This window comes from Schistocerca americana, chromosome X (genome assembly GCF_021461395.2).
Source record: "Schistocerca americana isolate TAMUIC-IGC-003095 chromosome X, iqSchAmer2.1, whole genome shotgun sequence".
Lineage (NCBI taxonomy): Eukaryota > Metazoa > Arthropoda > Insecta > Orthoptera > Acrididae > Schistocerca > Schistocerca americana.
In genome coordinates, this window is record NC_060130.1 from 1009683060 (window position 1) to 1009827238 (window position 144179).

The window sequence follows — 144179 nt, forward strand, 5'->3', positions numbered from 1 at the left end:
AGATCTGGCCATCACAGTGTTTGTGGTGGTAATAAATGTGGGAAAAAGACACATTCCTGGGAAATTGGTGTAGTGTACATAAATTGCACAATTCCTAGAAATCAATTTACAGCTATTCTATGGGACTTTGATAATGGAGACTCTGAGGGCGTGATGGACAATGCAGGTAGGTGCTGTTGCAAGAGCCTTATTGTCATTTTGTGTCCATACATCTAATCAGAATTACTAGTCACACAAGAGTTAATTTATAATGTTTACAATGTATTTTAGAAAAATTACTCAATTTTCGGTCTTCCATATATGCAGTGAACATTAACAACAAGCTGTACAGTGTCTGGAGACTGTTTTGTTGATATAAATAACATCATACATCTACAGTAATAGAATAGGTTCAGCATTTAGGAGTTCATAACCAGGGGCCAGTTTAATGTTGTTGAAATAAATAAACAGAACAGAATTAAAAATGAATGCACATTTTTAAAACTGTTGACAACTTCATTCCCTATCAATCAGTTTAGCACAGATCTCATAAACCATTAAGAATAAAACTCCTCGAAAAAAAGAAGTTTTGCATTATCCGCATAATTGAGAACATATGAGGGTTTCAAATCAAGGGGAGCAGGAAATGAAAGAGCAAGTGTACTGAAACAAAACAGTAGCAAAGTAAAGGGAGTCTGTTTTGAAAGTGCACAACTTTTCAGTCGAAAGTTGTTGCTCCACCATAAGTATTATAACATGCTGTCCAGAAGATGGTCAAAATATTGCGATTCACGCCTGTCCCAAACTTCAATGTTGGCCCTTGTGAAGTCATCCAGTGTGTGAGAAAGGTTCCCTCGATGATACATTCCAAGTTTCAACTGGTCCCGAGCATGCTCAATCTGGTACAAGTCAGTAGATATCAAGAACAGTTCCTTTTGGTTGATTTAGTGCCTCCTGGAGGGAGATATTTTAGAGGTGGTCAGCTAGTGAATTATCATCTTGAAAGATACACACATTGCCAAAGTGTTGACTGTAGGGTTAGACAGTATGTTGGATGAACCTGTTCTGACACTGCACAGCCCTCACATTACTCTTGACTGTGATGAGAGGCATGTGACATCTGTGCATCATGCTGGCCCAAAACATGACTGACCCACCTCCCTGCTGAACCCATAAGATGTGCATTGGTACCTAGCCACTTCCACACACTTCTGTGATGATCATCAGGCATACGAAAAATCCTGCATTCATTGGTGAAGTGAACCCAATGCCATTAACCCAAGGGTCTATTCTGTAGGGCACCTTCAAGCCATAATTTGCCACGAGCATTCATCATCTTGTGTTACTGATAGTGGGTGACCACTATGGGCAGACCTTCAGTATTTTATGCCCCATGGTAATGGTTGAATATTTGAATAACATTATTGTGGTGTACATTAATCTGGCAGGCAGCTTTCTGTGCTGACAACCCTTCTTGCCTTAAAGTGACAATAGGCACATGCTTCAAGCTCGAAATGACCATTTGAGGCTGGTTGACTGGCTGAACAATGTACACAAGGCACATTCTCCTGCTCATGACTCGATATAGCGCACTATAATGAATGTGGGATTCATTTTACATCCACTGTTCAGGTGACTGATTTTTATTATCTCTTGTTATGAAAAGAGTATTGGTAAAGAGGGTTTTAAAAAAAAGAGAGAGAAACTTGAACTATGAGGGAGATGGATTTATGAGTAGCTCAGTTGGACAATATTCGTCTACACTGAGTATATATATGGTATACCACCTACACTTTTCACCGCCAATATCTCTGGAGCCACAATAGATATTGACAAACAGCATTCATGGGTATGAATGTACGGCAGGGGCTCATGAAAGTGCATACTATGAGACATTCTACACTGTGTGCAAATATTGGTTTCCACACAATCATATTTTTTTAAATTGACATCACATATTATTCCATATGCAATCAATTACATGAGAAATCACAATAATAATGGCATCCATTGCACTAGATTATGTCAATTACAGCCCAACAAATTGGGATGAGAAGCTGACGCATGAAATGTATGAAACATGAAGCACTTCACAAATCTGACTTGCACGTTGCTTGTAATTGTGATGTGATTGACGTACTACCATGAGGCAAATGCTCTACTTACATAATGCTATGTACTCCCTTAGTATGTGGCCTGGGAAAGATACGGATGTCCAACCACCCACAATGAAAACAACGACACTGTTCATTTGTGCGTACTTTATTGAACTTTTTGATAGCACAACAGTGGACATTACAATAACGAAATACCACCAACTAGAGTAAACAAAATGAATGGTTATCAAAGGCTCAGACAGAGGGACACATGCTATTTGTATATAGTTGTATATCAATTACACAAGCGTACATGCCCTGTACAAAAGACATTACTGAAGAACTGTAATGACTGTGATACAATTGAGCCATTGCATACATATACGTACAGTGATATGAACAAAACAAACATATGTCTTCTCCATAAAACACAAAGCGTATGCCGATGTGCAATCACGTTTCACAGCTGAAAGGCTACACCATATGTTCGAGGAGATCACCATTTTCTTGGCAACACTGCTGTGCATGCTCCATCATGGATCCTTTCACGGCTGTCAGTGTCTGTAGTGTCATTGCAGCCCATGCAACGGTAATACGGGCTTTCATGCTGGTCATTCTCAGGGCCTGCTGATACGCCACTTCTTTCACATGACCCCAGAGAGAAAAGTCCATGGGAGTGAGGTCTGATGACGGTGCTGGAAATTCTGGAATGGGACTGCCCCATGAAATCCATCAATGTGGGAATTGTCGGTTTAGCACCTGTCATTATGCACAGGGTATGCATCATGTTGATACCATATTATTTGAATGGGTAGGTCTTTCATCAGTACAGACAAGATAAATCTCAGGAATGGCTCATACTATTAAGAGCACCATCAATTGAATACGGGCCAATGATTTCGTGTCCTACAATACCACAACATACATTGACACTCCACTGAGACTGATGTTCAACCTGGTGAATCCAGTATGGGTTTTCTGGTGACCAATAGTGCATATTGTGTAAGTTGAAATTCCCAGTTTGTAAACGTGGCCTCATAGGTAAACAGTTCCCTATGCATAAAGTCATGGCCTTGCCGCAGAACCCACTGACTGTATTCCAGGTGATTGTTAACATCGTTGCCATTGAGGCCTTTATGTAGCACCATGTGATATGCGTGCAGAATATGCATCACATTTGTTCGAGGGATTCCCATCTCTTTCCCCATTTCACGAATACTTGCCTAAGGCCTTATTGCAGCGGCCACCAGAAGAGCTACCTCTGCTGTTTCATATGTTACGTCTCTGCTCCAGATCCGCATTTGTAGACCTGTCACATGAGCCTTCTAACAATATTCATGAAGGCAGGGTGGGTCAGATGATGTCTATTAGGGTAGCACTGGGCATACACCTGTGCCGCACGTGTGACATTTTGATGACATACTCTGTACAGTAATTTCATGTCAGCCATTTCCTCATTTTTGAATACCGTGGTAAATGCCTATAATGGATGGACAGGTAAATTAATATCATGATTGCAACAGTGACACCAATTACAGTGTACAGTACACCAATGTCATGTACCTGTACGTACTTCCGCACAGAACAATCTGCTTCATAGTGAGCAGTTCCCACACAATGAGAAACATTTGGGTCATGCTTGAATCACGAGAAGTGCAATAGTGGCACATTTTGATCATTTCATACGTAAACTTTACATTCCAATTTCTTGGGATATAATTGACATATTGCAATGCAACCAATACTGTTATTATTGTGACATCTCATGTTATTGATTGCTCATGCAAGTCATTTGTCTACATCTATTGTGGCTCTAGAAATATTGACAGCGAAAAGTTTATGTGGGACTGCCTGTTTAAGGATGGGGCAAACATAAATCACGATGTACCCAAGATGGAAAAATAGGTGCTAATTTTACACACTAGCATGTTGCGTGCATTTAAAGTCAGATGAAATTCTGCAGCAGCATTACCTCAGCTACTGTATACAGTTGTTAATGTTAGCTTTCTGCTCATTCACAACTAGGGACCAGTTCACTGTTGATGAGTTGTCAACAGTAAACATTCATATCTGAGACTGAAAATATTGACCATAAATGGGCAAAATTTTAAAGTATCGTACACTACGCCTCAGGTAGTTATGTGCCAAACAAAGTTGTGAGGGATGGGAAAGCCTCACTATGGTTCAACAGTCTGAGGCATAGCGCTGTATACCGATCCTGCCTTGGAGGCGGTTAAGTGGGAGATGTGTCTCAGACCTGGACAGTGACAGATGGTGACACGAGACTGGACGCGCACGTAGTTTATGTATTATCTTATAGAGGACAGTATTGGATAGGAGACTGTGATTTAGTTTCGATTGTGCCCACTAGATTGCACCAAAGTAATAGAATGTTTTTCATAAACTGTTCCAGTATTTTCATAAAGTGTTATTCTGTCTTTTTGTGTATGTAAAATGTTATAAATGTGTTTCAGCAATATGAATGATGCGTGAGTGCGGTTTAAGATTAATATGAAGATAATTGTTTAACGAGTTATGTAGTGGGATTTAGCGTGGGAACATTTCGAAGAAGTATGGATGTGGACAAAGGGGATTTTTGTAGAATAGATTTGTAAAGTAAGTTTATGGTAAAGGGAAAGTTAATTCAGGTATAAATAACAATAGTAAATAACTTTATGCATAAACAAAACTTCAGCATATTAGATAATTACGTCGGTAAAAAGTGCAGTCATTAGGTTTACTATTTTGCGATTGGTTATTGAGGAAAAGCGCGGACTGATGCGGGAAAATGTTGTTTTGCTATTGGCTGTTGAGCAAACTGACCAATGGTAAAGCAATATTCTTCGTGCGCCTTTCTCTGCTGGTAGAGAAGATTAGAGTATTCTAAGGAGGAGTCAGAGCCTAGCCATGAAACAGTTTGGGCGTGTGTAGTAGTAGTTCCGATGTAAATGATAAGTTGCCGGATCTAGCAGTGTTTCATACATCAAAAGTGTGGTAAAGTGACGGCATAATTATCCCGATGGGTGTGTAGAAATTTCGGAATTTTGTGACGGTAAAAGACATAAATTCTGCGTGGCTTATTGAGCAGGTCGGTGGCTAAAAACTGTGACTGCATTAGGTACCGACAGACTTAATATTTGGCGAGCATTCTCAATCAAAAACAATCAGTATTTTTGTAGCTATTACGTTTTCGGGAAATGCAACACCATAAACTTGCTGACATGAGGGAAAGGGAAAGGGATTGTGAGTGACTGTTTTAAGACTAGCACGGGCTTGGCAGTGATACTTGTTCGCCTAAGTTTTAGAATTTATTAATTAAGGATAAAATTTCTAACCTTTCATTTCATGTGAAAACTTTCTCCCGAAACGTAGATTAGTGACTTTAATTGTAGCCTGGTTCACGTCGAAGTACAGTAGGGTTCACTCGGCTTCCCTACTGATGATCTGCAGAGACAATGTCCACCGGTAGTTGCAGGTTCATCGTACAGGTATGGAAGGAACCGTGCCGCTGCAAGTCATGTTAAAAATCCATTTCAAAATCAAAGAGAACTTAAGGTTTAAACATAGACAAAGGATTGTTGACAAATACAAACTGAATGAAGCCAAAATTAATGCGAGGAGAGCCATGTGTGAGGTGTTCAACGAATTCTAAAGTAAAATTCTATATACTGATCAGAAAAAAGATCTGAAAAAGCTTTGGTCTAACTTTAAGTCAGTCAGTGCATCTTAGTCATCCATTCAGTTACTCAGTAACCATACAGGTACTGAAATGGAGGATGACAGACAGGAGATCAAAATATGAAACTTCATTTCCCAATACTGTTTCACCGAGGACGATCATAGTACAGATACTATTCTCAGTCACTGCACAAACAGCATGTCAAATATTGAGGTAAGCGGCTGGAGGATAGAAAATTAACTAAAATAGTTCAACAGAAGAAATATGACAGGGCCTGATGTGATACTTATACAACATTACATTGAGAATATGCAAATGAATTTGGTCAGCTTCTAGTATCAGGGGGTGGGGTCGGGGACACGATTTGTACTCTAGCTTGTTGAAGGATTTCTTCCAAAAGCTAGTAAAGTCTTCATTCTCTTTTTCTGTGTGCATTTGTCTACGAATCAATGCTTCTGCTATTCAGTGAGTGGTCTCTCTTACTTTTAATGATTTACATTCTGCCCAAACCTTTCTTAAAATATGAAACATAGATGTAGATATAATTTTTAAAAAAAGCTGTGATGATCCTGACAATTGATTTTAACAAAATTATCTGTTCCCACAGTTTACAAGTCATTATGCCTGTGTCTGTGCAAGTATTAGGGTTAAAACAACAAAATCCAGACTAAAACTATGTAGTGGGCCGCGAACTGACCTCTGTTGTAAATAAAAAGTACTGTAGTCATCTAATGTCACTGTCACGGTCAATTCCAAGCCCTCTTCACTATCGAAAGTTATTCAACGAAGTGTAGGTGCATAAAGATCATCAGTACAGCAAGCAAAAATGAGCAGTAACGTAAATGTGCATCATAAAGGTAGTACTGGTCAAAAAGATTGCTTATTTGTGTTTTCTATTGTCCTTAGTCGCACAAAAATATAAAATAAGTTAGAAATGGCTGTCAGAAATCAATACTCTACTTTTATGGTATTAGTGGTAGTAACACCAAGCAAGTCATGGCAAGCACTAATTATCTGTGAAGTACAAAAATTGACACCCACATAATCAAATGGAGCATGAATCTACACCAATAACATTTGCCATTTAATGATAAAGACATTAGAAAACATGAACACTGATTATCATACACAAATTTCTACGCATGTGACAAGCACCTGGATATATATCACAAACTGCAAATTAATAAGAAATATCAAACTGTTTCAAATATGTGGTAGAGGAAGGTGAACCATATGCTGCAGTTAAACACCACACAATTGGCAATTTCAGCAAGGCAAGCAAAAACAGTTACTGATATTTCCAAACTTGACAACACAACTCTTTAATTACATTAGAACATTTTAAGTTTTGGACATAAGTTTGTGAAAACAACACATTACATAGCTATGATCCAAGCATACGAAGATAGACAACAGGAAGTTGATTTAATATTTGTTTCAGATGTTAACAAACATATACATACTGAAACTTTCTTAATAGGTTGTATGTGGAACTGCGATCAGCAGTTACATCTGAAGGAATGTTGTCCAAAAATGATGAGAAAGACACAAAAGCTATAGTGTAATCACCTTACAGTGTACAATTGCATAACTGATATTCCTGTGTTCATGTATGGAAGAATATCAAAGGAAATGCACAGAAAGGTGACTTTCCTAACAGTCATCAAGTTTACCTTTGTCGATTTTTGCTACATAGGCATTAGGATATAATCAAAGGCAGAGCCGGCCACGGTGTGCTAAACTTCACACGTGCGGGCCAAGGCCCGGCCTGTCACTCGGCTTTGCTTGGTCCTTCTCAAAAATGCCCAGAACAGCACAACATTTCATTTTAGCATTGCAGTGCAACATTTTTCAGTCTGTACAGCTCTCTTCAGTTCGGCAGAATAGTACTGTCATCACTGTTTACCCTTCGCTATTTGTTCGCCCTATGAACAATGTTCACAGGTCCATTGGCTGTTTGCCCAAAAACAAGCAGTCTCGTGATCTATCATCATAAGACTTTGAAAGTGTATGGGAATGACAGAAGATAAGGATGAGAATTCCCAATATCTGTTACACAGTTGCATAATCATCATGTACTGCAATATGCTATGAAATGGCAATACAATAGTGTGCTAAAAAATTTAAAGATTTAGTTGACAATGAGAGAGCAAAAGATTACAATGACTGGCAGACAGGATTCATTGTTCTGTACATCAAGAAGACCTTTGTGTTAAATTTGCAAGTACGGAGCACTTGAAGAAATTGGTGGTATGAATAGTAAATTTCTGAAGTCACATGCATTATTCCATTGTCAGTTATAACAGTTTTCAATGGAACTAAGAGTATGGAGATTTGATATCTTACTGCAAAGTACATTGATTAAGTCAAGAGACATGCTTGGAAAGATTTTTCAATTTAAGACTTGATATTGCTGAATTTATGAAGGAAAAAGGAGTGCAGGAATGAAAATTATAACATCCGGAATGGACTACAGACTTCGAATTTTAAGTGGACTCGACTGCACATTGCCAACAGTAAGACACTGCAAGGTAACATCTTTCTGATTTTACGGGGATGTGTTTAAATTTGGCATTTCAGTTGAAAGCACTCGTGTGCATGTGCAGATGTAACTGATTTGACCTGCAAGATAATTCCAGATTTAATGAAATATCTTTTTACAGGAAATGGATTTGTATTTTGAATATGGACAACCATCAGCTGTACAACACAATGACGACAGTGAAATTTTGTCCCAGTTTGGGACTCAAACCCAGATTTGCCACTTATTTCAAGCAGTCGCCTTACCTTTTTATTTATTTATTTTACACGATTAGGCTACCCGAGCACACTCCACAGGCAGACACAAACTTCCATATGTTTCAACTATGTGTCTTAGAACTTGCACTCATACATTCATTATGTATGTTCCCATACAGGGGAGACATTTGAATTGAAAGCTGCTTGCCTAGTGTCTGTGAATAAATATGATACTCCAGTGCGTGTGTTGTTCAGAATTACAATGCAATGTTATTTCGGACATGCATGCATGTATGTACTATTCAGAATTACAACACAATGCTCCTTCCTGCCATTTAAATGCAGTGTGCTCGTAGTTTGTCCCCCTTCCCCCTCCTTGCGCTCAGACGGCATGGCGTGGCAATGGAGGAAATGTGCAGCAAGGCAGAGCACTTTGGTGCTCATGCCCAGGCACAGCCCATGTAGAGAAATACAGGTCGCCCCTAGTCTAAAGCATGTTTCTATGTGTAACATCTTGTCTCCTAAAGATGAAGACATCATCAGAGGCTAAGTTAGTAACTTCAAACTCACACAATCTCAGCAAGCCAAACTGTTTATTCATATCCATACACCAGTTGGATTATGACATCATCAGTCCTCTTCCTAAGACTGCAGAGTTGCACCAACATGTTATGGATCTTATAGTGCAGGAGAGTTGGTACTGTTTGCTTTATTTAGAACTAAGACCCCCAACTTGTCTAATTTCAATTTTTTTCTGTTACAGTTGCTTTGAATTTCTATGTTCTCTCTGTGAATCCTAGCATTGTAACATTTGGATCTTGATAATACTATAGCACCATACAAACTATTTTGAGAACACCATTGTCCCAGTGCAAGATTTGATTCTGCCAGTTTATCCGTTTCCCAGACAGCAGTTCTAGCATTCCTTAAGCTGGGTGTTAATGCTTCTGTGGCAAGTGTAGTTACTATGAGCATTCTTGGAGACCACGATAAAAGAAGGTGGTACCCATATATGAATGAACAGTTATTTTTGCCCTTCAGTGATAATTTTAATCTCATTTGGTCACATCATCTGCATGGTTGTCATGAATATGTTGTTAATAGGCATTTCATTTTTGGAGGGCTGATGGCTGTTGCATGAGATGAGTAGTTGAGAAAAAAGAATTTCAAAGTGCTTGTGCATCAGATGAACTGTGCTGTAAGGGAACATTCTTGTTATGTTGCAGTTACTATTCAACAACACACTCTTTACTTCAGAAGGGAAATGATACTGATCATAAGAAACTCCAGCAGGTCAGTTAATTTCTGAATAATTGGAGATTCCAGACTGTGGACTTTCTGCAACATATATTTATCTACCAGGAACTGGCATGGAATATAGAGAGAGAGCATTGTGCTGTTTTCAAGAGCAGAGCATTAGTCAATGTTGATGCTACCATTCTGAAACAGCAGTACTGCGTTTTGTTTAATTTGGTGAGTACTAACTTAGAGCAGTAGAGCAACTTGATTGCACCATAATATACCTGCACTTGTACCAATGGTGGAACGTGCCCCCTACCAAGTATTGGCCAACACAAGGAGAACGTTTATTGCTTATCCTAGCCTTCGAAGTAACAGCCTTATGAAGACATATCACCTAAGTCGTGAGTCGTAAGTTAGGCCCAGGAATCATACCATCAAACTTACAGGTATGGTATAGGGTCCCAACCTCCCAACATCACCCAGTGTAGCAAAGTTCTGTACACGTATGAGTAACTTCGACTTGGGATCTGCCAAGGGATACTACAAGTCAGTTTTTAATAGCCAACCATCAAATAATATGACAGCATGATTTAGTCTTTGGCAAGTACCCCATAGATGAGTCGTAGCATTGTCAACATGCTGTAATAGTTTAACAGTTGGTCATAGAGAAATTTTGATTTCGGGAGCATATATGGTATAAAATATTGGACTGATGAACATCCCTTCAAGTATGCTTTGTGATACTCAATAGGGGCCCACTATTTCATTGCTTATCGAAATGTGATGAAAATATCTGTAATTCCACAAGCATGAAGCTTACGAATTACTAAAGCAATTTTTACATTGTCATACTCATTTGAGATCGATGAAGACCACGGCGAGGAAGCATCGATTCGTAAAACCGGCCAAGAATTTAAATTCAGTCATTAATATCGTATGATTATTGTATGCTTCTCTTCCTTTTCTGAAGACATTTTGGACACTTGGCAGTAAGTAATTATGTTCCAGCCACCATTCTGGCCATGTTTCAACAACTGAGGCACTGTGTACCCCAAGGGCGTAAAGTACACCATGTCAATTTTGAGACTGTAGCATGTACGCATGCTACTGGCATCTGTTGATCTTATGGTGAGTCAGGTTTATCTGTGCTGTAGGCCCACATTGCACATAAGAACATTCACGAAAAGCTGTCTCCCAATTTCTCTTATATTCACTTGCATAGGGGCCCAATGACAGTGTGCTTTAGGCCCTTACGACGCTCAGCGCCTCATTTCATTCCAGAGTTTTGCTGATAAATGAGCTTAGTACAACTGACCTCTAAGACTCAATGTGATCAGTCTCTTTTCCTCGTTTCAGTATGAACTGATTAATTTGAATGATTCCTGTCATTGGAAGAGATTCTGTAGGCCACATTTGATTGAGGATGTGTAACAGCTGCTGTAATGCCTCTGATGGAAAAAGTGTAATCACCAGGTGACAAATGTTATCACTCTTAGGGACAGTGTTGAAGGTTTGCTTGGTTACCATTTAAAGTCCCCACAAAGTAATGGGGGTGCGTAGGTAGTGATCTGCCACGAAATCAAATTAAATTGCTTAAGGGTTAAAAGGTGGGGCAACTGTGTCACAATGTCTTCACTCCTGCTTGTGGACACATCTATGATATTATGAGCACATTTTCTGCTTCTAAAACTTCCCACATTTGTCATATATGTGTCCCATATGAGTGAGGCACAGAATGACTTCAAAGTATCCCTATTGCAATGTTTCAAGCATGGCTTGACCCTGGGCATTGATGCATTTGTATTTTAGGTTCATTTCCTGCATGGGCTGCTGCCTTCATTCTCATAACACTGATATACTTGAAGCAATGGCCACTGAGCATTCCAGATTCCAATGGCCAATGAGCAGTCCAGATTCCACCCTACTGTAGGCTGCTTATTACTGTGGCACTGATCCATTTTCCTCAGGATGGGTGTAGAAGCTGCTGTCTCCAAACCAGTCATATGCAAATAGGATGAGTAGGGAAATTGTTCATTCATCCTTTATGCATGCTGTATACCTTCTCTGTCAGTTTCTCCACTGTTCCATTTGCCAGGCCCAGCTATCTAGAGTGGAGAACGCAAGTTTGTTGTCGAAATGATCTGAATGGGATAATGAGCTTACCCTATGGGGTTTTTCAAGACATCCTTCTCAAGCATGCATAGTGATATATGAAGGACTGCTCAAAATATTAACAGCTAAGTTTTTTTAATAAGATGAAGACACTGTCATGGGCAAAGCTGTGTAACAAAAGAAAGCATATGATCTTTTCTTACTAAATGAATAGTTACACAAATTTTGGTCTGCAGCCTGCATCCCCATGCTGTAACATGACCAATCGGGTTGCAGCAAATTAAGTAAGAATGCTGGGCCCGAGAGAAAATTTCCTCTCATAGTTCTTTTGATATGACTTATCTCGTGGGCAGTAAATTGACATGACTGTAAATGACCCATCTGGTAGTTTTATAAGTGCTGCCACAAACTAGAGTGGTGACCATAGCAACACAGCACTGTTAATTGCTGGTACATCCACCCTTCACATCAATCTGTTCTTTTCGAAATATGTTGAATCTACAGAATGTAACCTGGAATACAGTATTAATACAAAAGATCTACAGAATAGCAGCATCACTTGTGCCCTCAAGAGCTCATCATTCATTTGCCGGTTACGGGCTTGGCGACCCCAGGGTTCCTGAGCTGGGGTCTGGTAAACGATGCCAGTGCCCTGTCACCATAAGCTCTGGGCATGCTTCAGCAACCATCATGTGGTGTGGCAGTGGAACGTTGTGTGTCTCAGGGAACAGGGATCTCGGCTTGACCTCCCAGACTGCGAGGACGGAATAAACCTCTATAAAAAAAAAAAAAAACTCCATCTCAAGCTGTGCTGTGTGTTGATGCCATGCATGACTGTTGAGGTGGAACAGTCATTAATGGGCAATCTCTGGGAAACCTGCCACACCTCAGTTGTATAAGGCTTACTCAGGCATGCGGGGCTTTGTCTTAGTGGGCCCTTATTTCCCTAGTTGCTCGTGGGACCAAGATGGAACCTGCGAAATCTTCTTCTCTCCCCAGCGGAAAGGGTGTACTGCCTGGAAGCATTCACACCCATTCATCCAAGAGAATGAGATAGGCTAGTCCTCCTGATAATAAGTATACGTTGGCCTTCGGTAACAGGGCTCACGGAGTCATGAACAAAAATGTTTTTTTTAGTGATAAAGAGGAAGGAGAGGACATTTGAAAAGATGTCCAGCTCCTATATCCATAAGGGTTTGGAAGACCTTGCTGGAACTCTGAAATCTATAAAACGACTGCATAATGACTCCTTGTTGGTCAAAACTAACGTGTCAAAGCAGGTGGAACTTCTTAAGAAATCGCAGAAACTGGATGAATATGATATTGTTGAGATGCACAACTCTCTCAACTCCAGTAAGGGCATTGTCACGTGTCGAGATATCATGGACATGGACATAGTGGAACTGAAACAAGAATGGGCATCCCAGTGGATAGTAAATGTGGAGCAATGAATACAAAGGACTAATGGAGACACTGAAAAGACTGCCACTTCCAATGTCACACTCAATTCTCCGACACTGGCTGAACATATTATGGCAAGGTTCCTTCGACTTAATGTTTGGCCATACAACCATGAGTCGTGGAGATGAAGGGATCTGCGAGAAGTGCGGAAAAGCAACTCATGATGCTGGGACTGACTGCCCGTCTCCAGCGATCTGTCCCAGCTGCTCTGGAAACCACCCAGTCTGGAGCCAAGACAGTCCTGTTTTTGCTGAGGAACGCAAAAATGTGGGAAATAAAAGTGACCAAGCAGATCCCCTATGCTGAAGCCAACGAAGAATATAAGGTGATGAAACTCCGTCTCTGCCACCTCATTTTCTTCCATGATGCATAAATCTATTCCCAAGGTGGACGCTTCAAAGCAGACATCTAGCGTGCCTGTATCCACAACAAGCATTTGTACTTGTTTGTGTGCATGCCCAGGAAAAAACAGTAAGGACAAAGCAATCCACACTGATGCAACAGTTCCGTACTGAGCATCCAGAAGTCACACATAAAGCAGAGTGCCTCTTAACATCCCCTTTCCCCCTCATCCTCGATGGGACAGGATGCAGGGAAAGGATCCCAACGTTTAGATCACAAGCTGTCCCGGGCACTGTCAGACGTCACTCTGGGAACCCTGACCGATGAGGAGGAAGTCACGGAGTTAGATGGCTCAGATCCAGGCAGCCCCTCCACTCGGCCTCCCTCTACAAGAGCTTCGCCTCCCCAGTGCAAAGATAAGGGTAAATTAAAACCACACCGATGACATGGCTCTCATACTACAGTGGAACTTGACTGGGTTCAGGACTCATGTGGGGGAACTGAAACTCCTAACACAGACACGCCCCTTGAGCTTTGATTTACAAGAAACACATTTTAAAGATACAGACATCCCTGTGCTACGGAGCTATATGCTATACCGCAAGGATGACCTATCGGGTGAAAGAGTCAAGGGAGGGGGTCGCAGTGTTTGTCAATAATGTGCACCACTTTTCTGCTCTCTTCCTGGCTACCGACCTGCTAGCAGTAGCACTGAAATTTGTGCATGTCAGAGGCTTAGTTTGCTCTCTGTATTTACCTCTGCTTGACGCAATAGACTCTGAGGCTCTCACAGATCATACAGAACAACTTCTCAACCATTTCTCCTTTTGGGAGACTTCAATGCCCATCATGTCCTGTGGGGCTCGGCTTCTGCTTGCCCTCGGGGTCATGTTCAGAGAGCCTCCTGACATCTCAGTGCATCCTAAACACTGGTACTCCCAGTCATTTCTGTGCTGTTGCCGAGTCATTCTCGGCCATCAACCTATCTCTCTTCTCTCCAGCCCTCGTCGAGCCTGTTCTCTGGGCGGTCATTGACAACCTTCATTCCAGTGACCACTTACCAATGTGCATTCATCTACTGGACTGTGCCTTGCTGAAACAGAAGCCCCCAACAAGGATGATTTGCAGGGCTAACTGGGTGCTGTTCAGCCAGTTGGCTTTCTTTGAACACCGTGACAGCGCCCAGGAATAGGTGGACCACATCACGCACGTTATCCATCTTGTCGCTTACATTTATATACCACAGTCTTTCAATCCTCTTAGGAGTTGACCTGTACCTTGGTGGACAGAAGAGTGCCGTTCAGCCATCCCGGCCAGATGTGTGGCTCTTCAAAAGTTTAAATGCCGCCCGACAGGAGACAACCTCAATGCCTTTCGAATCGTGAGAACCGATGTTTGATGCTTCATTAAGAAGAGCAAAAAAAAACGGTCATGGCAGTGTTCCTGGACTCCATTAACCATTCCACTTATTCTATAAAAGTATGGGAAGCCATCAGGAGGATTTCCGGTAAACGCAGGCGTTCACCAATACCGGCAGTTCTGAAACAGGAGTGTCTCCAAATGCCCACACACACCACTGCTCAGAGGCTGGCTGGACATTTTGCAAAAACTACTGCCGACGCGAGCCAGGACCCGGCATTTCATCATTACCGTGCAACTGCAGAGAGGAGCAAGTTGGACTTCAGAGCCAACTGTTCTGAGGCCTACAAAGTTCCTTTTTCCATGTGGGAGCTAGAATCTGCAGTCTGAGACTCACGATACTGCACTTGGCCACGACCAAATCCAGTACTTCGTGCTTCGACATTTGCCAGTGATGCCAAAGGAAATCCTCCTCAAATGTTTTAATCTGATATGGCAGACAAGCAACTTCCCCAAATCATGGAGGGAGGCAGTTCTGATACCTCTTCTGAAACTGGGAAAGGACCAACCGTCATCTGTCTGGTTGTTATAGACCAGACAACTCCTTAACCGCTCTCAGAGTGGATTTCGGACCTGACCCTGCTAGAAGCGGCTATTCAGCAGTCCTTCCTACGGAACCATCACTGTATCAGCATATTCGGAACCACCACTGTATCAGCGTATTCTTCGACGTCAGTAAGGCGTACAATACTACTTGGAGATACTGCATTCTCGCACAACTGCATCAATGGGGTTTTTGTGGCCACCTCCCCGTCTTCGTATGGTCCTGTCTCCACAGTTATTTGGAACCTGAGGTAGTACCTCACTCTCAGATCATTTGGAGCAGGAGAATAGAGTCCCTCATGGCAGTGTTTTAAGTGTTACCCTATTTGCCATAGCCATAAACAGTATCACATCTACGGTAAGGAGCCCTCTACAGTACTGCTTATTTGTGAACAATTTTGCTGTTTCCTGTTACCCCTCCAGTGTTGCAACAGCAAGCTGTCAGCTGCAACTCAGCTGGTGGTGGTTAGAGGTTAGAGTGGGCTGCAAAGACTGGTTTTCTGTGGATAAGTGTGAGAGTGTTCATGTTAATCACACTAGCTTTTTTTTTTTTTTTTTTATTTTTTTTTTTTTTTTATTTGCCTGACTTGCATATGGGGGACACCATCCTACATTTTAGAGACCCAGTGTGGTTTCTGGGCCTCATTTTTGACTCTAAATTATTGTGGTTGCCACACCTGAGAGATCTGAAAACCAGAACCCTCAAGGCACTGAATATCTTAAAAGTGCCTTAGCCACAGGTCTTGGGGAGTGGACAGGGTACTTATGCTCCAGTTTTATAGGGCTTTTGTGCATTCATGGCTGGATTATGGGTGCACAGTGTACAGATCAGCGAGGCCTTCGTATTTGAAGATCATTGACGCTGTCCACCATGAGGGGATTTGGCTAGCCATAGGTGCTTATAGGACCCAGCCTCTGTGCTGAGGCCAGAGAACTGCCACTTACCATCTGGCAGCAGCTCCTCATGGTGCATCAGGCATGTAAGATCCCTGCAGCTCCGACTTTACCCAAACACCATATTGTTGCTTGTTTATTAGGAAGATAATAAACTCTCTCAAGAATAAAAGCTCACATGGAATTGATGGCATTTCCAGCAGAATAATAAAAGCTTGTTCCCAAGAGACACGTGGGATTCTTAGCCACATATGTAATAGCTCTCTGAAGCAGGGTATTTTCCCTGAGCGACAAAAGTATGCCGTTGTTAAACCACTGCATAAAAAAGGGGATACGTGTGATGTCAACAACTACCGCCCAATCTCTCTTCCGCCTGCCTTATCCAAAATTCTTGAAAAAGTGCTGTATTGTAGAGTAGCTTCACCTCTGTCTGTACATGTGTGTGTGCGCGCGCGCGAGTGTATAGCCGTCCTTTTTTCCCCCTGAGGGAAGTCTTTCCGCTCCCGGGATTGGAATGACTCCTTACCCTCTCCCTTAAAACCCACATCCTCTCGCCTTTCCCTCTCCTTTCCTCTTTCCTGACGAAGCAATCGTTGGTTGTGAAAGCTTGAATTTCGTGTGATGTTTGTGTGTCTATCGACCTGCCAGCGCTTTCGTTTGGTAAGTCACATTATCTTTGTTTTTAGATATATTTTTCCCACGTGGAATGTTTCCCTCTAAAAAATAAATATATATATATATATATATTATATATATAAAAAATAGAGGGAAACATTCCACGTAGGAAAAATATACATATATATATATGTTGCAGTGGTATGTCCATTGACTGAAACCACTGTGTTACCTACTATCTCCCATGATCAGTGTGATCTGTTTTCCTCCCATTTCTTGATATTTCAGTAATTTATAGCATATATATTTTAAAAAATTTATATATATGTGTGTGTGTGTGTATGTTTGTGTTTGTTTGTGTGTCTGTCGACCTGCCAGCACTTTCATTTGGTAAGTCACATAGTATATATATAAACAAAGATGATGTGACTTACCATATGAAAGCGCTGGCAGGTCGATAGAAACACAAACAGACACATACATACACACAAAATTCAAGCTTTCGCAACAAAGTGTTGCCTCATCAGGAAAGAGGGAATGTTTCCCTCACAAAGATGATGTGACTTACCAAATGAAAGTGCTGGCAGGTCGACAGACACACAAACAAACACAAACATACACACAAAATTCAAGCTTTCGCAACAAACTGTTGCCTCATCAGGAAAGAGGGAAGGAGAGGGAAAGACGAAAGGAAGTGGGTTTTAAGGGAGAGGGTAAGGAGTCATTCCAATCCCGGGAGCGGAAAGACTTACCCTCTCCTTCCCTCTTTCCTGATGAGGCAACAGTTTGTTGCGAAAGCTTGAATTTTGTGTGTATGTTTGTGTTTGTTTGTGTGTCTGTCGACCTGCCAGCACTTTCATTTGGTAAGTCACATCATCTTTGTTTTTAGATATATATTTCCTACGTGGAATGTTTCCCTCTATTATAACCATATATACTTACTTACTTATCGCGAATGGACCCAGAAGGATCACGCAAAGCTTTCTGACGTCGTTTCTTCCATACTTCTTTCATTCGTTCTCCATGTTTTCTTTTTCTTTCTTCTGTCCATTTTGTTCCTGGTCTCTTTAGTGCTTCCTTCTCCGACAATACAATCCACTTTTCCACCTTATTTCTAAAAGTTTTTCTATCTTTGACATCTTTAAGTTCAATATTTGCTTTTTGTAAATCTAATTTTACTTGGCTAATCCATGGTGTTGTTGATTTGACTTTTTCTATGTAAGTGAGAATTCTGTTGGTGAGTCGTGTGGGGGGAAGTCTAGTGACATGTCCATAAAATTTTAATCTTCGCCTTCTTATGTCTGCTGCCAGGTTTGATATAGTTTCTGTGGTTCTTCTTGATTGTATCCGGTATCCTTCTTCTGTTAATTTTGGACCTAAAATCTTTCTCATAATTTTGCGTTCTTCTTTTAGTATTTTTTCTAAATCACATTTTGTGTGGAGTGTGAGCGTTTCACTAGCATATAGTGCTGCTGGCTTAATTACTGCGCAGTAGTGTCTGATTTTTGTGTTCGAGGAGATGCATTTTTTATTGTATATTTCATGTGTCATACCATATGCTCTCTTCATTTTCTGTTGTCTGATCTTCTGTGCAACTTTCTCTCCTCCGGTTGGCTCCAAAATTTCACCTAGGTATTTAAAATGTTTTACTCTATTTATTTTTCCATATTTTGTGTTCAAACTGTGTATATGGAATTTCGTACAGAAAAATTCTGTCTTTTGAAACGAAATTTGTAAACCTACTTTATCCGCGCATTCCTTAAGGATCTCTATTTGTTTGGTGGCGATTTCTTCATCATCTGCAAGTATGGCCAAGTCGTCCGCGAATGCTAAACAAGATATCTCCACGTTGTCTTTGGTTCTACCAAGATGGATTGGTTTCCAGTGGGATTGATTTTTTAATTCTTTTTCCCATTCCTTAATGACTTTATCCAGGACTATATTAAACAGAAGTGGAGATAGCCCGTCACCTTGACGTACTCCAGTTTTTATGAGAAAAGGTTCAGAGATTTCTCCCCTGAATTTAACTTTAGATACAGTGTCTGTCAGTGATTCTTTGATAAGCCTTAGTGTTTTGGAGTCAAGTCCAAGTTCCTCTAAAATGTTAAACAAAGATTGCCGGTCAATTGAGTCATAGGCTTTCTTAAAATCTACAAATGTACAAATTATGGGGGCATTTCTAATTGCTTTGTGTTTTAATATTGTCTTTAAATTAAATATTTGTTCTATGCATGAGCGACCGGGGCGGAAGCCTGCTTGATAATCACCAATTTGGCGTTCCAGCTGCTCTTGTGTTCTTTTCAGCAGGCATGTTGAGAGAATTTTGTACGTGACTTGTAAAAGTGAGATTCCCTTGTAGTTATTGACATTTGTTCTGTCTCCTTTTTTATGTAGCGGGTGAATAAGGGCACATTTCCAATCCTCTGGTAATTTTTCTGTTTCCCATATTTTTGTTATTATTTTTGTGAGCTCTTGCAACGTCTTTGGTCCTAGGTTTTTTAATAGCTCTGCAACAATGCCATCTTCGCCAGATGTTCTATTATTTTTTAAGTTTTTAATGTGACATTTGATTTCTTCCTGTGTTGGTGGTAATGAATCCGGTTGAGCATTGGCACTGATTTCTTTGGGAAACTTTAAACTAGGTTCTGGGCAATTTAGTAGGTTAGAAAAATATTGAGCCAATACTTGACAGTTTTCCTGGTTTGTTAGGGCTAATTTACCATCAGGTTTTCTGAAACATAAATTTTGAGGGATATATCCTCGTATTTTATCTGCGAAAGTTCTGTAGAAGTCTCTTGTATTATAGTTTTGGAAATTTTCTTCTATGGCATCCAGTTGTGCCTTTGTGTACTTCCTTTTTGCTTGCCTAATGGATTTTGAAACCTGTTTTCTAACCTCGTTAAATAAATGTAGACTTTCTTGTGTTTTTTTACTGTTATATTCTTGAAATGCCTTTTTTCTCCTTTCCAATGCATTTTCACAGTCTGAATCCCACCAAGGGTGTTTGAATATCTTTTTCAAGGGAATAGTTTCCTTAGCTATTCGCGTGATTTTAGAATGAAATTCTTCCCATGTGTTTGCCTTTTCCTTCTCCCATTCTTCTTTTACTTTAGATTCTTTAATCTTCTTGGTGTCATATTTCTGTATTTCTGTTTTCTTCTGATGACTTCTTCGTGCTGTAAACTTGATTTTAATTCTAGTTAGGTAATGGTCTGAATCAATGTTTGCTCCTGTGCGTACTTGGACGTCGTAAATTTCTTTTTGTACTGGGTATGAAATCGCCACATGATCTATTTGAAACTCGCCAATTTGTTGTATAGGAGATCTCCGTGTCTTTTGTTTTCTTGGACATTTTCTTAGAGATGTTGACATTATCTTCAGGTTATTCTGCTTACATAGTTCGACGAGCCTTGTACCATTTTTATTGGTAAATTTATGTGCAGGATATTTGCCTACGGTTTTTTGGTGGATTTTCTCTCTACCAATTTGGGCAATAAAATTGCCGAGTAGAACTTTTGTATCATCTTTTGGAATCTTTATTTATTAACAATCCGAACGAATTCAAAAGTAATAGCAGTGTACATGGCTACAACACTAGGAGAAAGGATGATCTTCACTACTCAAGGTTAAATCTAACTTTGCGACAGAAGGGGATATATTATGCTGCCACAAAAGTCTTTGGTCACTTACCTAATAGCATCAGAAGTCTGACAGATAGCCATGTAGCATTTAAAAGGAAATCAAAAGAATTTCTTAATGGCAACTCCTTCTACTCATTAGATGAATTTTTGGATATAGTAAGCGGGTAATTTCAAAAAAGTGTCATGTAATATTTTGTATAGACACCTTTCATTAACCTGGCACATACCACATCATTACAAAGTGTTGTATTCATGATCTATGGAACAAGTACTAATCTAATCTCACCTCTGGAATGCCTTTTCTTCAACCGTCCACGAGCCACACTGCCATTTGGAATCCACGTGCAGCACGTGCTCAAGTCACTCGGTGTTGAGCAAGTGCAACCCCAAATCCAGGATTTTAACTGTCTACTACCCTGGTTACTGCTGAGGCCCAGTGTCATTTTACATTTCAAGCAGTACAGGAGAGATTGCACTCCTGCTTGTTTGTAATTCGACATTTACAGACATTTTATAAGTGCACTGCAACTATGTAGCTGTCTTTACAGGTGGGTCTAGTTCTTAAAGTGCTAAATTTCTTGTCTGAGCGCCTTTAATTTCTCAAACATTTGTACCCAGCAGATAAAGTCATCCAGAATACCCAGGATGCCCTCCTCCAACTAAAATAACTTGGAAATGAGGTGTCTTTCTGCCAGGTACCTGGGCACATGGGAATTGTGGGGAACAAAAGTGTGGATCATGCTCCCATGGAACTGTGTAAGGATCCCCAGGTATTTCAGTGTACCATCTCCCTGCGTGCTATCACTTCGCTGTTTAGGTAAAAGATCTTGTGTTGATGTGAAGACGAGTGGCTGGAAGTGACTGACAACAAGCTCCGTGTAGTAAAGCCCACAACTCGGCGACGACATACTTCCAGCAACGACAAAGGGACAAGGTCCTTCTTACTCATCTTCACATAGGCCACAGTCCCGTGACTGATGGATCCTTACTCTGACAAGAGGACCCTCCAATGTGTGGTGCTTGTTGTGTGCAGATCACTGTGCGCCAAATTTTATTGGACTGCATTTTATTTGCCAACAAGAACTGTGGCGGGTTTGCCGACAGATCTGCCCCTTATTTTAAGCAATATTCCAACAAATGTGGTTAAAGTTTGAAACTTTTGTGAATTGTCCATTTTTAACAAGATTTTAGGGAGATGTTTTTACTGTGTCAACAGGGTGACTGGTTCACCCAAGTTTTTTTTTGTAAGTGTCAGCCAGTCACATTTCCCTGTGTTTTCTCTTAGCTCTCCTGTGTGGTAGTTTTATGTATAGCTACTTTCTCTCCTAATTGGTTTTAGAGCATGTGACACTGAGTGACTGTATAGTCATTTCAAGTGCACGAGTGTACAACAATTTTGTTTATCTCCACACTCGTTTCTTTTGATAAATGCAAGGGCATTTTGATGATGTCGCTGTTGGGTACGCCTGAGGGAGATGTTTACTCTTGAAGTTGTGAGAATGCTTGTTCCGTGAAGAGTCGAGAAATATGTAAATTCCTCCCACAAATATCTTCTGAAATGACTGCAACAGTAAAATTAGAGAATTCAAGCTCATAAAAGCAGTCTTCCAACAAACCAGACATGAATGCAACAGGAAACAGTGAAATGATAGTGGTAACACCACACACCAAATGGTGGGTCATGCTGTATAATTTAGTTGTACTACTAGTATCGCTTCTTGTTGATTGAGTTGTTGTTGCTGCACAATGCCACTGCAAATATGATCCACTGCAAATATGATTGGCCTCATTGTTGTTAACTCAATTTTTATGTCATTAATCCCAATTCTGTACATTACTTTTTGCGATTCATCTTCAGTCAATAATTACTGAAATATCAAGAAATGGGAGGAAAAAAAGATCACACTGATCATGGGAGATAGTAGGTAACACAGTGGTTTCAGTCAATGGACATACCACAAGGTTGAAAATAAAAGAGAGCTTGAGGTTTGGCATTCTGTGTAGAGTGTGGTCATTAGAGGTAGTGCAATAGGTGGATTTGAATCCAAAGCCTCCCCATAATGTGTCCACTGAATCAGCTAACCTGCCACCTTGCTTGGTCACAAATGAGGCTATAGCCTTATGCATTTCTTTTGGGACTTGAGAGGCAACATTACACAAGTGGATGTGGGAGGGTTTTTATTTACATTCACCATCAAAACTGAAGCTATTATATAGTATCTGTACAAGTTCTGGCAATTTACATCTGACCAAATAGTCACACCACCACCTAAATAAGTTGGAACTGTACTAACATTTGTGCTTAGTCTTAATCTTCTGACCTCTGCAATAACAACACATTACAGATGTATCAATTGGCATAATTATACTGATATTACCATCTTCAATGCACCATGAACTATCCTCTTCACTAGACTGTTCTTGTACCATAACTACAAATCCAATAACTTATAATGTTGGAGACTTTCCTTAAGATTATTTCAAAATTTTGTTTAAATTCACAGTACGCTAATCAAAGAATGACATTTAACTTTTTTGTAGTAATGATGTGTTTTTATCTCTGTTTAACAGATGTAGTTCACACCTTTAAGAAAGACATACAATCACTTAATAATAAGGCACTGGATCACTTTTGGCTGTTTACAGACACTTATTAATGCACTGCCTGGAACACTTCATAAAATAATTAAAGAAAATGTTGACACAACATTCTCACAATAAGCAGTAGTTCTCTCAAAACCAATTTCTTTGTTTTAGCTATGTTGTTCAAAAATATTATTTTCATATATCTCAAATTCACACAAGGAAGTTGTTATTACATTGCCAAACAATTAGGAAATACTATCATGTTGTAACACAAGCAACCACTTCTGCAATGAACAAATCATACTTCATGAATTTTTTTAAACAAATGGCAGTCATTACATCTGGAGGTTTTATTTGTAGCACAACATACATTTACAAAACTATGTTTTCATTTGTTTTGTAACTAAGTCACAATTGTATTTTCTAGGTCATCTTTGTGACTTTCATTGTTGTCCCAGTCAACTATGTCATCACCCCAACCGTCACTTTCGGCCAACCACTTATCATGCTCTGAAGTATCAACAGCAAAGAGCCTGGAAGTAACCCCATGAGTCTGCATACCATGTTCAATGTCCTGATCTATCTGTGCAACAGGTGGCTTCGATATTACTGGCTCCATATCCTGGAAATAGTTGAATTCATCTTGACTGCTGGTAGGGGCACTTTTAATATCCAGGAACGAGATATCATGTAATGTCTGTGATGGTTTCTCTTGATGCCTAGTGGATGGCTTTGGTTTCTCTTCTAATACAGAATCTGGAACATTAATCTCTCCCTGAAACAAAAACAAAATATTTCAGTCTTATCAACATAGTGCACAATCTCTCCATCTTAGATTACATTTAAATACAAAAATAACCCATAATGAAGGGTAGTTGGCCAAGTACAAAGAGAAAATGTAATTGAATCTTTATCAGTAAACAGTACAAAGTTAATGTGATTCATCAATTTAGGGTAATTATTAAATCCATAAAACATTTCAAAAAATCAGTACATACAATCGTCAAGTACAACGTAACAAATGGTACAGTATGTGAATGTTTATAAATGTTCCGGGTGTGTCTACACTTCTTCACACAGCACACATCTAATCAGACCAATTCTGCCCACATTCGACCCCGCAGTGACAGTGTGAACTGCTGCGAAGTGGTGTAGCAAATCTCCAAAGTTCTATGGTCGACGTGGAATATAAATGCTATCCTTGATGTAATCCCACAAAGAAAAAATAATTCAAAGCATCAAGTTCAGGAATGACAGTGGCCACTGGAGTAGTGCCAGATCAACAGCCTCAACATGATTTATCCTTCAATGTGGTAACATCTCGTTCAGGTAATCTCATACGCAATTGTGGAAATGTGAAGGGACACCGTCTTGTTGAAACCTGAAATCCCTGCTATCAGTTTCAAGATGTGGCATTAGCCACAACTGCAGCATTTCAAGATAGGTGATACCAAAGGCTGTCCTCCAAGAGAAGAAAAATACATAAACTGTCTTGCTGGACACAACACAGAACAAATTAACTTTCTCAGAATTCTGGGAATGATTGACAGTTGCATGTGGATTGTCTGTCCCTAATATGTGGTGTTATGTCAGTTGACCTTTCCCAAAAGATTAAAAGTGGCTTCATCACTGAAGATTAATTTTCTTGTAAAATTGTCATTTTCAAGATGGTTCTGCGTATCAATGCAAAACTGCAGAGGGTGCAATTTGTTGTCATGGCTTATGGTTTGCAGGAGCTGCAAATTCACTCTCAATCACTTACACAGGATTTTCCACACTGCTGGCTGAGGGATGTTAGGACTTCATATAGTCACACCCCTCACAAGGTCCACTGTCTGTTGTGACAGGCCTGGTCGGCCTGAACATTGTGCATCACACAAACAATCATCCTCCTCTGGTGTGCTGGGAAAGTTGGAATGGATAGCTCTGCCCACTGCCAATCAGTAATGTGTGTGCAAATTCCTACACATAAAATGCTTCATCTGCCTTGTTTACCATGTATTAAAGTGATAGATTGTGTTTGCATGTGACAAAAATAAAACAATAAAATATTTACTCAATTAGTAATGCACGGTATTTTGACAGTTTGTTTAATGTGAATTTGAGGAAAATGGTATGTGAATTTGAGGAAAATGGTACGATGATCTACATAGTTGTAGCATAAACCAAGTAGTTTGACACAAATCTAGTATACAGACATAGCATTAACAAAAAGGTTCCACAAAATGTTGATTCATTTCAACTTCTAATTTGGGTCCCATATTTTTATTTTGGAAATCTGGTCGCACTAGACTACGGAAACTGACAACAAATGGGCAACTGGCTCAAATCCTATCTACAGGACAGGCAACAGAAAACAGTGTTAGATGGTAAAAACAAGCAGGTAGGATGGGACGAGTCTGACTGGGGAACAGTACATTATGGACCACAAGGTTCTGTCCTTGGTCCCCTTCTACTTCTCATATATACACTCACGTTCAGAAAAAACAGAACACCTTGAGAAAGACTAGAAATAGGAAGTTCACATTCACACGACATATACATTAGCATGTTCTAAAGAAATGATTAGCATTTTGTCACCTCGATTCAGCACGTATCCTGTTGCCTAGTAAGCACAGGGTTCTCTATGGGCCCCGATAACTTGTTCCACACGTGATGGCATCAACAAGTATAAAGTGCAAATGGCGTCCTGTTTTATAGCCACCCATGCTGCATTCACCTGGTTCCAAAGTTCATCTGTGGTTGTTGGCACTGGGTCGCCAATCAAAAATGTGTGGGATAAGGTGAAATGTGGAAAGGGTACGGCTACGGATCACAGGATATCAATCACATAGGTCAAACTGGTCACAGTGCCCTGGACACGCACCAACAGTGACTTGGAGTTGTACCCGATATCATCCCACACCATAAGGCCTCGAGTTGGCTCTGTATGTCTTGCACGAATGCAATCACTGAGATGTCGCTCCCCCTAACTGCAGCAAACCAAAAAGCGGCCATCATTTTCCAAAAAACAGAGCCTGGACTCATCCAAAACACTATCTGATGCCATTCCTTTCCCCAGCAGCATTGTTCAATACAACACTGCCATCTAGCACGTTTCTGCATGTTAGTCAAAGGTAGGTGGAGGAGACAGCGATGTGCATGTAACCTACGCCATAATAAACAGTAATGGACTGTCACCCCTGATAGTGTACGACGTGTTAAACTTTCCCATGGTTGCGCCAGAGCTGGAAAGGAAGCAGATCTGACATGCAATACCATTTGGATGAGGTGTCTATCTTCTCGAGGGTGGGCTGGGTGGTGCGATGTGACCCATCTTGTCTTGTCCTACAGCCTTCTGTGAATCATTCTGACACACAACATGAGAGTATAAACGACCTACCACTGTCCTCAAACAAAGCAAGCAACTTTACAATGTTTGCAAATGACACAAATATTGTGACAGACAATAAAACATCCACCGACCTAGAGTTAAATGCCAACCAATTACTTGCAGATGTTCTGAACTGGTTTACAGTAAATGCTGTATCAGTAAACTTCACCAAGACCAATAACATTCATTTCCATTCTGGCCACAAAAGCCCACAGAAGATAAACATTGCACATGAGAGCCAGCAGACACAGAGGGTACACTGCTTGAAATTCTTAGGCGTCTACATAGATAGCACTCTTAACTGGGAATGCCACATCCACCAAATCCTGAAAAGGCTTAGCTCAGCAACATTTGCCATCAGAATAACTCCCAAAATTGAGGACATCAGTGCCTCAAAATCTGCTACTTTGGCTACCTCCATTTACTTATTTGTTGCCTCCAAGAACCTTATGTTGTAATCTTTTTAAGCAAATAAGGCTACGAGCCACAACCTCAAATATCTCTTTCATGCTTCACAGTCACCTTCAATATGAAATGAATGTCATCCCATCATCATAACAAGAAGGAAATGTGCTATGTACTGTAACTTGGGGAAAACACAAAAAAATCTCTGGTGCAAAAAGATGTAAAATACATAAGCACAAAAATCTTCAACCCACTTTCAAGTAGTATTACATGTCTATGATGTAATAATATACTATTTAAAAACAACCTAAAGGAGTTCTTGCTCGGAAAAAGTTTTTACTCTCTAAATGAATTCTTTATCATAGTAACATAAAATAATTTCTGTGTATTACTGCTTTAATTTACCCTGCTGCTTTAATTACATTAATTTGTGTTCTCTAAGTTAAGATCATTTTTTTTACTTTTATAAATAACTGTTAAGATATAATTCTCATATATTACCGAAACACCTGTTTGTAAGTTTAATTAGAACTTACTTATAGTCATTTATTATTATTATTTTCTAATTTGTATTCTTAATCTGCATTTGTGATTCTGTTTGACTCATTCCACATCCATGCATTACCAAAATTTATCTACAGGATAGGTATTATAATAAATAAATACACTGAGGTGGCACCCTGAGTCATGGCTAATAATGTTTTCCATGATATTGACTTCAACTGATTATGTTAAATAATGGAATCCTAAGGTTTGCATCAGTACCTTCGACTGATTGAAATCCATGGAGTGTTGTGTCTCCAAGCAAATGCTTACTGACCACCACTGATGTGCCCAGTTGGCCTAAGAGTGAGTGAGTGCACATGCACGCATTCGTGTGTGTGTGTGTGTGTGTGTCCATGCGCACTCGACTTTGGTATTCCAAGCAGCATCCTTGCACAACTTTGACAGTGGACTGCAGTTACACTTCATTGCAAATCACTATTGACACTGGGGAAATATAAGCACATGTCACATGCTTGTCATAGGAACAAATGTATCACTAGTCAATAATGCTTCTTACCAGGTGCCGCTGGCAGTAATACATACGTTCTTACTATTTACTGGATGTGACAACATAAAGCATCACAATACCAATGTTATTTTTCAATACTCTCAATGTGTGCAAACAATTTCTCCCAGTCTTCTACAGTTTTTTTTTTTTTTTTTTTTGCAGCTTTGTGTATATCTTTAATAGTGTTCTGTGAAATACTTTGGATGACTACTTCTGGAAAGTACTTTGTGGAATACAAATCATGGAAGGCATAAAAGTAAAAACCCTTCATATAGCTGAGGTGCTGAACAGCTGATAGGGACATAAAGAAAATTGAAATTGTTACCAAGCTTTCAGACAATGTCCTCCTTCAGAGCTAACTAGTACGGAATATTCTCTCTCTCTCTCTCTCTCTCTCTCTCTCTCTCACTCTCTCTCACACACACACACACACACACTGGATGTCAGGTGGCATTCCTCTGATGTTTCTACAGATCTTTTCAATTCTATTTTTACTATATGTAGGTGCAATGTGCCGAAGCAAAGACTGCTCATAGGGTGGAAGACAAACCCCAGATTAATACAGTGTGAAGTTCAATTGATGGTGAAAGCAAACATAGAGAATCATCAGCACTTTTGGCAGCGATGAGTGCAGCTCATATGCCGTGCCAGGTTGTTTTCACATTTGTTTCTGCATCTGCTTTTCGTTAACATCCAAGAAATGTGAAATTCACTAATTCTTAGTGAAAAATATGGTATACTCTTCTTCTGCTGATATGCCTATGTCACCAACCGTTTCAGACACCTTTATTCACATATCACCCAATTCCCTGACATCTTGCTTGTAGGTCATCCTCGAAATAAGTATGGCACATCCGATTCAGTAACCCAATTTCTAACTATTGAAAACAAAGAAGCAGACCCTCCATAAATGATAGTTGGGTGAATTTCCAGTGTCAACAACATTTTCAATATGAATTTTATGACACTACGTAGTTCCTCTTTATGCGTTTGAATGAAATGGACTAAACATGAACAACAGATGGTGTAAACCACTCACACTGCATAGTTAGGGCACTAGTGATAGACAGACACATAAACATGACAGAATGCACAGTTAAGATTTTAGACAACACAGTAACAAAAACACAGAATGTCTGTTGGTTCTGAGGAAAGACATTATTCAATAGATTCCAACTTAATTATACTCCTGTCTACCGCTTAATGCCTCAACTATACAGGAACTGTTACCTTTACTCCTTCCATTGTTTATCTTCCACACATACAGTACTATATCATCATCATCATCAATAACCACAAAGTTAAAAAGTCCCATAACAAAACTATTATTCAGATAAAGCTGACATTTTATTTACCATATTTACTCGAATCTAAGCCACACTTTTTTCTGATTTTTGTTATCCAAAAAACCGCCTGCGGCTTAGAATCGAGTGCAAAGTAAGTGGAAGTTCTGAAAAATGTTGGTAGGTGCCGCCACAACTAACTTCTGCTGTTGAATATATGTAGCGCTACACAGGCATACTTTGCAGGCACAAAGATAAATACTGGCGCCAAAACCTCTATGTCAGTTTTAAAAAAAAAAAAAAAAAAAAAAAAAAAAAAAAAAAAAAAAAAAAAAAAAAAAAAAGGGCTAGAAGACAAGCTTTTTCTCCACCCCAAGTTTCAACTACTGCATTTTCATACATTATCCAACAAAGTACATTGAAATTCCATATGCTACATCTTCGAGTGTAGTAGCCTTTCAAATATTCGTAGCAACAGAAATAAATTTCTTTACACAAAAATACCAACAATGCACAAGGCTTTAGGATTGTTTCACGAGTTGATACGCTGGGGGGCTCATTAAGATTTCACATAGCGGCACCTATTGCTTCGTAGAGTTTTGTGAAGAACTTTCATTAAGGTGCCAAATTCAAGTGGGGAGTTATTTCTTTTGCGGAAAAAAGTTCTAATCATGCTGCAGGTCTGCAATACGGGATTGATGAGAGCAACGTCAGGCGATGGTGACTGCAGAGAGACAAATTATTTGAATGTTCAAGTAGCAGGAAAGCATTTAGTGGGCCAAAGTGTGACCGATATCATGCACTAGAAGTGATTTTAAATGAATTTGTTAAGGAATAGCGTCAGAAATTCCTGCGCGTGAATGCCGAAATTTTAAACATTAAGGCACATGAAATTGCCAGAGAGCAAAAAATCGAAAATTTTAAGGCTAGTCGCAGCTGGATTGATATGTTTATGAAGTTCTGGGGTTTTTCACTTTGGAGGTGAACTTCAGTTGCACAGAAGCTGCCGAAAAATTATGAAGAAAAACTTGTGGAATTTCAGCGCTTCATAATTAGGCAGCGCACAGAAAAGCAATACTTTCTTGGTCAGATAGGAAATGCTGACCAAACTCTTGTATATTTTCACATGTCGTCAAATTATACGGTTGATGCCAAAGGAAAGAAAGGAAAGACATAAGTGTTCTTACATCAGGGGGGTGAAAAACAGCGGATGTTCGTCATGCTTGCTTGCACAGCAGATGGACATAAATTACCCCCATTCATAGTTTTCAAGCAAAAGACTTTACTGAAATTGGAAGTGTTTCTAAAAACTGTAATTGTATGAGCAAATGAAACTGGGTGGTTTTCGGAGGACATGGTGCTGGAATGGATTGGGCGTGTGTGGAATCTTTGTCCTGGCACAATGCTTGGTTTATGCATTCTGTTGGTATTAGATGGGTACGCAGGCCATACAACACCTGTAGTAAAATGAAAATTAGAGGAAAGCAAAACGGACTTGGCAGTAATTCCAGGTGGGATGACTTCAATTCTGAAATCACTTGATGTCTGTCTGAATAAACCATTAAAGGGAAAGCTTAAACGCATGTACACAGACTGGCTTTCGAAAAGCGACAGACAACTGACACCAACAGGACGTGTAAAACGTGCAAGTTTGTCAAAAGTGCATCAATGGTTTTATGATGCATGGAAGTGTATTCCAAATCAGACTGTGCAACAAGCATTTAAAAAATGTTCGATATCCAATGCACTAGATAGTATGGAGGACGATGCTCTGTATGAAGAAATGAGCAACAAAGTATCGAGTGATAGCAATTCAGAATCATGACTGAGATTTTAAACATTTCATATAAGATATATTACAAACCTAATAAAATTTTGTTTTAAATTTCATTGTTTAATTTCTAAGTGATTTTCATTCTTATTTTATAAGTGTTGCACAGGATAGAAAAGTGTGGAGAGCTGCATCAAGCCAGTCTACGGACTGAAGACAACAACAACACACACTGCATTTGAACTCGCCACTAAAAATCTACTACAAAAATCCGACTGGCAAGGCTGTTTGTGATGTATGTCAACATGGCCAACTCTACGTTCTGAATTTTTTCCTACCTGTGACAAGAGACAGTTGCTAATAGGAACTTTTATGAATCATGAATCGCATGCCGTATTCTCTTCACTATAAGAATAATACGAATGTAAACATTATGCCACGTACTCTTTCGTGTTTACTGCTATCTCATTTAAATCCTATCTGCCTAATCAACTACGAAACTAGAGTGAGATAACAGCAAACGCGGAAGAATATACATACCACGTCATGTTTATATTCGTATTATTCTTATGCTGAATAGTGATACAGTCAAAAATGAAGCACGAGAACTGACTAGATTTTTAAATCTAAGATGACTAATTTCTGTGCAGAATTAATGTACTAAAGAGGCGTCTGCAAAGATTTTCAAACGGAGAAACATTTTTGCTAAACTCTCGTTCAGAACATCTATCATAAGCAGTCTATTATTTGGTTTTTGTTGATCATTATCACAGAAAGCAGCAGTGTAAGTAACAACAAATAGCAGTCTCTTGTCATTGTTTCACTAATGAGAAAATTCCTCTCTTTTTTTATTGTAAGCAGCGGTAGCACGCACAAAAGTAAGCCGTACCGCAAGTGGCGACAGGTCGTAAACACTCATTATCAGAATGCGACAAACAACGCATGACAAGGTACAATAGTGCATTTTCAGTTTAGAGTGTTGTAAACACCTATAACAAAGAGAATGGCTCTTATCACATCAAAGCAAAATAAGCAATCGATTCAAACCAGACAAAGCACGTGAAAAAGGAAGGGTACCCGTATAAATACAGACGAAGCATTATAACAAAGAGAATGGCTCTTATCACATCAAAGCAAAATAAGCAATCGATTCAAACCAGACAAAGCATGTGAAAAAGGAAGGGTACTCGTATAAATACAGACGAAGCATCTGATGCATAACAATGGCTACCTGGTAAAGCTTAAATGCTAAGCTTACAGCTTGAACCAACTACTGTAGCTGTATCTTCATCCACTCGACCTAAATTGTGTATCACGCTACAATGGACTAGCTTTGTTTCGATTTGGAGGTGCGGTCTAAAACTGCCCTTTCCCCTTGAATTTCGAGTCTCAAATTTCAGGTGCGGCTTAGATTTGGGAAGTTTTTCCCCTTGATTTTGAGTCTTATTTTTCAGGTGCGGCTTAGATTCAAGTGCAGCTTAGATTCAAGTAAATACGGTATGTTATTACACAACATGTATGAACATAATTAGAACAAAATGTTATGGTTATCAACAGTATTTTTATGACAGGCCTGTAAAGTTTCTCCTTATCATGTGTACAAAACATAACAATGAAAGTTACAAATGAAACCTAAAAAACATAGCTGGCAGTGCTGTGATTTCGAATCTTCACATAAAGTAGCTCATGGACAGACAGAAAAACATTTTCATAGCTCATAATTAAGTATACATTTTTCATTATTTCTTTATCATCAAAAATCAAGCTTAATGAATGAGATGTAAGAGAAAATTTAAGTATAATCACAGCCTGCAGTTGATGTTATTATTAAAGGAAATTACTTAGGATGTGGTAGAAATAGCTCCCACAATTTCAGAGGCTGCTGACAAATTGTGGAAGTCAATAAAGTAATGAAAAAAGAACACAAAAATTTCTTTTATTTACCATACAATTCTTATTATAGGCAATTTTAATAGTAACATTGCCCAGGGGCCTTCATTGTTAATGTATGCAGCTACAAACAAAACTTTTGATACATATTGTCAACATCCACTCTGAAGACCCCTTCCACATGTCCAATGTACAACAAGTATTTAGTCCTTACTTTAAGAAATGGTGTTACAGCAATTTTGACCTAAGATCACGATTGACCATTGTTTTGTGCAGCCCAGCTGAATTAATCTGCAGTGAACTTTTAGTGCAATATATGACTGTGTCATTGTATGCATTTCTCATCATTAATTCTCAGTTTTGAGTTAAATGTTCCTTGGTCACACGACCTGTCAGCATGTTGATATTACTAACACAGCCAGTAGTTTTTCTTAGACAATTTATGAGAAAAGCAATTTCAGTGAAATAACAAATTCTTCCAACATGAAAATGGAGACAGAATATTTGCAGTACTAACAGCTAAGTATGAAAATATTATTTATATACGTAGAAATAAATCAAGGAAAATGAGTTATTAAGTTATATATGAGATATGGGTAAATAAAATAACTTACAACCCTCATCCCTACATACACACACACACACACACACACACACACACACACTGCAAGAGCACAGTATAACTTACATTGTTTTCCCAGTCAGACCAAACAGCAGTTTCCTCATCTGAAGAGCTATGATCTTCTCCACCGTCAGGGGAAGGTCTCTCAGAAAGCTGCACATCACAGCTAGTAATACCATTTGGATCACACTGTAGCTGTGTGGCTCTGGACTGATGGCCCACAACCTGTGTAAATTAAAAGATAATGCAACCAGGTTCACTTCACACGCACACTATCCACCCTTTTCTTAGAACGAATAGTTCAAGCTTAAGCAAATGTAAATCATCATTCCTTTAGAATAGGCATAAAGTAAAATTGTACTTTACCTATTTTAAATATCACCAGAGAAACTGTACATAATTCCTCATTTTTATAGATCTGAAGGCTTGTATTACACATTTCATGGGCTGAAGGTGGTGGTATCCCACCATTCAGTAATACTGATGTGTAAAAATATAGTTAAAAATTCTTGTAAAGGATTTTTGGCTTTTGGCTTCTGCATCCAAATAGCCTGCAAAAGAATAATATACAGAAGATTTCTTTCTTCTTTTTTTAGGGAAGGACCTCATCAACCAAAAGTTTGTTTCACAAGCCTTTTCCATCTCATTCTGTCTAATGTGTCCTAGTACCTTAGAACCAAGGAACATGTACATGTGTCTGCTATCCATAGTTGCTTCAGATACCAGTAGAGTGCCACCAACATCAACAAGAAATTGTGCAGCAGCCTCTACCAAATGCTTTATATCCTCCACTTAGGTTTGGGTTGTGCTTATTGTTTTCTTATTCTGAAATAAGTGAAGAGACTGCTCTGGCAAATAACAGGATTCAAGTATGATTCCCACAACACCAGAAATGACTAGCAATTCCTATTACAATGTGAGAGTCCTGCTTTCAAAGAAGCATAATACATGGGTGTAGGGTGCCTGCCCTATGAGGGGAGGCAGATATTATTCTCCCTCAGATCTCTGGTCTGAGTTCTCATTTGTTTATGCTTCTGGCCAACTGCCTCTTTATGGTGTCCGCACCATAGCAACTAGAAAAAAAAATCTATCAATATGTTTGAATGTCTCAAAAATCTTCCTGTAGAGCATCAATAGAGTTATTTATGGTTCTATTTCTACTCTAAATACCTTGTCAGTTCTATCTGTAGTGTTGTCACATGTGGGTCACAAGACTACAAATGCCAACAAAAGGTCACTGCACTATGTCAATCAGAGCTTTGATGTTACAGATTCAAAATCAATATTCCACAGATTCTGCAATTATCGCAATGGATAGAAAATAAAAATAGTGTCAAGAAAACTTATATAATGTCAAGAACAACCTTAGATCAGAGAAGCACACTGTTTTACAGAGGGAAAATGCTGATTTCTTCTTCTTATTATTATTAACAAAAATATTCATTTTCTTGCAGCTTAATTAGAGCCAAAAGAAGAAAATAAGCAAAGAACGTCTCAGAAAAAACTCTGTTGACAGTTTTTCAAAAGCAATCATTCCAATCAAAAACCTCTTATTATACAGAATAAAAAGTATTTATTCTCTTTCAACAGTATTTTTAAGTTTCTAATGTTGTTAAGAGGGCAATAATTATATGATGATGTCCACTTAAAACAGGTAAAACCCATTATAAAATCAAATTGTGTGTGGCTTGAAGTCATTTTATCTGTATATTATACAATAAATTTTCTCTGTTCAACTTTTATAAAAGATTTTAACTAACTCCAACATTAGTGCTAACACATGTTGATGTATACACACCAGTGGCCGACCATCAGTAAACAGCCGGGCCCGTTTTCCTCCTATGACAGCTGCTGCACCCAGTACAGGAACCAGTTCAGCAAGTGCACAAAGTGTTGCCGTTACTAATAGGTCATTTGTATCCTTTATTCCTACCAACAACTGAAAAATTATAATTTAATTAACTTACAGTATGAGGACAAGAGTATTAAATTATACACTTATGAAATTTGTTATTAACAATCTGAACGAAATCAAAAGTGATAGCAGTGTACACGGCTGCAACACTAGGAGAAAGGATGATCTTCACTACTCAAGGTTAGATTTAACTTTGGCTCACAAGGGGGTAAATTATGCTGTCACAAAAGTCTTTCGTCACGTACCTAATAGCATCGAAAGTCTGACAGATAGCCATATAGCATTTAAAAGGAAATTAAAAGAATTTCTTAATGGCAACTCCTCCTACTCATTAGATGAATTTTTTGATATAGCAAGCGGGTAATTTCCCCAAACACACAAAAAATAAAAAAATAAAAAAATTTAAAATATTAAGTGTTATGTAATGTTTTCTGTAATGTAATATCTTGTATAGACACTTTTTATTAACCTGACACTTTCCACATCATTACAAAGCGTTGTATTCAGGATCTATGGAACAAGTACTAATCTAATCTAATCTAATTACACAATATAAATACAATAAAAAATTGAATTGTAAGAGAATCATTTTGGATTGTTCTCTACTCTACAAACAATTTATAAATACAATTGGGAAGGTGAAAAATCTAAGAATTTAGAGCTAGTGACCATATGGTTATGAACACTCATTTATAGACATGGATAATTATTATGAAATATATGACTTTTCTCCCTACACACTTCTGTAAAAGAACACAATAATCAAAAAACAACTTTAAATTTGAACTTAATTGTTCTTACTCAGGCAGTAACAGGTATCCAATTTCTGTAAATTCAATATATTTCTCTAAAATTTATCACACTTAGCACCTTACAGACTGCACAGGCTGACATAGAAGCTGAGATACCACCAGTACTACATACAGCACAATTTATCAGTTCATACCTCATTTTCAAGTGCTCATTTCCCTAATGATGCACAAGTCTTCCATAAACAGAAAACATAAATCATGCAGATAAACAGCACTGCATGCTGATAACTACAAAAATTAGCTCCCAGTTTCATACAGGTGGGGTGCCTGTACCAGTACAGTAATAGTTCAAATGCAAACAAGTTTAAAAGGAAGTAAAACACATTCTGTTTGTAAGGAAAGATTGCACAGCAGGTTTCTAATTCAAAGATAGCACATTTGAACGATAGTTTTTTTTTTTTTCTCTGAAGGAGAAGCGCGTACCAGCAGGTGTCAGAATAAATAGTGGCAGGATTTTGGTCTACTGAGACTGTGTCCGATGCTCGCATTGATCAGGATCCCATTTCTGACACCTTCAGGGTGAAGGCCACGACCTTATCTTCAACATCTCCATGACATTATCTTTCCACAAGAAAACACCAGACCAAATGTTGCCCACAATGCTCTGGCCAGCATGTCCTCTACATATTTCACCCATTGAAAATGTCCTGTTATGGATTGTTAGGAGACTGGTACACCACCACTCACCAACCACTACAAAAAATGATATCTGGTATACATTTGAAATAGCACAGAATGATGTATCAGACTTCAAAGCTCAGTTCAACTCAGCACACAACAATGTTAGAGTCAATGTCGCTACCAGAGGTGGCAGCTCTTGTATGCAAAACTACGCACCCAATACATCCCCAAATAACCAAAAAATGTTATTGTTTATCCTTCCTACTAAACTACGTACACGTAATAAGTAACATTATGTTATTCACTATTCTTCCTGGTGTTGCAATTTTAATGGGCAGCAATGTAGAAGTATGTTCACTTTCGAACTGCTCCAACAGGCAGCAAGAGTCTCTATCTCTCACATCAGTTTCTCCCTATTTCTGTCAAAGTGAGGTCCTTTAACTTTAAACTCGTAGGTATATCTACTTTCCAGGAGCTTCCTTCACTCATTTCCTCTCATTTTTCAACAATAATTTCCCCTTATTCTTTCTCTTCATCTCCTGCCATCTACTTAATTAACATTGTGTTAACTGGAGAGGGAGTAGGAGCAGCTACTCATTTTGGATGATGATTCATCCTGTCGCATGCCAGAAGTAATTTCTGGGAATCGTACATTCATCCCACTGCTGTGAGTAGATGCATTAATGCGTGTGTGTGGCTTTGTTTGCCTGTGTCCACTTACACTAAAAAAAAACCTGCAAGCTCAGGAGGTAGTCAAGTTCTTGTGCTGTTACTTGTGACTGTGTGTTGCACATCAATTATCAGTAGATGAGTTGTGCCTCTCCTTACTTTGACTAATGCTTTCTATCCTGTAACAAAAATAGTAACAACATGGAAATCAGACTGTAACCTTGAAATATATTAGTCTTATTGAAGCCCCACCTAATTAGGTATGCCGATACATATTTATACTCTACTTTCACATCACAAACTAACTGCAGTAGCCCTTGAGAAAAATTTCTATAATCCCTTTTTTACCAGACTGTTAATCTTTTTACTCATGAAATAATGCAACTGACAAAGTAACACACTTCTTTAACAATGTTATATCTACAAAAATTTTACTTCCTAAAACAGTTTGCACACAGTTTTCTTGTTGAAAATTCAGTATAATATTATCTAGAATAATGCCACGCTCTGGTGATAATATTCTTTGTAAATCACAGTGTGGGCATGAAATAGGTTGCTCACATGAAAATGCCATTTACGTTTTCACTCAAAGCACTTAATGTTTTAAAAAGCAGGATTACATTAGGATTTTTTTACTTGTTCAAAGCACCTGACAATGAATCACATCTGTTTGTCAAATAGAGGCTTTAATAGCATTTGTGATTTACCAAAAGACTGATTCACATTGAAATTGGCAAGTGAAATGAAGAAAGCTGCACTAATTATATCACCTAATGTAGACAGGAAAACGTTCTGACTAAGCTGAAAAGAGATGGATGGCTTTAGTTTCAGGGATGGAACAGCATGATAAACAACCCCCATTTCTCAAAGTAGTGGGATGAATGTACTTAAAATGGACTAAATACCTACCAGACCTATTATTAAATTGTCACCAGAATGAATCTCTCAGTCTGCAGAATAAAACACTGTGCTGGACTAGGACTCGAAACTGGAACCTTGCCATTTGTGGGTAGTACTCTTATTAACCGAGGTATTAACTCTAAGCTCATGAAATACCCACGGTGTTCCAGTTCTGTCAACACCTTTCTCCTACTATCCTAAGTTCACAGAAACTGAGCTAGCACGACTAAAAGAAAGAACATCACAGAGAAATGGCTTAGCTGTAACCTAGGGATTATTTGCAGAATGAATCTTTGACCTTGCAACAGAGAGTAAATTCCCATATGCTTTTAAACATAACTCAATAAGACCCCTACCAAGGAAAGGCATTCTTAAACATCCCTCCAATACTAAATCACTACCTATTCTTGCAGCATTGTCAAAGATACCTTTGTACAATGAATAAATACTTGTGGATGAGTGAGACATTTACTATCAATCAATCAGGTTTTCAGAAACATCACAGTGCAACAACTGATAAATAAAACAAAACTTGCTCTGGGTTGACAAAAAGCACTGTATGTGCCACTCAACTTCAGTAAGTCTTTCAACATTATCGATTTGAACATAATAACTGCAAAATTTTAAAAAAACTTATGATTCTCTATTATGGGTTATAATAGTATCCACATTTAGCAGGTTTTCATCATAACATAAGGAAAATAATACAAACATCACTATAGAGGGACAAAACAATAGTGCGCCTCAAGGCAAACTAAAGCAGATCATAACTTTAAAATTGGTGCAGAGAAAATCAAAACAGTAACTCACTTCACTTATTTTCGAACCCTGCTAACTACAAAACAGTGTTACAGAAGAAATAAATGGAAGAACGCAAAAAAGATAATATATGTTATTTTGCTTTACTGGAAGTATTAAAAAGCAAACTTATTTCAAAAAGTTCAGAGATTTGCATATAAAACTCTTATCATACGTGCTCTGTCATAAGTTTATGAGACATGGACGTCGACACTGACAAAATCAGAAGGAGCATCTACACCTACATCTACATGACTACTCTGCAATTCACATTTAAGTGCTTGGCAGAGGGTTCATCGAACAACAATCATACTATCTCTCTACCATTCCACTCCCGAACAGCGCGCGGGAAAAACAAACACCTAAACCTTTCTGTTCGAGCTCTGATTTCTCGTATTTTATTTTGATGATCATTCCTACCTATGTAGGTTGGGCTCAACAAAATATTTTCACATTCGGAAGTGGAAGTTGGTGACTGAAATTTCGTAAATAGATCTCGCTGCGACAAAAAACTTCCATCCCAACTTGCGTATCATATCTGCCACACTCTCTCCCCTATTACGTGATAATACAAAACGAGCTGCCCTTTAAGAATCCTTAAAAGAAAAATTTTGAGGAGGATACTTGGCAGGATTCAAGTTAAGAACGCAGTGGACTGGAGAATATTAACAAACAAAGAAGTATTATGCCCTACACTGAAGTGCTAAAGAAACTGGTATAGGCATGCATATTCAAACATAGAAATATGTAAACAGGCAGAATACAGTGCTGTGGTTGGCAACACCTATATAAGACACCAAGTGTCTGGCGCAGTTGTTAGATCGGTTACTGCTTCTACAATGGCAGGTTATCAAGATTTAAGCGAGTTTGAACACTGTGTTATGGTCGACACACGAGGGATAGGACACACCATCTCCAAGGTAACGATGAAGTTCGGACTTTCCTGATTTTCACAAGAGTACCGTGAATATCAGGAATCTGGTAAAACAACAAATCTCTGACACCGCTGTGGCCAGAAAAAGATCCTCCGAGAACAAGACCAATGATGACTGAATAAAATTCGTTCAGTGTGACAGAAGTGCAACCCTTCCACAAATTGCTCTGCAGATTTCAATACTGGGCCATCAACAAGTGTCAGCATGTGAAACATTCACTGAAATAACATCGATACGGGCTTTCGTGTACCCTTGACGACTGCACGATACAAAGCTTTACGCCTCACCTGGGCCTATCAACACTGCAATTGGACTGTTGACTGGAAACGTGTTGCCTTATCACACGAGTCTTGTTTCAAATTGTATTGAGAGAATGGACGTGTATGGGTACGGAGACCACCTCACGAATCCACGGACCCCGCATGTCCGCAAGGGACTGTTCACGCTGGTGGAGGCTCTGTAATGAAGTGGGGCATGTGCAATTGGAGTGATATGGGACCCCTGATATGTCTAGATATGACTAACAGGTGACACATACATACGCATCCTGTTTGATCATCTGCCCCCATTCATGTCCACTGTGGATTCTGACGGACTTGGGCAATTCCAGCAGGACAATGTGACACCCGAGTCCAGAATTGCTACAGAGTGGTTCTAGAAACACTCTTCTGAGTTTGAACACTTTTGCTGGCCCCTAACTCGCAGGACACGAACATTATTGAGCACAGCTGGGCTGCATTGCAACATGCTGTTCAGAAGAGATCTTCACCCCCTCATATTCTTACAAATTATGGACAGCCCTGCAGGATTCATAGTTTCAATTCTAATCTAATCTAACCTCCAGCACTAATTTAGACATTAGTCGAGTCCACGCCATGTCGTGTCCGACACTTCCGTGTGCTCGTGGGGGGGCCTACACGATATTAGGCAGGTGTATCAGTTTCTTTGGCTCTTCGGTGTATACGGATAACCAGACATTCTCTATAAAATTAAAGCTAGGAGATTTCATCGAATTGGATACGCACTTTGAGCTCCATGGAGAAAGGACAAAGGACAACCCACCAAGTACGTACAGAATATACTCGAGGAAAAAGATCTCTCGGAAGACCGAGAGTATACTACTATGACAACAAAAGAGAAGATGTGAAAATATTACATATGGTGAATTGGTAAATTAAATGCCAAAAGCTGGCAGAGCATTGTGACATTAGTAGCAAATAGTTTTCATAGCTTGTGAAACTTGCAGCTGCTAATAATAATAATGGAAATGGCACTTGTACCCTCTCACTCGACTACGTGGTTGACCTCGACCGTATCTGGATGTCAGATCATAAAACGTAACTGGCCCTATAAACAATATTACTGATCTTCAGGCTTTTTATGAATGGGCCAGGAAACTGAGACTTCAGCTGAATCCTACCCAGTCACAAGAAATCCTTACACCTCAACAAACACTCAGCAGCTTACACTTGTGAAAATTCCTTCCCCGTGTCATTCTGAAGAACACAAAAATCACGTTTAAGTTTATATGTCAGATACCTCAGTGTACAACTGGACAAAAACTGGAACTTCAGTGAAAATAGCTGCTGTGGGCTGGGAGGTACAGGGTGTTTCACATATACCACAAGTACTACTTCCGACACTGCACGACTATCCGGCCCTTTCTCAAACAGTTTAGCAGGTGTCATATCGATTTTAGCTGAGAATAAACTAAATAAGAGAAGGGCGGTCTTCGGAAAAAAAATAATAATAAAGAAAATTGTTGCATTCATGCTGATATCGGTACTGTAATTAAAGGCACGGTAAATTTCAATCCCCATAGCATATTTTCCAACTTTTTTAGTCTTTAAGTAGTTCAGGTGCTGGACAAGATGTCAGTGCCTCAATTACCGAGGTGCAACTACGCAATATTTTAAGCAGCTCACCTAGCCAGTGTGTGTGCTTTTCTATCAGCACCATCTTTTTGCCGGGTGTGCTCGCCACCCCTTCTGCTGCAGGACAACTCCTCACTTGTCCCCCTTCTTTCCCACACCTGGCCCTCCAGCCTCTGTCCTGTTCTCTCGGTCTTCTCCACACTCTTCTTCCTACAAGGTTCAGGTCCAAATATTTTTCGGCAGGTCTCTCACTGTTCATCCTTGTTATGTGCCCGTACCACATTTCTTTACGGTACTGCTAAAAGTAACCTCAATACCGGCTACTTTCTATTCACCTCGTTCCCGATCGTGTCCTTTCCGGTTCGACGCACAGTTCTGACGAATCTCATTTCCGCCGCCTGAATTCTGCCGAGGTCTCCGTTCGCCAGGATACGCGTCTGTAAACCGTACGTAGGGATCGGTACGAAATAGGTGATGTCTACAGTCACTTTTGCTTTCCGTCCCAGAGAAAATTTCTGATTCGACTGTAAAAATTGGTCAGCTTTCTGTGTCCGTTTAATACATATGTTCTAGAATCTGTTCCGAATTGAGGAAACGCGTGCAATCCTAAAGTAAAGCTCTCGTCGAATATTGAAAAATTTAAGTTCCGTTACAGCATTCTGCTCCGTCTGCTTCGTGGACACGTACACAGTGTCCTCTTTTAAAAACTCAGATTAACGGTTCTGATGTCTGCTTCACAGATGTGTGTAATTTTTTTATTCATTTTAAGTTTCAAGCATTAACGTTTCACTCGTGTGCTTTGATAAGTTATCGAATGCACTGTTGCGTCTGCTTCACAGATGGGCACAATCTGCTGCCTTCAAAAATTTGTTTGCATTTACGGTTTCACTACACGCATTGTACCTTAAGTGTCAGCTATCTGCTCCCGTCAATTATGCCGATACTTGTAATCGAAAGTTTGCCCGTTGTGGCAAATCGAGTTTACTTGTTTTGATACTTGAAAGATGGGCCTCTGTTGTAAATAAATAATTATTTATTTTAAAAATTATTTTGTTTACGCTCGGTACCTCGCTATTCCCACACCTCAGCTCCCCACCAGTTCGTCGGCGGCCGACAGAAGAGAGCCCCAAGTACTCGAGAAGGCTAATAAAACTGGGTTGCAGTAGATGCCACAGTGGCTGCCTGTTACATTTATCACCATGCCAGCACACAGATCGTCTCGAGCAAAATGAGGCTCAGCTTTTACCGATACAGCTCTTATGTTCTCCTCACTTTGTACATCCTGTGCTGTTTAGCTTTGAAGGTAGCAGAAATCCTTTACTTCGGCTACCTCATTGTCACCAATTTGGATGTTACATTTAATGCTAATCTCATTTCTGCTACTCCTCATTACTGTCGTCTTTCTTCGGTTTACTTTTAATCCGTATTCTGTATGCTGAGAACTGTTCATTCTATTAAACAGATCATATATTTCTTCTTTACTTCCACTGAGGATATCAATGCCGTCACCGGATCTTATCATCGATGTTGTTTCACGCCAATTTTAAATCCCACTCCTAAATCGTACTTGGCTTGGAGATTTTCTGTGCTGCTCGTATTTGCTGCCAACAGAACAGTAACGTGATCTATGCTTAATTTGCCCGCATGACATTTTTCTTCTAGAAAAGTCAAAGTTTTGTCTGAAAGACATTTGTAAAAAAGTTCAAGATCATCTGCATTAAAAACATCACCTGGTTTGTAATCCTGAATGATCCTCTGCAATTCTGACTTCTACTGATCACAAATTTTTCTATCTATACTGGCACTTTCCCCACTCAGCTGTTGCAAAATAATTTTCCGTTTCTTTCAAAATAAGTCCACCAAAATTCACGTTATTGTTCCTCTGCTGTCGGAACGGCTGCACTAAACCCTCTTCTAAATCTGGAAATTCGTCCTTTTGTCGTCATTTCCAGTGCCCCTTCATCTGTGGTAATCACACAGTCTTCATTCTCGATTATTGTCGGCAGTGTGCTTGCCACAACCCCTGACTCTGCAACTATGTCTTTCTTTTTCTTCACTCCTGCTTTCACATCGGCAATTAACTTTTGCTTTTCAGCTACTGTTAGACATTTTCATGTAGAGCTCATGGCTGACACAGCTAACAATCGAAACAAACACTGCCTCAAATCACACCTGCACGAAGGGTGAGGGAACTTCCACCACGACACAGATCTCACTGACACATCGATGCAAGGAGCAGAGGGACTGGGATTTCCCTATTTGCGTGCAATTTGAGACACAGACGTACCGTATGAAAGACTTCAATATATAGAGGTGATTTTGATATTAAGAGTTTTTGTCCATAGAACTTCAATATATAGAGGTAAAATCTGCCCTTCTCGAACCTTCCAAAAACTTCGATACAATGGCAGGTTTTCTTCACAGTATCAAGGTTTTGGGGTTCCAAGAGAACAGAATGAAGAAAAAATTTGATAGAGACAGGTCTTCGATATATCGAGGTTTGACTGTATTTAATGAAATGGATTCCATTGTCTTCTGCATCCTCATGCTGTTAATCACTGCTAATTCTTCTCCCTTTTATGGGCAGTTTCCTACCCCAAAGTAAAGAGGGTGTCCTACATCTCTGTTTGCTCCTCTGCCCTCTTTTAAAAAGCCTTTGGCAGAACAAGGTTGGCTATTTATAATAGAAGGCTTCAGTGGTTATTGCTTATGAAACATTACAACATATCCAGTTGGGCACAACTGGAGGTACGACAACAATGATAAGTGTAACACATGGTAAGGGAATAATAGACATGGTGGAAACTGGAAACTCTAAAATTTTTAGGTATCCATAGTGATGAGAATTTAAAGAGGAAAGAATACATTTTGGAACTTCTAAAACAACTTAGTTCAGCAATATTTGCATTTCAAATAATTGCAGATCTTGGGGAGAGAGAAATCAGTTGGTTGACATTTTGAATGTTTTCATTCAAGAATGTCATAAAGAATGATCTTCAGGGGTAACTCATCTTTCAGGAAAAATGTCTTCATTACTCAAAAATGTGCTATAAGAATAATATGTGGTGCTCACCCATGATCATTGTATAGTCATTTGTTTAAGTAGTTAGCCATTTTGACTATTGCTTCACAGTATATTTATTCCCTCGTCAAGTTTGCTGTAAATAACCAACTGCAGTTCAAAAGGAACAAGTATGTACATAATTACAATACGAGAAGAGAAAATGGCGTTCATTACTCCTCATTAATGTTTCTTCAGCACAAAGAGGGGTGCACAATGCTGCAATCAACATTTTTGATCACTTATATAAAAATGTCTGACAGATAACAAAGTTAAATTTGGAAACAAACTGAAACAGTTTCTCCTTGATAAATCTGTCTGTTCTGCAGAAGACTTTCTGTTTTTGTAATCTGTAAAAGTTTCTGGGTAGGAATTACTATCTCACACCCAACTAAAAAAAAAAAAAAAAAAAAAAAAAAAAAAAAAAAAAAAATAAAAAAAAAAAAATAAATGTTTTCAGTGCAAGCACACTCAAAAGTTTCTGAAGTATTGTCTGAGGAAATGACTGATACTAACAATTCCACATCATATTATCTGGAGACAACAAAACAAAAATTAGTATGACAAAATGGGAAATAAAATGAGACATGGTTCTATGCTGTGCAGCCACGTGTGTGTGTGTGTGTGTGTGTGTGTGTGTATATATATATAAAAAAATGGAAGGAAACATTCCACGTGGGAAAAATTATATATAAAAACAAAGATGAGGTGACTTACCGAACAAAAGCGCTGGCAGGTCGATAGACACACAAACAAACACAAATATACACACAAAATTCAAGCTTTCGCAACAAACTGTTGCCTCGTCAGGAAAGAGGGAAGGAGAGGGGAAGACGAAAGGAAGTGGGTTTTAAAGGAGAGGGTAAGGAGTCATTCCAATCCCGGGAGCGGAAAGACTTACCTTAGGGGGAAAAAAGGACAGGTATACACTCGCACACACGCACATATCCATCCACACATACAGACACAAGCAGACATATGTCTGCTTGTGTCTGTATGTGTGGATGGATATGTGCGTGTGTGCGAGTGTATACCTGTCCTTTTTTCCCCCTAAGGTAAGTCTTTCCGCTCCCGGGATTGGAATGACTCCTTACCCTCTCCTTTAAAACCCACTTCCTTTCGTCTTCCCCTCTCCTTCCCTCTTTCCTGATGAGGCAACAGTTTGTTGCGAAAGCTGGAATTTTGTGTGTATGTTTGTGTTTGTTTGTGTGTCTATCGACCTGCCAGCGCTTTTGTTCGGTAAGTCACCTCATCTTTGTTTTTAAACCCACTTCCTTTCGTCTTCCCCTCTCCTTCCCTCTTTCCTGACGAGGCAACAGTTTGTTGCGAAAGCTGGAATTTTGTGTGTATGTTTGTGTTTGTTTGTGTGTCTATCGACCTGCCAGCGCTTTTGTTCGGTAAGTCACCTCATCTTTGTTTTTAAACCCACTTCCTTTCGTCTTCCCCTCTCCTTCCCTCTTTCCTGACGAGGCAACAGTTTGTTGCGAAAGCTGGAATTTTGTGTGTATGTTTGTGTTTGTTTGTGTGTCTATCGACCTGCCAGCGCTTTTGTTCGGTAAGTCACCTCATCTTTGTTTTTTATATATATATATATATATATATATATATATATATATATATATATATATGTGTGTGTGTGTGTGTGTGTGTGTGTGTGTGTGTGCTCATGTAAAAATGTAGTAAGATAAGCTTCATTTGTCAACTGCTGCTGAAGGGTATTAAATAAAGTAAGAAGCAAGTGGATATAACATCTGATCAACAAATGTCTTACCAGATGTGTGAAGGATCTTCACAGGAATTAAAAGTGGAATGTAAAATTAACACAATTACTGGTGGGTGGCAGAAGAAATGGGAATCTAAAATACGTAAAGTACTAGACCAGTTAGGTACATTATGTGTACTAAAGCAGGCTCAGCGTGGTGTACACAGCACAGAGCCATGCGTACATGTGATCAGCTACATAGGTCTGCCAAACAGAAGAACAGAACCAACTGTGAGATGTGCTGCTGGATATGCCGCACTTGTATCATGGACAAAGGCTTTATGGCACAAAGGCTCAAATGTAACAGATTGCACTAATTGCATTGCTTAATGTCAACAATCTAAAAACTTATTAGATATATGTGAGACCACTTAAAATGTGAACAAATCACATTACTGTTACAACTCGTGGTTAATTTAACTTTTCTACTTTTATTTCCCACTTGGGTCCTTCACGTATCTGATAAGACAGTTGATGACTGGATGTTATATCCAGACACTTCTTATTCTTATTTAATGCCCTTCAGTGGCAACTAAAGGATTAAGCTTATCCTACTACACTTTTATGCGAGTTTTTGCATATATTACTGTCCCTTGTACGTGTGGCTGCACAGCTCAGAACCCTACTCATTCTATTTACTGGTTTGTCATATTAGTTTTTGTTCTATTGTCTCCAGATAGTCTGATGATGCCTTACAAGTACGAAGCACATAATTGTTACTAATAAAAAAATTGCAACTGAGATTGTTTTTGTTCAAAAGTATTTGTTGGGATTGAAGAAGAGAAACCAGGATAGGAAAGTGGTCGCTACCACAGAGGTCGTCGTGGACCCTCCAACTGAGGTATGGAAGAGGACCTGGGCTACCAAGAGAGAGATCAATGGCCTAGTATGTGCCATGAGTCAAGCTAAAATATGTGGGAGCACCAGTGTTAAGGAAGCAAATGTCCTGCTGTGCCAAGAGAGCCTCAACGTTCCTACCCTGGCCCAAGATCTGTGTCCCACCCTATAAAGGCTGGTGGGCATTAAAGTCCCCCAAAAGGAGGAATGGCAGGGGGAGCTGGGCGAACAAGGCAGCGAGGTCAGCAAGAGGGACAACCTCATCCGGGGGAAGGTAGAGGAAACAGACGGTAAGCTCCATTCCTGCCCAGATTCTAACAGCCACAGCCTCAAGAGCCGTGTGAAGTGGCACTGGGGCACTAGGAACAGTCAGACACCCAGTCGTATTCTACGCGGTTCTTATAGTAGCCACAGAGGGTAGGGGTCTGCCGAACAGGAAACCAGGTTTCCTGTAGGGCCAGACAAGTGGCAGGGAAGCGGCGCAAAAGCTGTTTCAACTCAGCAAAGTGGTGGAAAAAACCACGGCAATTCCATTGAAGGATAAGGGTATCCGACAGTGAAGACATGAAAGAACCTGGGGGGGGGGGGGGATAGGTTACGCTTTGGAAGCGCTCGCCGCCACCAATTGGAATGTAGCCTGATCAACTTCCACAGGAGCTGCAGGTCGAGCAACATCTAACTCCCGAGGGGACGCTAGATGCTCCACATCATCTTCAGGTGCAGGTGCAGTGGTGAACTCCTTTTCTGTCTCTATGTCCTTCTCCTTTTGCTTTTTCTTCTTTTTGGTAGGGTCCCATTTGTCCTTTGGTTTATCAGGCTGGGTGGGCTTTTTCGACCCAGGCTCATGGGCCGAGGAAGACCTGGAAGCCCTACGGCCCTCAGGTGGTGGCTGTTTCAGCCACTGGCTGACATCTGGAGGGGCAGTAACCGTGGAAGGGAGGGCACCAAGCGATCCCTTCCGCGTGAGGGGAGCCGGAGGAGGCGGACACTTCTCCGGCTTAGGGGTGGGGACTGAAGTCCCCAAAGAAGGAGGGGTTGTTACTCTCGATGTTGATAACCGGGGAGCAACGTAAGAGGGTGTTCCCACAACTAGCTGGGGGGCAGGAATAGACGGCCGGGCTGGAGGGACCACAAAAAGTGGCTGATCTTGGGGGCTCATCGCCAGGGATGGCAACATCGAAGCTGCTGCAGCAAACGTTGATGAAATGCGCACAAGGTGAAGTCGGTCGTACTTGCGTTTAGCCTCTGTGTAAGTGAGCCTGTCCAAGGTCTTATACTCTATAATCTTCCGTTCTTTTTGATAAACCACGCAGTCTGACGAGCAAGGTGAATGTTTCTGTCCGCTGTTGACACAAACAGGGGGTGGCGAACACGGGACGTTGGGGTGGGAGGCACGTCCACAATCCCGACAGTAGGGTTGGCGTCACATCTCGATGACATATGCCCAAACCTCCAGCACTTAAAGTAGCGCATGGGAGGAGGGACGTAAGGCTTAACATCACATCGATATCGCATCACCTCGACCTTCTCGGGCAGGGTGTCTCCCTCGAAAGCCAAGATGAAGATGCCGGTGGTGACCCTACTATCTTTAGGTCCCCTGAAGACACGTCAAACAAAGTGGAAACCGCGGCATTCCAGATTTGCACGGAGCTCGTCATCAGACTGCAACAACAGGTCACGATGAAAAATAAGTCCCTGAACGATATTGAGGCTCTTATGAGGTGTAATGGAGACTGCAACATCACCAAGCTTGTCACAAACAAGCAATGCCCGTGACTGTGCTGGGGATGCTGTCTGTATGAGGACTGCTCCAGACCTCATTTTAGACAGGCCCTCAACTTCTCCAAACTTGTCCTTTAAATTTTCCACAAAAAACTGAGGCTTTGTGGTCAGAAATGAGTCCCCATCTGTTTGGCTGCAAACCATAAATCGAGGAGAATACGTCGCACCAGGTAATTTGGACTGCCGTTCCTCCCCTGGTGTGGACAGGGAAGGGAACGATTGGGGGGTCATACTGTAAAGCATTAAACTTTCCTTTCTTAGGGACTCGTGCTTGCGCACTACTCTTATTTCGTTTCATGGTGGTCCCAAGAGCAGCTAGGGGAAGGAATGTCCACCCAGACAGAGTCCCGCTTGCCTAGGTAAGCCTAATACAAACGGGGGGGGGGGGGGGGGGGGGGCAGGTTCCCCAGAGGTCACCCGCTAGCAACTGTTCTACCTCAACAGCCATGCGTCTCCTCGGCGCGCAGCACACCTTGAGATTGAGGGGTTTCTTATAAAGGTTTATACCATCCTCGCGACCCAGGCAGTTAAGCCAAGATCCCCGGGCTCTGTACCGTACAACATTCCACCGTCGCACCTTACGGTGGTTGTTGAAGCACGCTCAGAGCTTACGGTATTGAGAACTGGTGGCGCTTCTCAGTCCCCAGCTCAGGGACCCCGGGGTCGCCAAGCCCGTACCCAGCAACTAAATGCTGAGCCCCCTGAGGGGGGAAATCCTGGACACATACTTCAGGAAATGGTGCCTCCGCCTAAACCCCCAGGAAACTGTTACTTCAGTATTCCACCTACAGAACAGACACTCCGACTATAAACCAGAAGTTAAACTCCGAGGCCAAACCTTGAAGTACTGCAGCACACCGAAGTACCTCGGAATAACACTCGATAGGTCCCTAACTTTCCGACAACATCTCTCCAATGTGGCCGCAAAAGTGAAGACCTGTAATAATATCAGTAAGAAGCTTGCTGGTACCTCCTGGAGTTGCAGCGCTCAAACCCTAAGATCAACTGCTTTGCACTATCATACTCTGTCACTGAATACTGTTGTCCAACTTGCATGAACAGTGCTCACTGTAGCAAGATAGATGCGCAACTCAACCAGACAATAAGACTTATCACAGGCTGCATACGTAGCACTCAAACTGCATGGCTACCAGTTTTAAGTAACATCCAACCTCCAGCTCTACGAAGATCAGATGCTCTCCTGAAGAAACATTCAGAAGAACCCCCAGCTACCTGTACACAGCGATATATTAATAGCAGAACATCAGCGTCTGAAGTCAAGAAAACCACCTTGGCGACCTGCACGACATCTTGAAGCCTCCGACTTTAACATCAACGAAGTATGGAGCAGTCAGTGGGAAGCATCGTCAGTGTTCAACGGTCATCTGGTTGAAAAGCCTTCCATGCGAGTTCCAGGTTTCACAGTCCCCAGATGGCAGTGGAGAACCATCAACCGCATCCCAACAGGACAAGTGAACTGCGGATATCTAAAGCACAAATGGGGCTGGGCAACATCTCCAGATTGTGACTGTGGAGCTGCCCTGCAAACAATTAATTACATTGTTGGTGAATGCCCGAAATGAGCCTTTGGGGGATCAACAAATGACATCCACCATCATCACCTGAAGGGCTCAACTGGATCAACAGATTGGACTTAAAAATCTAAGAACTTCTGTAATGTGTAGGTAATTTAGCATAATACTTTGAACATTTGATTCTGTACATGTATTTTGTTTGTCATTTCTTACATTGTATACTCTTAAAATTATGTATTTGATCCAAGCTCTGAATCATCATATGATAAATAAATAAACTTCTGTATGTTGATAGCTACAAAATCTACTTGTTTCACTGCTTTTGAACTTGTGTTCTGTCTTAAATACAACAACAATTCTTTTTCCCATATTAGTTCTACATGAATAAAATGTTAGTTTTACATTTAACTTCTCGAATCTTGTAGTTATATGGTGCCCAGGTAGGCACAGGACCCCTCTATCTTTTCAGACAAGAAACTCTTCTACCTTATTCCTCAATCCTCTAATATTCTGATTGAAATAAGCTAACATTTTTCTGTTTATTCTTGAGCATTTTGTGCAGCTCTTCTGTTATTTTAGTTTATTTAGCAACAGGGTGCCAAATCCCAATCCTAAGCTAAAAATGGTACCCTCAGACACCAGTAACCACAGGAATCTTGCTTTGTGTGAAGCTGGCTCCCTGTACACACTCTGCAAGAAGCTCAAGCAACCTGTCTTTCCCTCTCTAGGACATGTCTAGAACATCACCATCTTCCAACTGTAGCAACAGGCACAGTACTCTTATGAGAATTCATTTCAGTTAGCAGCAGTCTGCTCAACTCAGTGGTCACATGGCTCACAGCAGTGTTAACCCAAGACCAGTCATGGTGCCATTAAGACCTCCACAAAATTCACACCTGTGTGTATGATTTCTACTTCAATTTCATCCAGGTCACCACTAATCCTGTAATTTCTGCCTTTAGCCACACTGTTCCCTATTTCACCTACTGCCAAAGTCTTTGCACTAATTCCCTATGTCCTCTGTCACTTGGCTACACAATACTTGTTATTTGGTACCCTATTTATTTATTTATTGCAATACGTATTCCGTAGATCCAGTTCTGCGTGTTAACGCATGGATGCAGGAGTCAAAAACATTTAGTTCATTATTACATTAGTTTACATAAGGACAATAAACAAACATTAATAATACAAGTTAGAAACCCAATCGGTAGGATATAATTACACCCACAAGCAGAGTTCCACATACAACACTCTGATTTTGTCCAAGCAATTTTTTACAGATCACCAATTAATCTCAATTTTTTACAGATCACCAATTAATCTGATTAACACAGCAAGATATACTGAGGCAGGAATATACAATAGTATTTGGGAAATAAAACTAGCTATCTCTGTTATAGAATTCTTCTAGAGAATAGAAGCTTTTTTCAAGCAAGAACTCCTTTAGCTTATTTTTGAGCAGTACTTTTTTATCTCGTAGACACTTTATATTACTTGGAAGTGCATTGAAGATTTTTGTGCTTGTTTATTTCACACCTTTTTGCACCAGGGACAGATTTTTCAGGTCACAGTGCATGTCACATTGCCTCCTTGTGTTATGGTGATGGTACATTTCATTTGTTTCATGTTTCATATTGAGAAGGATTGTGAAGCATGAGTGCCATGGTTGAAAAGATATATTGTGAAGTAGTGGTTAGGATCCTTATTTGCTTAAAAAGATTGTGACGTGAGATTCTTGGAGACACTCCACACACAATTCGGACAACCTTTTTCTGACTTGTAAAAACCTTTTTCGATAGTGGTGAATTGCCCCAGAAGATTATTCCATAACACATAAGTGAATGAAACGAATGGCGAATGTTGCTGAGCTGAGTCTTTTTCAGGGTTTGGTGGATGTGTTGTTCCCAATTAAGCCTGATTTCAAACAATCTGCTCTCTGGCTCTCAAGTATAATGTTTATTTCCTGTGGACTTTTGCGACCAGAATGGAAATGAATATAATAGTTTTGCTTAGGTTTATTGATAAAGAATTTACTGTGAACCAGTTCAGAACATCCTCAAGTAAATGGCCGGCATTTAATTCTAGATCAGAGGGTATCTTACTGGTTATCACAATACTTGTGTCATCTGTAAACATTGTAAAGTTGCTTGCTCTGTTTGAGGACAATGGTATATTTGAGGACACTGATATATATATATATATATATATATATATATATATATATATATAAAAAAAAGAGAGAGAGAGAGAGAGAGAGAGAGAGAGAGAGAGAGAGAGAGAGAGAGCAGGGGACCAAGGATAGAACCTTGTGGAACTCCATATTTTACTGTTCCCCAGTCAGACTCTACTCCTCCTATGTGACTATTGTTACCATCTAGCACTGTTTTCTGTTGTCTGCCCTGTAGGTAGGATTTGAGCCAGTTGCCCATTTTTCCTCGGAGTCCATAGTGGTATGCTTTCTCTGTAAGTATTCTATGACTAACACAAAGGCTTTAGACAGATTGCAAAATATGCTCACAGGCAATGTCTTTTTGTTGAGGCATTCCAAAATGTTATTCGTAAACTAAAATATTGCTTCGGTTGTGGAGATACCTTCTCTGAATCCAAACTGGTTTTTACTAATTATTGCATGTTTTTCTAGGTGGCCGACTATTCTGGCATACATTAGCTTTTAGAGAACTTTAGAAAATGTAGTCAAAAGAGAGAGAGGCTGATAGTTTGTAACATCTGAGGCATTGCCCCTTTTGTAGAGGGGCTTTATAATAGTATATTTCATCCTTTCAGGGAAGATACCTTGTTTGAGAGAGACATTGAATATATGAGCTCTGACTTCACTGAACTTGTTGCAGCAGGCTTTTACCAATTTGCTAGAAATGTCATCAACACCAGCTGAATTTTTTGCTTTTAAAGAAATAATGGTTTTTCTTACTTCCTGTACTGTTATAGAGGTTATATCTATCTGCTCTATGGAGTTTAGGAAATGACCTTTCAGTGTTTTTAATGCATCTTCTATTCCTAATTTGTCTCATACCATCTGCCCTACATCCCTGCTATTGTTACTACCTAGCAGCAAGACTCTTCTTCCTTATCTCTTTTGGTATCTATCTACACTCAGTTTCTTTTCTAAAAAGTCTGCTACACCCTACTGTGACCTGCAACTGTATGAGGCCCTTCCCCTCCTATTTCAGGTAATAAGTCAAACTTATTAGATACTGTAAGCTCAAAAATAATTGAGGAAGCTGAAGAGCTGTTTCCCTTTCGCCTATTATTAGTTACCTGTACCTAGTTCTCATGGTCTTCCCCAACCCCACCCCCCTCCCACTACAATTGCCCCAACCGAACACTAACCCACAATCTTCACGTACCACCTTGTTGGACTACCCTGCACCAACACCCACACTTATCACACATTGCAACACAGCTTAAACACTTAAAAACAGAACTAAGTCCCTTAACACACTTTATACTGCATGAATTGTTGTTTACAAGCCACAAAAATTAGGTCTACAGGTTAGAGCTTCAGATCTTTAATATCATGTAAAAAAATATAGAAAACATCGAACTAACAACAACGTCAGGAGACAAGAACAATCACATTCCAGTGAAGAGTGGTGCAGCCCACGCCCTCATCGATGGACCCTGTGTATTTCTTGGATGTTCCCTTAATTTTAGTTTGGACATAAACGATACCTTCTCACATGGAAATGGATGGTTCACCGTTGCCATAGTAAGAGGTGGTAGCAGAACTGCAGTATCTGCTAATTAACTTATTCATAATAAAATGTAAGTTTTCATTACTACATATCACAAGTGTCACTTGATATTAGACAATGTTTATTATCGGCAAAATATGGCCTACTATGTGGATGCAATTTATGTGATAATTTAAATACAGAACTTCAGATCAAGAAATCTTCAACTGCTCAAATGTAGGATATATAACGGAACAAACTTGTGTATAAAGCATGCTTCAAACAATCATTCTTCCCTATGAACACTGTCTATGTATCGCTATTAACACAGATGTACCTACAACAGGCATCAGTGCGACCAGCCTCTATACAACTGGAAGGTATGTGGATATTGAACATTCATTATGGTATTAAAACACCTCATATGTCATAATAATTTAATTCCCTCTTCCTTCATTTGTCTCCATTGACACCTATGGCTTGTCTGCAAATGAGCTGCCTCAGCCCTTGAGTATATGTCCTGTTCCCCCCCACCCCCCCATCACTGTGGGTTCAAACAATTTGTATTGGAAAACACAACTACAGTTACTTTTATCTTAAATTCTGTGCCATATAGTTTGTTTACTCAGTTGCGGAACTGGTGCTCTGAGCACTGTCTTCTGATCTTTTTAGTTAATATAGTTGTTAACACTATGAAATGTCTTACATAAAATTATTTCACAAGAAAGTATAAGCATGAACTGATTAATCATCTAGTTTCAGATAGAGCAAAATTACAACTTCACTGACACACAGGACAAAACTTCCTCTAATTGGAATGATTTGGGGGAAGAGACCAAACAGTGAGGTCATCGGTCTCGTCAGATTAGGGAAGGACGGGGAAGGAAGTCGGCCATGTCCTGTGAAAGGAACCATCCTGGCATTTGCCTGAAATGATTTAGGGAAATCATGGAAAACCTAAATCAGGATGGCCGGACGCTGGATTGAACCGTCGTCTTCCTGAATGCGAGTCCAGTGTGCTAACCACTGTGACACCTCGCTCGGTAAAACTTCCTCTAACTGTTCCATACGCCTATTTGAAAATCACACACAACAGACATATATTACACTGAAAGAAAACAGGAAAATTAGCGTTAGACATCCCATCCCCAATGATGTCATTAGAGATGTACAAGTAATTCAGTTATTGCAATGAAGGGAAGGAAATTGAGCATGTCATCCTTAAAGGCACTTTATGAAAGGAAGTGGGTTTTAAAGGAGAGGGTAAGGAGTCATTCCAATCCCGGGAGCGGAAAGACTTACCTTAGGGGGAAAGAAGGACAGGTATACACTCACACACACACACATATCCATCCACACATACAGACACAAGCAGACATATTTAAAGACCAACAACAGTTTGTTGCGAAAGCTTGAATTTTGTGTGTATGTTTGTGTTTGTTTGTGTGTCTATCGACCTGCCAGCGCTTTTGTTCGGTAAGTCACCTCATCTTTGTTTTTATATATAATTTTTCCCATGTGGAATGTTTCCTTCCATTATATTAAAGGCACTTTAGAAACATGGACAACATAAATTTGGATAGCCAAATGGGGATCCGAATTCCAGTTCTCTCAAATGCAAGCCTAGTGCATTACCCACTGTATCACCTCACGAGTAATTTTACATTGGTTTGTGACAAACAGATGTGACCCCCAATACTGTTAATACTGAGATGTGTTCTTATGTTCTGTAGGACATGTTAAGTGACAATATACTTTCCCCTGGAGTTGTAAGACTTATCAATCCTTTGAACGGTGAAGATTTTACACACTGGCGTAGAACTCCCCACCACTTTACTAAACAAAATACAGCAAAAAACAGTGTGTTTTGGAAAGATATTTGATGTGTGGCAATATGTACACTGCATATTTTCATATTACAAAAGTAGAAATACAAATTCCAGCGAATAGAACATGGTGGCTTCCAAAGCACTGAAATTGAATTTACACTATGTGATATGCTTCTGTCAACCAATCACAGCTCACGTCACATGATTGCACCAGACACTGACAACATATATTCAGAGCATATGTTTTTAGGCAACAGCAAGAACACTTAAGTAGTGTGAACACACAAATAGCAAAAGTCAGTGGTTTAAATTAATACACACACCATATAGCTACAAGAACAGCTAAGCTTTCACACATATCAAACAGAAATGTATCTGTAAAACTTTAAATAATGGCATAAATGGCTGATCTGGGCCCAAAATTTTTCTAAGTGGCCAATCCTCAAAGTGATAAGTTTTGAATGAGAGTCAATCTCTCTGCAATTTAAGAAATTAATCACACATTGTCACACGTAGCATAATTCACCTTATGTAAAAGGAAATTTACTTTGAAAGTAATGCTTCTCGAACCATCATTTGCAATACTTTTCCCGGCAGACACTTGTATGTGCACCAAGTTTTGCTATCGTAAATGGCACATTTCCTTTGCAACTAAAGTTTTATTTTGGTGTTATTCTCACGTTTATGTTTTATCACTGCAGTATTATTCTGCAGTAGAGGTCTAAAGTAAAATTCTTTGTTGGAGCATCAGCTCTTACCAGTCAAAACTATAAAAATTTACTGAAAACTAAACGTAAAACAACAAAAAATTCCTGGAATTTTACAAAATTCAAGGGTTTTTCCTGGAAGACTAATTCCCGTGCTTTTTTTCCACATGTCCCAGTTGTCTTGTGGTGTCTACACCCTGTCATATACATGTTTTTAAACAACAATGTACAGGTTTTCTGTTAAAACTGACTGCGAGAAAGAAAATGCTGTGTTTTGTTTTCCTGTGAGTGTGTTACATATAATTGTATACACAAAAATGTGCTGTTTCATTTTCTTCCTCACTGTTAGTTTTCAAAGAAGACCGACAAGTTTTATTTATGACTTATCAGCTTATAATTAGAATACTATTATGGAATCTGAATTTGCAATAAAAATAAACAGGGCTCAAGACCAGAAATAGGGGGAGAAGCAGATGGACAGAGAAAAAGGGGGGGTGGGGGGGTGGGGTGAAATGGACATAGCTGGAGGAGGAGATGGGCAGAGAGAGGGGGGGGGGGGGGTGCGGGGTGGAAGACAAGATGGGCAGAAAGAGGGTGGAGAAGGAGATTAGTACACTTATCCAGTTTCTGTACATATTTAGCAATTTTGAAGCACTGGCAGGTACATAGTCAAAAATACAACTGTGAACCAAGTACACAGATGAAATAAATCCTCCAAATTATGTATCATAGCTTCTTTTCTCAAAAACTAATAAAAGCTATAAATTAATATGAAGGCTAAACTAGTTTTGAGGCCACGGAGCAATGAAATAAGTAGCCAGAGAAAATTACCCCAATAAATTCAAGTATGAGCAAGAGAAGCAATTTGAGTCTTGAACATACCTCAGGCAGTATTTGATTCTTCAACTGTTCCAAAGTAAACATGTGAAAGTAGTGCTTGAAATGCTTCAACAGAACCAACCGAATCTGTGCATCACGCACACAGAATATCTGTACTAGCTGTGGTACAATATATTGTCTGTACATATTTGGTGACAGGAGACCATTACCTCCATTCTCTGCACAAAGACACATGAAAGAGTGGTAAGCTCTACTGTGTACCAAGAATATAAAACTATTTAAATAACACTTCAGTGAAATAAAAGGTAACCACAACTGAGTAAAATAGCTTTCACAGGAAAGTGTCACCGATATCAAACATTTCCCAGAAACATTCTGCTTCATTAACACTACAGTGTAAAAATAACACATTGCAGATACCTGAATAGAAAAGTCACTAAACATCAGCAACAGTTGCTGCAGGAGACAGGGGGGGGGGGGGGAGGGGGGACAAAGAGATGGGGGGGGGGCAGAGGATACGGGGGGGGGGGGGGGGGGAAGTGTGTCAGTGTGTAGATTTCATCCACTAAAACCACAGGGGTGAGGAGAGTGTGTCAGACGGGGGGTGGGGGTAGATTTCATCCACTAAAACCACCTTGTTGCTGTTGACAATTGATAACATCCAAGACTGTTTATGTGCTAAATGGTGTCTTACAAGATTATGACATCTACATACAGGGGCAGGTAATAATATGGAAATATCCGCAACACAACACACTACCAGGTCTATTATGGTGCATGAAAACTGTTGGCTTTCAGATCAGCTTCCAGTAGTCTCAGTTTTGATGACTACAGGTCCTTTATGGTGTTCGAGGGAATCTTATACCATTCTTCATACAAAATAGTGGCATGTTCAGGTAATGATGATGGAGGTGGATAGTGATCATGCTCACTTCTCTCCAAAGTAGACAACAAGAGCTCAATAATATTGAGATCTGGTGACTAGTGGGCACTGAAGACGTGACATTTATGTTCAAGCATTCATTTCTCGTAGTGTTTCCATATTTCTGCCCAACCCCCTCTTAGTGCTCTACAAATCTACGGATTATGTGAGAAAAGGTAAAATGATAGTTTGTGTGCCTCTAAACCAGCTGTTAGTCTAATTGTATCTTCATAGGATCACTAAATAGGAGGCTGAAGTGCAACCACAGTTAAACCCTAGAAGCTGGTTCTTGAAATTTTCAAAGCAACTTTTTGGGAGAGAAAATGCCTTTCTTTAACTGTCTGCCAGTTAAGATTTTTCCATCACTGCAGTTACACTTTCATGCCAGTCCAACTAGCCCGTGGCAATTTGTTCCATTCTTCTTTGGAGAGCTCCTATTTCCTCTATTAGGATAACCTATAGACAGGGACATGAAAATTTACTGAAAATTCTAACACGAAAGGTAATGCAAAGTAAGTTGTTTTTGCAAAACAATGCAAATTTGCCAAATTTATGAGATATCACAAAATTTGTAATTTTTCCTTCTCAAAATGTCATATAGCTGAGTATGGCAGTTTACTAATATTCATAATTGATAGTTATTGAATGTCAAAATTGAATTTTGACTTTTAGTCGCCTCAAGGTTGAGATTCGTGTGTACAGGTAATCTTAAAATTACAGTTCATTTCCCACGTAATGAACTTTGGACTGACAAAGAAAACAGCACCAAAACTGGAAAAACACTGATTTGGCAAAAAACAGCAACAAATATCGCAAAAACATAATCCCAATTTTGGCAAAAATAACACTCACTTTGGAACAAAAACGAATTTGAAAACAGTAGCAAAAAGGAACACCAAATTTGGTAAAATGTAACACCAAATTTGGTAAAATGTAACACCAAATTTGGTAAAATGTAACACCAAATTTGGTAAAATGTAACACCAAATTTGGTAAAATGTAACACCAAATTTGGTAAAATGTAACACCAAATTTGGTAAAATGTAACACCAAATTTGGTAAAATGTAACACCAAATTTGGTAAAATGTAACACCAAATTTGGTAAAATGTAACACCAAATTTGGTAAAATGTAACACCAAATTTTGACATAAAAATTTTTTCCTATCACTACCTACAGACCCTCTATCTACATCTACATACCATACTCTGCAACCCACCATATCGCATATGGTGAAGGATACCTTTTACCACTACCAGTCATTTCCTTTTCTGTTCCACTTCCAAACGGAGTGAGGGATAAATGACGGTCTATAGGCCTCCATACGGACCCTAATCTCTCTGATCTTGTCTTTGCAGTCCATACATGAAATGGATGCTGGCAGCAGAAGAATCATCCAGCAGTCAGACACAAACGCTGGTTATCTAAAATTTCTCAACAGTGATTTGTAAAAAGAACACCATCTTCCCCTACAAGGAAGAACACACAAAGCATCTCCGTAATTCATGTGTTGATCAGACCTACTGAAAACAAATCTAGCAACAAGGTTCTGAATTGCTTTGATGTCTTCCTTTAATCCAACCTGGTGGGGATCCAAAACATTCTAGTTGTACTCAAGAATTGGTTGTGCTAGTGTTCTGTATGCAGTCTCCTTTATAGATGAGCTATACTTTCCAAAAATTCTTCCAATAAACTAAAGTCGACCAGGTGCCTTCCCTAACTCTGTCCTTATGTGTTCATTCCATTTCCAATGTTATGAAATGCTACTAGACATCTAATCAGCTTGACTGTGCCAAGCCACAAATCACTAACACTGTATTTGAACATTAGAGGATGGTTTTTCCCCTGCTCATCTGCATTAACTTATGTTATTGTTGTGGTCTTCAGTCCAGAGACTGGTTTGATGCAGCTCTCTATGCTATTCTACTCTGTGCAAGCTTCTTCATCTACCAGTACCTACTGCAACCTACAGCCTTCTGTATCTGCTTAGTGCATTCATCTCTGCAGGAGCCTCCACGAAGATTGCGTTCACCACTCGAACAACAAGCAATCTGGCGTCCCCTGGAAACGACCTAGTCGGCCAATCCTGCAAACACCGGAGCACCAAAACCAAAGAGGACAAAACAACTCTCCAAAGAGACTCAAAAAAGGCCTTTACCACGACCATCACTAGTGACAACTTCCTGCAATATTGAAGGCTTATCTGTAAATAAAGAAATTTTATTATCTGACATGTGCAAACGAAACAACTGTGATGTTTTAGTGATACAAGAAACACACAGAGCACCAACTAGCCATAGACCAAAAATACAGGGCATGAAATTAGTTCTTGAGAGACCACACAAAAGATACGGAAGTGCTACATTTGTGAAACCGAACTTAGATGTATGCTCCTGTGCTCTGACCTACGAAGAAAATATAGAAATTTTAACTATTGAGCTACATTCATGTACTGTAACATCCGTGTACAAACCACCCAGTGCGAAGTTCAAATTTACGGAACCTGGAAATTTCCATTCAAAAAACATTAAAGTTGTACTACGAGATTTTAACTGTCACGGTCTCGCATGGGGTTATAAAGAGACAAATGACGATGGCGAAATGCTGGAGATCTGGGCAGATCAGGCTAAACTGAAATTGATACATGACCCAAAGTTGCCTGCATCATTTAACAGCGGAAGATGGAAATGAGGATATAATCCAGATAACATCTTTTTCTCTGAAAAGGTATCACTGCAAACTGTAAAGCAAATCAAGGACCCAATTCCAAGATCGCAACACAGAGCAATAACCTGCTGCATTACTGCAGTAATCAAATCAGATGTAATGCCCTTCAAGAGACGCTTCAATTTCAAAAAAGCTCATTGGGAACTTTTCACAGAGGACCTTGATAAGGAGATCTTGGAAATTAAACCAGAGATACAATCATATGAAACTTTTATAGACCTTGTTAAGAAAATCTCTCGACGGCGCATACCTAGAGGGTGCCGCACCCAGTACATCGCTGGACTCAATGGTAGCAGCAAGGAAGCTCTGAAAAAGTATGAAGAACTGTACAATAAGGACCCCTTCTCAGAGGAAATGATCCAGGCAGGTGAGGTACTGATGTCTGGTATCTCCGAAGCGAGAAAGGAAAAGTGGAGTAACCTCCTACAAGAGACGGACATGAAGCACAGCAGTAGGATGGCATGGAAACTGGTCAAAAGTCTCAACAATGACCAAACAGAACCACGACCAAATTACAGTGAAGTTATACCTGATCAGATAGCTCACCAACTACTCACGAACGGAGAAACTAAAAGGAAGATCAGGAATGGCAAAATTAAAAGAAAATTGAATGAGGAGATTAGCTTCCTAGCTCGCCCGTTCTTTATTCAGGAGCTACAAGATGCCACCAACGATTTGAAAAACAATAAGGCCGCTGGCCTCGACGATCTGAGATCTGAGCAAATTAAACATTTTGGACCGGGAGTACAACCATGGATCCTAGAGCTAATGAATAACTGTATTACAACAATGCAAATTCCTAAACTGTGGAGGAAAGCTCGGGTTATTGCGTTACTAAAACCAGGGAAAGACCCAGCTGAAGCTAAAAATTTCAGGTCTGTCTCACTGCTTTGTCATTTATTTAAAGTGCTGAAGGGAATGATCCTCAAACGCATAGCTGATTATGTGGACAAAGCCCTCATTAATGAAAAAGCTGGATTTCGACCAGGAAAATCATGCTGTGGCCAAATCCTTAATCTCACACAGTACATCGAAGACGGCTATCAGAGAGGAGAAGTAACTGGGGTCGCATTCCTGGATCTCAGTGCTGCATATGACACAGTTAACCATAAGTTGCTCACCCAGAAAGTGTATAATGTCACTAAGGACTACACCCTTTCTATGTTCGTGCAATGCATGCTACAGAACAGATGCTACTATGTAACCCTACAATCTAAAAACAGCCGACGGAGGACACAGAAAAACGGACTTGCACAGGGTAGTGTCTTGGCTCCAATATTATTTAACATCTATACCAATGATCTTCCCATCAGCCACCAGACACGAATGTTCATATATGCTGATGATGCAGCAGTGGCCACACAGGATAAAACCTTTGAACAAGTGGAGGAGAATCTCACAGGAGCCTTAACAGAACTTGCTACCTATTACGACGGCAATAATCTCAAACCAAACCCTAGTAAATCTCAAGTATCCGCCTTCCATCTTAGGAACAAACAAGCCAAACAGAAACTCCGAGTCATGTGGCAAGGGGAAGAGCTGAAACATACAAACAGCCCAAAATACCTGGGAGTAACATTGGACAGAGCACTTACTTTTAAGCAGCACTGTCACAACACTAAAAAAAAGGTCTGTGCCAGGAACAACATACTGCGGAAGCTAACAGGTTCATTGTGGAGAGCTCAACCACATGTTTTGCGCACCACGGGTCTGGTGCTGAGTATCTCAGCAGCGGAATATGCGGCGCCAGTTTGGAGGAACTCTGCTCACACTAAGAAAGTTGACGTTGCCGTAAACGAAACTGTATGTATTGCCACAGGATGCCTCAAACCAACTCCCACAGACATCATTTATCCCATCATAGGCATAGCACCACCCACTATCCGCAGACAAGTAGCCGCCGAGATCGAAAGATCAAAACAAAAGAATGATCCTCGACACCCGATGCATATGCACCGAAAACAACGTGTCCGGCGGAGATCCCGCAGGAGTTTCATTGAAACTACTGAAGAGCTCGCCACCAAGCCCGTCGCAAGGCGACTATCTCTTTGGGAAGAAATGGTGCCACACTCCACAATGGAACTACTTGAGGAGGGATCTGCAGGATTTCTACTACCTTTTACAACTTGGAGGTCGTTAAACCGGCTGCACACTGGAGTAACTGGGTGCAAATCAAACCTATTTAAATGGGGTTACAGTGATAGCGATAGGTGTGAATACAGGACTTGGACCACCTACTGATTTGCCCAGATATATCTATAACATGCACTAAAGATGATATTTTGAAATTCAATGACAAAGCAAACTACGTTGCTAATTACTGGGAAGGGAAGATAAAATTGGTGCATCCGGATACGGAAGAAGAAGAAATCTCTTGGTCTCCCTCTACGATTTTTACCCTCCATGCTGCCCTCCAATACTAAATTGGTGATCCCTTGATGCCTCAGAACATGTCCTACCAACTGATCCCTTCATCTAGTCAAGTTGTGCCACAAATTTCTCTTCTCCACAATTCTATTCAATACCTCCTCATTCGTTATGTGGTCTACCCACCAAACTTATACATCTCTGTATTAAGGGCAAGCTGTCATTCGTGGCACCATACAGAAATTCCATCCAAGTCTTCTCACAGTCACACAATGACAATACTTTCCTGCTCACCTCATGTGTCAGATTATTTACATGTGTAGAGAACAAGAGGGATCTCATCACACTTCCCTGTGGCAATCCTGGCAATACCCTTGTGACTGATGAACACTTGCTGTCGAGTACAATTTACTTGATTTTATTACTTAAAGGCACTGTTGAGTCATTCACATCTCTGGAAACCTATTCCATATGCTCAAACCTTTGTTAACAGATTGCAGTAAGGCACCGTGTCAAACATTTCCAGGAAATCTACAAACATGCAATTTGCCTGTTACCTTTCATCCATGGTTCCCAGGATATCAAGTGACAAAGGGGGCAAGCTGTACTCTGCCTTTCAATTTTCAGTCCAGTTGCAGGTCTGATTAGATACTGCATACAAATGTATTTTCTTAAGTAACTGTTGGTGTGGTACTGTAACAACAGATTTGTGCAAATCTGGAAGCCCCCAACTCCACCAGGAAACCTGTACCCATTGTTCTTAAGATATTGTGTGTAGAAAGTGCAAGTCAAGTTACACAATAGTCGTGGTTTTGAAGTCAATATTTCTTTCTATGGAGAAAGAAATTCAGTTCCAAGAAGGACATTTTGTTTGAATTCAGAACATGTTCCAGAATTTTGCAACAACAAATGGTGTCTCATCTAGAACAGTATTTCTATGAATTGGATCTACTGCATTTTATGCAGACGACTTTAGCCAGAGCTGTTTTGGAATTGCTTGGGAACTGTTCTCTACTGGAGAGAACTGCTCTGAATTTGCCATGGAATATATCACACCAGTCATAGCAAGTAGCTTCAGTAATATGAATATGACCGTCACTACACCAGTAGAAGTAATGCCCACCATAAAATCTTTAAAACAAAAAACAAAACAAAAATTAAAAATGTTTCTCATTATGACAAAATTTCAACAAAATTACTTAAAGAGTGTGCTGCTGAGTTTCATAATATATTATGTTATTTGTGTAGCTAGTAATTTATCAGTGGATCATTTCCTGAATAGTTTAAACATGCTGAAGTTAAGCCTTTGTTTAAGAAAGAAGATGAAGAAATACCTTTAGATTTCCCTTCAATTTCATTTTTTCCAGCATTCTCAAAAATTTTAGAAAAGGCAATATTACAACTGGCCTCATAAACATGACAACAAATACAATGTCCAGTCACATTAATGTGACCATCTGTCAAAAGCCTGAACAATCACCTTTTGCAATGCAGACTACTGCAAGACATGCAGGGAGAGAGTAACTGAGGTTCTGGAAGGTACTGACAGGGATATGGAGCCCTGCTGACTCCAGTGCCACAGCCAGCCACACTACATTTCTCAGCTAAGGATCCACGGCGCAAACAGCCCAACTGCTGTGGTCCCACAGATTCTTGACTGGATTTAAATCCGGGAGTTTGGTGGCCAGGGAAATACAGTAAACCCATCCCGGTACTCTGTAAACCGAGCACATACACTGCGAGCTGTGGGATACGTTGTAGTGTCCTGCTGGTAGATTCCATTGAGCTGAAGAAAAACAACCTGCACGTAGGGGTGGACACGGTTGCCAACAATAGAGCCATAATTATGTCGATCCGATGTTCCCTCTACAACAGTCAGCACGAGTGCACGAACCGGGTGCCTACTGTGAAGGACCGTACGCGGCAATGCTCGCTGAACAGTCGTACGGGAGACACTGTCGGTTAGTGCCCCGGTTCATCTAGGTGATCAGTTGCTCGACAGTTGCGTATCTATTTGCCACATCTCCACAACCGTCGTTCACACGTCATCTGTGGCTCGTGGTGCACCACAATTACCTCGGCATTGGTTTTGGATAGCACCATTTTGCCATTCACAGTATACATTAACCGTGGTGGCACGTGAACAGTTGACAAACTTTTGGAAATGTTTCCACCCTCGGACAGAAAGCCAACGATCGTGCCCTCAAGGATGCCAGGTAAATCGTCCCGTTCCTGCATGACAACAACAACTGCAACATTTTCCACATCCCCGAGACACTTAATACACCCTCCACTGCTTATTTTGCCACCTGATATCTGTGAGTGCTTACTGCACATTGTCACTGAACATAGGCAATGGTCACATTAATGTGGCTGCACAGTGTAATATATTCACCATGCCACAATTTGGATTTCTAAAGGGTTCAAATATTACGAAGGCTATCTACAAGTATAGTGAGAATGTACTTAATTCATTAGACGACAAATTAGAGGCTACTGTGTCAAAGACATTTGACTGTGTAAATCACAATTTTTTTAAAAGTAGATTACAATATTATGGAGCCACAGGAAAATCTGCAAAATAGTTCAAATTGTGTAGCCCTGACAGAAAACAAGGGGTGTCAATAGGAAAGAGATGTGCATTAACCTTCCAAGAATCATCCAACAGGGAACTAATTAAATGCTGAGTTTTACAAGGTTCCATCTCACGGCCCTTACTTTTTATTGTGTTTATCGATGACCTTTCATCAGTAACATTACCAGATGCCAAGTTTGTTTGGTTTTTCAGATGATACAAACATGGCAACAAATAGCGAATCAAATATAGTCTTACAAAGATCAGCTGATGAAATTTTCATGGCCAGTAATAAATGTTTCCTCACCAATTCTATGTAACTAAACTTTGAAAAACACACTATATGCAGTTCAGAACTTTCCAGAGGTCCCCCTTGTATATGTCTAAAATATGACAAGCAGACAGAAGAATTTGACACTTAAATTCTTGGGATTACAGATTGCTGATAAATTCTGCTGTGAGGAGCACACCAAAGAATTGCTAAAGCACCTTACTTAAAGAATTGCTAAAGCACCTTACTTAATCTCTACGTGCAATGTGTTGTCAGAAATGGGTGGTATAAAAATAAAAAAGCTAGTCTACTTTGCTTACTTTTGCCCCATATTTCATACAGTATATTTTTTTGCAATAACTCATCAAGCCAGCTAAAGTTTCCACAGACCAAAAACTTATAAAACAAATTACTTGTGATGTAAACTCAAGAATGTCCTGCACAGGCTTCGTTTAAGGATCTGTGGATACCAACTACTGCTCCTCGATGTATTTATTCCATAATGAAATTTATCATTAAAAATAGCATATTTAACAGACTGTAAGATGAGGTTTTTTTTTAACCAAAATTCATCTTTTGAAAAATGCAGAGTTATCTTACATTCACAGGTTCACCTATTGCTGTTGAGATCAACATTATTATATTGTGTAATGGAGTAATACACGGTTATCAACTTTACAGATGAAGCTTTAGCAATTAAGATCACATGCAGACTTATTTTAAAGAATTTTGCTACATTATCACATTGTGATGCCACCATTAAAAATTAAATAAATTTTTTAAATATTTTTTTAACTTTGGTTTTGGGTATTGGTATGCTGAAAGATCGATATTAGGTGTTACAGAGAGATGTAAAAGAAGTCAACAAATGAATGTGTAAAAGTGTTATGTTTGTACGCAAAGATCTTTGACATAAAAGTAATACTTTATACCCAATTGTTAATTAACGATAAGGAAAATTTTATTGTCATTCAATGAAACAATTGTAATGACTGTAACCCCCTCAGGTCAAATTTTCATGGTTACTATGTTAAACAAATGTACAGGATAAGATGAGGGAAAGTACAAAGGGTTTTACATGACCAGTTTTGGTGACCTTGGTGAGAGGAGCGCCAAGGGAAAATACAGTGGAAAGAAAGGCAGTTGTGTGGGAGCCTTCACAGCGTATCGGGCTGTGATAGGTCCGCTAAAGTGAAGCTTATATGGTGCTAAAGTTGTGAAAAAAGTGCAACCAAATATTCGGATGGCAGCGGCTTTTGTGCCCCAAAGTCGTCTCCAATGTGTATCAATTCAGAAAGCAAGGTAATCCGAATAATTTTATGATGGAATGCAGCCAACACTCTGATGAGTAAAGATGGCTGCTACTTGTGATGTGGCTATCAATAAGGAAGTCCATCACTGGGGATGTGAAGAGCCAACCGAAATTATTGTACCATCAGTACTATGAGCCCTCCAGCACGCAACTCAAGGCAAGCACTAATTTTGTAGACTTGTTTGTTTGATGTCAGAGCATGTCAGGGGTTACAGTCAACTTACTTTGAAACGAAAAAATAGAAGATGTGCAAACTTATTCTCTGAAAATTTCAGCCCCAAGCCATCACCAGTCATGTTTCCTGGTCATGTGTCTTGTGTAATGCTGGTTTGAAAGTTAAATTGTTTGTTTGTTTAATAATTGAGTAAAAGGTACAATAAGTAAATTTATTATTATTACGAACTGCTTCATAGTAGAAAGAGGGAGACATTCAATTTAATAAATTGCTTTGGTTTATAACACCATCTTTAAATGTGGTCACTTTGTTCAGAGAAATAAACTACATTCCACTGAATAACATTAATTTTGCTACAAATTTAAATTTCCCTTGCTAGCTAATTCATGATTTACATAACAAGTTTTTCAAAAGTAAAGATAGCTGCCACTTGGCCAGTCCCAGTTGGCTTCCATGTTGTTTCAAAGTAAATTCATGTTACAGCCATTGAAAGGCACTGTCACCACTAAAAGTAATTAAAAGAAACACGTTTAAAGATTTCAAAATTGCTCCTTCAGAGCTGGAGACAAAAAATTAAATTTTGGGAATAGTTTTTCTTACAGTGGGCCAAACTAAGGTAAGGTTTCAAGTCTAGTGTGGTGTGCTACTGTGGATGGATCCTGATAGCACGTAGGTCAGACATTGTACAATCCTGTGTGCCCCACCGAATCTGCGCATCAAGCCCCTTCACGCACATTGTGCTTTGGGTAGAAGCCCACATTAAATGATCACCTGGCAGTGTAAAGCCCATTGGGTTACACCGGTCATAGGTTTTGTTTAACTTAGAAAGTTTATTAACAATATTTGCAGTAACATTTTTCAGTGTAAAGTTTACATTAGTGGGAATGAGTGAATGGCTGTATTGTGTCTTGAGAAAAGCAGCAGAACGCGGCCGCGGAGACATCGTTAAGATTTTTTGTGCCAGTGTTCACTAGGCACCAGAGGAGAGGCGGCCGCTACCCGCTTCCAAAGGGCATTTGCTTTCGTCCGGGCGGCTAGCGTGGGACTTTCACTCAGCAGCAAACAGCTAACGTTATTATGTGTACTGAAAATGTATTTATTTAAACAAAATTAGTAGAAAGAAAGACGTAAGGAAAAACGTACGTAGTTAACAGTTCTCCCCCTCCCCCCCCCCCCCCCCCCCTCCCAACTATGTTTCGTAAAGACAGTATGATTCTGCATGGTTTCGTACGAGAATTATTTAATACTACAAATCTGTCACACGTGGAATCAGCAGGTTCGGTCACAACATCCCATTTGCTACGTGCAGCTGACGTGTGTTCAACCTGTGAGCATTAGACACACCAATGTGAATAGTGGTGAATACAACCAAGACTTTAGCCCAGGAGACAAATTAATGCTACCAAAAATACATTTGCACAGAATACTTGAAACGAATGGCGCATGAGCTTCAACAATGGCACTAAAGCGGTCATTGCTCTACAGCACCGTTGATTTTGAAGACTGGCTAATGTGTTAATCTGAAGTTTACAATTTCTGCCAAATCAGGTATAGGGAGCAGGGAAGAAAACATATTGTTGTCAATCAGTTCACTCATATTGTAAGAACTGTAAACTGTAGCAGTCAATAATGGATGCAAATTACAGCCCAACCAGTGGTGATTATTATTATTATTATTATTATTATTATTATAAATTTCAATACCACAGTAGGCAGACAAGAAAAGAAGATAAAAATTGAGGTAAACCATGTATTTTAATGTATTTTATATCTCCTTGGATTATTAAAATGTTGAAAGTAAATAAATGGCACCAGTTTAGAATATGTTTAATTTTATCTTTTTACAGAAACTTAATACAAACAAAAACCAGTTTGTAATTTTGATTAGTCAGAATACAGTAAAAATAAAATCTAATGAGCCCGAAAAAAGGGAGGTATCATTGTATACTCTGGTAAATACGGTACATCTCTTTTTAAAACCAACAGCTTAGTTCATAGAATGAAATCAGAATAATCTTCAAGATTTCAAGTCACTTACTTTGGTCCAGAAAGGTGTCAATTATTCAGGAACACACATTGTCAATAACTTGCCATCAAATAAAGTTTAACTATTAATAAATTTCAGTTGAAGAGGATCCTAACAGATTTATTGGTGGCAAACTCCTGCTACTTCACTGTTGAATTTCTTAGGAGGACAGGCTGATGCATATATGTTATTAGGGTGAGATTGGCAAAATAGGACACACAATGTTAAATTATCAAAATTTGTGAACCATTATTTTTAAGACACCAGCTTCCAATTTTCCATAATTAAGGAATGTACTTTGGTGGATATGCTGATCTAGAATTATTGAAGAAATAGAATTATTAGGTGTGTTATGTTTTCTCCAACTCTTAATTTTTCTGGCAGAATTTTGTAAATGAAAGAACATAAGAACTAAACAACATAGGACCTTTTATTTTTCTAATTCCATGTATGTTGAATCTTATTCTTGGAATGCTGTGAAAATTTCATGTTTCTTCACAAACAGTTTTGAGATATTGAGGTTCAAAATTTCTTTTAATCACAAACTTTTATACAGATTTAAAGTTGTGACTCTTTCAGGCACCAGAATTGTCCTGGCCCATTCTCTGTGTCCTTGTAAGTGTCACAACTCCTCAATGGTTTTTTTTCTTTTATCATTTGCTGAGCAGCAAATTTTGCTTGGCCTACATGAAGCACAAACAGTTCTCACAGAGCTCTTGCTGTGTTTTGCCCTAATCACACACCTACCTTTTCCAGGACCTTCAGTCTTTTGTAGTTTCCACCTTTAAAAGTTACTACATCATCAGACACTGCTAACTATAGAGTCATGAGGCCAACAGAAACATTTTTAGGCACATGGCACCACACAACATTATTGAAGGATTCATTCAGATTCTGGGTCTTACGTAAAAATTTCTTTAGTAGCTCTGCATTTACCAAATCTTTGAATATATGTTTGATAGCATCACTGCTGCCAAAGATTACCAGAAAATTCAGCTTGTCTACACTACACTAGAGGGTGTGGTCGCTTCAGACACAATAATCTGGTTATTTACACATCCTTCACTGTCTGCATACATTTTTTTCGAAAACTTAAGACACAAATTCGTATGTGACATACCTGTCAACCCCAATCTTGACTTTGTTAAACATACTTTTACAGTCAGTCATTTTACTTATGTATAAAAGAACAATATATGCAATTACATTACAGAAATTGCTGGCTAGCACACTATTTTTGTACAAACTAATGCCAGAAACAAAGGTCTGATTTGTTTATTTGTAATGGCAACCTCTGAGATGTAGCAGTGGTAACAAAACAGGCAATTCACAGGCTTCTAGACTGTTGGGTTCCCAAGATATGACTCTTCAACTCTGGCACTGTATACGAGATGCCGAAAATTATCTATAGTGTGTCACATTTAAACTATTATTTGAAGGACTTAAAAGTTGTCTCTTTTCAGAGTCTGATATACCAAACTGTTCAGCACAGTCTAAAGTACATATGGAATAAGAAACAGAAAATGTCCAATTTTATACAATCTGACATACAATTTTCCCTTAAAAATATCAAACAACACAAGCATTATGTATGGCCTCACTTCTATACCAATTCAGAGCAGTAATGTAGTTAATATAACTAAGTATTGTAAAGTAATTTTGTAGTGCAACTACAACAGCCTAAGAATTATCATATGCACCTCAATCTGTTGGACATTTACAGGTTTTGTGACAAGTTTGTTACTACCTTTTAAATGAAAACACTTAAAAGATTTTTTGACTTATTCCATATCCATCAGGAAAATTTCATTTGGGACCTGTGGGAGGTACATTAGCATATCTTTTTTTTTTCTTTGCAAATGTTTTTTGTGTGTTCTCATTTTCTGACATACTCTACATCCTGTATGATCTCCTCACTATGGATCTTTTGGAACAGAAAGTCCATCAAATCTAACTGCATGAAGCTCTCATTTTACAACTGTTAAGTTGAAATCTCCACCATTATGATAGCATGGTCAAGAAGTTTACTCACATCCTGCTTCATGCTATACCTGAAGTATTCTGCCACTGCAGCTAGTGAGGAAAGTGATGTTTCTGATCCTTCCCTTCACTCAGAATCCACGACTTTCTAGTTAGACATGTCACCACTGGCATCCAGCATATCCTTTCGACATAAATGCCAACCGGAATTTAAGATTTCACTTTATCTTGTGCTGTTACTTTGCATCCATGTTTTCTAGTAATGAAACTATTAGATTGCTCATTACTTCATAAAGTACCCTTGTTTTTAGTTGTTCAATGGGTTTCTGGCCATCTGCAGGTACTGTTGTTTCTTCATATCCATTTTCTTGCTGTGTTCCTTAGCCACTTCACCATGCTTCCTCCAATCTTACACGACAGCTACACCTTCTCATGTTTACCAACTTAATCCAAATTTATGGTATAAGCCAGGCCAGAAATGAAGTATATAAATGTGTGTTAATTTAGTAAATTTATTATGTTGGTTCATGAGCTTCATTGGGCATGAAAGAACACTTACTAGTACTGTAAATGCATTTAAAAGTGGCATAAAAATCAGTACTAAAACCATCACAGTTTCTCATCTTCACTGCGACTGAAGTTAATGCAGACCACAAAAAGCATACACTGATAAAAACTATTGGTTACTTTATTATATGCCTAACACTTATTCCCAAATTGAAGTAATTGTAAATGTACATTCAGTTTATATATATACACACACACACACACTGTTCTCAGGAGGTCGTGGTTTGTCCCTGTAAGCGTATAATTGGCCATGTCTTAAAGAGTCACACTTACTAACAAAGTATGGCTGAAGTAGTTGTGGTTCACTGTAGTGTTTTCTTTGTGAATAGCCACTATTTACTGTTGTTATTTTTCATTCTCTCAATATTCTGCTATTCATTTTAATGCTCTCTTTTGAAACTTCCCTCTCCTCTTCAAACTGTTACTGACAATAGCTGCTCCTCTCCTGCTGCTTTCTAATTTTCTGCCCAGTTTATTGTCTTATTCCCCTCACTTTCCTTACTTCAATCTGTGTTGTTGTTATTGTTGTTGTCATCATCATCATCATCATCATCATCATCATCATCATTTGTAACATCAACAAGCAAAATTACCCTAATTGTTTGATGTGTAATAGTTAATCTGAAAAGTTGCATATGTAAGTGATAGTGCCATAGCCACTCTAGATGAATTGAACAAAGGAATTTAGCAATCAACTAAGCCAATAAACCATTATAGTTGATTGAAACCTTTCTTGAATATGTTTACTTGTATTATTCCCCTGAGCAAGATCTTTATCGAACATGACTAAAGCTGGAGAACATTAAAATGAGAGTAGCTTGATTTGTTACAAGTGTGTTTAGCTAAAGCAAATTTTTACACATATGCTCCACAAACTCTAGTGGGAGACACTAAAACATCGAGGTTGTGTTCTCAGACTCTAAGAACTCACATATTAAGAGGAGCCAAGGAATACATTACTATCAACCTCATATGCATCATGCAATGACAATGAGGGTAATATCACAGAAGATTGGGCCCATATGGTAGACTACAGCATCAAGCAATTTTTCTTTCCAAGGAACATGCGTGTGTTAAATATGAGGGCGACTAATGATACTGATACTCTCAGCCACAAACTTCCTCCAGAAATTTTACAGTTTAAAAGTTGCTCAAAGTATTCTTTCTACCAATCTATAATTCTGGTCCAGCAAGTAATTAGATTCCATACTTCTAAATTTCTGGAAAGCATTCAACACGGTGCCCCATTGCAGGCTGTTAACGAAGGTACAAGCATACGGAATAAGTTTACAGATACGCGAGTAGCATGAAGACTTCTTAAATAATAGAACCCAGTATGTTGTCTTTGATGGTGAGTGTTCATCAGAGAAAAGGGTATCGTCAGGAGTGGCCCATGGAAGTGTGATAGAACTGCAGTTGTCTCTATATGCCTAAATGATTTGGCAGACAAGGTGGACAGCAATCTGCAGTTGTTTGCTGATGGTGCCGTGCCATACAATAAGGTGTCGAAGTTGAGTGACTGTAGGAAGACACAAGACAAAATTTCCCACTGGTGTGATGAATGACAGCTAGCCTTAAATGTGGAAAAATGTAAGTTAATGCAGATGGGTATAAAGATCAAACATGTAATGTTCACATACAGTATTACTAGTCTCCTCCTTGACACAGTCAAATCATTTAAATATCTGGGCGTAACACTGCAAAGCGATATGAGGTGGAACAAGCATGTGAGAACTGCCGTAGGGAAGGTGAATGGTCAACTTTGGTTTATTGGGAGAATTTTAGGAAAGAGTGATTCACCTGTAAAGGAGACCACAGACCTATTTTTGTGTACGGTTAAAGTGTTTGGGATCCGTACCAGGTCAGATTGATGGAAGATATCAAAGCAATTCAGAGGCAGGTTGCCAATTTGTTACTGGTAGGTTCGAACAACACGTAAGTGTTGCGGAGATGCTTCGGGAACTCAAATGGGAATCCCTGGAGGGAAGGTGACGTTCTTTTCAAGAAACACCATTGAGAAAATTTAGAGAACAGACATTTGAAGCTGACTAGCAAACGAATCTACTGCCACCAACATACACTGTGCATAAGGACAGTGAAGATAATATATGAGAAATTAGGCCTCATACGGAGGCGTACAGATAGTTGTTTTTCCCTCGCTGTATTTGCGAGTGGAACAGGAAAGGCGGTGACAAATAGTGGTACAGGGTACCCTCCGCCATGCACTGTATAGTGGCTTGTGAAGTATCGATGTAGATGTAAATGTAGATCATTAACAAGTATCACAGAAGAGTAGTATCTGTTTCCAATTCCCTTCTCTCCCAAACACATGATCACCATTTCCTTCAAAGGTTTATTCTGCTATCATACTAAAGAAATTACCAGGTAATGAAGAACAACAGAAGTCCAGAAGATGGAATCCTGGCAGAAGACATTCAAGCTGGAAGAGAGAGACCCCACAAGAAAATTCACTGACTTATCTAGAGGATCTGGATTTTGTAGGGGATCTCAGAAGACTGGAAAACAGTGGTCATCTGTCTAAACACAAGAAAGGTGACAAATTGGACTGCACGAACTACAGATAAATTGCCTTCCTGAGTGTTTATTATAAGATCTTGTCAAACCATATACTAGATAGAATCCAGCCGTTTGCAGAAGAAGTGATCACTGAATATAAGGGGTTTTTCAGAAAGGGATTTTTGACTGTCGACAACATCTGTAAGCTATGAAGCTATGACAACTCACTAAAAATATGTGGGAATATTGCAAAGATCTGTACGTGCTCATCACAGATTTTAAGATGGCATATGATTGCATCCACCGGGAGAGCCTGATGGATTGCCTAACTAAGTTTGGAATACCTAAGAAACTTTTACCCATAGTTTGTCTCTGATTCAAAAGTCGAAGTGAAGCTTGAGAACCTAGTCATGAAGAGATTTGACGTAAACGCTGGGTTGAGGCAAGGAGATCGCGTGTCACCGACATTGTTCAACCTGGTGCTAGAAAAGATAATGACGGAAGATTTCTTTAATAACGTCCAAGGGATTGAGGGAGAGGGTGAGAAAATCGCACATCTTGCATTTGTTGATAATTTGGCCCTGACGTGCAGATCTATGGAAGAACTGATGCAGATGAGCAACAGCGTGGAGGCAGTAGGGAACAGATTCAGTCTCCTTGTGAATGAATCGAAGTCCAAGCAGCGTCTGGTAGTCTGAACGTGACCATAGAAAAGGGTTCATAATTTTAAATATCTGGGGGGGGGGGGGGGGGGGGTTAATCTTTACAGGAGCCGCATCATGTGAGGCATAAATCAAAGTGAGGATTGAAGCCACAAACCGATCATACATCAGTCTGGGTCAGCTTTTTGAATTGTACAGTCTCTCAAGGAATTTCAAACTCCAGTTGAACAAAACAATGATCAACCCGAAGGGCTGTATGGTTGCGAAACTTGCAGTGTCTGAAAAAAGATTTTAATGTTTTCATTTCTGAGCAAAAAGTGTTAAGGATACAAGATACAATCACTGGAGAAAGGAACTGGCATAATTGTGAGCTGGATGAAATTTACAATGGACCAAACACTGTAGGCTTGATAAGAAGCAAGCGGCTTGTATGGGTAGGACATGCCACTCGGATGGACAAACACTTATGGCCTTTGAAATCCCTGTTGAAGAAGACCACTAGGAAAACCAAAGAAAAGGTGAAGAGATAGAGTCCATGAGGACTTGTCGCAGATCATCATAGAAGGTACTTGGCAACATAAGGCACTAAACAGTACATGGTGGAAAAGGAACCCTGTAGCTGTGCACAGTACTCTGGGCCTGACACTGTAAAGTAAGAGCCTTCCAAATTAAAAGGGTCTTGTACCATCTTTATCTCCTTTCTCATTGTTTTTGCAGAGTGATGACAGTTTTATCATTGACCTGTCCATGAACAACAGCTTTAAATCAGCCGAGAGACAGATTTCTTCACAATAAATCTCAAAGTATGCTTGTACTGTTACCACATAAATACAAAAATTTAACACCAGCCTCTATAAAATTTAAAATATCAAAAGCACATCATCATGTTGCTTTGAGCAAAATAGCCACTCGAAGAAAACATAGAAGTTTCAGTCACATAAAAGGCTTTAAATCTCAGTGCATCAAACAGTCATTCATCCTAAATTTCACAAATATGTGACAACTGCATAACATAAATGATAACAATATACAGTAAAGCAAAAAAATTGTGGAAGAATGAAAAATCTATAAAAGTAGCAACTGGAGTACAACTAAGCACTTAATTAAAAATGTAACTGAATGAACAGCTGGCAGTAAAGAACATTAGGCATTTGTTCCTTTCCTATATATCCATCAAAGCAGATAAATCCATAGAATTCAGAATCCAAACTTACCACTCCTAGGGCGCAAAATGTGAGGAAGAAGGCATTCCTGTGCTGCTGAATCCAATAACACAAGACGAGCCAACAATAAACCACTAAGCTGTTTTGCGACAAGAGTTTCTGGAAATGTCAGTAGTTGGTCTACAAGACAACTGAAAAACAAAACATTTGAAAACAGTAAATTATTTAAATAATTTTCATTACACACACACACACACACACACACACACACACACACAAGTGCATGGAAAGGGATGGGATAATCATAAATTTGGAGTAAAAATAAGGAAATTAGCAAGAGGTGGATGGAAGCTGGCTAGTGTGACTGGTGGCTGGGGGAGGGAGGGGGGGGGGTGAGGGTTTTGGGAAGCTTTAGAGGGGTAGGGAGAAATCGTTAAGTGGAAAACCACTTATTTAACATTAGAGTATATATTTTTTCCGGTGCTGTATTTGCATTTGAATTGCTCGTAATACCCGAGTCTCTTGCAAAAATGACTAATTTGCTTCTTATATTACTTTATGTGGAAGGTCTTTCTTGTATGAAGAACTAGGCACATGTGAAAAATTTATGTTCTTAAAATGGAAAAAACTGATTAGCCATTGCGCCCTGAACAAATTTGCATGTGCATAAGGCAACAGGGTTATCCTTTTCTCTTTTTTGTTTACTTTTATACACCCAATCAGAAAACACTCACAAGGAGAGTTATTTGCATTGGAATCTCTGAAGAGGAGAAAATGACAGGGGAGTTAGTGTATGAGTTTCTCAGGAGCCCCATTATACACAAGTTCACAAGGTGGGACTAACGTGGAGCACATAACACTGTGATGCAGACTGTTTATGAAGGATTGATCTATTATATGAATCCAGCTTTGTGACTGAGCATTGTTTCTGTAATTTGTTAGTGACCTCTGCTGGAACTGGTTCAAAAGCTGCTGTGGACTTGTTAACCAGGGCACTGTCATATGCACACTTGCATGTACATGTACAATATCTTCATTTGCATGGATGCACTGACTTTTGCCACAGCTTTTCTCAGAGTTGTAGTGTAAGGAGCCATGAAACAAGAACTTGCAAGGTCTTTTATTCTTTACTGCCTCAATATGAAATTACTTTGATCACTTTTTTTATTTTATTTTCTCGTAAAAAATATTAGGCAATTCTTGCTCCAAGTGGAGCTATCACCTGCACAATTTTCACAGTCGGTCACTGAACATGATGGCCTTGTGCTGCCTGTTGCCTTGCCATTACAACCTACTGTGGTGTGACCATATCTTTGGCATCCATAGCATCACACCAGATTGGACACATAAGGTGTCTTATCTTCAGTCGAATAAATCCAGCCTCAATTGAGCTTTGGAAGTATGGGCAAATTGAAGGTTAGGATGAAGAAGACAGTCTTCTGCAGCTCACTATTCCCTCTGCTCATGATATTGTCAACTTCGTTAACCTTCGACTTTCCATTCTTCATACAGTTGGGTGAAAAATAGCATTTTTCAACCACAAGTGTTCCATTACATTACACTGACAGGTTTTTATAGTTACAGCAATATTTTCAAAAGTGTTACTTACGTGAAAGGGGGATACTTGAAATGGAAATCATTACACAGTAGCCACACTGCAACTACCATTTCAATACCTCAAATAAATAAACGGCAATGATTTATCTATTAAAAGATACCAAAAATCAGGAACTACAACATCTCATAAATCCATATGTTAGAAGTCACCAAATTACAATTGAACACTATTCTGGAAGTGTGCTACAAGTAAAGTCACCATTTGTCAAAATGCTTGCTTAAGTGGGATGGATATGCCACTCAATGAACAGTTTCTTTTTTGACACAATGGCTGAAGAATATTAAATGTCTCCTAATACCTATGAGAACAAACATTTCTGAATGTTTACATCCAATATAATTATATCACAGACAATAATAAAATAACGTTACATCATTAGAGAGCATTTTCATTACTCTAAAGGAAGAAAATAAGAAAGAATGCAATATTTTCAGTACCTGAAGAAAGATTTTTTTTCTTCTTCTGTTTTAACAGGCAATTCCACAAGAAAACTATAAACTCTAATGAAGTCATGACTGAAGAAATCATGAGTCAATAATGTAGATAATGTAGGACGTGAAGTATGTCTCACATTCTGAAGCTGTGTCTTTGCTAGTTCAAGGAACTCTTTCAAGGCTGGTACTTCATCTGTAAACAGCAATTTTTTTAAAAAAAATACATATCATGTAAAGATGTTATAGTGCAATTTATATTTACAGGACCTTTTTATTATGCATTCTATCACTCATTCACATGTACATCACATCACACACCGATACATTTCAACAGCAGTGTTAATCAAAAGATAATTTATATAACTTTCCTTCCTTTCACTTCTTCATTCAAATTCTTTTCCTGATTTGATTTATACTCGGGAACACTTAAGCTTAATCAACAAAAACATCTATTAATACTTTCATTTGCTTAAAGAGCATCTCATCAATCAACAGTTTTGTTATAGCACAGCTTCCGATGCTTTCAAGTAGTGTCGCTAGTCAGATGTGAATAACTGTAAAACTATATTGCCAACGTCAATCTATAGCATAAACATGAAACATTTTATGCTCATATTTTGGGGAGTAAAAATCTCCTCTGTAAGACTCAGTATGTATCCTGAAAACAGTTATCTTTACAAAAATAATTCATTCTGTTTGTCCAGGAAATCTAGAAGGCAGTAAATAGTGCGAACCAGTATCATGTGGTGTTCTTCAGCCACCAGAAGGCATTAGTTACAATTCCCCACCAGTGGACAGTAATTTGAGAATACAGAATATCAAACCTTTTTTATGACTGACTTGAAGACTTTCTAGGAAACAGAAATAAGTACTTTGTTCTTAACAGGATAAATGGTCATATAAGAAATTAGTTCTGGGAGGACCACAAGGAAGTGTTGCCATTCGCCATATACAGAGTGAAGCAGCTAGAACATGCCATCCTAAATATATCAAGAAAGAGTCAATATATCAAGGTGCAGTTTCGGCTAAGTTATTGTGGGGAATGAAGTGAATGTTCTCATTTATGCAAGAAATGTTTAATGTTTACAGCTGCCAAATTATGACATCAAGGATTTTTTAATAGAACTTTATCCTGATATATTCGTAAAGAACTATACACTATTTCTGTGGAATTTGAAAGGACATCAATAACAAAACTTGGATGGAGCTTGATCAAACAGTAAAAACACAACAGTGCTGCAGTTCACTTCACCACTGTCCTAAGAAGAGAAGCTCTCTGGTCTGTCCACAGGCCAGGTCCCTTTGTGTCTGGGAACAAATTGGTGGGTTCTAGTTATTTATTCATGGACCCAGGTCTGCCGTGCATGCACGACAGGTCAGAGGTCACGTGCAACACATTTCAGAAGTTGCTACTGTGTCTCACTGCAAGTACATTGCACGATGTGACATTTTACAATCATTTTACTTACTGCAGTACATTTCTGCACTTTGAAAGTAGTTCATATCATCAAGATAAAGTATGAACCACGCTAGAAAGAAAACTGTGGCAGTCGCTGACTCTCTGAGGCTTTGTTAAGTATAGACATTCATAATACTTGTAAAATAATGGACGTAACACAGTGATGGGTAGTAGCCTATAATAATGAACATAGTACAAGAAACATTTTATTGGTGCTCACTATAGCATTGCTTTATATTACTCATCCCCCCCCCTCCAACCACCATCTTTTACCAATCTTTCAAGGCACCTACATCTTTCTGAGATTATTTCCATAATTATTGTCGGAATTTTAAATTTTTCTTTGCAACTACAAGAAAATGGGTATTTTTGTCACCAACAGCATTTCATTTTGTTAAAATAAAGCATCATCAGTGATCTGTAATGAAACTTTTTTACAATCTGGCTTGCCTTCTGCACCTTAAAAGATGTTTTGTGTTACTAATAATACATTATGTCCTATTTTTGCTCACATCATGAAATGCTGCCTACTTGCATATTTTTGAAGTATTCTCTCATTTGGCAATGTTGTTGGTTTTTATAATGCTTTGGTCCACAGTTGGAATAACATCTAGTAATGTTTTAACAATCTCTCAGTACACCATATGTTTTTTTCATATTCTTGCTTGTCTAATATCCATGTGTCAATTTTCACAAACAACGTATTTCACGCGGTACAGATGTATAAGTTTTTCAATGTGTTCATTTTACTATACTTGTAGCAACTAAAACTTGCTGTAACCTGAAAACCACACACTCATCAGTTGGTTGGTTGGTTTGGGGTGTAAAGGGACCAAATTGCAGGGTCATCAGTACCTACACTCATTAGTGGCAAATTTCGAGTATCACCTACATTTCCTTGTTGTCATGTTAAAATTTGCTTCTTTTGTCAAAATAAAGAGCAATTTTCACACTGTTACCTCGCTAACATCCTAATGAAGTTGCAAATGCAACGGAATCCTGAAACAATAGTTTGTTAAATGAGGAACTGAGGACAAATCAGGTCAAAAGCTTATGCAAATGCACATTCTTGGTATAAATATGCAAATTCTTCACTTACCTTGTTGCAAAGCCACAGTAACCCTTATTTCACCAGCTGCAGATGACCCAATAAATTACACCATTCCATTGCGAAAGTCTGTAGTTACTCATATATTGCAGTACATAGGAAAGTTCCACTTGTATACCATATGGCATAATACTCTTCTCTTTGTGCATTGTCATTTGCCAAAATGTCGTTTCAATATCTCAAACCATTTCTGAGATATGAGGGGTGTTATGAGCATTTCATTCTAGATTCATTGCCTGCGCGCGTAATTGCAAATGAGTCTGATACGTAAAATTACTATTTTCGAGATCGGCAAGGAGACCAACTATCAAGTCTAAAGATATATCCAGTACATAGCAGAGATGCTGAGTCGCAATAGGCACAACAAAAAGATACACACAATTATAGCATTTGGCCATTAAGGCCTTTCTCATCAAAACACACACACACACACACACACACACACACACACACACACACAGTCTCAGACAACTGACACCACACTGCGAGCAGCAGCACTAGTGCATGGCAGGAGTGGTCGTTGGTTGGTTGGTCGGTTTGTTTAAAAGAGGGGGAAAAGGTCCAAACTACGAGGTCATCGGTCCCTTGTTCCTAATAAAACAACGCCACAAGTCTGAGAATAAAACAGACGAGACATATAACACAAAACAAAAATAAAAAACAGAAAACAAGAACGAAAGGCAATCAATACTAAAAGGAGCAAAAGAGGACAAGAAAACAGAGATATGCAAGAAACAGTTAGAAGAGAGTAAAACAAGGAAGCAGATTACAGTGACTGGCCAACCACGTCATCAGTGTGGGATCCGTCGTCAGTGTGGGATCCGTACCAGGTCGGGTTGACGGAGGAGATAGAGAAGATCCAAAGAAGAGCGGCGCGTTTCGTCACTGGGTTATTTGGTAACCGTGATAGCGTTACGGAGATGTTTAATAAACTCAAGTGGCAGACTCTGCAAGAGAGGCGCTCTGCATCGCGGTGTAGCTTGCTCGCCAGGTTTCGAGAGGGTGCGTTTCTGGATGAGGTATCGAATATATTGCTTCCCCCTACTTATACTTCCCGAGGAGATCACGAATGTAAAATTAGAGAGATTAGAGCGCGCACGGAGGCTTTCAGACAGTCGTTCTTCCCGCGAACCATACGCGACTGGAACAGGAAAGGGAGGTAATGACAGTGGCACATAAAGTGCCCTCCGCCACACACCGTTGGGTGGCTTGCGGAGTATCAATGTAGATGTAGATGTAGTAGACGAAAATAAAAACGAAAATCCAGTCATCCTGCAACATATTAAAACCTTCACCCTAAAAGCACTAGGGTGGAGGACACAGAGGGATAAAGGACATGCACTAAAACTCAGATTGAATGATAAAACCCACCCACATGGATGAAACGTAAAAACAAATCAGCCGATGAGGCATTGTCTGCTAAAATCAATGATAACGTGTCCAGCAACCGGAGATGAACTCGCAGGGAGGCCAAAGAAGGACAGAGCAGTACATTTCTGCACTTTGAAAGTAGTTCACGTCATCAAGATAAAGTATGAACGATGCTAGAAAGAAAACTGTGGCAGTCGCTGACTCTCTGAGGCTTTGTTAAGTATAGAAATTCATAATACTTGTAAAATAATGGACATAACACAGTGATGGGTAGTAGCCTATAATAATGAACATAGTACAAGAAACATTTTATTGGTGCTCACTATAGCGTTGCTTTATATTACTCATCCCCCCCCCCTCTCCAACCACCATCTTTTACCAATCTTTCAAGGCACCTACATCTTTCAGAGAAGTTTATCCAACCTCCGCAGGCAACGATACATTTCCTCCCCGTAGAGGTAAACAATGTGAGACTTTAACTTTTCCCGGCGAACTGAATGTTCAAATAACTTACGGGTTTGCTGCCGGCAGCAGTAGAGTAAGGTTGGAATGTGCATAATCGTTTTTATTGAAGTGTCGAAATCATAGTGTGGTTCCAACGTTTGCTAAGGTTGTGCATCATATTAATTCTCCTGCCGCCAATCGCACCAAGCAACATGCTGGTTTAGCTCTTGTTCGTGAAAGGATCCACTATACTCGCCGTCAATTAGATTTTGTTTCTAAGGAATTATTTCAGCTTCATTTAATGATGGCGTCTAATGTTTCTAAATTTTCTTGGGATTGGGTGGATGGTGCCTCTTGGTCGCAGTCTGACTAGGAATTTCAATCTGTAACTGCTCGTCATTCGGTGAAGCTTGACCGTTTCCTTGGCTCAGTGTCTAATTCTAATTCTCGACATTCTGTGATCAATCTCACGGAGAAAACGTTTGACGATGCAGCTTTGTCTGTGCTGGGGAAATGTTTGAACTTCACACCTATGCCTAAGAGTTTGCCAGTCGTTGATTTTATTAGTTCTATCGAACGGGATGTTTATAAACTACCCTCCGAGGCTGTGGAAGAGGTTAGGAGGGAAGCTTGTGTGTTGACTGGGGCCCGTCCACCCCAGTGTAACATTACAGCAGCTGAGGCGGCTGCTTTACGTTCACTTAGAATGTATCCTGATATTGTTATTTTACCTGCGGACAAGGGTAATGCCACCGTTTTGTTGAACAAGCACGATTACATTCAAAATATGCAGTGTCTACTTTCTGATTCGGCATATCGCAAAATCGGTGCTGACCCTACTAAGAGTGTTGAGAGAAAGACAAATAGCCTCCTGAAGAAAAGTTCTTTGTCACAGGAGACTATAAAGAGTATTAATTCTTGCTGTGCTGTATGACCTAGATTATATGGCCTCCCTAAGGTCCATAAAGAGGCTGTCCCGTTGAGGCCTATTGTTTCTAATATTGGTGCTCCAACATATCGTGTAGCTAAACATCTTGCTAGTTTGTTGAGCCCACTAGTGGGTAGGTGTGAACACCACATTAAGAACTCTGCAAATTTCTTACGTCGATTGCAGGGATTGCGTTTGAATGACTCTGATATTTTAGTCAGTTTTGATGTGGTTTCTCTTTTCACTCGCATTCCTCTCTCTGATTCGTTGCAGCCAATTGAGGTTAAGTTTGGTGTCGAATTAATAAATTTGTTTCGACATGTGCTGACTTCCACTTACTTTTTACTCAATGGTCAGTACTACGAACAGACTCGTGGGGTTTCAATGGGAAGCTTGTTGTCACCTATTGTGGCCAATAAGTTTATGGAGGACTTTGAGGAACGCGCATTGGAGTCAGCGACCTTGGAACCTGCATGTTTTTTTTTTTTTTCAGATATGTAGATGATACTTTTGATGTGTGGCCTCATGGTAGATAGAATTTAACCTGGTTTTTGGAACATCTGAATTCAATCCACCCAAATATTCAGTTCACTATGGAGGTGGAAAAGAATGGATGCCTTCCCTTCCTTGATGTGTTGGTCAAAAGGAAGACTGATGGTACGTTGGGACATTCTGTTTATAGGAAGCCCACCCACACTGACTTGTATCTGCGAACTGATAGCTGTCACCATCTAGCTCAGCGTGAAGGAGTACTTCGCACCTTGGTTCACAGGGCCCACGTTATCTCAGACCCTGAAAGTTTGGCAGCTGAGCTAGCACGTCTCGAAGTCACCTTTCGTCAGAATGGTGATAGTGAGGCAGATCAAACGTGTGTTGCGCCATCAGCCTTCTGTGCAACGGTTGAGTGACGATAGCAACAAAGTGGCACCTAAGTCTATGGCCTTTTTGCCTTACGCAGGAAGCATTTCCAACAGGACTGGCCGTATTTTATGGGAATTTGATGTGAAATGTGTTTTTTGACCACCTTCCAAGATTAAGGCCCTGTTGGCGTCTGTAAAAGATGATCTTGGTTTGCGTAAGGCTGGGGTCTATCGTATTCCTTGCAGTTGTGGCATGTCATATATTGGTCAGACAATCAGGACTGTGGAAGACCGGTGTATTGAACATAAGTGTCACACACGCTTACAACAGCTGAGCAAATCCGTTATTGCAGAACATTGCCTTGACACTGGTCATCCTATGGAATACAACAACACAGAGATTCTGGCTTGCATGTCAAACTATTGGGATAGTGTTATTAAGGAAGCTGTTGAAATCAGACTGTCAAGCAACCTTATTAACAGAGATGGTGGATTTTGTTTAAATGCTGCTTGGAATCCGGCTCTGTCTCTCCTCAAAAAACAGAGGGTCAAAATTAGTGCTACCTTACCTGTTGATTAATAGTAACCATCGATATTTCTGATGTTGGTTATCTTAGGTTGTGTTGACACTTGTTCTGTGTGTGGTATCTTCCTTGTTTCTCCTCTATGAACCGAGGTATTAAATTTGCTTGCACATTTTTCTTCCTTGCATTTGTGCCTTGAGAATGGCAGGGTGTGCTCCTGTCGAAATATCGGCGGTTCTGACGACGTCACCCGGCAGCAAACCCGTAGGTTATTTGAACATTCGATTCGCCGGGAAAAGTTAAGGTCTCAAATCTCCCATGTCTTATCTTTGCACTCTCCCACCACCTCCGAAAGTACCATAGTCCGGCCACAGAGGAGCATTCCCCTCATAACTCAGTACCAGGTGGGGCTGGAGCAACTGAATTACATTCTCCGCCAGAGTTTCGATTATCTCTCGTCGTGCCCTGAAATGAGAAATGTCCTACCCACTATCCTTCCCACCCTTCCTGAAGTGGTATTCTGCCATCCACCGAACCTATACAATATACTCGTCCATCCGTACACAACCTCTGCTCCCAATCCCTTACCTCATGGCTCATACCCCTTTAATAGATCCAGATGCAAGAACCTGTCCCATACATCCTCCTACCACCACCTACTCCAGTCCGGTCACTATCACCGCCTACCCTAGCAAAGGCAGGGCTACCTGTAAAACCAGTCATGTGATTTACAAGCTAAGCTGCAACCATTGTGCTGCATTCTATGTAGGTATGACAACCAAAAAGCTGTCTGTCTGCATGAATGGCCATCGACAAACTATGGCCAAAAAACAAGTGGACCACCTTGTTGCTGAACACACTGCCAAACATGATATCCCTCATATCAATGACTGCTTCACAGCCTGTGCCAAATGGATCCTTCCCACAAACACCAGCTTTTCTGAATTGTGCAGGTGGGAACTTTTCCTGAAATGCATCATACGTTCCCGTAACCCTGCTGGCCTCAACCTTCGTTAGTCACTGTCCTCACCCATTCAGCCCACTCCCTGTTCCCATTCCAGCACTACACAGCCGTCGTTTCACTGCCACACCCAGTCTTAATTTATTTTCATTTCTCTCCTTTCTGCTACTTACCCCCCTCCCACCTTTCTCTCCTGCCCTCCACCTAAACTGCAGCACTTCACTGTCCGCTAGCCCCACCATACTATCCCTCCTCCACACCCCAGCATCTTCCTTACCCCCAACCCAGTCACCATTCCCATCATGCACTGGTGCTATTACTCACAGTGTGGTTCCAGTTGTCTGAGACTGCAGACGTGTGTGCAAGTTTGTTTGTGTGTGTGTGTGTGTGTGTGTGTGTGTGTGTGTGTGTGTGTGTGCGCGCGCGCGCGCGTGCTGACAAAGGCCTTAATGGCCAAAAGCTATAATTGTGTGAATCTTTTTGTTGTGCCTATTGCGACTCAGCATCTCTGCTATATGGTGAGTAACAAATTTCCTTCTCTAATATTATTACAGTCCCTCCTGGATTTTCCATTGCTTGAAATATCCAGTATGTTAGCTAAATTTTATATGCAGCAATAAAAGTCTACTATGTACCAAACATAAACTCATAGTGGCCCCTTTCTTTCATTGCAAACTTTTCAAATTACTTATATGCAAAATATCATAATAACTATGATCACTATTTGGGGAATCCATGTGGTACCAACTTGACAGTTGGATAGCCATGTGGTCCCAGCATGACAGAGGTCCCACTTATTCTCCACAGACAATTATAGACCTTATTAACGGAATGTTTGGAAAGCATTGGATCATTCAACAGGGAAACAAAATGGCTTGCATGCTCATCGGACTTAACACCTCTTCATTTCTATCAGTGGGCAAAGTTAAAATAAGATGCCTATAAGAAATATTAATCATGCCCGAGGACTTTAATGCAGTATAACATGGACATATAAGTTTCTAACTAAGTATTACAAAGGGCTAGGAAGTGGTAAGGCCTGGTGAAATTCAAGGTACAGTATTGTGAATCCAGAATCACTTTATAGCATATAAATGCTATTGGGATAATACTGCCTACTGCATGTGATACAATTATACATGATTATTTACATGCAAAATCTTAGGCCAAGAAATTTTTAATTATTGCAATGATGAAAATATAAAGGAAGTTCATTTTTCACTAATAACACAGATGCAGGTACACACAGGGTCCAGAGCAGCCAACCGCATTGCAGTTGCATATCTCTGATCAGCTGCTATTTTTTATGCTGGATTTTATTTTCTTCACACTTACAGTTTCCTGAAATGTTTATGTGATGTTCACAAAGACAGACCATGAGGGCTTGGCATGATCAGGATGCCGTTCAGGATACAGCTACATGAATGTTCACTTTCACCACAAATAGAAACCATATGCACTTTTTCAACTGCTGTACATACTGCAAAAGTCTGAAAAGCATCATAAGCAAGTTGCCTGATCACTACATCAGCAGAATGGACTTGGGGGCTTCAAGTGCATAGGTAAACACATGAAATGTGCCCGAGTTAAGTGTTTGCATATATTTAGTGTAGTTGGGTAGACATTTGTGGAAGTTTGTCATGCCAGTGGGGTACTGGTTTGTGGTACTCGAAGGGCTCTTTCCAATAACACAGAAAACAGTATATAGTTCTTCTCTTAAGTTGGTGTCATAAGTTGCCAGCTATAAATGTTGAAAAATTTCTTGTGTATATCAGAACATTCGCAACATTGTTAACCATAACCTGTCAAAAACAACACACCTTAATAATCTTTTTTGTTTTGACAGTATTTTGGGTGACCTGTCATAGCTTCCTCACTCTCTATACACACAATACATTATATGTTGGATAACATTAGAAGCTTCCTGATATATAGAGATGCAAGTTGCGATGTCAGAAAAGTATAACATAATGTAGGAAGACATAAGAATCTATGCTTGGTGCATGGACCGACAGGTGACACTCAACATAAATAAAAGTTACTTATTTCACATAAATAAGCATGAAATGTAAACAATGAAAACCTTTGCATATGACATATGAAAGAGTGGTTATTTAAAGTGGAGTTAACACGCAAAATTACTTGGAGGAAAGGCAGATACCACACAGAGATTCATAGGAAGAATATCAAGGAAATATAATTCACTCACAAAGAAAGTAGCTTACAAAACATTCATTCAACAAATTCTCAAATATTGTTCATGAGTCTGAGATCCTTAGCAGGTAGGATTAATAGAGGACATGCAGAACACCTTAGCATGCAAGTATTGCTGAGATGCTCATCTGCCTCCATCATCAGTAGATGTTACAATAGAGGTGTTGAGCGTCACAGAGAGGTTTACTGTGAGAATTTCACGTACGCAGGTATCGAGAACGGTTCCGCAATATTTTACTTCTTCCCACATGGATTTCACAAAATAGTCATGATGGCAAAACCAGACACATCTCATTCTACATTCTTCCTTTCATCACAACTTTCACTAACAGAAAAAAACTGGTGTGTGTGTGTGTGTGTGTGTGTGGGGGGGGGGGGGGGGGGGGGTCAAATTACAGTGGTGAATCAAGTGGTGTAGTGTAGTGTATGGAGTGTAGCTGTTCATGCAGATTACAAATGGCCATCATTACATTCAAACACTATGACAAGGCTCTCAAAAATTTTCAGGTAAATTTTCTACTGTCAAACCAATGAAGTCTTCCTCAAGCAGCATATTATCAAACACTTTCAGGGAATATTACGAACTGCATCTCTCCGTCTACAGTAAATAAAATCAAGTCAATTCCTTGTTTCTGGTAGCAACAACACACAACATTTTCTTAATTAATATGACCCTCTGAAATCCTTGCTGGAACAGTACAGCTAGACTGTTTAGACATCAGAACCCTAACTGTATTATTCCATCAAGGCAGGGGGGGGGAGGGAGGGAGCTAGTTGTGAACTGAGCCATTATAAGTCTTCGTTTGCATGCTTATTCACCATGGAGCACATTCACCAAATGGTGAAACTCTTGAAAGAAGTCATTTTCCTGCTTATGTTGTTTGTTACTTTTAAATAAAACACTTTATTTCCATTATTTAGTGATTAGCTAATTTCACCAACATGGACAGTATCAAGCTACACATCCCATTCAATCGCCAGTGTCATACCATGTGACAGGCTGAGATCCTTCACAATGCTCACTCACCATTTTATGTATTGCATGTTCATTATATGCCAAATGAGATCATATAATGTGATCATTCATTGTGGTGATAGCTGTTCTAGCAGTTGTACGCTCATTATATGCCAAATGAGATCATGTAATGTGATCATGCATTGTGATAGCTGTTCTAGCAGTAACAGATAATTGCAATTCGAATAATTTACATATTAACTGATGGTATGTGTGTCTGGTATTGTAGCTACAACAGACAATTACTTCAGTGTCCAACGTTTTTTTCTATGAGTGTACATGTTTTGATTTACATCAGCATGGAAGAGGTACTTTTTGTTATATATATTTGACTAGTGATCTACCCTAGCTTCTCACGTGTAGCACTAAGTATATACGGTTCGACAATTTGAGTGGTGTAACAGTAAATTTGTATGTGGTTCTCTGCGTAGAGTTACGCATAAAATTCTAAGAATAATGTTACATAACTGAACATCATAACTTTTATACAACTTAAACAATTTAAGCAGTACACGCCAGGAAAGGTGTCAGGAGGCATGAATGTTATCTGTTCCTTATTTAATTCGTATTTGGAGCGACCTCTTGTCGCAATGATGGGAGCACAGCGTGATTTAATCAGTATGTATACAACAAATGTAACCATGAGCATAAGCACGTGGGCACAATCAGATATGTCAAATCGTAGCATATCATGTTTTGGAGGCTGGTTGCGTGTATCATGTATGAACGCCACAAACAAAACAAAAGAAAGGAAAAAAAACCTCCACAACTGATCAGATGTGTATCCCATGACAGCACCCCTCCTTTAAACCTTAATAAGCACTGAGTCAATGTTCAGACTGGCGCAATTCTTTGTCGGAGACTCTTTGCACAATACTTTTGAATGCGGTCATGAAAAGAATCACATCCATATCCAGGCTTGATGGTAGAAAGCAGAAAGTTGAGTCATCTGCTGTGCTTCTGAAAAAACTTACTTTATGTAAATGAATCAAAGCTACATACTTTGGTGAAGCACTGTTTTGGAAAACGTTTTACTTTTGCACACAATATTAAACTCCACTGATTTTGAATTTGCATGTTCCTTTGCTACATAACTGTTCTCAAATGTCTGGTTACAATACTTTGACGTTAAGTAAATCACTGCCCATTGTTCGAAGACTGTGCAGTGAATTATGAGTACAAATTGCAATTGCTAATCTGAGGGAAGTAGCAATTGACAGTCTGAAATTCTCGACTTTTTTCAGAATGTGTCCCCCAGCTGTCTGTAAAATCTTTTGAAATCTTTTAGTCATTCATTAGGAATTTCTGAATCACTTTCCATTCTCTATTTTTAAAGTGCCGCAAAGATCATACCCATGTCTGTTTCCTTCTTTGAGATGCCCATGAACCCATCATGATAATAAGCAATGCTGCTACTTTTCAATTGATGCACTTTAGGTTTACATTGCTGCATACCAAATGTAGCTAGCATATCTAAATACTTTTATGATCATAAAGGTCTATACCCATGTCACAACATCGGAGATTCGTTTACCAAGCTTACACATAATTTCAAAGTGTCGAAACAAATACTATCCGAATATGTTAAGTCACATCCACACTGAGTGCACTGCATTGAACACGTTCCACTTGTTGTCGGTACATCGAAGGAAGAGGAGTGTTCACACATGTTTGGTTTGGTAGTGGCTGCGTTGTGTTGCACAGAGCTGCGATTCCAAGGAGTTCTACCATTCATTCACCACTAGATGGCAATGATATTTTCGAAGTGGAGAAATTCATGTAGTTCAGCCTATTTGCATGAAATAACTATAAAATTATGTACTGAACCCTTCATCATAAATGAATGTATGTATTAGTGAAAACCTGGGTGATTTAAATTTATGTTTCTATAGATATTACAGTTCACACTATTTTTTAGAACACTGCATCAATGCAGCAGTGCCCAACTGTAATCAGACACCTGTAATACCATTCTGGTAAATTTATATGAATGCACATGCATTTGATCACAAGCCCAGCATTTTGTTGATATTTCATGTTTCTATCCTACACTCACAACAAATGAAACCAAAAACTCATGAATTCATATTATACAGAGTGAAACAAATGTATCAAAGAAGAGCTTTCAGGAATAGAAAGATTAATGTCTTGTGGATAACAAAGTCATTTGGTACAGGACATCGGTGTAATTAGGACAAGAATGGAGAGGATATTGGTCATGTCCATTTTAGGACCTCCCGAATTTTTGTCCAGTGCCTTAACCACTGATCTACCTCTCTAACGAAGAGCTTCCAGTTTGTATTTTTTAACTCTCGTGATTAGTCATGTGAAAACATACTGGAAATAATTTTTACAGACTACTTCACATACACTGAATAATAAGCACACATTTAGCCCCCACAAGCTCACAAATTCTCTGGCTTGTGTTCACTAAATACAGCACTTCCTGTTCAACAAATGTTATCAATAATAAATCCCACAAGAGTTCAAATACATAGTGGTTTTGTAAGAATTCACTGTCTACTGACACAGGTATATAAGAATCACAAATTATCACCATAATATATGGATCTGATGACTCAATTTTGCACAGGAACATAGTAGAGTCACAGAGTTATATCTTACAACACTGAAAAGTGAAACATTATTCTTGCACTTATCTGCTTGAGTCACTCCTTCCCACTGCAAACAGCATTAGAAACAGAACAATTAATATTTCAACTAACCTTCACTTTCACAGTTCAGAACTTCTTCAACTAGAACACCAAAGGCAAACTGGTCAATTGAAGTAGGCAAACTGAGTAAACTTTCTGGTGACTCCTCCTCTGGTGCTATAGCTTTCTGATACCTGCTATCACTTGCTTTTTGCAAAAATGCATGGCTTAGTTTTGAAAAGCTGTGGAAATAAATGATATTGATAATTCAAAGAAAAATCTGCATGTCAATGTGTCATTAATTACAGTCGGTTTTTAAAACAGTGCTAGTTACTAGGTTCATCTTTCTGTGCTACAAATGGTCCTGAACTATGAGGAATCTACTATGGGAAGCACATTCAACACTGCTCTCATTTTGTCTGTGCGTGTGTGTGCATGGGGAGGGGGGGGGGGGGGGGCGGAGGCAGGTGTGGCATGCAATCTTTGAAAATGGAATGTTTGTTTTTTTTTTTTTTTTTTTTTTTTTTTCAGTAAATGTATGCCATACACCTGAAAAAAAAAGTAGTACACAAACAGTAAAACACATCAATCAAGTATTAAGCTGCTTGTTCATTTTGTTTTCTGATCACACAAGCATAGTTCACGAGTGGCAGGTAGGTATTATTACTATTTTAGGGTCAAGGGAAGAAGTGTCCAATCCCACTCATCTGCTTGGACCCATGACATAAGTGTGTTGTGTTGTGTGACATCATTGTGGCATAGCGTTTTCAATCGGGTCATGTTTGTATACAGCGTGTCGTCGTATTTGGTGGTGTGCGATTGTGTTGCAGGTTCATGTTTGAAGTCTGTTGTGTTGTGTGTGGTAGTGGGTCATTTGACTTATTACAATCATTATTGTGTTTGCAAGGGAGTTAATTTGATTTCTTTTATTGGGGGTCATGAATTCACATTTGGGTGAGGTAAGATTAATGCTGTGTGTTTTTTGATGGTCTGAAATCTAATAGTGTTTCTCTTTTTTGTTAATGTTGGATATGACGGAAAATTTTAAGTCATTCACTCATTATTGCACTGGGTTGGTTGGTTGGTTTGGGGAAGGAGACCAGACAGCGTGGTCATCGGTCTCATCGGATTAGGGAAGGATGGGGAAGGAAGTCGGCCGTGCCCTTTCAGAGGAACCATCCCGGCATTTGCCTGGAGTGATTTAGGGAAATCACGGAAAACCTAAATCAGGATGGCCGGACGCGGGATTGAACCGTCGTCCTTCCGAATGCGAGTCCAGTGTGTAACCACTGCGCCACCTCGCTCGGTCTATTGCACTGGGGAAAGATGTGATAGCTACCACAAAGTGTGGTGACAATGTGTATGTAATAAGCATACGAAGTTGACTAGAGTTCCGGCTTCTCAGACCAGAGACCTGTATATGTGGTGTTGTTGCCATCATAACAATGGGTGATCTACATGAAGAGAGACCTAGTTTGAGAAATTTAGGTTGACCATCAAGGAGAGAGTTTTAGTGCCCTATTGGTTTGTTATTGTTCACCTATTCAATTTTGTGTGCATGAGTCAGGAGTGAGTGTGCAAAGTGTGTTGGAATGATTTTCATTTTGCAGGGAAGGGTGTAGTGAGAATGTGCAATGTAAAGAGAAATTTGGGGCGGGGGGGGGGGGGGGGGGGGCTGAGGTAGGAATGGAGATTGATAAGTCACAGTTTGAGAAGAGGAAATATGGGAGCTGTGGTTCTCATGTTTGTTAGTGTGTGTGTGGGGGGGGGGGGGGGGGGGGCTGCGGAATCGAACTGAGAGGGTACATGTGGGGTTGATGGGCGAATATATTGAAGAGGGGAGTACTGAAGTGTGTGATGCCGTTTCATCCTACACAGGGAAAGGGGTTACAATCATGAATCTTAGTATGGAGTCTACAAATAATTCCACCAGGGCTTGTACTAATACAACAGGGGGGTTTTGGAGGCCCACCAAATCTGTCACAGGGAGCGGAGAGAGGCGCTCTTCCAATTTGCAACCTCTTATAGATGACTACTGCTAACAGAAAATGACTATTGCTGACAGACAATTATGGAGAATGTCTAGGCTACAGGCTGTAAGTGAAGTTACGTGAGTGGGATTGGAGAAGGGGTTTTTAGATGGGGTTTGGGGGGTAATGGGGCAGGTTCTGAGAGGTGGGTAGGGCAGGTTGAAGAGTTAATTTGTTTTAACAATAATGGAAATTCCTGGATGGAGCAATACGTAAAATAAGAGAAAGGTAATCTATAGCACATCTTTGGAGCACAGTAGAACACAACAGAAAACAGCTTTCACACTAGCTTTTGACCACTAGCCCTCCCCCCACCCCATCAATAGTACACACACACACACATATGCAAATGCACACTCCCGTGGTCAAGGAAAGCTCCTTGCCTATCCCTTATTTTATTTATTGTTTTTGTCTTCTGAAGACTGGTTTAGGTTTCTTTAAGGTGCGAAAGTTTTTAATTTTTGTTTGTTGTATTTTTTGTGGGTTGTGTTTAGGAGTGGGGGTTGATTTATTGGGAGGCAGGGGGGTTGGGGTTCTTTGGAAAATTTTGTTTTTATAGTGTGTGTGTGTGTGTGTGTGTGTGTGTGTGTGTGTGTGTGTGTGTGTGTGTGTGGTGTTGGGGGAGGAGGAAGGGTACCAACTTAGTTTTATTTTTCCCATTATGTATGTTTTTTTTTCTTTTGGCTTACAGGTGTTAGTATGTATTTTATTTGGTCAAGTGAATCTGGGGGTTTTCTGTTTGCATGTGTTTTTTTTTTTCCCCACTGGCTTTGGCTGAGCTACATAAGTCAAGCGAAATCTGTGATACTGGCTTTTTGAGTTGTGGGTTGTTTGTCAATCCAATTGTTTGGGCTATATAGGTCAAGCAAAATTTACATTTAGGAGACGAGGTACTGACAGAATTAAAGCTGTAAGGATGGGGCGTGAGTCGTGCTTGGGTAGCTCAGTTGGTAGAGCACTTGCCCGCAAAAGGCAAAGGTCTCGAGTTTGAGTCTCAGTCCGGCATACAGTTTTAATCCGGCAGGAAGTTTCAAAATTTACAACTCCAATGGTTTCCGTTTTTGCATCTTTGTGTTGTATGTTGAGAATTTTTTGTGCTTGATTTTGTGGATAACTTTTATTTTGGGATGGTGCTGGCATTCATATTGTCATACACTTAGCTTTTCCCTGCCCTAAACCCTCATTTTCCTTTGGCTGTTCTGCTAGTTTCATTTTACTGCTTGAGTGAAATATTTTCAAGTTTTTTTATTTTCGTTCACGTTTGTATGTGGTGATGTTATGGTTATCATATTGTATATGGCGGAAGAGGGTCTGTCCACTATCTTGGTGACATCATGAATCAAAGCAGACAGGTGGAATCAGATCTCTCTGTAATTCCCTGTTTTCAAAAAGACAAGCTGTTAAAAGTATTTTATGCAATAAATCCTGAACTGTTCACCATTAAACATGTAGAAATTTTCTCGTAACATGAAAGAATCTGGTTCTGTCGTAAGTACTGTAAGGAAGACATTAACAATGTGAATGTATAATATGAGGCAGATATATTTTCTAAATCAGTTCAAAACGAAGTGCAATTAGCTGCACTGCAAGCAATTTGAAATGAATGACTGATAGCTTCAGTGTTCCAACAAACAAGTCATGTAGGATAAAAAATAAGTGACAAGAATGGAAAAATCTACAGCTACACCTAAACTATGACTGATAAAAGACTCAAAAACAAAGGTAAGAGCAAAATAGTGCTATTATCTGACAGTCATTGATACAAGGAAAAAAACATGAGTCATATATACAGACTCATACAACATTAAACCAGCCAAAGTTGCAAATTTAAATAAATAAATAATTTTTTCCATTTACTTAATGACTAGTTTCCGGCTGGGACCCACTTTCAAATCATCCAAATAACAAAATGGTATTTCTAAAAATACAAAAACCATGTCAAATATATATATTTTATGAAGTGCAAATGAACAGTACAGTATATACAGATATATGCTGGAAGTTCGTACATACAGAAGTTCGTATAAGGAAAAGGCATGTTGAAAGAACCGCTCTGGCATTTAGTGTAAGTGAAGCTACATCAAGATGGTCACACAGAGCAGGAGCCTTCATCCTCCAAATCTGAAGTCGGTCTGATGTCAGTGTGTTAACAAAGGCACCACCTCATTGAGTTCGTACATACTATAGTGTACAATGCTCTTATGTTTAAATATACTTGAAATAATTTAGCTTGATAAGATTGAAAACAATTATAAACTGTTCTTTTTGTCCCTCAATAGTTACAGTATCATTTGTACATTGAAAATATAAAAACCTAATAGTAACGAATTTGCTCTTGCCATCTACCAATCATATTCACATTCAATACTTCCGCTCAAACACAGAAATTGTAAAAGTGTTATATAATTAAAATATACTATAAAAAAAGAAAAACGAACAGAAATTAAAATAAAGAAAAACTGTATTGTGGTTTACTGATCACTTATTCAATGAATAATTAGCCAGCCAAGCTTACAACACTACCTAATCCCCACACTAACAGCAGTAGCAGATTATACATAAAATTGCAATACATGAAATATTCATCTCAACATCAATGTTCCAGATCAACTGTGATTGTCTTCATCTGGGTGTGTAAATGTGTGCACTTTTGTTAGAAAACAAGTGAGCGTTAGAATATTGTTTATTATTAGACATATTTATGCACCACACATCAATGCATTATAGGTGAATGGTTGCCTTTCCCTTATTTTATGTATTGTTCCATCTGTGACTTTCCATTATTCTTATAAATATTAGTTAACTTAGAGGAGTAACACCACCTCTACACACCAGTTCAGTTGTTGGTACCAAGATTTCTGTAAACTGCAGTCTGTCTATGAAAGAGTGTAGAACAGGGGAACTAACACAGTTAGGCCTGCATGACTTACAAATCAATGCTGGCATCTCTCACTGTAAGGCATGATAGGCACAATGTGGAGTATGACAACAGCTAGTTGGAAGGATCCCACAAGAGAGCAGCCGGCAAATTGCGTGTTTCATACAAAATAATGAACTGGTAACCTACGTATCATAGACTAAAAGCACCCTGAATGCTACTGCCCCTATTCTAAACTTAGCCCTGAAAGAGCTTCCTTCAACTTATTTATTTATCTTTATTTGTCCAAGTATCATCTCACAATGATCATATCAATATGAGAGTTGTCAGGGTGATACAGTGTCAATCAGCAGGCCAAAATATAATACACGGCATACATATCATGCTTTAAGAGGAGAGTACTGGTGGCCTATGGTGATAGGATGGGCATTCGGCCGTGGCCTAGATTAAGAAATCATACCAGCATTTCCCTTAGCAGTCCAGGAAAACCAAAACCACAGAAAACCCTAATCAGGTAGAATGGGCAGAGCAACTCCATCTTCCTGAATATGAGGTCAACATCCTAACAGCTGCTCTCTCTCATTCAACAATTCTCTATTGTATAATGTGGTATACACGTAAGGTAAGACCAATAAACATTTATAACAAAGGCAACTGAATGGCTGCAGGGTTATTTAGCATGCAGACTAAAAACAGGAATGGTTAAAAAACTCCAAATGCTTAATATCTGGTGAAAATCTTAGAAAATCCTAACAACTGGTTTTCTGGGCAGAATCTGCACATATATTGTAGCCTACTAGATGTTGCTCTTGTAGATATCGAAAACATAAAATTACACTAATAACAGCACGCACAGTCATTCAAAAGATACCTGGTCGTTCATAAGTAAGAATAGTGGAAGTAACAAAGCAAGCAGTGGACATTTGCCCTCTGAAATAAAAGCAAACAACTACGAATTAAATAAGTAGTGAGTTTAACTTACGGGCACATGTGTTCAAAGCCTCCTAGCTTCCACACGCCATCAGGGCTAACATATATAGCAGCACGACACAAATTATTGTGGCTTGCTTGTGCCTGAAAACAGATACTATTAAAGAAATATACAAAAACTGATGGCAGTGCCACTGTAGTATTAAACATTTGGGTTACCTTCCGATGTAGAAAATTTATAGCCTTTAGAATAGAATGCAGTCCAACACAAATCTGCAAAGGAGACTGGCTTTGCAGTACATGAGTAAGTGGTTTTGCTACTTCTGTCGCCAAGTAGAATGAACCTTTTGACCAATATGAAGAAATGTACTTCAATATGCATGGATGGCGGTACTTTAGCAAATTCTGCAAGACATCAAAATGAAATGTATCTGAAAGAACTCAGCTGAGATTTTGTAACATTGACGCAGATAAAGGACTCACTTTTGCACAGCGTTCCAACAGAACTGTCTTCTTCACATTCACGTCATTACTCGGTTCGAATACAAATAAAGATACACTGTAAGGTTTTTCTGAATACACGTGCGCTCTATGCATTGTCCAGTCAGCAGTAACTTCCACATTTCTCTCTTCAATTTCAAGATCTGGTAGTTTACTCGTTTCTGACCCCATTTTAGTGTATGCTACAGTAATGCGTCCTGTGATAAAAACAGGTACCCAGATCTATCATTTAATGCTCTATTTGCAACAAAAAATATTCGGAATAGCACATCTGCATCACATACATGGAATCTAATACACATTTCACTGACACTATATTCAACGGTTCATACAGGTATTTATAATATTTACACGATAAATATACTGATTGCGAATCTTCGCTTGCCTAATATTACAGATTGCGCTGCCAAAATAACTTTCGAAACAGAAAGCTTTATCGAATTTTGGAACAAGACACGAATTACTTTCGTTCACAGCTCGAAAAACTTACATAACATTTTTTTCTGGCACGTACACGGCGCTTGTCTGCAAACGCAAAGATCACTATAATTGGCAAGAAAACCGTACTTGAATGATATCACAATACCCAGCAGTCTATTGTTGTAGTGTGAAAACACCGGTATGCTCAAATGTTAGCCAGCCTCAGCCAACGCAAAAACTGTAAAAGTCAGTATCTGGCCACAAAAGAATACTGGCCCATGTATATGAATCAAGCGCTTAGAAAATTTTGCAAAAAGCGTGTAATATGTTTATTGTCAACAATAGTTCTCTGCACTCGTTCTACGTGCAAAGAAGTTCTTTTGATATTCCTGCATACTAGATGACAGTTAAAATAAATATCTTTGGTGAACATCTTTGTCACAACTGACAACTATAGCTATAGACCTATTTCTCTTTCTTTCTGTATCGGTAAAGCTTTATACCGCCTGGTAAAAAATCGCTTGGAATGGTGGTTGGAATCAAATCAGACACTGTCATCGAGTCAGTATGGGTTTGGAAAAGGCAAGGGAACAATAGGTTATTTAAATACCTTAAACCCAGAGATCTATGACGCAACAGCAACGAAAGAGAATGTAATAGCTATATTCCTGGATATAATTGGAGCGTATGATAATGTTCTTATATATGTGTTGCTACAGAAGTTGGAAACCATTGGAATCCCGCCACAACTGATTTATGGAATCAGCACTTTCCTCGCTGAAAGACACATAGGGGCTGGGTTCCAAAATCAATTAACTGGACCACGTCGTCTTACAACAGGTCTTCCACAAGGAGCTATCCTCAGCCCCTACTCTTTGCACTATATACTAACGAGTTGGCGAGGATTATCCCTTTTCCAGTTAAAATGCAGATGATATTTGTATGTGTCGACCAAAGAAATGGATCACGCTGTGTGTGAGCTATCAAAGGTGATGGGCACACTGGATCAAACATTATGTAGCGGTGGGTTACAGATTTCAGCAGAAAAATTGGTACTCGCTCCTTTCACCAACCAAACTACGCCAGGGTTCTTGGATAGTGTAAGACTTTCTGGTCATAAAATACCGCTAAAATACCAGGCGAGGTTTCTTGGTGTCCTCTTCGATTTCAGAATGAGTTGGATGCCTCATATTCAAAACGTTGTCACTACATGTGAAAAAGCATTGAACCTTATCAGATCAGTGACAAGAGTATGGTGGGGGGCTCACCCCAACGCTCTGCTCACCCTCTACTGCACGTTGATACGTTCCCGTATAGACTATGGATGCACATCACACTGCTGCTAACAAGTACCTATCTCCCACCAAGGCCCTTCTCCTGGAAGCATCAGAAATGCCTCTTCATGTTCATATAACAATTATGTGTGATCATTATATCTTACAGCGGATGGCAGATACTAAACATCCACTGATAAAAAAGTGCGAAACGCTCTCTCAAATCGGGAATAACAGAAATGTCAGGAAACGGCAGTTTTCTATCTACAAGCGGTACGACGACTGGAAATATCTCCAAAAGAAAGTATATCGAAGTGAGGTTCTTCCAGTGTTCCTATATGACTATCACAGCTCTTATCTCGATATTCCTGTAACATACGTCGACTATTCAGGCAAAGGAAGAGGATATGGGCAGTTTTCACCTACATCGCACCTGGCAGAAAAGTGGGCAGCATATCTTAAACTATATACAGATGGCTCAAAAATGGGGAAGAAAAATCATAACAAATGAGCTTTCATCTGTCCAGAATCTGCAGAAGAAAGGAAGTATCAACTACCAGTTGATGCTTCCATATATCTTGCTGAAACTTTCGTTGTTATAGAGGCAATCAAAATGCAAAATCTCTCAAAATCGCAAAGGAATAACAATCACTGACTCTAAAAGCGTTCTGAAATCCATTAGTTACAGGAATTGGGACAAAAGAACTAGTAAATACACCCTCGACATACTGGATCAATACCACAAAGCTAGGAAGACTGGTCAAACTATAGAATTTGTACGGGTCAAATCACATTCCGGCATTCTATTCAACGACAAAGCAGATCAACTAGCGAGAGATCCGATTAACAGTGGAAGACCTATGGGCATTAAACTACCTTACACAGAATACCTCCTAAAAATAAAACAACAAGCGATTATCTTATGGCAGGAAGAATGGAACGAAAGCCAACAAACAAGAGGTAAAAGCTATGCACGCATACAGACATTCATACCAAGACAGCCATGGTTTGCAAACTTAAAACATTCAAGGAAAATTATAATGTCCATTGTGAGAATGCATCTCAATCATGGATCTTTCCCTGCCCACTTACATAGAATCGGCATATCCGAAACACCCTACTGTCAATATGAAGAGGATATAATTGGAGACGTAAGTCACATCTTATTTCATTGTAGGCGCTATGAGAAAGACGGAGACGACTTTTTAAAGGAGCTCTTACGACTTGGTCACTGCCAACCGCTTTGCACGATCCCAATTCACGGAGACACAACCAGGAGTACATATGATACCATATCCCGGTTTCTAGCGAAAGAAGACATAAAAATCTAAAATGAATTGAACTTAAATAAGAACTTAATTAACAAATAAATTTTTAGCAGTCAACTGTGTTCTGTAATCTGATTACAATAATTTTGATCTGAAAACATACGAATGTATGCCCTAAACAGTATGTATGACAAAGAAAAAAAAGTTACCTTGTTATGTGTGTCAGTACATTTATTTGTGGCGGCTAAAAAATTTGTGTGGTAGAAGTCAATAAAAAAAAAGACAACTACAGTGGTGTGTTGACTGGCCTTCAGATTATCATTTGCTAAAAGGGGACTTACAGTTTTCTTCTTCGCAAAGTAGGCCGTCGCTCCACTAGTTAGAGTGATTTATTCATTTATGATATTCTTCCGTCTTCTCACCAGAGTGGATTTACTTCTGAACAAGTCGGGTTACAAAATCGAAATTTTACTTTGATTTCGGAAGAGGTAAAAGTAAATCTCTCGGCAACCTGAAGATTGATTTAATCACTGCAGTTCTTACTGGGCACGGTCCTAGATGGCGTATGCCCTTGGCGTTCTCCAGCCTTTGAACTGAATTATCCATCCAGTTGTAGGGGGGCCCACAGCTCAACGTGGACTTTGAACTACAGTGCAAATCGGCAATTTTTCACAGTAACAAACATTGACAGAGGGGGAAGAATTGATATCTGACATATCAAAATTGTGGGACTGGCTGGGGATCGAACATATGACGTTTGGATGCATAGTTTGGCACTTTACAACAGGGCTATCAAGACAAGAGGCAGGGGGATGTGAAACACGAATACGATAAAATTTAAGCAGTGTAACAGTCAGTGTGATAACGAAAGAAACAATGCTCTATTGCTAGATAACGGTACGTAGACGTGTGGAAATAAATGTAATAGCATTTGTAAACCATGTGGTAAAGACGTGAAAAGTGGTATTGTGTGTGTTGTGACACAAAAGCGGACGTCCTGTTGAAAGAAAACTAGTACTTCACGAAAAATTGAAAGTGTAATGTGTGTACGAATATTTTAAATAGGCCTGTAAATATTTGTTATCGAAGAGATATGAAGTGCCCAGTGACGATGGTGTTCCTATAGATCATACTGAAGGTACTCGGATAACGCTACCTCAAGCTGCAGTAACTGTTCTCCAAAACACTAGTACATCACAAATTCAGAATGGAGATATGAGAATTCCGCGTGCTGCTGTTCACCAGAATATCCATCAACATGATTCAGGTTCTAATCGTCTGAGAAAGCTTATGATTCTTCCCAATAACCATGGGCATTTGAAGACTTCTTTGTAAATAAAGTGGAAACTATACTGGCAACTAGTTTCGTCAAGACTGCGGCTTCCCTCTTTGAAATAAGAAAGGATGTCCATTTGGAGTAAACCGGAAAGTTGTCGAATGATGTCACCGTTCTATTTGGCGGCTAAAACGACGTGTACAGTAATGGAACGTCAGTAGCCTACCAAGAAGTACCAGACTGCTTGGGATAGAACTACTTGATTCACAAAAGTTTTATTTCTAAACATGAAGCACCGCTAAGACTAACAGCCTGGACCTGTGTGAATAAAGTGGTTAGTGCTGCAAAGGAACAGCTTTCAAATATACAGGCTGGTCCATTGATAGTGACTGGGCCAAATATCTCACGAAATAAGCGTCAAACGAAAAAGCTACAAAGGACGAAACTTGTCTAACTTGAAAGGGGAAACCAGATGGCGCTATGGTTGGCCCGCTAGATGGTGCTGCCATAGACCAAACGGATATCAACTGCGTTTTTTTTTTTTTAATGGGAACCCCCATTTTTATTACATATTCGTGTAGTGCGTAAAGAAATATGAATGTTTTAGTTAGACCACTTTTTTCGCTTTGTGATAGATGGCGCTGTAAGAGTCACAAACGTATAAGTACGTGGTATCACGTAACATTCCACCAGTGCGGACGGTATTTGCTTCGTGATACATTACCCGTGTTAAAATGGACCGTTTACCAATTGCGGAAAAGTTCGATTTGTGCCCGAGTAGGTGTTTTACCTGCTGTCGCGGGTGTGTGTGCTATGTATGCTGCTCGGTATCCTGGACGATATCATCCAAGTGTCCGGACCGTTCGCCGGATAGTTACGTTATTTAAGGAAACAGGAAGTGCTCAGCCACATGTGAAACGTCAACCACGACCTGCAACAAATGATGATGCCCGAGTAGGTGTTTTACCAGCTGACGCGGCTAATCAGCACATCAGTAGCAGACAAATTGCGCGAGAATCGGGAATCTCAAAAACGTCGGTGTTGAGAATGCTACGTCAACATCGATTGCACCCGTACCATATTTCTATGCACCAGGAATTGCATGGCGACGACTCTGAACGTCGTGTACAGCTCTGCAACTGGGAACAAGAGAAATTACGGAACGATGACAGATTTTTTGCACGCGTTCTATTTACCGACGAAGCGTCATTCACCAACAGCGGTAACGTAAACCGGCACAATATGCACTATTGGGCAACGGAAAATCCACGATGGATGCGACAAGTGGAACATCAGCGGCCTTGGCGGGTTAATGTATGGTGCGCATTATGGGAGGAAGGATAATTGGCCCCCATTTTATAGATGGCAATCTAAATGGTGAAATGGATGCTGATTTCCTACGTAATGTTCTACCGATGTTACTACAAGATGTTTCACTGCATGACAGAATGGCGATGTACTTCCAACAAGATGGATGTTCAGCACATAGCTCGCGTGCAGTTGAAGTGGTATTGAATAGCATATTTCATGACAGGTGGACTGGTCGTCGAAGCACGTTCACCGGATCTGACGTCCCCGGATTTATTTCTGTGGGGAAAGTTGAAGGATGTTTGCTATCGTGATCCACCGACAACGCGTGACAACGTGCGTCAGCGCATTGTCAATGCATGTGACCACATTACGGACGGCGAACTACTCGCTGTTGAGAGGAATGTCGTTACACGTATTGCCAAATGCATTGAGGTTGACGGACATCATTTTGAGCATTTATTGCGTTAATGTGGTATTTACAGGTAATCACGCTGTAACAGCATGCGTTCTCAGAAATGATAAGTTCACAAAGGTACATGTATCACATTGGAACAACCGAAATAAAATGTTCAAACGTACCTACGTTTTGAATTTTAATTTTAAAAACCTACCAGTTACCAACGGTTCGTCTAAAATTGTGAGCCATATGTTTGTGACTATTACAGTGCCATCTATCACAAAGTGAAAAAAGTGGTAAACTAAAACATTCATATTTCTTTACGTACTACACGAATATGTAATAAAAAATGGAGGTTCCTATTAAAAAAAAAAAAAAAAAAAACGCAGTTGATATCCGTTTGACCTATGGCAGCGCCATATAGCGGGCGAACCATAGCGCCATCTGGTTTCCCCCTTCAAGTTAGAGAGGTTTCATTGTTTGTAGTTTTTTCGTTTGACGCTTATTTCGTGAGATAGTTGGCCCGGTCACGATCAATGGACCACCCTGTATGCAGACACTTTCCAAACGTGGGAGGGTGGTTAGATAAGTCTGGCAAATTTCCATGAAGGAATGGAATATTTTTGTTGTGCCTTCGTTGTTGCTAAGCTTGATTATTCCAAGGATCATGTAAAGAATTTCAACAATGTACGGCATACAGTTCATCGTTGACAGCTGTCTGAAAAGATTGCTGTATGGTGTGGCAGGTGGCAGTTGACGCTAAATAACGAAAAGTGTGAGGTGATCCACATGAGTTCCAAAAGAAATCCGTTGGAATTCGATTACTCGATAAATAGTACAAATCTCGAGGCTGTCAGTTCAACTAAGTACCTGGGTGTTAAAATTACGAACAACTTCAGTTGGAAAGACCACATAGATGATATTGTGGGGAAGGCGAGCCAAAGGTTGCGTTTCATTGGCAGGACACTTAGAAGATGCAACAAGTCCACTAAAGAGACAGCTTACGCTACACTCGTTCGTCCTCTGTTAGAATATTGCTGCGCGGTGTGGGATCCTTACCAGGTGGGATTGACGGAGGACATCGAAAGGGTGCAAAAAAGGGCAGCTCGTTTTGTATTATCACGTAATAGGGGAGAGAGTGTGGCAGATATGATACGCGAATTGGGATGGAAGTCATTAAAGCAAAGACGTTTTTCGTCACGGAGAGATCTATTTACGAAATTTCAATCACCAACTTTCTCTTCCGAATGCGAAAATATTTTGTTGAGCCCAACCTACATAGGTAGGAATGATCATCAAAATAAAATAAGAGAAATCAGAGCTCGAACAGAAAGGTGTAGGTGTTCGTTTTTCCCGCGCGCTGTTCGGGAGTGGAATGGTAGAGAGATAGTATGATTGTGGTTCGATGGACCCTATGCCAAGCACTTAAATGTGAATTGCAGAGTAGTCATGTAGATGTAGATGTAGATGTAGAATTGATCAGTGTATCGACTGCAATTGAAAATCGAGAAAAACCGAGTTTCGTGCTGTTGCTAAACATTTCCTTTGATGTGTTGCACCGCTGCACGAATCAAAACAGAATTTGATTAAGTTATCATGGTTGGGATTCACAGACATATCATATTTCTTAAAGGACATTATAGTCGCCTTTGACTGTATGAAATATTTATTATTAGGATTGCAATTTCGACCTTAGGGCCATTTTCAAGTAACACTGCAAAAGTTACCTTTTTAGCTCGCTTTGCTGCTGTAGATGTCCTTTTAATTTTGACATTGATATAATTAGGAGTTACATCGTTTGCTTTACATGTCAAAATTAAGACGACATCTACAGCAGCAAAGCGAGCTAAAAGGGTAACTTTTGCAGTGTTACTTGAAAATGGCCCTAAGGTCGAAATTGCAATCCTAATAACAAATATTTCATACAGTCAACGGCGACTATGATGTCTTTTAACAAAACAGAATTGTTTGAAGTTCACGCAGGCTCTGCAACATCGTTGAAGACCATTTACTTTTGGATTAATGAATTTGACGTGATCGGACAAGTACTGTATGCAAAATACGCTCCAACCATCCTACTGAGGTCACCACAAAGGAAACCATTGACAGAATCCGTGATATGGTAATTCAGAACCGCCAAAGAAAAATCTATGAGACTGCTAAGACTATACTTGCGGGCCTCTCAAAGGAGTGAGTGCATAATATTTTAGATGGGGAACTGGCTATAGAGAAGCTATTTGTGAAATGGGTGCTGCGACTGCTCACAGTTGACCAATAACGCGTCCGGCACATTTCAACACAATGTCCGCTGACGTTTAATCGCAAGTTGCAAAACATTTTGCGCCGATGTATGACTGTTCACGAAACCTAGACCATTATTACACACCAAGAGTCAAAACAGCATTCAAAACAATGGACAAAGGCTGGTGAAAGTGCACCAAACAAGGTAAAGACAATTTTGTCAGCTGGTAAGATGATGGCCAAAGTTTTTTGGGATTCCTAAGGAATAACTCTCATAGATTACTTGAAAAAAGTAGAACTACAAGTTGATCCTAGTATATTTCATTGTTGGATCGTTTTAAACTTACATTGACTAAAAAAAGAGTAAGACTGGCATGCAAAAAAAAAAATGCCCTTTCACCAGGACAGAGCACCATTCCACACATCGGTGATAACAATGGCAAAAGTGCATGAATTGGGCTTTGAATTGCTTCCTCATCCACCGTACGCACCAGACTTAGTTCCAAGTGACTGCTTCCTGTTCCCTAACTTGAAACTTTGGCTTGCTGGGGAGAAAGTTTTTTTTTTTCTTATGGGACTTAACTGCTAAGGTCATCAGTCCCTAAGCTTACACACTACTTAACCTAAATTATCCTACGGACAAACACACACACCCATGCCCGAGGGAGGACTTGAACCTCCGCCAGGATCAGCCACACAGTCTATGACTGCAGCGCCTTAGACCGCGAAGAAAGTTTCATCAAATGAGGAAGTCATTGTTGCTGTCAATGAGTATTTTACAGAGTTTGACTGAACCTTTTTATATGAAGGGATAAAAATTCTGGAGAATCGCTGGACCAAATATACACTCCTGGAAATGGAAAAAAGAACACATTGACACCAGTGTGTCAGACCCACCGTACTTGCTCCGGACACTGCGCGAGGGCTGTACAAGCAATGATCACACGCACGACACAGCGGACACACCAGGAACCGCGGTGTTGGCCGTCGAATGGCGCTAGCTGTGCAGCATTTATGCACCGCCGCCGTCAGTGTCAGCCAGTTTGCCGTGCCATACGGAGCTCCATCGCAGTCTTTAACACTGGTAGCATGCCACAACAGCGTGAACGTGAACCGTATGTGCAGTTGACGGACTTTGAGCGAGGGCGTATAGTGGGCATGCGGGAGGCCGGGTGGACGTACCGCCGAATTGCTCAACACGTGGGGCGTGAGGTCTCCACAGTACATCAATGTTGTCGCCAGTGGTCGGCGGAAGGTGCACGTGCCCGTCGACCTGGGACCGGACCGCAGCGACGCACGGATGCACGCCAAGACCGTAGGATCCTACGCAGTGCCGTAGGGGACCGCATCGCCACTTCCCAGCAAATTAGGGACACTGTTGCTCCTGGGGTATCGGCGAGGACCATTCGCAACCGTCTCCATGAAGCTGGGCTACGGTCCCGCACACCGTTAGGCCGTCTTCCGCTCACGCCCCAACATCGTGCAGCCCGCCTCCAGTGGTGTCGCGACAGGCGTGAATGGAGGGACGAATGGAGACGTGTCGTCTTCAGCGATGAGAGTCGCTTCTGCCTTGGTGCCAATGATGGTCGTATGCGTGTTTGGCGCCGTGCAGGTGAGCGCCACAATCAGGACTGCATACGACCGAGGCACACAGGGCCAACACCCGGCATCATGGTGTGGGGAGCGATCTCCTACACTGGCCGTACACCACTGGTGATCGTCGAGGGGACACTGAATAGTGCACGGTACATCCAAACCGTCATCGAACCCATCGTTCTACCATTCCTAGACCAGCAAGGGAACTTGCTGTTCCAACAGGACAATGCACGTCCGCATGTATCCCGTGCCACCCAACGTGCTCTAGAAGGTGTAAGTCAACTACTCTGGCCAGCAAGATCTCCGGATCTGTCCCCCATTGAGCATGTTTGGGACTGGATGAAGCGTCGTCTCACGCGGTCTGCACGTCCAGCACGAACGCTGGTCCAACTGAGGCGCCAGGTGGAAATGGCATGGCAAGCCGTTCCACAGGACTACATCCAGCATCTCTACGATCGTCTCCATGGGAGAATAGCAGCCTGCATTGCTGCGAAAGGTGGATATACAGTGTACTAGTGCCGACATTGTGCATGCTCTGTTGCCTGTGTCTATGTGCCTGTGGTTCTGTCAGTGTGATCATGTGATGTATCTGACCCCAGGAATGTGTCAATAAAGTTTCCCCTTCCTGGGACAATGAATTCACGGTGTTCTTATTTCAATTTCCAGGAGTGTATATCCCCAAAATGAGACTGTGTGGAGAAGTAAGGTGGTTGTTTACGAAACAAATATTCATCCTTGCTTTCTACCAGACTTATCAAGTAACCCTCTTATTCTGAACATCAATGGTGATGGTGGATGGTTTCATACTACACATGTTCTTCATCTAAAAGTCCCTGGAAAAAAATTTTAGCGTAAAAATGTCGAAATAATAGCATGAAATCGTTTTGGGTCAGGTGGTCAGCATATGAATGGGTTGTGGAAAACCATACTTAGCAAGAAGAATTGCAAGTCGCTAGAGACAGAGCAGGTTGTGCCAATAAAGCACTATGTAAACTGCAAAACTCAAAGCAGGCAAGCTAAAAACACTGACCAAGTCCAATTCCAACTGCTAGACTTGGTCAAAACAAACTGTAATTCTATGTAATATGGAATACCTAAAAGGCATAAGTAGCGAAGTAACAGATATTGGGTCCCCAAAAGCAGAAAATTGCAGTCCCCACAAAATAAGAAGCAAAGAATGGAGTAAGAATTGAGGTTGATCTGTTTAGATGTGCAACATCTTATAAGTGTTTCTGACATTTCCCGAGGTAGTGTTATAGGTCCTGTGCTGTTCCTTATCTATATAAAGAATTTAACAGACAATCTGAGGAGTCATCTTAGGTTGTATGCAGATGATAATGTCGTTTATCGTTTATTAAACTCATCAGGAGATCAAAACAAATTACAAAACGATTTACAAAAGATATTTGAATGGTGCAAAAATTTGCTATTAACCCTAAATAATGAAAAGTGTGAGATAGCCACATGAGTGCTAAAAGGAATCCATTAGAATTCGTTTACATGATAAAGCAGTCTAACCTAAAGGCTGTAAATTCAACTAAATAGTATGAATTACAATCACAAACAATTTAGTTTGGAAAGAACACACAGAAAATGTTTTGTGGAGGGCAAACCAAAGACTTCGTTTTTTGGCAGAACACTTAGAAAATGTAACAGATCTGGTGAAGAGACTGCCTAGACTACACGTGTCCTTCCTGATTTTGAATACTGCTGCATGGTCTGGGATCCTTATCAGATAGGATTAACAGAATACATCAAGAAACTTCCAAGAAGAGCAGTGGCTTTTGTATCATCGCGAAATAGGGGAGAGAGTGTCATGCACATGATACAGGATTTGCGATGGACACTATTAAATCAAAGGCGTTTTTCGTTGTGACAGAGTCTTCTGACGAAATTTCAGTCACCAATTTTCATCTCCAAGTGCGAAAATATTGTCTTGACGCCGACCTACATAGGTAGAAACGATCATCATAATAAAATAAGGGAAATTAGAGCTCACACGGAAAGATATAGGTGTTTAATTTTGCCAAGTACTATTTGAGAGTGGAATAATAGAGAATTATTGTGAAGGTGGTTCGATAAAGCCGCTGCCAGGCACTTAAGCGTGACTTGCAGAGTGTCCAAGTAGATGTAGATGTATATATGCTTTACTTAATACTGGTACTTGTAAACAAGTACAGTATCAGCCACATTTGTTTGTGATAAGAGATTAGGGTTTTAAATGTCATGAAATTAATTGCTATAAACTAAATGATTACATGTTAGCAATAAATGACAGCAATAAATAAAAATAGCATTATGGCATGATAATTTATGTCAATGACTACATCTAGTTTAAGAAGATGTCGCTTCCTGACCACTATAACAAGGAGTGAATAAATGATATTAGTGGAGTTGTAATTCAGCTCAAAGAACAGGGGTTTTGAAACGTCCCCTTAGAAAAATTATACATGACTGTGCTTAAACTGACACACAATATTTTTTAGCGCAACGCAATCTGACTTTCAGTAATCCCTACGAAAGAATGGCACTGACTAACATTAACCTATACCTTTCATGTATCACTTACCTCACAAAAATCTTCGTTACTCGAACTACTGCAATACAGCGAGCGCCAATACTGCCAGCTAAATAAAAGATTGTAACTACTGAAGTCACTAACTACTGATAGGCATAGTAGCAAATGGAAGATTTTGATAGAGAACAAACAATGTATTTACCTTAATAGTGTTCAAAGGTCATAATATATATATAGCAGTTCATGATATCCAGTCTTACAAATTTACTGTCTCTGTCCAGATCATGCGCTCTCAAAACTTCGCCATCTCACTCCCCACATCCACCACTGCTGGCGGCTCACCTCCAACTGCGCAACGCTACGCGCTGTTAACAGCCAACTGCCCAACACTACAATAGCAGTATTGCAACAATGCAGACCAGCCACAGACTTCACACAGCACACCCAGTGATTTTCATACAGAGCGCTATGTGGCGTTACCAATATAAAAACCTAAACAGCCTACTTACAGTTTAACTTAGTAAAACATATTGGGATATCTCTGCCACCAAATACAGATATATTCCATCTTTTGTAAAGTTTTATCGCTATAGTTAGGTAGACTGGCCCCTATGACCTTCATGTATTTCGGATTTTTAATATAAATACAATTTCTTGTAACTTAGTCAGCCGGCCGGGGTGGCCGAGCGGTTCTAGGCGCTACAGTCTGGAACCGCGTGACCGCTACGGTCGTAGGTTCGAATCCTGCCTAGGACATGGCTGTGTGTGATGTCCTTAGGTTAGTTAGGTTTAAGTAGTTCTAAGTTGTAAGGGACTGATGACCTCAGACGTTAATTCTCATAGTGCTCAGAGCCAGTTGAACCATTTTTTAAACTTAGTCAACAAGAAGCTCATAGAGATACTAAGCTCATACAGTCTGGTAAATACAGTTTGCTCAGACACCAGAGTAACAAAAAAATGGCTCTGAGCACTATGGGACTTAACATCTATGGTCATCAGTCCCCTAGAACGTAGAACTACTTAAACCTAACTAACCTAAGGACAACACACAACACCCAGTCATCACGAGGCAGAGAAAATCCCTGACCCCGCCGCCAGAGTAACAGACTCAAGTTCTAATCGGATGGATTATGCAATAACAAACAAAAATTCTCAAGGAGTGTTAAGTTCAACAGAGTACATACTTTGCTCAATAGAAGGAAATTTTGCGCCTAAAAAAATCGACAGTTTTAGAACGAAAACAACCTTCCAACAGCTTTAAAAATGAACTTGACAAAGAGAGCTGGGATATAGTCCACCGTTGGGTGGCTTGCGGAGTATAAATGTAGATGTAGATACAAAAGAACCTGACAAAAATTCGGAGGCATTTTAGAGAACTCTGTTGAGACGCCTTTACTACTGTTGGCTCATTAGCGAAACAGAGGGAATTCTAATACACAGTCACAATGTGGAAATAACATCATATTCAAACTACCATTCAAATTCACTAAGCTTAGGCTGAATATGATTGATCTGGGTGTAGTGTACAGATCAACAAACTTACAGGTTTTCAAGCATAAATATAAGGCAGATAAAAAAATTTTAAGGCAGAACTTTAAAATTTTATGAAACACATTCACAGCAATCAAATACCACTGTCATCTAATCCATGAAAAACTTACTGAATACTAATTCAAAAATATCACAACACCCCTTGTGACAGGTGACAGTGAACCAACACATGTTAGGCTAATGCCAAGCTAGAAGATTTTTCTCTGTTCGATATTAGCAGTTGAAATAGCAAAGGGCGCCATACTTGAAACAATTAGAATCGCAGTGGATGAGTCGCACCAAATTAAAACTGTGTGTCGCACATACCACAAAAATCTATGGCTTTTGTAGCTGTTTTACGACTGGCCTACAAGACACACCTTGCAACATGAGCTGTCATTCTTAAATTAGATATTTAGCTGCAGTAGCATTATATGTTGCTCATCGATGCAGAAGGCACCATTTTCTATGATAATCATGGATTCATAGAATTATTGTGAATCCTTCAACTGAAGATAAACACACTGTTAGACGAGAAACATAGAGATTACCCAGAGAAATTCTACAGTCATTACTATATGTCTGTAGCATCTTTCGATTTATTATCGAACAATAAAACTGTATGTCGATCTACAACAACAATCTGTCTGCACAAATGTATTTGCACATCATGTATGCCCAAACAGATCATTGTGTGGGAACAGGGCATTTTTGCAGATATGAGATGTGCAATACAAACCTATAAGTTGGCGCTGGGGGCTTGAACAAAATTGCTCGAATCTGTGGGCACCAACCACTTCTGCACAGACAAATGGTATTGTGTGTGATGTGAATGAAACTTATTTGCATCAGCTATTTTTTCAGTCTAATGTTTCTTTCTGTGCATGAACAGAGATTTTCAAATTGGTACATATACATCAATGCCCTAGAGAATTCATTGCTGAATTTATTGAAATGTACAGGAGTCACATATGTTTGTGGAAAATTAAGAACAAGAAAGGCAGTGATATAGATAAGAAGGCAGCATCTTATAATTCTTTCATAGAGAAATGGAGTTTTGTATTGTAATGCAAAAGTTTATAACTTAAACAGAGAACTGAGAATACTGATTCAGAAACAAACTGAACTATTGTTCAGTCGCCAAGCCTATAATTTCTGATAATATATTGAGTCTCAAACACTTTTAAAACTGTAAAATTGTCATCTGTAACTTTTCAGAGTAAATATATTGCACAGTCGAGGTATTTTATTTGCCCTCATGAAATTCTCCTTCAGGTCAGTGTTAATAGCTTTGCATGTGTTCAGTACGAGTTCATTTGATGCTTGTTTCGATACTCAGTAGAAAATTCAAGGTCCTTGTATCTCCTTCCTGGTGGCAGGAATTTAAAAGCCACCGTCACCTGCTCATGTGAAGAAACTGCTTTCCTCATTCAAGCATTTTTTGCATTATTCGAGGAGTTATAAGCGTCAAAAGAGAGTTATATGTTTCTAAATTCATCTGCAAAGAGCAAATAATTACGTCAGTCGTCGGGTTCGCCCTACAACTCACGAGTATATTTATGTGCGAAAGTTGCATTCATTTAAGCTGCCACTGTTCAGACAATTTTGATCGGTCTTCCAGTTTCATGCAATTTGGTTTTGGTAAGACAAGTTGTGAACAGAGACCATAATACAATTTCCTCCATTACGAACTTATGAATAACTGAAATAAACTTTGAGACTGCGAGAGTTTAGTCGCTTTCCACTGAAATTGCTCTTCTACATCGACATATGACAGGTGAGCAGGAGATTGGAACTTGTGTCATGTGAACATAGTACATTTGCAACGATATGTTGCAAGCACAGACTTTTGTGCAGATATCTGCATGGACAAAACGTTGCGTTTGGATGGGCATTAATTAATAATAATAAGAATATTTATTAAACATTGAAATAACCAAGTGCAGTCCTTAGAAAAAATACAATTTCAGGACATCGTACCGATTATTCTTCTGAATATGTGACTTTATAAAGTTACAAACTGAAGATTTGTTAGTATTAATAAATTTTTCATTTTGATACATTTTACATTTGGTAATTTACAAATAATAATGTTACAAACATGGTTGTTATCAACATTATGTCAGTTGTGACTTACTTAAAACTATAAACGTGACACACTTACAAAGCACTTTTCATAAAGATAAAATACTCATGTAGGAAATAAAAATGCTTTTCAATTAGAATTCTTTTTAGCTGGTCTTTTAAGTTGTTAGCAGAAAGTGCTGTGAAACTTTTTGGTAGGGCATTGGCTAGCTTCACCCCAGCGTGAAGTGCATTTTTGTTTTATATAAAGTTGTTCTTTGGGTATTTACATGGTATCTGAATTTTTATCTTGTTTCATTCTGGTGCAGGTCACAGTTGAAATTAGGATTTATTGTTTTCACCGGCAATATAATTTCAATAAGCATACACCTATAATGGTACTCAAACCTAATTCTGGGAAGAGGTTCTGATATGATTCCCTTGGTTTGGCACCACAAATAATTCTGATAACTTTTTGTCTATAGTGTTAATAATGTACTTAGGTTGACTTGAGTCGTTGCACGCCATATTTCTACAGCATAGTTTAAATTTGATGAGAATAGTGTGTGATATGCAGTTTTTAGTACATACATATCCATACAATATTTGCTAATCATATTTATGGCACATACATTCTTTGACAGCTCACAGGCTAACGAATCTATATGCATGTCCTATTTGAGCTTGTCCTGGATTGTGATACCCAAGAATTTTATCCATTTTTCCTTTTTACAGTGTCATTTCCTATGGATAATTTCATGCCAAATTCTCTTTTTTCCTTGTGTTAAATTCCATTATTGTAGCCTTGGAGCATTTACATTTAGATGTCTTTCATTGAATACTTGACTATTTCATTGGTTACACTGTTGCACAGTATCCCCAGAAAGTCATAGGCTTCATGTTTGCCCACAGTTGGTGTGCTGTCTGCATACAATATTTTTTTACAGTTAGGAGAACAATGGAAATGAGCGTTTGGCATCATTGGCTGGGAGGTCCATTGTGGAGCTGCTCCTGCTGCCTTGGTGCACGTCTTATTACATTCGACGCCACATTGGGCAACCTGCACACGCGATGGGGATGAAATGATGATGAAGACAACACAAAACCCAGTCCCTGAGCGGAGAAAATCTTCGACCCAGCTGAGAATCGAACCCGGGACCTTAGGACGGCAATCCGTCACGCTGACCACTCAGCTATCGGGGCAGACAGGAGAACATTACTGTATATTATTAACATAAATCTAGAAAAGAAGGGGTCCCAGAATATAACCTTGGGCACTCAATATTCGAAATCAGTAATGTTGGATTGGAAAGACTCCCTCTTTATTTAAGCAAGACAAATTGTTTTCTATTGCTCATATATGATTTTATTAACTCATAGCCAGTTCCTCTAATACCCAAGATCCACAGCTTGCAAAGTAATAGGGTGATGCTGACACAATCAAAAGCTTTTTCTACATCAAGGAACACTCCAGTAGCATACTCCTTGTGTTCTATGGCAGTTATTATTTCTTCTGTTATTTGTGCTGCAGCTACTGAAGTTGACTTCTTTTTCCTAAAGCCTTTTTGATTATCAATTATTAAATTTTGTTGATTCAGGGATGTCATTAGTCTAGTATGAATAACTTTCTCAGCTTCCTTAGAAAACGCAGGTAATATTCAGATGGGGCGGTAGTTTTCAATTTTAAATTGCTAAAATGGTCATTGATGGATTTTCCAACGGAAGAAAAGTACTCATTAAAAACATTTGCGATCTGATATTGGCATTTCATGATACACCCATTGTGATTTATATTAAGATCACTTTTTGATATGTCTTTACAATCCATAAGGCTATTTATTACTTTCCAGACAGCTAAGCCATTGATAGTAGAGTTTCTTAACATTGTAGCTACGTATTTACTTTTACTTTCTAGTAGCAGATCTTTATAATAATCATGATGGTTCTTAAATTCTACTTTTAGTCTATTACTATTGTTATTATTTAGCACTGCATATTGGAAAAGTCTAAGTTTTTCTTGTGCTGCATTTACTTCATGATTTATCCAGTTACTTTTTTTGTAACTTTTTGCAGTCATTTACTGGAAAGGTAATTTCTGGGAATGAGACATTGAACCAATAATAATAATCTGATGCAAATTCATTGAATGTAAAGCTGTTTTTTTCACCCTATTGTAAGCTTTTAAGATAACTGTTGAGGTCTTTAACATTGTCATCATTGATGGTTCTTTGTGTCACATACTGTTTCCTATTGCTTTTGACATGAAGATTTTCAGTTTCTATCAGTACTTCTATGGCATTGTGGTCAGAAATGGCAAGCTTCAGAACTGATGCATTGTATGTAAAGTGATATATGTTAGTTATAATGTTGTCAGAGCATGATTTTATACTATTGATCTCTCTAATGTACTCATTTATCAGAAATGTTAAGTGAAACTGAGCTAATGTTAGCATTACTTTTTTAGAGCTAGAGTCATCAGACAGGAAGTCAATGTTTACACCTCCAGTCAGTATGATGTTAACCCAGCCATTTTTATTGCAGTGTTTACTGTCTGTGTAAGCAAGCAGGTCATTAAGAACATCAAAGAAAATATCTAGGCTACCAAATGGAGGTCTACATAGGTCTAAAATAATTAAGTTGTCTTTCCCCCACTTGTAATTAATTGCTGCTAGTTCTATTACATCCTTAATGCTGAAACTACTTACATCTGTTAAATTTAGTTACTACTACTCGCTGCAAAGGTAGCTACCTCACCACCGTGTTTATCTTTTCTACTGAAGGCAGAGCAAAAGGCCATGGAGAGTGGCTTACATACATTAGTTAGCTCATCTGTGTATAAATGTTCACTTATAACTAAAATATAAGGTTTATCAATTGCTGCAATGGTATCCAACTGATTGTGCTTATTACTAAGACTTTGAAAGTTCTGCTGAATTAATTTGAATGTGAGTTTGGATTGTTGAACACTGGTTGGAGATGTCACCCAACCAGAGTGATTGTTTTTGGGGCTAAAAAAGTACCAGTGTATGATATTATGACTGAGTTTCTCCTGCTGGACCATACAGGGAGATTTAGAGCTACCAGGCTGTCCAACAGGGTTTATAAGTTTCCCTTGGCTTCTCAGCAGTGGTTGTTTGTGTGGCAGGTCCTGTTTGGGTGGGTTGTGCCATTCCATGGTAATGCACTTATTTACACTGCTCTATGAAATGTTTCGTCTGATTTCATAGATTGTTAATTTAGTCACAATATTTCATAGATTGTTAATTTAGTTACAATATTTTTACCTCTCTTATTCATGTGCATACCATGAGTTGTGTGTAGGTCTCTTTCTAGGTTAATGGCATTTACCAAAGACACATTGCGAAATTTATTACATATTGCATTAAGCCTATCATTTGTTTTATGCACTTCCAAGTTCACAATAAATTGTTCAATCAGATCATGGCTCTATGGAATGTTAATGACAATTACTTTAGTGCGAGTCAACTTACTGAGTACTACTTTCATGTGCCTGGTAGCGTCATTGCTTGATTTTTAGTCACATAATTTGTACCACCCATCACAATCATTTGCTGAGAATTACTGTCTTGCATACACGGTTTCACCAAAGCAAAAAGATGTGCACCAGGTTGAATGTGACTCACAGCTGTAAAGACGTCTTGGATACTCGCGATGTTTTGAGCTATTTCATGTCCATGACTGTCCTCATGTATAAGAATCTGGACCTTCTAGTACTTCTGGTTTTTCTGTCTTCTTCTATTGTTGTTTTGGGGCAAATTTTTCATATATTTTCATGGCTTGCACTGTAATTTCTTTCACAGATTTCACTCTTATTACACTGAACAGTTTGTTTAAGTCAGTCAGTTGTTCCCAACTGTTTTTAGACCATTACCGTAGGGTGTCATTAGACATTAGCTAGTACCCCCGCCCACCCCGTACCACCCATCATCTGTTGCCCCACCCCCTTCTCCACATTATCACGAACTTTAGCATCTAACCAATGTGTACAATAGTAGACTTTTCGTCGAACTCATTTATTTTTAAAATGTTGAAACATGTATGATATTTAGTTTGTGTGTGTGTGTGTGTGTGTGTGTGTGTGTGTACGCACGAGTGTGTGTGTGTGTTAGATACACGCTTGTTACAAAACGTATTTCCCCTGCATTACTCCTCTCCATTGCGACCATTGCTTGACCTACACACTGCAATTCCATTTAAAAGCAACCTAATTAAAACGTGTGCACTATACTTAATTGTCCCTAAATCACATGATTGGTGCACTCCTTACTTCTGAAGTGATAGAAATTGAAAGACTTGAGGCTATTAATGCTTTGTGTCTTACCAGAGACACTAAAATAATAATAGTGTGTACAGCACTATTGTAGCCCTTATGTTGTCAGTGCTGTCTTGTGCTGCCAATTAATTCATTTATCTGTTTCGAAGAGAGTAATGGAGCAAGTTTTGGACTACTGCAGGTAATATCTACAATTTTGAGAATATATTTTCTTGAGAGATTTAGCATCTGCTACGTATATGTCTCACTTTTATCATCAGCGATGTACAGGGCTAAGCACAACATATGGGTTTAGAGGGTGGACTGTATGAGGAACCTGTAACCTCCATCTCATAAAATGCTACTAATTGAGTAAAAAGTAAATATTAATAACTTATATAATCAGTATTAGAATCTTACAGAACTGTGATACTAGTAATGATCTTTTGAAAATAATTTAATTTTGTAACTGAAACAGAGTTGGGTTTTTTTGGGGGGGTGGAGGAGACCAGACAGCGAGGTCATCAGTCTCATCGGATTCAGGAAGGACGGGGAAGGAGGCCGGCCATACCCTTTCGAAGGAACCATCCTGGCATCTGCCTGAAGCGATTTTGGAAAATCATGGAAAACCTAAATCAGGATGGCCAGACGTGGGACTGAACCGTCGCCCTCCAGAATGCGACTGAAACGGAATCGAATCGTTTAGTTTTTGCCCTCAGAAGATTTCATTTTAGCCCTCAGGGGGTAATTACCCTCCTCCCCCCCGCAGATTGGGAACGACTGATTTCAGTGATTGTTTTGGTACAGAAGACAAACCTCAGTTTTTATTAGTAGCCTTAGCAGCCTACACTGTCCAAATGATCCGCTGGGACAACATTTTTCAAACATTAACGCACACAGATGAAACACAGAACAGCAAACATTGAGACTGCAGAACCACTGGCGATAAAAACAGCCTGTAACGTGGCAGGAAGGCCAGCGAAAATTGCTGCGAAGAAACAGGGACTTAGTGTACGTTTACACTGCCTGTGATGCGATGCGACGCGATGCGAGGCATAATGGCCAAAGCGATGCAATGCGATGGAGCGTTCACATTGCACACGATACAGCGCGCGCGATCTGGCCAGCAATTGAGCAGTCTCGGCACGATGTCGTGTTTCCTCGACCCAGCAAATTCTTTTTTATTAGAAAACAGTGCTCTGAGAATTCAACGCAGTCGTGAATGGGTGTATGAAATCAACATGGAGAGGAGGGCTTTAGGAGAATTTCATCATTTGTACAGTGACTTGAGAAAAGATGATGATAAATTTTGGAATTATTTCAGAATGAGTACAGAGACATTTGATTATATAGTGTCGTCTGTTTCAAATAGATTACTGAAGCAAAACACAAATTTCAGAATGGCTATTACCCCTGAAGAGAAAGTTATGATCACCATCAGATAAGTACACAATATTAAGTTTACAGCAATCATTTTATTATGAAAATTTTACAAATTGTTATAGATTCAAACTTTCTTTTAATAAATTTTAACGTAGCTGATAATGAGAAGTAAAATACATCACAGTTCACTCACTTAAGTATCAAAATTTTCAGAATCTTGGTGGCTGGAAATAACAATGTCATCAGGTTGAATTTCAGAAATGACTATTTCATTTTGCGGATTTCCAGCAATTACGATTTCAACTGGATTTTCAGGTGCATAGGGTGACATCAACGAATGTGCAGTGGAAGTGGTTGATTGTTCCAATTCTTCCAAAAGAACCTGCTGAATTTTTATCCCGGCTCTCAACTGAGCTGCTGGTGATAGTTTTCGCATTGCTGGCAGCAAACTCACTACAAAATGACAGCTGTCGTCTTGCATTTCTGATTTCGACATTTGTTGCTCAATTAGCTTCAACTATTATTTCTCATTCAGCACGAGTTTTTTTGAGTTCAGAGCGAAAAGTGTCACGTAGGTTCTTCCATTTATTCTTCAGTACCTTGCCTGAAAATATAGACGTGAAAATATGCGTAAATAATTGAGTACTCTGTATACTTAATACATGTTTTGTCCTTAGCACATTAACTGCAAATCGTACGGAGATCCTACACATCCTTCAATTACGCTCATTTCATTCTTTTTCAGATATTTGTCGATTGGGATGTCTTTCCATGCACTGTCACAGTCGTTTCGGATGGGTCTAACTACAGTCGCACAATGTGTGCATGAAACGTGCGCCACAATATGTGAAATTCTGAGCCCTGTACACCTGCCTTCTCCTACTATACCACTGCTTCAAACCGCTGCAAAACACATGTATGCCAACTGGAATTTTCTGAATTGTGTGGGGGCCATTGATGTCCATCGCAAACAAGCAATTACTCCAGACGCAAGCGCAAACAAGCAATCGCTCCAAACGCTCGCGCGAAACGCAAACTCGGTTGCGACTACAGCGGAGTCATCGCATCGGACCACATCACATCGCTCGGCCCAGCCTGCTGTCTAAACGGGCACCGCTCTGTTGCCACTGTTAAACCAAGCCTGCCTATTGTCACGCGATTTCAGCGCCTTATCGCTCCGCTCGGCTCGGCATCGCATCGCATCGCGGGCAGTGTAAATTTAGCATTACTCATTCCACAGCGACAGTTGCGGGTGGAAACTTCATGGAGCGACTAGTTCAGTTGCACCTTGCGCTTAGATCAGCTACTTCTATTAGTGACACGACAAAAATCGTCCAACTACATCGCAGAAAATCGCCTAGTATGGCATTAGCCTTAGATAGGCAAACATAATCACGAAAGATGAAAACACATCTTTTATTAAACAGTTTACATCCACAGAAAGCAGTGCAGCGAAGGCTCTCAATCTCCATCTACACATGCCTAGGATTGTAATGGACTTGTATGTTTACAGAGGTGAATGAACATGAAGTGTGCGATACTGTTATACAACAAATTACAGTGCGATAGGACGATATGTCGAGTGCTGTAGTTAAGAAATGTATAAAATATAATGTAAAGGCATTCACCTATTTCATCAGCTGCTGCAATAGAGAGCACTCCTATCTAAGTTGCTTAAAAATGTCGCTGACGTCGGTCTGTTGCAGGTTTTTTTTCGACACTTTTATGTTCGCGTATTACAGGGTGTCTCAGAAAGAATGACTTTATTTTGGGCGGTAATAATTACGAAACATGGAACGTGCCAGCAAGGAAATGTGTGTTTTTTTTAAAAACATCAGAAAACCTCTCTAGTCTGTTCAGGAAGCTGACTCCAGGCCCATAAACATGCTACAATGCCCCGTGCACGTCCTTATGTCCTCCCTTCTGTATGTTTGGAACACTGACTCAGCATACCCCTTTGAGTGAGACATTAATCTCTGGAGAATGACAAGACCTTATTATCAAGACTTTGGCGCACTATTTTCTTTGGATTGCTGCCATGCATTGTAATGTGACAGGATATTCCACAGCAGTTGTCTCCTTTTCTCATTAACCACAACTCTGAGTCCTCTAAGAAATGTTCATCTGCATAGTATGCATTACTTGTGAAGAAAGTTTTGACTCTCTTTTTAATGTTGTTAATTCTAATTGACAGTTTAGTGGGTATAAACCACTGCTAATTTTCTAACATATAAAGTTAATTTGAATTTACCTATTGAAAGTTTCTGTTTTGGTAGATACCAAGTAATTTAATATTGTTTTGTTTTGCATTGCTAAGATACTGCATATACTGTCCACTTCCTTCAGGTGTGAAATGACTGTTTTGAATAATAGTAACTGGTATTTCGTTATATTATTGTTTAAGTCTAGATGAAGAATATATGAAGTCACACCTGTCACACTACCACATGAAACAGGATCCAGTGTATTAAACTCTTTCTAATAAAGCAGGAGATGTAGATCATTTCCATCGCTTACCATGGGTGATGTGAGGGTTGTGCAGTATCATTAATGTATACCACAGAAAGAAAAGGATCAAGAATTGACCCTTGGAGAATAAACTGTGTTTCTGTATTACTGTTTTACTAGAAATACACAATCTCAGTGTCTACTTTCTATGATATTTTTATGCACTGGGGTTGTTGTTCATTAACCTAATTGTATGGAATAACAAGCAGTAGTCGCAGAGGAAAAAGAAGTGAAACTGCATGGCAATGTAAAATGTGAGGTGTTGCTCTACATTCAGCGGTCTGTTTAGAGAACTACCACACACAACAAATATGCTACATGATATACAAAATAATCATAGCAACTAATATGTATTAAACCTGGTTTTAGAGCAACCAGTAGGGAATTTAATTGCAATTTCACTGGGTTAAGTGGGTGGACAGTAGCTACATAGATGAACCCTTGATATTATATGCCTCCATTTTCTTCAGCAGTGATTCAGGGTTAATTGAATCAAACACTTTTGGGTGATTTAAAAATATGCCTGTTGTATCCACACCTGGATGTGCGGGGTTATAAATTTTATTGTGTTTTGTTGTGCATTCATTGCTCGAGCTTTAGCATATGATATATGTTCTGGAAGTGCTATTGGATAGCACTCCTGGAAGAAAGGATATTGTGGAGACATGGCTTAGTCACAGCCTGTGGGATGTTTCCGGGATGAAATTTTCACTCTGCAGCAGAGTGTACACTGATGTGAAACTTCCTGGCAGATTAAAACTGTGTGGTGGACTGAGACTCGAGCTCGGGACCTTTATCTCTCATGGGCAAATGTTCTACCAACTACTTCCTGGCAAGTTAAAACTGTGTCCCAGACCGAGACTCGAACTCAGGTTCCCTGCCTTTAGTGGGCAAGTGCCTGGTAGAGCATTTAATCGTGAGAAGTAAAGGTCCTGAGTTCGAGTCTCGGTCCAGCACACAGTTTTAATCCGCTAGGAAGTTTCGTATCTGCACACACTCTGCTGCAGAGTGAAAATTTCATTCTGAAATTGAATAGAGTTTTGAGAGCTTATTTGTTTGATGAAGTTATTCTCATAAATCGGAAGGAGTAGGAGCACCTATGAGTTGCAGCCCTTAGTTGATATCTTGATTCAGTCGAGTCGACTGACAAAAGAAACGAATGAATAGCGTGTGGTCTGACTGGCGGGGGCGGCTGTTTGATGGTCTTCATGGGGACACCCAGCCCAATACTTATCATATTTGAATGGTAACTCATCTACAAAGGAAATGTTGTTTCTGATTTCATTCAGAACTTTCGACTCTCTCATATGAACACAGTCTGCTATGTGCTTTTCTTACTATTACCAGTCTGCATTTTATATCCTCTCTACTTGGACCATTGACAGGTATGTTGCTGTCCAATAAGCAAAACGCATCTACCACTTTTAATGTGTCACTTCTTAATCTAATTTCCTCAACAACGCCTGCTTCATTTGTCTACATTCCATTACCTATCTTTTGCTGATGTTCATCTCATAACCTCTTTTTAATGCTCTATCCATTCTATTCAACTGCGCTTTAACGTCTTCTGACGTTTTCGAAAGAATTAAAATGTTACTGGTAAACCTCAAAGCTTTTATTTACCCTCCCAGAACTTTAATTTTCTTTACACATTTCTCCTTCGCTTCCCTTACAGACTGTTGAACGTACACGTTGAATATCATCACCAAAGGACTACAACCCTGTCTCACTTCCTCCTCAAGTTATGTTTTCCTTTCAGGTCCTGATGAGGCATGGAACTGAAATGCTATTTCCCGGTTCACACTCATTTCCGAACCTAACCTTAAGTAATCTCTTAAGTTCAGGAAAAGCAAAACTTCTTGTAGAGCATATCATAAAATATTTGGTGGAGCAGTGAGGTGATGAGGTGTTCCCACGGAAGACACGAGTTTCCTACGTGTGTGAAAGCTGTGTCCTGGAGAGGGGCAAAAGCGAGGCCATTCGAATGTTCTAGAAGCTTGGCATACGATTTCTTCCTTCAAAACTAAAAAAATAAGATGCAGTTTGAAAGGCAAAACAGCTCTTGGCAACATTAGGATGGACTCGTCCCTGGTCCTGAAGCGTAGGAGAAACAAAATAATCCTTTGGTGAAAATGTGTTTTGCAGTAGATAGATAGATCACGAAATTGTTACAAGAAGTCTTCTGAATAAGTTTACACATGAGTTACAGGTGTTACTCATCAAAGCGACTAAATTACGAATAACTGGAAAAGTGATGTGTCTCTTACTAGAACAACTAGTGTCCCTGGACCGTGACCCCAATTCCCTTTCTCACATCATTTGGGCTCACTCCTAAAATCTCGGCCTCTCGATGCCTCAGACATTCATTCCCACTGCTCGACCAGCTCCTATAGTGTTGGGTCTCGCCCCGCCTATCACACGGGAATGAGCAATCCTTAAAGAATTCCCCCCAAGTGGCACCAAAAACAACTTTTTTTTCTCTCTCTTGTTTCAAATCTGAGAGCACAAAGTACATGGCACCCCTATCCTTCCAGGAGTTCATACTTACACTTTTCGTCCGCAAACTGTATATTTTCAACAAGGCTATTGGCTGCCCCATTCAGGACTTAAACCACCTTGACTCGTCTGTTTGATGGTCTTCATGGGGACACCCGGCCCAAAACTTGTGGCCTTGCAGCGGTCCCTCCTATGAAGCAAACCCACGTCTTCCCCTTGGATTTCCCCACTGCGTCATCCAACCAACTCAGTGCCAGGGTTTCTAGTAAAAACTGGGGGACATTATCCCAACATTTATCAATACATGTCTTAATTCTGCAGTTAGCATTAATTTTTACCAAGTCTCAGACACTATTCCGCATATTTGTTACTAGGACCTCCTTACAGAGCTCCTGGGATCGAGTGGGGGCACAACATCAGAGAAACTTCATGTGTGATTGGACACAAGACAACAGTCTTTCCAAGATTTCACATACCTAGTCAATTTACCGACAGTCCCAGTGGTGATGACCAGAGGGCTTCCCAGCATCCCTTGCAACTACTGGCGCATCTTTGTAGCACAGTGTTAGCACCACGAATGGCTAACTTATATTCAAGCTGGGCTGTTGTGAAGTATGATACCCCTAACATACCCCTTCGATCTGTGACACCATACCATTAACAGTAAACTGTAACAAACATTTTCTTGCATACACAGTATACACTCAGACCAATACTACCCTATCTCCTACAGAGGATCATGTCATAGCGGCCCGTTATCGGTTAGAGGGACCATACAAAGATAAACAAGGTGGGTTACCGACGTCCCTTCAAGAGCTCGCCTGTGGATGTAAACATCAACAGACTTTCCACATAAACACGGCACTACTTCATGAAAGGCCATGTGACAGAGATCCACCAATTGGAACTAATGTGACTACGTGTAGCAGTCTGCCGAATTGGTGTCATAAGCACACCAGCAGAGTCAGACCGGCACTGTGTACCTATGGCTGGTACCTACGCCGGCTCTGGCCTAGTAGACACTCGCTGTAGCCTTCAGTAGAAAGTTGTATCTTGTTGGGCGTAACGCCACTTTGTAATTGTGTAGCATGGTATTTTGGTTATTATTTCTTTTCATTGTCTTGTACTCTTATCTGGCTTTTGTCACCACAAGAATTGTTGGGTTTCTCGTACTTGCGTTTGGAAATTAGTTCACGCCAAGAAGGCGTTTTAGTTAAATAAGGTGTGTTCAAACTTGATCGTTAGTTCTTTCCTCCTTAGAGGAGTTTCTTCAGTCCTTGACAGAAACTCTACAACAGATTCAGACAACCCTCACGAGATCAGAACATCGCCTTCACTCCCCAGCGTTGCAAGAGGTAGATCACAGCGTTTATTCCATCACAGGTAAATTGAACACTTTGCACGTGGCTCCACAGACATTTCTTGCTTTGGTTCAAAAGGTTCAAATGGCTCTAAGCACTATGGGACTTAACATCTGAGTTCATCAATCCCATAGAACTTAGAACTACTTAAACCTAACTAACCTGAGGACATTACACACATCCATACCCGAGGCAGGATTCGAACCTGCGACCCTAGCAGCAGCGCGGGTCCGGACTGAAGCGCCCAGAACCGCTCGGCCACACCGGCCGGCGTTTCTGGCTCTCAATAGGTCTGTCGAACCGTAGTTAAATTATGACGAATGGCTGGAACAACACTAACTGGCACATGGGATCCACGACGAAAATTGAAGTCTTGCACAGGTGAACCATTTAATTCGACAACTGAGCTCTGAGCAGTCCTCTCGAGATCTCTCGATTACTCATATCAAGGGCTGCCTTTTTGAGTGCTTTGATGCACAAATACACGTCACCTCTACCCATCAGACTTTCTTTTCTTGTCGAAAGTCCTCAGGTCAGACATATGGGGAATGGATTACGACGCTCCAGGGTCTCTCCCGCAATTGCAAATTCCGGTGCGCCAACGTTGCCTGCAAGCAATCTTATGCCTCTTCATTGATTCGCGATATGGTGGTGTTTCACACACCAGACGAGGGCCTTCAGGCTCACATTTTCAAGGTACAGGACGCGTCCCTCAAAACCTGTCTGCTGATCATTCGTGTTTTTGAACAGTCTCGCCAGCTACAACCGCCGCGTCTTGATCCGGCTGTATTCGCGGCTCGCCAGTTGCCTAGCGCCGAGCGGGAGTCTCGTCGGTCTGTTAGTACATGCCATGACAGAAAGTCTTTCGCCCGTTTTCCATCATGTCCGACTGTTTCCGGACTCACCAACGGCCGGAGTGCTCCCCCTCCTCCCCCCCCCCCCCCCACTACCACCGGCGAGCAAGGTGCACTGCTTGCAGGTGAATGGACCATATGGACCATATCGCTGTTGTGTTTCAGGCTTCCCAGAAACATTATGTAGATGCCAGGCTTCCTGGGCTCGTCAGCTTTGGTTCCGTACGCTCGCACCTTGTGTAGTTTCAGAAATCACCATACATCAGTCAACTGCATGTTTTCAATACAAATCTCATACATCTGTCGTCCCTTAAACGCTCAGTTTTTGGTGGTTGGCTCCCCCGGCACTACTAACCTTCTTGGTGTGGACATTTTTGGTCGTCTGGGTTTGTCAGTGCAGAACGAGGTACTGGCGATTTCGATCCCATCCTCAGATACCCTCCTCGCTCTGTTGCTTAGCAAATACGAAACGTCATTTTCATCCTCCACACCACCGGTGAATGATTTCACTGCACATGTTCAGCTTCTTCTGCCTGCTGTCCCTGGTTTTTTTAAGGCCCACGCGGTCCCTTTTGCTCCCCAAGACAGACTCCAGGTGGAACTTCGCCGCTTACAAGATTAAGGCATCCTTTCTCCCGTCGCGTACAGTCGCTGGGCGACGCCTATCCAACGTTATTTGGAACACCTCACAAGTCGGGTGCCCTGTGCGGCAAATTATCTGGATGATGTCAAAAATGGTTCAAATGGCTCTGAGCACTATGGGACTTAACATCTGAGGTCATCAGTCCCCTAGAACTTAGAACTAATTAAACCTAACTAACCTAGGGACATCACACACATCCATGCCCGAGGCAGGATTCGAACCTGCGACCGTAACGGTCGCGCGGTTCCAGACTGAAGCGCCTAGAACCGCATGGCCACTGCGGCCGGCTGGACGATGTCATCGTCGGTTGCTCGCCTGCAGTGGACCTCACGAACTAATTGGATAGGCTGTTTCAGGTTTTTTCCGAGGCTAACCTATGTTGCTGGAGAGAAAAGTGTGAAGTCAATTATTTCGGGTTCACGATTGATGTCCATGGCCTACATGCCTCTAAGGATGTTGAGGTGATTCAAAACCTGCCTCCTCCCACCAATGTGAAGCAACTGCAATATGTCCTCGGTCAAATTAACTGTTATCGGCGTTTATACCCCATGCAGCCGAGATCTCAGCGCCCCTGACTTGGTTGTTGCACAAGGGTGTGTGTTGGCTTTGGGATGTGGTGTGTGAGCAAGCTTTCACAAGTCTCAAGTCGGCTCTCTTCCACCCTCCTTGTCTGGTCGCTTACAACCCTTCCCTGCCCCTCATCGTCGCTGCCGATGCATTGTATTATGGCCTGAGTGCAGTCCTCTTGCAAGTGGTCAACGGCGTTGAGAGGCCAGTGTCTTTCGCATCCAAAAAATTGACTGGCGCTCAAACCACATATAGTCAAATTGAAAAGGAAGCTTTGGCGCTGGTTTTCGCCCTGATGAAATTCTACGATTCTGCATATGGTAGTCATTTTACTCTGCAGACCAACCACAAGCCTTTGGTTTCTTTGTTTCACCTGGGTGCCACAGTGCCCACCCAGACAGCACCCAGCCTCCAGCGTTAGGCACTTTTCCTGGCGACATTCGCCTTTGATATTGTCTATCGCACCTGTGAATGGCACACAAACCCCGATTCCCTTTCCTGGTTGCCGGCTGGAGTGGACCACGAGTTTGATGCCTCCCTCTTGGTTGTCTCCATATAGAACTGAACGTGGACACAGCTCTGGATGCGCTTCCATTGGATGCTGATGCTGTCCAGTGGGCCACCTCTCAGGATCATACACTGCAAGCTCTCTGCACCAAATCACTGCGCGTCGTCTGACTAGCTGTCGTAGTGCCTGTGATGCAGAAGTCCAGCATTTTTGGGATCATTGGTACAGTCTTTTTTTCCAGAGTGGCGTCATCTTTTTGCATAGTGATTCGGACATTCCCCGGTTGGTCATACCGTATGCATTGCACTGCTGTGTCCTCGACCTCCTCCGTGGTCACCATTGGGGAATCGTCCTCACCTAACAGCTGGCCCACTGACACCGTTATTGGCACAGATTGGATAAAGACATTGCCTCCCTCATGTTGGCCTGCACCACATGCCAAAAACATCAGGCAGCACCACCACACCAGTATTGTTCATCGCTGGATGCTGATGCTCCATGGGAATGTCTCCACTTGGATTTCTCTGGGCAATTTCATGGTTCCCAGTAGCTCATCCTGATTGCCTCCGGGTCAGGCTACCCTTACGTATCCTGCAAGATAAATACCACTTCTGGTGAGACTATCAGAAGTCTCAGGACCCCTTTGCTGTAGAGGGACTCTCCAAAACGATCGTTATGGATTATGGTCCACAGTTTACTTCAATGCAGTTTAAGCAATTCTGTGCTGCCAATGGGATTTTCCTTGACCACACCACTCCGTTTCATCCTGTGTCAAACAGGCAGACACAACGTTTTCTGCAGACGTACAAGACCCAGATCGATAAGCTGCTAAGTCATCGCCAACTGGAGGAGGCCATGCTTCTTCTTTTGGCTATGTACCGCGCCACCCCACATGTCAGTAAAAGTTCAGTGGAGATACTTCACGGTCGACCATTCCCAGCTCTCCCTTATCTGTCCTTGTTTGTGATGCTGTGCATTCTTTTTTCCAGGGGGAGAAATGTTGTGGTGGCCCATCATCAGTTACAGGTTCAATACAACAGGCAAGAGAGGTGGGCTGCCGACCTCCTTTCAAGAGCTCGCCTGTGGATGTAAACATCAACAAATGGTTCAAATGGCTCTGAGCACTATGCGACCTAACTTTTGAGGTCACCAGTCGCCTAGAACTTAGAACTAATTAAACCTAACTAACCTAAGGACATCACACACACCCATGACCGAGGCAGGATTCGAACCTGCGACCGTAGACTGCAGCGCCTAGAACCGCACGGCCACTCCGGCCGGCTTAAACATCAACAGACTTTCCACATAAACACGGCACTACTTCGTGAAAAGCCATGTGACAGAGATCCACCAATTGGAACTAATGTGACTACGTGTAGCACTCTGCAGAATCGGTGTCACAAGCACGCCAGCAGAGTCAGACCGGCACTGTGTACCTATAGCTGGTACCCACGCCGGCTCTGGCCTAGTAGACACTCGCTGTAGCCTTCAGTAGAAAGTTGTATCTTGTTGGGCGTAACGCCACTTTGTAATTGTGCAGCATGGTATTTTGGTTACTATTTCTTTTCATTGTCTTGCACTCTTATCTGGCTTTTGTCACCACAAGAATTGTTGGGTTTCTCGTTGTTCTTGCGTTTGGAAATTAGTGCACGCCAAGGAGGCGTTTTAGATAAATAAAGTGTGTTCAAACTTGATCGTTAGTTCTTTCCTGCAGACCACAGGACACTATAGATCAGAACCCCACTGCTCAAACAGAATCATGCTCTCCTACCACTATGGTGGTGAGATTGAAGGGTGAGCTGCAGAGCTCTTCACTGTGTGCAGCACTGTAGGAAGTTACTTTCATTTATGCTTGAAAGTCATATTTTTAACTATGACAATAACTACATATTTAGCTTATGTAATCCTGCTATGTCGAGTCTCACGTTGGTACTGCTAATCAGTGTTACACTTGTTATCTTACTGTGTATATACACTCTAAGACAAAAAAACAACGACACACCGCAAAAGAATTATCCGAATGGGACGGAAATCGGTAGACGTGACGTACATACCCAGAGACAAACAAATGATTACAATATCAGAAAAATTGGACGATTTATTCAAGAGAAAAAGCTTCACAAATTGAGCAGGTCAATAAAGTTGTGCTTCACCTCTGACTCCTATGATAATAGTTGTTCGACTTGGCATTGATTGACAGAGTTATTGGATGTCCTTCTGAGGGATATCACGCCAAATTCTGTCCAATTGGCGAGCTAGATCGTCAAAACCCGAAGCTGGTTGGAGTGCCCTGCTCATAATGCTCCAGATATTCTCAGCTAGGTTGAGACTGGATGACCTTGCTGGCCACGGTGGAGTTTGATAACCACAAAGACAAGCAGTAGAAGCTCACGGCCATTGTGGGTGGGCATTATCTTTCTGAAATGTAAGCCCAGGATGGCTTGCCATGAAGAGCAACAAAATGGTTATAGAATATGGTCAGCATACCGCTTAGCTGTAAGAGTGCTGTGGATGACAACCAAATGGGTCCTGCTATGAAATGGGTAGGAACCCCAGACCATAACTTCTGATTGTCTGATTGTATGGTAGGCAATACTCGGGTTCGTATCCCACTACTGTCTGGCACACTATTTCACTGGTCATTGGGGCTCAGTTCGAAGTGGGACTCATCACTGAAGACAATTCTACTTCGGTCAATAAGCTTCCAGACCGAATGTGCCCGAGACCACTGCATATGGGCTCGGTGGCGTAACAGAGGTCTGTGGTAGTCGGTGCAAGGGGCACTGTGAGCTCAGCCCTTTTGCTGTGAGCCCACTATGAATGGTTCTTGTGGTCACTGAAGCACCAGTTGAACGTGAATGGTGAGTCTGGGTCTTTGAGTCTGTCTCTGACGATTGCTCGATCCTCACGTCCTGTCGCCTCTCTACGTCGACCGCTTCCTACTCGACACTGTTCGGCCGTGGTTCCTCCATTCCTGCCAACATCACTCCTATTCAAACGTCGAGTGATTCGCCGATTATTCCAACCAGATTCTCAGATGTCGACGTTTGCATACAGTCTTCAAGCGCCTGTCTGTGAGGCATACTTACTGTCCAATTACGTGCACGGAATTAACTTGCGAATACTTTATGCCCCTGTATCGACACGTTTCCTGTTTAGTATCCTTGCCAGCTACGCAGTGAAATTGTGCTGTTGCATCACAGATTCATTTATCAGCCACCAAAGCTTATAGTTTTGCATTTTCCGTCGATACTTGTACGAATTTCAGTTTATGGCCAATTTGCATAACTCCTTCCTAGGACTTCGAAAATCTTGTGACTCGAGGTGCCAAGGCGAGTATTACACTATCATATTTCTTTGCCAAAGTTGATACATCAAATACTTATGTCAAAGAAATTTGACAGTTTGATAGTAAACTTTGTCAAATCTTGCCTTTCGTGAAAGAAATATGGTCAAATCTAGAGCTTCACGGTACACTCGACCAGAAAAGTCGTTTGTCTTCTGTTCACTGCGAAGTGAAATGTAACTGCTTATAGCGCTGGTATCGCTACAGCTATTTGGCGTCTCTGTAGCGTGTTTGTAAACATGGTTTCAAAGTTGGGACCAGTGATTGTTGGAACTGCTTTAATAACCTTGCTTCGACTGCAGTGGCGAGAGGGAGGAGGGGGGGGGGGGGGGTGAGCAAGGGACACAACACATGCTATTAATCGTGTGCTGGCGGGCAGGTGGAATACGCTGCAGGCGACTTCACATCCACTACCACCTCTACATCTGGAAACATCCAAGCTGAAATAGAGGAGGTGGCCACACTCTAAAATAAAAAAAGAATTTTTTAGCACTCCATTTTACTTTATCTGTTTTTGAACTCTGGATGCTACAAGTTAAAAAGAGCTTCACCTGTTTCGAACTTTTTATTAATTTTGTAATTTTTGGAACACTATTTCTATTAATGAAGTTATTTAAAAATAGAAATTGATATAAGTGCCCACATAGTGTACTAAATATATATTTACCTTCAAATATTCTCCTTTCAGTGCTCTGTAAATCGCTTCACATGTTTCTGGAATTATTTTGGTTAATGTGCAATGTGGTATTCGAGTGCTATTAGAACAGCTCTCTCCTCCATCGAGAAATCTTGTTACAGTGAGCCTGTCTTCTGCACATATAGCATTTCTCAAGTGAGTATTCTGTTTTGTAATATGAGAAGCCACTTAACTGAGTAAATACTGAAATGCACACTGTTCCATTTGTAAGTAATTTATATGAGACTTGACGTCCTCCACTTGTTGAATGCTTTTACTATCTCGATGTAATACCCACGGCTTCATCCAAGTATGTTTAATTTTTTCCGCCGCTTTTCTTGCAAATGCACACGCAACGCAATTGTAGTACCGAGTGGCGCACATAAAACGGGCCCCTGCGCTGAAAGGAATACGAATGAAGAAAATCGACGCACATCATCCCTTTCTTGCATTTTTATTGTACAGTTTCATTCTTAACTATGTAATTAACAGTTTAAGTAACAGATTTACTTTTATTAGTTTAATACACATATTTTAGAAAGGAATTTAAAGTCTGAGTTCAAAATGTTCTCTGCCAACATCCGAGCAAAGTTGTGCACGTTGTAGCACGTTAAGGAAAACACTTTTCAGTACTCTTTGAGGAATGTTCGAAATGTCATCACATATGTTGTTTTTTAATGTGTCAAGTGTTCTGGGATTGTTGCGGTAGACTCTAGCCTTTAGAAAACCCCAGAGGTAAAAGTCACACGGTGACAAGTCGGGAGAGCGGGGTGGCCACAAGCCCTTACTAATGGTCCTCTCTTCTGTAAAACCAGTATGTGTACGAGCTAAGGACAAATCTGACGTATGAGAAGTTGCCCCATCTTGCTGGAAACATGCACAACATTTTTCGTTTGGAGTTAACACAGCCTAAAATTCATTGTAGAGTTGCAAGTAAACGTGTGCATCGATAGTTTCGTCGACGAACAATGGCCCGAGAATTCTGTTACCAGATACAGCACACTGTACACCGATGTTTAACGGCTTTTGCAGTATGCCGTGGGGATTCTCTGTCGCACAGTGTCTTGTGTTTTGTGAATTAACGTAACCCGACAGCTGCAACCGAGCTTCATCCGTCTTAAAAAGGAGGAATGGATCAAGATGTCCCCCAGCAACATTTTCCAGCAACAAATTACAGTAATGTGTAAGCTTACCCTTGTCCACTTCTTTTATTTGCTGACAAGCACTCACACGGTAAGGTTTCATTTTTAAGCCACGAAGGATGCATTGACACGACCTGTGAGATATTCCACATCACTGTGATAATCGTCGTGTTAACTTGTAGGGACTTCTTTCAATGTGTGCCATCACGTTTGCCACAACTTCAGGTGCACGTTCAATCGGTGCCTTATTTCCCTTTGAATTAACAACACTGTCTGTCGAACGCCACTCTCTCACTAGATCCTGAATCGTTGATTTTGCAGGAATATGACTTTCAGGAAACTTTTCAGGAACAGTGTCACGAACAACTTTAATGGATTCAGACCGCAGATATTCTTCAACAATGAACTCACGTTCTTCAATGGAGTAAGTCATGACAATGAAGTACACTGTTCGTAACGACTACTTTCTGTACGAACAACTCCGACGCTACTGCAGCTGGAAGGTGGCAAAGAACCTGACAAGCTAGTAATGCTACTCACGCGCGTTCGGGCCGCGCCACTCTGTATAAGCAACTGCAGCGCATAATCAGGCCGAATCTGGAGTTGGGGGGAGCAACCGGGGTATCTGCCCCAGGCGGCGCCAAATTCATATTCTAGAAGAAAAGAACCTTGTTTCACAAAGTGCCTAGCATCCAGCGCACGTTGGTCTATCGATTATTCGTATGAGTTTTGAACATTTTTAACACATTCTATGTTGATTTCTGATCGAATCGTAAGTTGATTTTTGAGTGCATGCGTAGTGTACGTGATGTATCTGCCAGGAGAATCCCCGTCACATCTAGAAATAAAAAGCTTTGCCACAGACAAAAGGGGGCGGCGCTAGAAGCGCTGAACCGAATAAGCCCGAACGGGTGAATGCTAATTGCTGTTTTTTTATGCGGTTGCTTGGGTGTGCAAATGATCAGTGTTGTTATAATTATTAGCGAAACCCATAGGTTCAGACTGCCAGAGTGGAAATAAACGACTAACAGGAATAACAGGTAAGAAAGATTACATATTATCTTCTCGATATATTCAAGAAAACGAAATTTTGACAGAAAATTTTTGCCAGATCGTTACACTACTAAGGGCTAGTTGTGAAGTTCCCGATCAGCAGCCACTTAAGTTCTATTCTCGGAATAGCGCACAAAACTCGTTGTACGAACGCGTAATAATGCCTAATTGGGATAGCGAAGCCGGTGTTTCTGGTAGGATCAGTGAAGTTAACCAGAGAATAAGTTTTGACAATGGCAGGAATAGTTACAGAATTAGTTACGACAAGACTGCTTGTTAGAATGAGAAGAAGAAGAGACAGGGATGTCACACAAATTATATGGAAGAACATGTCGCTTCGAAATTTATATAAAAATTTCGTACTACTACGTCTCGATCTCGTGCTTGAGAAACTGGAGAGTATGAATGAAATGCGAAACTATTTCTTAACATAAAACCTTTTGCTTGTAGTAGGCCTAATAGGCATTTGATATTGATACTTCGTAAATCGTATTCTTTCGTGTTATTTATGTAAATGAGTTAGATAAAACTGACCATTTGTGCCAAAACAGTCTCGCTTATTTGGCGTGTTTCACAATTGCTGCAATATTAGAAAGGCCTATTTCGTTCTATCTAGCAGACAGTGGCAAAACAGACACAATCAAATCGATACACCACACGAATCTAGGGTAATATTCGTATTAACAGCTTTTCTAGTAATAGACAGCGACATTTTGATTTTTCATGTAGCAAAACATTTGACGAACTTTGAAGACGTAGTAGATTCTTTCGCAGAAAGCAAAGCACGCCATCTAAAGCTGTTGCAAGATTAGAGAGAAAAAAAATGATGGGACCTAAGGACTGAAGATATGTGTACTATCTTGTTTGTCTCTTGCCTTTACTGGTTTTATATTTCCTATTTTTTATTTTATGTGACACAAAAGAGAGCTAACAGGTAACACAGAGTGCAAATTTTCTGAAGAGATCTTATTCTTCCGGTTACAAATAATCTTATCCAGTATTAACTGTGAGATTTTTTTAAGGGGGGTACGATATAAAACCGGCCGACTGGGACCAGGAGAGGCACCACAGGACATTTTAATTTCCACTGTCATTACTATACATTTGATAGCTTCCATTAAAACATGTACACGTTTAAATTCCACACACCGAAATGCAGTGTCGTGTGATAGAAGAATTCTGTGTGAAGAGGGGTGGCACTGCACTTTGGCACACTGAAGACCAAATAACATGTCTTACATTTTCTAGAACTTATATGTTTTATGTATCAAACTCTTCAGAAAGATAAGATGTGCGCTACAAAAGAACATGTTTTTGAAAAAATATTTTTTTTCATTTTTTAACGTCGTATCTCAAACGCTCAAGTGGTAGTGTGGGAGTGAGGACGGGGGGGGGGGGGGGGGGGGCGGGGGGGAGGGGGGGGGGGCGCCATCATAAAGCGTTTGCCCCAGTTCGGAAATATCGTAGATCCGGGGCAGTGCATAATAACAACGAGTTGTTGTCCGCCATCTTGAAATTTGGCGAAAATATGACGACAGTGTAATACCCCTTTCAGCACCACATCAAAGATCTTTGTCAAAGAAATTTGAGGAATATTTAATGATATTTCTTTGTCAAAGAAATATGATAGTGTAATATCGGCGTAAGTAGCATCAGAACTATGCTGGCGTTTTGCTTATAAAGTGCTGTATGGCAGCATATTTTGACTGATGTCCCACTGGGATCGATAGTTACGAAGTTACATTGGAAACAAAATATGCAATCGGTTGGCTGTGTGATTCCTATGTTTGAAGCTTATATATGGTTTCTGAGAAACAGCCATGTTTAAAACTGTACTTTGAATTGGTAGCGTCCTGAAGGTTTCATGAAATCCAGTGTGATTCACATTTATCTTTGATCTGAAACAGTTACTGATGTTCACTAACTTAATTGAAGGACAGAGGGCCTCGAAAATGTAGTCATGTTTTGCCAGACACATTGCATAACTATTTGTTGGTCGATCAACTTTTTCCCAAGCTCATCATGTAATTCAAAAGTTGTGTATGTACTAGTAGGTGGAGTGCAACTTGAGAACAGGCGAGATAGGTGAGATTTAACAGGTTGCACCATCGCAGATTTGGACTTGGTTGCAGAAACCTTGGCGGCCGCTGTGATCGAGCGGTTCTAGGCTCTTCAGTCCGAAACCGCGCGACTGCTACGGTCGCGGGTTCGAGTCCTGCCTCGGGAATGGATGTGTGTGATGTTCTTAAGTTAGTTAGGTTTAAGTAGTTCTAAGTTCTAGGGGACTGATGACCTCAGATGTTAAGTCCCGTAGTGTTTGGAGCCATACGAACCATTTTGCAGAAATCTTCAGGTGTTTCCATTGTAGCATAAGACTGTTTGCGTCTGTTAGCTCTCCAATTATGGCTGGAGAGAGTTCTTATCTACAGAGACATTGCATATTTTTCTCTTTTCGACCTGTCTCGTAAAAATCGATGCTTTAACATTAATGGAAAAGGTAAAATACGTTAGAAATTTGTGCACCGTGTTGAAGGGTAACATAACAGGGTTTTAAAAAGTAAACCTTAGAATGACACAGTCAGATGCTAGCTGCTCCTTTTAAAAGCCAGTGAGAGTGGGAGTTTTATGACAGGTTGCAGCCTGGCAGCAGGGATGCTGGAGCAGCTGTCAGGGCGAGGCCATCTGGAACCTGCAGAGTGAACGACTTCAAAAACACATTGTATGACAACCGACACGATCCACGGCTGCTGGTGAGCAGCAACTCCTAGACGCTCCTGTAAAATATTACAACAAAATGGCCAGGAATAGGGAAATGTGACAATTAATATTGGTCTTCATAAAATTATACTGGACTTCAGCAGCACTAAAATTTTCAGTCTCAATATGTATTCTAGTCATGTTCGGTGTGATGACGGTCGTACTGCAGAATCTCCTAGTGTGGTATCAGCAGCTCAAGTGAAAATGGCAATAGTTGTACTCTAGGTGAGCGATTCGGTACGTAGTGGTACTGGTGACACAATCAATCTGTCTCCCAATGTCAAACACAGTGGGCAAAATGTTTTGATATTGTCTTTAATCGAGACACTCAGTAGTTTCAAGAATGAAACACAAAAAGAGAAGAACTAAAATTAGTTGTTGTTGTTCTTTTTTGAGGGAGGAGAGCAGACAGCGAGGTCATCGGTCTCGTCGGATTACGGAAGGAAGTCGGCCGTGCCCTTTCAAAGGAACCATCCCGGCATTTGCCTGGAGCCATTTAGGGAAATCACGGAAAACCTAAATCAGGATGGCCGGACGCGAGATTGAACCGTCGTTCTCCCGAATGCGAGTCCAGTGTGCTAGCCACTGCGCAACTAAAATTAGTGGCATAGATTCCAATGTACAAACCCATGTTTCGACAGAAATGTCTAACTTGAAATCAAAAGTTAAATAGGACATTTAGAAACAGTTTCCTCAATGCTGAGTACAACTGGATGAACACAACAATTCAAAACTGAAGGTTATTACTTCTGAGGTAGACTCGGAACTTTATTCTGTGAGCAAACTCTGTGAAACAAGTGCACAAGACTCTGAGTTAAAACTCTCGAAATATTTGGAAGCAAATGAAAACGACAGCCACACATTAACTGTAGTAGCAGCGCGATTCCGGACTGATGCGCCTAGAACCGCTCGGTCACAGCGGCCGGCGGCAATAATCAGGTAAAGGTAAAATAAACACAAGAAAAGCTGTGTGTAAATAATGATGTAGTACAAGTGCTAGAATTACGCAATAACAGTGTACTATTTTCAGTAACCGTGTAGAAGAGACGAAATTGTACAAGATGAGCAGGCATAATAGCAAACAAATTGCTTTATTCGTTAAATCTCCTTTCGTCGGTAGTTGGTGAAGTTTTTCCTATATTATATTCGCCGAGTACCGGCCACTTTACGCTCCGCTCACCTGATGGCAGTGTGTCGCTGACCCTGTCGTACAATGAACTGTGGGGCCCGCTAGCGAGCTCAGGAGCAGAGCGGGGAAGTTCGGTCGCTCTCTTCTCAGCCAGCCTTCGGACTCTTCGTATCTATCTTCGGCTCCTCTCTGGCCGTGAAGCCCCATCTTGTGTGACAGATTTCGGACTTAATTTCTGTATCCCTTAGTGAAAGGCAATAAATCCTACCATAATACAGTTTCAATGGCAAACTTTGGCATTTCCAAGTTCACACCCGGCAACCATTTTCTAAACGCCGGATGGCCACCTGCTGACGAGTTACACCCTTTCTGCCAAACCTTCGCGCACTTGCACAATTCGTATAAGATTCGGGACCGATCCCACCTTTTAATATGGAATTATGACCGTGTATCCTTTGCGGAAGGTTGCTGCGGAAGTGGATTAGTTGAGAGCTGTGCTCGCAAGATCATTCCATTTGTTAGCACTAACCACGTTTCTGTATGCCGTACCACGTTTATCCGCGCTTGTGTGGCATTCGCCGCTGGCACTGAACCGCTTCGGCCCTAACTACATCTACACAGATATCCTGCAATCGACCATACGGTGCGTGGCGGAGGGTACCAGCTAATAGTCGTGTCCTTTTCTGTTCTACTCGCAAACAGAGCGAGGGAGAAACGACTATCTATATGCCTCCGCATGAGCCCAGATTTCTCGTATCTTATCGTCGTGGTCCTTACGCGCAATGTACGTTGAAGGCAGTAGAATGGTTCTGGAGTTAGCTTCGAACGCCGGTTCCCTAAATTTTCTTAATAGTTTTCCTCGAAATACATTACGCCTTCCCTCCAAAGATTCCCATTTGAGTTCCCAAAGCATGTCCGTAACACTTGTGTGCTATTCGAACCTCTCAGTAACAAATCTAGCAGCCCGCCTCTGAATTGCTCGTCCAAACACTGCATCAGTACTCAAGAACAGGCCGCACTAGGGTTCTACACTCCTGGAAATTGAAATAAGAACACCGTGAATTCATTGTCCCAGGAAGGGGAAACTTTATTGACACATTCCTGGGGTCAGATACATCACATGATCACACTGACAGAACCACAGGCACATAGACACGGGCAACAGAGCATGCACAATGTCGGCACTAGTACAGTGTATATCCACCTTTCGCAGCAATGCAGGCTGCTATTCTCCCATGGAGACGATCGTAGAGATGCTGGATGTAGTCCTGCGGAACGGCTTGCCATGCCATTTCCACCTGGCGCCTCAGTTGGACCAGCGTTCGTGCTGGACGTGCAGACCGCGTGAGACGACGCTTCATCCAGTCCCAAACATGCTCAATGGGGGACAGATCCGGAGATCTTGCTGGCCAGGGTAGTTGACTTACACCTTCTAGAGCACGTTGGGTGGCACGGGATACATGCGGACGTGCATTGTCCTGTTGGAACAGCAAGTTCCCTTGCCGGTCTAGGAATGATAGAACGATGGGTTCGATGACGGTTTGGATGTACCGTGCACTATTCAGTGTCCCCTCGACGATCACCAGTGGTGTACGGCCAGTGTAGGAGATCGCTCCCCACACCATGATGCCGGGTGTTGGCCCTGTGTGCCTCGGTCGTATGCAGTCCTGATTGTGGCGCTCACCTGCACGGCGCCAAACACGCATACGACCATCATTGGCACCAAGGCAGAAGCGACTCTCATCGCTGAAGACGACACGTCTCCATTCGTCCCTCCATTCACGCCTGTCGCGACACCACTGGAGGCGGGCTGCACGATGTTGGGGCGTGAGCGCAAGACGGCCTAACGGTGTGCGGGACCGTAGCCCAGCTTCATGGAGACGGTTGCGAATGGTCCTCGCCGATACCCCAGGAGCAACAGTGTCCCTAATTTGCTGGGAAGTGACGGTGCGGTCCCCTACGGCACTGCGTAGGATCCTACGGTCTTGGCGTGCATCCGTGCGTCGCTGCGGTCCGGTCCCAGGTCGACGGGCACGTGCACCTTCCGCCGACCACTGGCGACAAGACCGATGTACTGTGGAGACCTCACGCCCCACGTGTTGAGCAATTCGGCGGTACGTCCACCCGGCCTCCCGCATGCCCACTATACGCCCTCGCTCAAAGTCCGTCAACTGCACATACGGTTCACGTCCACGCTGTCGCGGCATGCTACCAGTGTTAAAGACTGCGATGGAGCTCCGTATGCCACGGCAAACTGGCTGACACTGACGGCGGCGGTGCACAAATGCTGCGCAGCTAGCGCCATTCGACGGCCAACACCGCGGTTCCTGGTGTGTCCGCTGTGCCGTGCGTGTGATCATTGCTTGTACAGCCCTCTCGCAGTGTCCGGAGCAAGTATGGTGGGTCTGACACACCGGTGTCAATGTGTTCTTTTTTCCATTTCCAGGAGTGTATATGCGATCTCCTTTACAGACGAAAGACACTTTCCTAGAATTCTCCCAGTAAACCGAAGTCGACCATTCGCCTTCCCTACCACAATCGTCACATATCCGTTCCATTTCATATCGCTTTGCATTGTTACTCCCAGATATTTAAACGACGTGACTGTGTGAAGTAGGACACTATTAATGCTGTATCCGAACGTTACGGGCCGGCCGAAGTGGCCGTGCGGTTAAAGGCGCTGCAGTCTGGAACCGCAAGACCGCTACGGTCGCAGGTTCGAATCCTGCCTCGGGCATGGATGTTTGTGATGTCCTTAGGTTAGTTAGGTTTAACTAGTTCTAAGTTCTAGGGGACTAATGACCTCAGCAGTTGAGTCCCATAGTGCTCAGAGCCATTTTTTTTCGAACGTTACGGGTTTTTTTCTGCTCATCGACATTAACTTACATATTCTACATCTATAGCTAGTTACCATTCATCACACGAATTGGAAACCGAGCGAGGGGGTGCATTGGTTAGCACAATGGAATCGCATTCGGGAGGACGACGGTTCAAACCCGCCTCTGGCCATCCTGATTTAGGTTTTCCGCGATTTCTCCAAATCGCTTCAGACAAATGCCAGGATGGTTCCTTTGAAAGGGAACAGCCGATTTTGTTCCCCATCTTTCCATAATCCGATGGGACCAATGACCTCGCTGTTTGGTCGATCCCCCAAATAAACCAACCAACCAACTAGAAATTCTGTCTAAGTCAACTTGTATCCTCCCAACAGTCGCTTAACTTCGATACCTTGCCATACACCAGATCATCATCAGCAGACACCCAGTCCACCAAATCCTTTATGTATGAAGAGAACAACTCACACTTCCGTGGGGCACTCCTGACGATACCCTTGTCTCCTTAGAGGACAACACAGCCGGCCGCGGCGGCTGAGCGCTTCTAGGCGCTTCAGTCCGGAACCGCGCGGCTGCTACGGTCGCAGGTTCGAATCCTGCCTCGGGCACGGACGTGTGTGATGTCCTTACGTTAGTTAGGTTTAAGTAGTTCTAAGTACTAGGGGACTTATGACCTCAGATGTTAAGTCTCATAGTACTCAGAGCCATTTGAACCATTTTTTGAGGACAACATACTGGGCTATATAACGTAAAAGGTTTTCGAGCCACTCACATAGCTGTGAACCCATTTCATATGCTCGTACCTTCTTTAACAGCTTGCAAACGCTTTTCCAAAATCTAGAAATATCGACTCTGCCTGTTGTCCTCCATCCATAGTTCGCAGTATATCACTTGAGAAAAGGTCAAACTGAATTTTGCATAGGCGATACTTTCTAAAGCCGTGCTGATTCTTGGACATAAGATTCTCGGTCTCAAGCAAATTTCTTATATTCGAACTGAGAATGTGTTCAAGGACCCAGCAGCAAACCGATGTTTGGGAGATTAATCTGTAATGTATGAGGCCCTCGTTGCCGCAGTGACAGACTCGTAGGTCCGCCAGGCGCTTCCGGTGCACTGTCTGAGTCTCCGCGTCGTCGCCGGGGGTGTATCTGTGCCGCCACAACCTCCGTCGTGTTGCAGCAGACGCCGGCGCTGCGTCGCCTCGTAACCCTCATCGTCGCCGCCTCCATCCACAATATTTATT

General features: G+C 40.5%; 1 protein-coding gene across 3 annotated transcripts; it reads right to left on the minus strand.

Moving 5' to 3' along the window:
* Positions 1-23679: 23679 nt before the first annotated feature.
* LOC124555638 (protein-associating with the carboxyl-terminal domain of ezrin) lies at positions 23680-100309 on the minus strand. 3 transcript variants are annotated; one of them, XM_047129617.1, is made up of 11 exons: positions 100002-100309; positions 99494-99708; positions 99230-99415; positions 99063-99154; positions 93245-93414; positions 79638-79827; positions 77634-77773; positions 58361-58536; positions 35545-35685; positions 33813-33971; positions 23680-24123 (listed from the first exon to the last, which is right to left on the minus strand). In XM_047129617.1, the coding sequence occupies exons 2-11, from the start codon at positions 99680-99682 to the stop codon at positions 23752-23754; spliced, it is 1815 nt and encodes a 604-aa protein (XP_046985573.1). In that variant the 5' UTR covers positions 99683-99708; positions 100002-100309; the 3' UTR covers positions 23680-23751. The 3 variants fall into 3 exon arrangements, with proteins under 3 accessions (XP_046985573.1, XP_046985574.1, XP_046985572.1); XM_047129618.1 differs by having other exon boundaries at positions 99897-100309; XM_047129616.1 differs by having other exon boundaries at positions 99796-100309.
* Positions 100310-144179: the final 43870 nt, after the last annotated feature.

What these genes read in the sequence shown, in the direction of transcription:
- LOC124555638 (XM_047129617.1), bottom strand. Translation starts at nt 99,682, where the DNA reads ATGGGGTCAGAAACGAGTAAACTACCAGATCTTGAAATTGAAGAGAGA. An exon ending in TGTTGGAACGCTGTGCAAAA is followed by an intron (nt 99,416 to 99,493) that starts GTGAGTCCTTTA and finishes GATGTCTTGCAG; the next exon opens with AATTTGCTAAAGTACCGCCA. An exon ending in TAAATTTTCTACATCGGAAG is followed by an intron (nt 99,155 to 99,229) that starts GTAACCCAAATG and finishes ATCTGTTTTCAG; the next exon opens with GCACAAGCAAGCCACAATAA.